This window comes from Lithobates pipiens, unplaced genomic scaffold, assembly GCF_037356315.1.
Source record: "Lithobates pipiens isolate NorthernLeopardFrog02 unplaced genomic scaffold, aLitPip1_a1.2 Scaffold_13, whole genome shotgun sequence".
Lineage (NCBI taxonomy): Eukaryota > Metazoa > Chordata > Amphibia > Anura > Ranidae > Lithobates > Lithobates pipiens.
In genome coordinates, this window is record NW_027507718.1 from 405,464,392 (window position 1) to 405,608,570 (window position 144,179).

General features: G+C 42.4%; 1 protein-coding gene across 3 annotated transcripts; it reads left to right on the forward strand.

Annotated features, from left to right (window-relative positions):
• The first annotated feature begins 17,809 nt into the window (after positions 1–17,809).
• On the forward strand, positions 17,810–113,546 carry NMU (neuromedin U). Of its 3 annotated transcripts, XM_077477464.1 has the most exons (10): positions 17,811–18,084; positions 56,953–57,011; positions 71,975–72,019; positions 72,101–72,160; positions 76,666–76,695; positions 76,785–76,835; positions 96,745–96,819; positions 101,395–101,448; positions 108,209–108,247; positions 113,202–113,546. In XM_077477464.1, exons 1-9 carry the CDS (start codon positions 17,931–17,933, stop codon positions 108,242–108,244), a joined length of 564 nt encoding a protein of 187 aa, XP_077333590.1. In that variant the 5' UTR covers positions 17,811–17,930; the 3' UTR covers positions 108,245–108,247; positions 113,202–113,546. The 3 variants fall into 3 exon arrangements, with proteins under 3 accessions (XP_077333593.1, XP_077333590.1, XP_077333591.1); XM_077477467.1 differs by lacking the exon at positions 96,745–96,819 and having other exon boundaries at positions 17,810–18,084; XM_077477465.1 differs by lacking the exon at positions 76,785–76,835 and having other exon boundaries at positions 17,815–18,084.
• The last annotated feature ends 30,633 nt before the right edge of the window (positions 113,547–144,179 follow it).

Consider the following 144,179-nt stretch of genomic DNA (forward strand, 5'->3'; position numbering starts at 1 on the left):
AATGAGAGCTGCAAAATACTCACCATGCCTCTCGGCAAATAGCTTGGGGTGTCTACTTTCCAAAATGGGGTCATTTTGGGGGGTTTTGTGCTATTTTGGCATTTTATGGCCTTCAAAACTGTGATAGGTAGTGAGGTGTAAAATCAAAAATTTACACCCTTAGAAATCCTGAAGGCGGTTCTTGGTTTTCGGGGCCCCGTACGCGACTAGGCTCCCAAAAAGTCCCACACATGTGGTATCCCCGTACTCAGGAGAAGCAGCAGAATTTATTTTGGGGTGTCATTTCACATATGCCCCTGGCATGTGTGAGCAATATATCATTTAGTGACAACTTTGTGAAAAAAAAATAAAAAAAAATAAAAGTTTGTAATTTTCCCGCAACTTGTGGCAAAATATAAAATATTCTATGGACTCAACATGCCTCTCAGCAAATAGCTTGGCGTGTCTACTTTCTAAAATGGGGTCATTTGTGGGGGTTTTGTGCCATCTTGGCATTTTATGGCCTTCAAAACTGTGATAGGTAGTGAGGCGTGAAATCAAAAATGTACGCCCTTAGAAAGCCTGAAGGCGGTTCTTGGCTTTCGGGGCCCCGTACGCAGCTAGGCTCCCAAAAAGTCCCACATATGTGGTATCCCCGTACTCAGGAGAAGCAGCAGAATTTATTTTGGGGTGTCATTTTACATATGCCCATGGCATGCGTGAGCAATATATCATTTAGTGACAACTTTGTGAAAAAAAAAAAAAAAAAGTTTGTAATTTTCCCGCAAGTTGCGGCAAAATATAAAATATTCCATGAACTCAACATGCCTCTCAGCAAATAGCTTGGGGTGTCTACTTTCTAAAATGGGGTCATTTGTGGGGGTTTTGTGCCATCTTGGCATTTTATGGCCTTCAAAACTGTAATAGGTAGTGAGGCGTGAAATCAAAAATTTACGCCCTTAGAAAGCCTGAAGGCGGTTCTTGGCTTTCGGGGCCCCGTACGCAGCTAGGCTCCCAAAAAGTCCCACATATGTGGTATCCCCGTACTCAGGAGAAGCAGCAGAATTTATTTTGGGGTGTCATTTCACATATGCCCATGGCATGCGTGAGCAATATATCATTTAGTGACAACTTTGTGGAAAAAAAAAATAAAAAATAAAAAGTTTGTAATTTTCCCGCAACTTGCGGCAAAATATAAAATATTCCATGGACTCAACATGCCTCTCAGCAAATAGCTTGGGGTGTCTACTTTCTAAAATGGGGTCATTTGGGGGGGTTTTGTGCCATCTTGGCATTTTATGGCCTTCAAAACTGCAATAGGTAGTGAGGCGTGAAATTAAAAATTTACGCCCTTAGAAAGCCTGAAGGCGGAGCTTGGTTTTCGGGGCCCCGTACGCGGCTAGGCTCCCAAAAAGTCCCACATATGTGGTATCCCCGTACTCAGGAGAAGCAGCAGAATTTATTTTGGGGTGTAATTTCACATATGCCCATAGCATGTGTGAGCAATATATCATTTAGTGACAACTTTGTGAAAAATTTATAAAGTTTGTAATTTTCCCGCAACTTGTGGCAAAATATAAAATATTCCATGGACTCAACATGCCTCTCAGCAAATAGCTTGGGGTGTCTACTTTCGAAAATGGGGTCATTTGTGGGGGTTTTGTGCCATCTTGGCATTTTATGGCCTTCAAAACTGTGATAGGTAGTGAGGAGTAAAATGACATATGTATGCCCTTAGAAATCCTGAAGGCGGTGCTTGGCTTTCGGGGCCCCGTACGCGGCTAGGCTTCCAAAAAGTCGACCACATGTGGTATCCCCGTACTCAGGAGAAGCAGCAGAATGTATTTTGGGGTACAATTCCACATATAACCATGGCATGTGTGAGCAATATATCATTTAGTGACAACTTTGTGTAAAAAAAAAAAAAAATTTTTTTTTTTGTCATTATTCAATCGCTTGCGGCAAAAAAATTAAATATTCAATGGGCTCAACATGCCTCTTATCAATTTCCTTAGGGTGTCTACTTTCCAAAATGGGGTCATTTGGGGGGGTTTTGTACTGCCCTGCCATTTTAGCACCTCAAGAAATGAGATAGGCAGTCATAAACTAAAAGCTGCGTAAATTCCAGAAAATGTACCTTAGTTTGTAGATGTGACAACTTTTGCGCAAACCAATAAATATACAATTATTGACTTTTTTTTTACCAAAGACATGTGGCTGAATGCATTTTGGCCTAAATGTATGACTAAAATTGAGTTTATTGGATTTTTCTAATAACAAAAAGTAGAAAATATCATTTTTTTTCAAAATTTGCGGTCTTTTTACGTTTATATCGCAAAAAATAAAAATCACAGAGTCAGTCAAATACCTTTAAAAGAAAGCTCTATTTGTGGGAAGAAAAGGACGCAAATTTCGTTTGGGTACAACATTGCATGACCGCGCAATTACCAGTTAAAGCAGCGCAGTGCCAAAGTGTAAAAAGACCTCTGGTCATTTACCAGCAAAATGGTCCGGTCTGAAAGTGGTTAAATTGCGATTCATGCTTAGCATGAATTTATCCACGGCGGCCATGGCCACCCCATATATATGCGTCCGGCTCCTTTCAGGACACCGGTTGCATGAACTACAGCGACGAGGGGTGTTTTTTTGAAGCACCTGATTAGAGCCATAGACTCCAATATGCTTCAAAATAGGGTGGACTTGGAGCACAGAGCATTGCACTCGGAGCCCACCCAGGTGTGTTTGAAAAGCAAATGAATATTTGCTTTTCTAACACTGAATCGCCTCTCTGCCAATCAGGAAGCGTGAGTCTTTCCCAATTGGCTGAAATGTCAGGCGATAATTACTGGACACCTAGGACGAAGAGGAGGGGGATGCATTGCGGAAAAGTGCCCTGATCCACCACAGGAGGAGGAAGAAAGCCTCCGGACATGGTGCCCACCCGGTTCCTACATGGCGTCTGATGTCCCAGCTGTCCTCCCGGGGGGGGGGGATATATAAATATATATAAATATAAATATATAAATATAACTATTTATATATACAGCGATATGGTATAGGAATGCTCTACCCTCTCCAGATCAATTTTTCCAAAACACAATTTTTCAAGCTCACATCTAACTGTGCATTAACCATTAACCTGTGCACCAGGAACAAAGTGCTTAATCCTTTTACTGGTTATCGGCTCCACTTTCTTGTCCCACATCAACTGTGTGGGACAAGAATTTTTTTATGTCACATGATATTTGCGCAGCCAATTATCAAATTTGTAGAGAAAAATAAATTGTATTGCACAGAAACTCAATATAATACCCATTTTTTTTTTTTTTATAAAACATAAAAGAGGATGTTGCATCAAGTAAATACATACCAAACATGTCAAGCGTATGTATGCATGCCTGTGAAATAGCTACAAACTATAGAACCTAAAATTATCCATTCTCATTCTGACAAGCAGTACGTTTTATTATATCTTTTCATGTGACAACACGGAAGAAATTACACTTTGCTACAATGTAAATGTAGCACCCTGGTGTTTAGGCAGGGTTGCTCCTAAATTTATTTGCCAGGTATGGCTACCTTGGCCTAATGTTAAGGATCAATTGATTTCACTCTAATGCCACATACACACAACTAGTTTTTCCGTCAGAATAAACTCTGACGGTCTTTCCGACGGAGTTCCGCTGAAACAGACTTGCCTACACACGATCACACCAAAGTCCGATCGTTTAGAAAGTGATGAAGTATGTTGGGACTAGAAAAAGGAAGTTCAATAGCCAGTAGCCAATAGCTACCCTTGCGTCGTTTTTGGTCAGTCGAAATAGCATACAGACGAACGGTTTTCCCGATAGGAATTGATTCCGTCGGAAAGATTTATTTCTAGGTCCGTCAGAATTTTTGAAAAAAAAAAAGTCAGATGAAGCCCACACACGATCGGAATATCCGATGAAATTATTCTGTCAGACTTTTTCTGCCAGAAAGTCTGACTGTGTGTACACGGCATAAGTCTGTAATTGCTGCACTTCTCTCTTTTGCCGCTAGGTGGCTGGGTACCTGGGGGCATTAGATACGAGAAAGGCAAAGCAAGGTCAAATTATGGGTATATGGAGTATCCCAGCCAATGAGCAGGGGTTTTCCTAAATCCCCTGGCCTGCTGGGAGAACCTATATATTTGGGTATAGTCAGGTAATCTATGTTCTGTGCCACCTGGATGGCTGTCTGTGGGGATGCGTGTTGTACTGCCCGGGCTGCTAAGCCAGAGATAGGGCCTATTTCGGGCACATCTGGCTGCTAGGCCGTCTGAGGGCCTATCCAGAAGCAAGAGAGCAGTGAATTGTTGGGACTGCAGCTTGCAGTCCAACCTGAAGTGACGGTTCTGCCGGCCAGAGAACCTGTTGTGGTTGGAGGTAGAGGGGAAGCTGTCACCAGTATGGGACCATCCGCCTTATTACCAGGGACCACAGTGAGTAACTGAAGCAAGTATTGGAGCACCATTCTCATCAACCAGGTGAAGAATTGGGAAACTTCAATGGGTATCAAGCCAGGGACCTAGCTGGCAGAGGTGACGCTTGCAGAGCAGCCTTTGTATGTCAAGCCAGGGCCTGAGCAGGCCAGTGGGGTGAAGCTTGAGAGGTATCTTGAGTGCCAAGCTAGGGACCCAGCAGAGAGGCGGGGGTGATGCTTCAGGAAGATACCACCTTGAAGATTGGAGGAGCTCAAAGGATTCAGTGAATCATCTAGTCTAGTGAGAGACTGGGAGCTCAGTGGGCTGAACAACTACAAGGAGTGATTGTAGTGAAAGCGAAGGAACTGTTACGTTTTGTGTTAGGAACTGTTAAAGACTGTTGCCATAGGAGACAGCATCCCTGCACGTGCAGATGTGGCCTCTTGCTGAATGCCTTTCCCTGCATGGTTGTCCTCCTGTTGAAGTCTCAGAGTCTGCCAATTGAACTTGCAACTACCCAAGGGTGTCCTGGCCCTAACCCTCTCTCCCCCAAACTCTCTTCTGCATTCAAGAAATGTCTGGCGACCCAATAACTTTAACTACTTTGCATCCCCCATGCCTCACAACCCACCATATACAGAAAGATGTCAGCTGTCTTTGGCCCTGGAAGTTCTCATTAGACTGAAGGAGGCCTGGGACCAGGGCCAGATTAAGAACATCATGGGCCTGGTGCTGAGGATTTTGGTGGGGCCTTTTATAAACAATAAGTAAAAATGCAAACTATTTTTTGTTATAACAAATTAAAGAGAGAGAGAGAAAGAGAGAGAGAAAGGGGGTGAAAGAGGTGTGAGGGGTAAGGGAGGGAGGATGAGAGAGAAAAGGGGGGTGGGAGAGAGAGGATGCACATGAGCATGTGTGGGAATGACAGAAACGCAGCCTGGTCAAGGCAAATGACGGAAGGCACAGAACCCAGAAGGATGCCCGGGTGAAGGTGGAAGTGCCCAGGCCCCGCCGGACTGATCACAGCACAGCACTGGAGGTCTCAGTCTGACAATTTATGTGTACCCTAATGTGCTATTATGCTGGGCATACTTGTACATTATGGCATAACCTACCCCAGGGCCTCTAAAAAGTAGTAATGTTAGAAAAGTTTACTACCGCTTTAATATCACAGGAGCCTCTCATGGGGCCCCTACTGACCCTGTGGCCCTTGGGCAGTGCCTAAGTACATGGTTGTCAACATTTCAAAAATATTTTCAGGGACGCTTTTTTTACAAGTGCTATATTTAGAGTAGCTGACATCCCCCCGTGTTCCTCTATACATCACAATAGTAATTACAAAATGAAATAAGCACTAATAATGGGGCAGAACAAATATGAGGACTGTGAGATTTCCTTTAGTTGAACTGACATAAGTGCCCATTCTAGAGCTGGTAACATTGAGGATATTCAGTATAATTTTAAAGAACAGTTTTTGTGGGTAAGAGGCATAGGGGAGGAGTATGGATGGTATAAAAGTGGGAAGTATGTGCAGGTGAGGGAGAGGAATGTGGTGGGCACTATGTACATGAGAGGAGTGCAGAGGGTATGGCAGAAGGCACTATGTCAGGGGTGTCCAAACTTTTTTCAAAGAGGGCCAGATTTGATGAAGTGAACATGCTCGAGGGCCGACCATTTTGTCTGACATTCTTTAAACCATTAAAATTCGATCTAAGTGTGTTCATCCGAGCACTAATACACGGCCCAACAAGAATTATCTTGCCTTTGTGCTGTGTGTGGTGAACAGATGAGCTCGGGTGTGTTATTTGGATATACTGTATTTAATCGGCTTATACCACGCACCTTAACTTTAAAAAGGAAGTCTCAGGAAAAAAATAAAAATAAAAAAATCTTACATTTTAAATAAAGACATGTAAAGCAAAATAAGGGTCAGTGCCCATCTGCAGCCCCCACCGTATTGCCATGAATGCAGCCCCCACCGTATTGCCATGAATGCAGCCCCCACCGTATTGCCATGAATGCAGCCCCCACCGTATTGCCATGAATGCAGCCCCCAGCGTATTGCCATGAATGCAGCCCCCAGCGTATTGCCATGAATGCAGCCTCCACCGTATTGCCATGAATGCAGCCCCCAGCGTATTGCCATGAATGCAGCCCCCAGCGTATTGCCATGAATGCAGCCCCCAGCGTATTGCCATGAATGCAGCCCCCAGCGTATTGCCATGAATGCAGCCCCCAGCGTATTGCCATGAATGCAGCCCCCAATGAATGCAGCCCCCACATTGCCAGGAATGCAGCCCCCACATTGCCAGGAATGCAGCCCCCACATTGCCAGGAATGCAGCCCCCATATTACCATGAATGCAGCACCCACATTGCCATGAATGCAGCCCCCACATTGCCATGAATGCAGTCCCCACATTGCCATGAATGCAGCCCCCATATTGCCATGAATGCAGCCCACACATTTTCATGAATGCAGCCCCCATATTGCCATGAATGCAGCCCCCATATTGCCACACATTGCCATGAATGCAGCCCCCATATTGCCATGAATGCAGCCCCCATATTGCCATGAATGCAGCCCACACATTTTCATGAATGCAGACTCACCATTACCATCAGTGCAGCCTGATTCATGTCCTCTGCAGCCTTGGAGGAGACAGGGAGGGGGGCGGGATGAGCGCCGACAGACATACAGGAGAAACTCCTGTTTCTATCGACGGCCTCTTTAATTGAAAGTCCCGCCTCCTGTGATGGACAAAACGGTTGTCCAATGGCAGCGCAGGACGGGACTTCCTTTTACACAGGACGCTGTCCTGTATCCAAGGCACTCGTCCCGCCCCCTCCATGGCAGCCAGCACATCTATCTTTTGTGGCCCCCGGCGATCGGGGATTCGTTGGGGGCCACAAAAGATATATATGGGAACATGACCAGACGGGCCGTCCGAAACCAGAATGCGGGCCGCGATTGGCCCGCGGGCCGGACTTTGGACATGCCTGCACTATGTACAGGAGAGGAGTGTGAAGGGTAAGACAGTGGGCAGTATGCACAGCAGAGGAGTGTATGACATTGGGCACTATGTATAAGAGAAGAGTGTGGAGGGTATGACAGTGGGCACTATGTACAGGAGAGAAGTGTGGAGAGTAGGACAGTAAGCAGTAATTACAGGAGAGGAGTGTGGAGGGAGGGTATGACGGTGGGCACTATGTATAGGAGAGGAGTATGGGGGGTATGACAGTGAGTAGTATGTACAGGAGAGGAGTGTGGAGGGTATAACAGTGGGCACTAGGTATAGGAGAGGAGTGTGGAGGGTATGACAGTGGGCACTATGTATAGGAGAGGAGTGTGGAGGGTATGACAGTGGGCACTATGTATAGGAGAGGAGTGTGGAAGGTATGACAGTGAGTAGTATGTACAGGAGAGAAGTGTGGAGGGTATGACAGTGGGCACTATGTATAGGAGAGGAGTAGGGAGGGTATGGTGGTGGGCACTATGTATAGGAGAGGAGTATGGAGGGTATGGCGGTGGGCACTATGTATCGGAGAGGAGTATGGAGGGTATGGCGGTGCGCACTATGTATAGGAGAGGAGTGTGGAGGGTATGACAGTGGACACTATGTACAGGAGAGAAGTGTATGACAGCGGGCACTATGTACAGGTGAGGAGTGTGTAGGATATGACAGCGGGCGTTATGTATAGGAGAGACGTGTGGAGGGTATGACAGTGAGCAGTATGTACAGGAGAGAAGTGTGGAGAGTATGACAGTGGGCACTATGTATAGGAGAGAAGTGTGGAGAGTATGACATTGGGCACTATGTATAGGAGAGAAGTGTGGAGAGTATGACAGTGGGCACTATGTATAGGGGAGAAGTGTGGAGAGTTTGACAGTGGGCACTATGTATAGGAGAGAAGTGTGGAGAGTATGACATTGGGCACTATGTATTGGAGAGAAGTGTGGAAGGTATGCCAGTGAGTAGTATGTACAGGAGAGGAGTGTGGAGGGTATGACAGTGGGCACTATGTACAGGAGAGAAGTGTGGAGAGTAGGACAGTAAGCAGTAATTACAGGAGAGGAGTGTGGAGGGAGGGTATGACGGTGGGCACTATGTATAGGAGAGGAGTATGGAGGGTATGACAGTGAGTAGTATGTACAGGAGAGGAGTGTGGAGGGTATGACAGTGGGCACTATGTATAGGAGAGGAGTATGGAGGGTATGGTGGTGGGCACTATGTATAGAAGAGGAGTATGGAGGGTATGGCGGTGGGCACTATGTATAGGAGAGGAGTGTGGAGGGTACGACAGTGGACACTATGTACAGGAGAGAAGTGTATGACAGCGGGCACTATGTACAGGTGAGGAGTGTGTAGGATATGACAGCGGGCGTTATGTATAGGAGAGAAGTGTGGAGGGTATGACAGTGAGCAGTATGTACAGGAGAGGAGTGTGGAGAATATGACAGTGGGCACTATGTATAGGAGAGGAGGCTGAAGTAATCTGGGAAGGAAAAATGTAAAGGTTTGTGGAAGGATGTTTAGGGACTGCGTGGTGGTTAAGCGGGCCATACATGGATTGAAATTACACCAATTAAGCAGAGACCAGCCATAGTCGATCTATGTATGGACTAGCTGGTTTTACACAAGTCAACCTATTAACCGACTTGAGTACAACCAGCCTGTCAGGTTTTCCCCAAAACAATCAGTGCTGCCAGCTATAGTTAGCAACACTAATCATTGTATTGACTGGCAGAACACAATAACACTGCGGAGTGATTGCCCCATTCACAGGTCAGCAGGTGAGAGGGTGTGTGGGGACAGGCTGGGGAGAGATACTAGTCAGTCCCTGGGTAGGCACTCGTTAGTATCAGAGCCAGATACACACAGGTTACATACGCCACCAGCGTTAGAGCGAGAGCAATAATTCTAGCACTAGACCTCCTGTGTAACTCTAAACATGTAACCTGTAAAAAAATGTAAAACATCACTTAGTACACAACAAAAAATTGTGCTAACTTTAGTGTTTTTTTTTATGAATGAAACAGTTTCTTTCCAACATAAAAAGTTGCAAAGACCACCATTTTATTCCATAGGGTCTCGGCTAAAACAATATATAATGCTTGAGGGTTCTGAGTAATTTTCTAGCATAAAAAAATGATGATTTTTACATGTAGGAGAGAAGTCTCAGAATGGGCCTGGGTGGCGAGGGGTTAATTATCATAAGTAATATACAAATAATTATAAGCTCTGTGAGGTCATCCTCTCTGTCTGCTGCAGAGTGTTCCAGCTGTATTTATACTGCCGCTCTGTATGTAGCTTCTGACAGGCTGTGCAAGGAGCCCCGTATCTCTGGAACCATAGATGATAGCAGCCTCATATTTTAACCAGTGCTGCAGTGGGTCTTTGTGACTCCTGATCGCTGAGCTACAATCCTCGAAGTCGATCTTTTTTTTTTTTTTTTTTTTTAGTATTTTTTTTTTTTTTTGGGCAAATGGGCCTATCTTGAGAAAGGGGCCTGGAGCTGCAGCTCCAATAGCCCCTATGTTAATCCGGCCCTGCCTGGGACCTTGCTACATAAAGTAGTGAGTGTACAGCTTGTATAACCATGTAAATTTGCTGTTCTTTCAAAATATATCAACACACATGTATTAATGTCTAAACCGCGGGCAACAAAAGTGAGTGCACACCTAAGTGAAAATATCCAAATTGGGACCAAAGTGTCAATATTTTGTGTGGCCACCATTATTTTCCAGCGCTGCTTTAACCCTCTTGGGCATGGAGCTCACCAGAGCTTTACAGGTTGCCACTGGAGTCCTCTTCCACTCCTCCATGATGACATCACAGAGCTGGTGGATGTTGGAGACCTTGCACTCCTCCAACTTCAGTTTGAGGATTCCCCACAAATGCTCAATAGGTTTCAGTCTGGAGACATGCTTGGCCAGTCCATCACCTTTACCCTCAGCTTCTTTAGCAAGGCAGTGGTTGTCTTGGAGGTGTGTTTGGGGTCCTTATGTTGGAATACTGCCCTGCGGCCCAGTCTCTGAAGGGAGGGGATCAGTTCAGTATGTCACAGTACATGTTGGCATTCACGGTTCCCTCAATCAATTGTAGCTCCCCAGTGCCGGCAGCACTCATGCAGCCCCAGAACATGACAATCTCACCACCATGCTTGACTGTAGGCACACTTGTCTTTGTACTCCTCACCTGGTTGCCTGCCACAGGCACTTGACACCATCGGAACCAAATAAGGCATCAGGCCACAGTAATCCATGTCCAGTAATGCATGTCCTTAGTCTGCTTATCTTCAGCAAACTGTTTGCGGGCTCTCTTGCACATCATCTTTAGAAGAGGCTTCCTTCTTGGAAGACAGCCATGCAGATCAATTTGATGCAGTGTGCGGCGTATGGTCTGACCACTGACAGGCTGACCCCCCCACCCCTTCAACCTCTGTAGCAATGCCAGCAGCACTCATACGTCTTTTTCCCAAAGACAACCTCTGGATATTATACCGAGCACGTGCACTCAAATTCGTTGGTTGACCATGGCAAGGCCTGTTCTGAATGGAACCTGTCCTGTTAAACCGCTGTATGGTCTTGGCCACTGTGCTGCAGCTCAGTTTTAGGGTCTTGGCAATCTTCTTATAGTCTAGGCCATCTTTATGTAGAGCAAAAATTCTTTATTTCAGATCCTTAGAGAGTTTTTCGAGGTGCCATGTTGAACTTCCAGTGACCAGTATGAGAAAGTGAGAGCGATAACACCAAATTAAACACACCTGCTCCCCATTCACACCTGAGATCTTGTAACACTAATGAGTCACATGTAAAAAACAAAAGGAGTAAAACTTGCGCTTGGTAAAGAAATAATTGATATGAGAAAAATCAATTAAGATAATAGCAGCTGAGCACAAAAAACCAGATACTAGGTCCAACTAACAGAAATGTGAAAAACAGTGCAGCGCTTAATGTGTAACACGTGACTAAATATAGTGAAACAATAAATCAGGAAAAAACTTTCAAAGATGATGTTTCCAAAAAGTAAAACATCAATAATAAACAATACACATGTGAATATTGTGCAATAAACAAAAAATGGGTTATTAAACCGAAAAAAGAGTAAAAAAAAACCCTTTTAGAAGGACAGAAAAATAATTATTTGAACTACAGCTTGGTGCTGTGAAGCACAAACTTGTGATTAAGTGAAAAAAACAAACAACAAAATTGAAAAACAAATCAAAACAAGTCCCATACTTTGGATAAATGAAGTGATTTACAAGGCCCCATACATGTGAAGATATAAGTTCATTAGATGGAACGTGAATGGAACTTTATGGTTGAACGTGAATGAAGCTTTAAAACTGGTCCCAGGTGTCACTGGTATAAGTGCTTGACCACGTAAATTCTTTCACTCTACAGTTTAAGTAAGTAGTAAAGGCTTACCAGAACCACCTTTAGTGGTTAATAATATAACTACCACAACGTTCTTCAAGAAAACCGACAGGAATAGCTATATTCCACTTGACTCCTGCCATCATAGGTCATGGCTCTCAGCGGTCCCCAAGGGCCAGTTTCTTCGCTTAAAACGCAATTGCACTTTTAATGATGATTTTCTTAAGGAGGCACTAATCTTAAAAGAGAGATTCCTAGCTAAAGGTTACAACAGTGAGTCCCTTGACTCCATCATAATGGAGGTCAACAGTAGGGAACGCCAAACATTGTTAGCTGAGAGACCACCCAGGATTGATAACATGGACAACTATGGAGTTTCTTTACTTACAACGTTTTCCAGCCAGCATTGGGCTGTGAAAAGAATTTTACGGAAACATTGGTCGGTCATCAAAAATGACCGAATCTTGGGCCCTGAACTTCCTGATAGACCAAATGTGATCTTTAGGGGTGCAACTAACTTGCGAAATATGATTGCTCCAAATGTCCCGGACCCCCCAACTAGACCCACTTTTTTTGGTGATTTGAAGGGCTTCTACCCCTGTGGGAAATGTAGAGCTTGTAGGCTAAACGCTCTACGAGGTAGGAGATTTACTGAGTTCACCTCGTCTAGCAATGGACTTACATACCCCATACGAACATTCATCACATGCACCACTAAGTGCGTTGTGTACTTACTTAGATGTCCATGTGGTTTGGAGTATGTGGGACGCACAGTACGCATGTTACATGTACGCCTGGGGGAACATATCACTAACATTTGTAAAGGATTTGACAAACATAACGTTAGTAAACATTACGACCTTAAACACAATCGGGACCCAAGAGGCACCACCTTTCTGGCCCTGGAAAAATATACTCCACATTGGCGCGGCAGTAACGCTAAGCGCACTATTTCCAGGGCAGAAACAAACTGGATCCACAAATTAGGGACACATATCCCTGGGGGGCTCAACGTCGAGTGGGACATTAATTGTTTTATTAACAACAGTTGATTTAATATTCCCTTTTTCCCCTTTTTTTGTACTGATTTTGTATTCAGTCTGGGTCTCATACACCATTTTCACTACTATTATTTGTACTTTTATAGCAATGTTTGCTAGGTAGTTCATATGATTTTTATGTAAACTTTATTTATGACAATAGAGTGATTGTAATGTTCTTCCTAAACCTGTTGGCTACGTCTCATCCATGTATTTCTTTAACTGGACTAAGGGTGATGGTGGGCAGCTAATGCTGTTTAGGCCCCCGCCTCAATATTATGGTTATTCTCCTCTCCTTTTTTTTTTTTATGGTAATTTATACGCATGTATTGCATATATATACATTTCGTATATTTTTTGAACCAAGTTACCCTTTTTGGGACATACACACAGTGAGACAGCCACCATTATTGTATTTGGCCATCTGTCAAATAAAGGTGATTTATCACAGAACCCATTGTTTGCTTTTTTTAGTGGTCATTTTCACTATTCCATTGTATATTTGAGTCCCACAATTTAGTTATGATGGTACTCAAACTTCATTTGAATTAACTGGTCGTTGACCGTTTTTTTCCCTTTTTCCTCTTTTCCATGTGTGGTAACCATTCCGAAGGGACTGGTCATTTGTGGGTTAATCCCATAAAGCACGGACGTTTTGGTCTGCACCTATGGCAGGGCTCCCTACCTCACCCATAGGCTATTTAAACCTTAAGCACGAGGGTGTGGGCGTACCCCTGATGACGTCAATCTGTGACGAAACGATCGTCGGGTAGATACGTCTACACCTCGTGCTAATTTTATCCGCTTTATTTTACATTTTTGCTAGCAATTTTTTTCGTTCAATTTTATACGACTCCATTGAGTCATTTGTATCTTTCAACGCCTATTTGGTTGGAAAATAAAGTACATATGTTTTAGACTTTATCACACGATTGGGCGCTTTTTTCCTTTCTCATCCATTTGGTGACACGCCAACATTTTTCGAACGGACCGGAACGGACGACGTTCAAGGAACACCCGAAGGTGTGGGTCATTCTTTACCTTCCTATCCGGAAAGGTGATTCGAGCCATCCATTCACACGAGGAGCGTCGGAGGAACGATCTTGTCCGATCCCAACACTTGGGGAGTTCGTATTTGCGCACACTAAAGGTGGTTCTGGTAAGCCTTTACTACTTACTTAAACTGTAGAGTGAAAGAATTTACGTGGTCAAGCACTTATACCAGTGACACCTGGGACCAGTTTTAAAGCTTCATTCACGTTCAACCATAAAGTTCCATTCACGTTCCATCTAATGAACTTATATCTTCACATGTATGGGGCCTTGTAAATCACTTCATTTATCCAAAGTATGGGACTTGTTTTGATTTGTTTTTCAATTTTGTTGTTTGTTTTTTTCACTTAATCACAAGTTTGTGCTTCACAGCACCAAGCTGTAGTTCAAATAATTATTTTTCTGTCCTTCTAAAAGGGTTTTTTTTGACTCTTTTTTCGGTTTAATAACCCATTTTTTGTTTATTGCACAATATTCACATGTGTATTGTTTATTATTGATGTTTTACTTTTTGGAAACATCATCTTTGAAAGTTTTTTCCTGATTTATTGTTTCACTATATTTAGTCACGTGTTACACATTAAGCGCTGCACTGTTTTTAACATTTCAATGAGTCACATGACACTAGGGAGGGAAAGTGGCTAATTGGGCCCAATTTGGACATTTTCTCTTAGGGGTGTACTCACTTTTGTTGCCGGCGGTTTAGACATTAATGGCTGTGTGTTGAGTTATTTTGAGGGGACAGCAAATTGACACTGTTATACAAGCTGATGCAGCAATTTAGAAAATGGATAAAAGGTTTAGCGCTGGGAAACACTTTTTGGAAGATAAAAGTGCATTTTATATACAACTATATAGATCAGACCAAAATGAGGGACAAATGAGGAGAAATGAGGGACATTGCTCCAAATCAGGGACAATTCCTCCAAATCAGGGACAGTAGGGAGCTGTGTGTGTGTGTGTGTGTGTGTGTGTGTGTGTATACATGTGTGTTTACATGCGCGTGTATGTATGCAAATTTATTTTAATCCTGACCCCCTATATGTGTACAATCAAAACTGATTTTTTTTTAGTGCTTGTTCATAGTATCAGCAAGAAAATTCCATCCCTCTGAAAAGCAATTTATGCTCAGATTACTTTTTCAGAGGTGGTAAAGGGGCAATATATTGTTTCCTCTCCACCTATTTGAACCCCCTAAATGCATCATCACTATGCTGCAACTGCATGCAATGCACACAGTTGCAGGGTGGTTGCAGTGCAGACCCATTCACCTAGGGGTGCCCTGACTGGAAAAAGATTGAGAAACACTGGCATAGAAAAACCGATCTCTCTGTTTTCCTCCTGCAGCCGCTGAATGCCTGCAGGAGGGAAAGGAGGAGAAGCGGGATAAAAATTGGGAGATCGGTTCCTTTATATGCAGCCACCCCCTCAGCTCCTCCTATGCAGCTTCTTTGTGCTGCCCCCTGTGTGCTCTCCAGCCCCTTGTGCTTATTCCTAACCTTTATTAAATTATTTTTAAAAACAATATTGTAAATAAAAAGAATGAAACAAATGGTTGAAAAATAAAATAAAAATAAAAAACGACTGACAGCAGTGGCAGAACTACCACACAAATGTTGCACTTGCGTTCCGCCACTGGGCTCAGAGGGAAGGGTCCTGTCTCATCCCTGTAAAGCATCATACACACTGCTGCTAGGTTTTTGTTTTGTTTTTTACTGAAAAAAACTGACAGCTCAGGTTGGAGCCGCTGTACTAACAATCAAATGTTAATACAGCAATTTCCCCACTTATGCTATTGTGTTCTGGCAGGGGGACTGAAGCCAACCATACGATTGGCTTCTGTCGGATCGGTTGGTGTACACACGTGCCGAATGGCAAATGTCAAATGCCAAATGTTTGTGTTTTACTTTTTGAATTTGGCGCCGTCCTCCGTCCCCGTGCGTCGCAACACTCGCAGGGAATGAAGCCCGTCGATGTAATATATCGAGAGGAGGACGGCTCGCTCGTACAGCGGGGGGACATCGCTGGATCCAGGGGACAAGGTAAGTAACCTCTTCCTGGATCCAGCGATGCGATCCCGAGTCTGGCTCGGGGTTACCGCTAATGGTACTAAATTTTCACCCCGAGCCAGACTCGGGAATACCACCAGGGGGGTTAAGGCTGGGTTCACACTGGAGAACACAGCGGCTCAAAGCAGGAGTCCGGTGCTTCTCCTTTCACCATTTCAGGTTCAATTTCAGCCCGAATTTGTGGCTGAATTCAGACCTGAAACAGAAACAGACCAAAAGACGCACAGGACTCCTGTGCAATTCACATAAAAGCCACTGCATCCAATTCCCAATAGTGTGAACCCAGCCTAAAGCGGTTGTACTAGCACATTATGTTAAACTTACCTTACAACGAACCCCTTCCACGCCGAGAAGTCAGCGCTGCCAGGGGCTCTCATCTTCACCCGTCTTGCGTGTGGGTTCCCCGACTCCGGCTCTGTGAATAGCCAAAGCCACGATGACGCCACTCCCAGGGGCAGACTGACCATTCAGCCACTCGGGCACTGCCCGAGGGCCCCGGGGCACTAGGGGGCCCCATCAGGGTTGCCAGCCTCAGTAAAACCAGGGACAGTATGTAAAAATCCAGAGATTATAGCTGCCCCACCTCTCCAGTACCTTCTCAGCCAATAGAAACATATCTGTGTATACTGTGTGTACATGTATGTGTAACCTGTGTGATTGTATACTGTGTCTGTGTATACTGTGTGGCCCCATAATCTCCTATTGCCCGGGGGCCCCATCGGTTGTTAATCCGCCCCTGGCCACTCCCGTGCATGCACAGCGCTCTGAAGGAAGGGCACGGGCTGCATGTACACTAAACGTCACTTAAACGGTACATATTTAGGAGATATTTACACTACCTATAGGCAGTGGCGGCCCATCCATTAGGGGCACAGGGGCGCCGCCCCCCAAGCATTGTGTTCAGCCCCTAATCTACATGCAGTGTGCCGAACACATGGATTCCAAAGGGTTTTTTTTTTTTAAAGCACGTGATTAGACCCAGAGACTCTAATTGGCTTTAAAAAAAGGTGGGCTTGGGGCGCAAGGGTGGGCTTGTGGCGCAGAGCAATGCACCCTGAGCCCACCCAGTTGTGTGACAATAGCAAATTAATATTCACTATTGTCTTCCTGATTCTCCTTTCCGGGCCAATCAGAAAGCGGGTCCTGAGACCCCATTTGGCCTGAGAGAAGAAGCGATCATATTGGCCGCCGAGGGAAGGAGGAGGGTAGCCACCGAGGACAAAGCCGCCTAGGAGGAAGTCGCCCCCATGGAAGAGGAGACGCAGGAAGTAGCCAAAGCTCCTAGATGGGGTAAGTGCGGGGCAGGTGGGGGGATGGATGAGCGAGGGATGGACCGATGGACGGACCGACGGATGGACTGACCGGGGGAGTGTGGTGACAGGTGTCTTGTTTGCTAACCCCCCAAAAATGTAGATCACCAGCTGCCACTGCTGTAGGTAAGCCTTATTATGGGCTTACCTATAGGTAAAAGCAACAGATGGAAGTTGCCTTCTTCTTTAAGAATATATACAAAAAGATTATATAAAACCAGAGTTTAGTATAACTGTAAAGACCAGCAATGGAGCAGATAAGAGAAGTTCATATCAGGAGTTACAAACACTTTAGTAAATACCTCTTGGTGATTTACTTAGTAATGACGTTTGCAAAGAACAATACATAGCTTCCAAAGGAACTTTACCAACAAGGAGCAGTTGCTATCTGGTGTAGGAATAGGTGTATTTTTAGCATTTTGTGGGGAGTTGGCTCCAGGTGATCGGTGCTGTGTGATGCACTGTGCACACTGACAGGCGGAGATACATCGGCTGATGACGCCAATCATCGTAGTGCTTACCGCGATCCTCTGCCTGCATCAGCCGCCCGGGTCCGCTATATAAGTGCGCCGCGCACACAGAGCCGGGAGTTGTCAGTAGGTACAGCCAGGAGGGGTGTATCTAGAGCCAAGCGCGATCCAGGAGACCTCCAGTGATGCTGAGCCCCTGCAACAAGCAGATCACAATGCAGACCAACAATGAGGAGAGAACGCAGGGCAAGTCCCAGCACTTCAACTTCAGGTGGCAACCACCTTATGGGCTCTTGTTGCTTCTCATCATTCTGACTTCATGGACCAGCATCTGCCAAGGTAAAGACACCCCTTATCCTGAGACCCCAAAACTCCCCCTTACTAATCACTGGGATATTCACTTGCACTGGGCAGACATCCAGTACTTACAGTATTTAATTCCCTGCACTCAGTACACTTTTTTTGGAAACTTTTTTTTATCTTAACTAGAATAAATGCAAGAGGGAGACCCAATGATCTAGTATGATTATCTTTAGCTATTTTTTCTGGTAAATCTTTGGATATATTTATTTTTGCATTTCTGGAGATGGATGCTGCATCAGGTGTCCTGTGGAACTACAGATCTCTGCATGTCTGCTCAGCATTTAGACTTATCCTGAATATATACTTTGAATACTATGGGGGTTATTTACTAAAGCAAATCCACTTTGCACTACAAGTACACTCGAAAGTGCACTTTGATGTGCATTCACTGTAGATCTGAGGGGGACATGCAAGGAAACTAAAAAGCAGCATTTTAGCTTGCATATGATTGGATGATAAAACCAGCAGAGCTTCCCCTTATTTCATATCTACCCCTCAGATTTACAGCGACTGCACTTCCAAGTGCACTTGCAGTGCAAAGTGGATTTGCATTTTGTAAATAACCCCCTATATACTTGAATACTGAATACTTTGATTCTTTGTAGTTGCAGAATTGTGAATTTCCAGATACAGGTTCAAAAGTCATTTCTTTGCCAAAGGTTTTAGTTTTTCAACCACTGAGGAGCTATAAAAGTTTATTTGAGATAGGGGTTCTCTATTTTTTTATGATCTAATGGGGCTTTTAACATGGCTGTAAACTCAAAAAAAACAACAACCTGCAAGACAAAGGCACAATGCGCTAGTATGGAACGCATACTAGCTCATTAAGAAATACTTACCTTAGATCAAAGCTGTTGCAACTGTCCCCATACACCACTGGGACCGCCAACATACCTCCTGGTTATTTCCGGGTTGACGGGCGCTGTGATTGGCTGGAGCGGCAATGACATCACTTTTACGCATGTGGGTGAGAGCCACCCGTCACAGCACAGCTCCTGAAGAAACGGCACTAGTGAGCCATTTCTTCAGTGCGATTGTCGCAATGACGTCGACACATGCGGATACAGTGATATTCTCCTAAATGGTGCAAGTTCAGGAGATATTCATGGTACCTACAGGTAATCTTTATTAAATCCTTACCTGCAGGTAAAAGTGGTAGTACAGGGTTTAAAAGCACTTTAATATAAGATAAGACAATCTAAGAATCTTTATTGATGTGTTAAAAAATAAACACAAGCTTTAGTCTTCAGTGGGTATTACTCCAGGGGAACCCCTAAAATAATTTTCAGGTCTTGGGGGACTCAAATGAATTGCATTGGAAGGCAATGGCAAAAATGCATCTTATGTTAGTGGTCAGTAGGAAGATTGTAATACTTACAGTAGTGGTCAGTATGTTCCCTTTTCAGACAGCTAAAAAGATCATTGGTGTCATGCCCCTGGCTTTGTCAAGCGCTGTTGGACCTTGAAACTATGTGGACACCTATCAGAAGATGGGGGTGTTAATCAGCTATTGTTCAAGGAAGCCCTAGCAACCTCTAGGATTCTTTGGAATTGGCTGGTCTTCAGCAACCTGTCAAATGTAACTGATTGTTTTCAAAGTGTAGTTTTGATGGGAGATTCTAACCTGGGAAGGGGCAGCAGGCTTGCTTTGCATAGGGCAGTGACGGTATGTGATATGCAGTAACTCAGAGCAACTAATGAAAGATACATTTTGATTGCTTGCTCTGGATTGCACCTTATTGCTATATGCCTTATTGAATACACCTGCAAGCTTGTGTTTGGCTTCTTGGGGAAAACCAACTTGGCACTTCTACTGGAATTGGATGGCTTCTAGAGCAGGGATAGGCAATCTTTTGAGCACAGTGTGCCTAAAAATGTTTTCAAAGTAATTGAGCGTGCCGATTTTATAACAAAAAAATGTAAATTTCACACTCTCTATCACAAAAAAGCTCATCTGCCCCACCACTGTACCCCCCTGCTCATCTGCAACACCACTGTACCCCCCTGCTCATCTGTCTCACCGTCTCACCACTGTACCCCCCTGCTCATCTGCCCCACCACTGTACCCCCCCCCCGCTCATCTGTCTCACCGTCTCACCACTGTAGCCCCCTGCTCATCTGCCCCACCACTGTATCCCCCTGCCCATCTGTCTCACCACTGTACCCCCCTGCTAATCTGCCCCACCACTGTAACCCCCTGCTCATCTGCCCCACCACTGTAACCCCCTGCTAATTTGCCCCACCACTGTACCCCCCTGCTCATCTGCCCCACCACTGTAACCCCCTGCTCATCTGCCCCACCACTGAAATCCCCTGATAATCTGCACCACCACTGAAACCCCCTGCTAATCTGCCCCACCACTGTGCCCATCTGCCCCACCACTGTAACTCCCTGCTAATCTGCCCCCCACTCATCTGACCCACCAATGTAACCCCCTGCTCATCTGCCCCACCAATGTAACCCCCTGCTCATCTACTCCACCACTGTACCCCCCTGCTCATCTGTCTCACCTCTGTACACCCCTGCTCTCCTGCCCCACCACTGTAACGCCCTCCTCATCTGTCCCACCAATACACTTCCTTTCACATCTGCCCCACTGCTTCACCCCCCCTGCTTTTCTGTCCCGCCACTGATCCCCCTTATCTTCCCCAACACTAAACCCCCCTGCTCATCTGCCCCAACACTAAACCCCCCTGCTCATCTGCCCCAGCACTGACTCCCCCCTGCTCATCTGCCCCAACATTGAACCCCCTGCTCATCTGGCCCAACACCGAACCCCCCTGCTCATCTGGCCCGACACTGAACCCCCCTACTCATCTGGCCAGACACTGAACCCCCCTGCTCATCTAGCCCAACACTGAACCTCCCTGCTTATCTGGCCCAACACTGAACCCCCATGCTCATCTGTCTCAACACTGAACCCCCTGCTCATCTGCCCCAACACTAAACCACCCTGCTCATCTGCCCCAGCACTGACTCCCCCCTGCTCATCTGCCCCAACATTGAACCCCCTGCTCATCTGGCCCAACACCGAACCCCCCTGCTCATCTGGCCCGACACTGAACCCCCATGCTCATCTGTCTCAACACTGAACCCCCTGCTTATCTGCCCCAACACTAAACCCCCCTGCTCATCTGCCCCAGCACTGACTCCCCCCTGCTTATCTGCCCCAACATTGAACCCCCTGCTCATCTGGCCCAACACCGAACCCCCCTGCTCATCTGGCCCGATACTGAACCCCCCTGCTCATCTAGCCCAACACTGAACCTCCCTGCTTATCTAACCCAACACTAAACCCCCATGCTCATCTGTCTCAACACTGAACCCCCTGCTCATCTGGCCCAACACTGAACCCCCTGCTCATCTGGCCCAGCACTGAACCCCCTGCTTTTCTGTCCCACTGCTGAACCCCTTTCTCATCTCTTCCATCACTGTAGCTCCCTGCACATCTGCCATGTCGCTGTACCCTCCTACTCATCTATCCTACCTCTGAACCCCTCCTGCTCATCTGCTCCACTGCTGTACCTTCTTCTCATCTATGATGTGCGTGATATGCAGAGTGGTGAAAGGAAGCAGAGATGAGACACATCTACCTCTCCTGCCACACTCATCCTGCTGATCCACCTCTCACATCCAGTCCACATGCTTGTATGTGATGTATTTGTTGTCACATGCAAGCATCTGGAATGGATGTGCAATGATGAGCTCAGGTCAGGGGCATTTTCAGAAAGCAGTGGGCCAGTGTGCAGGATCATAAGTTGGGCCCCCGCAGCTGAGAAAGTGTGTCTCTCTGCGCCACAGCAAAAGTTGGGTGTGTTTTTCATTGCGCTGAATACTGGCTTTGGCTTAAAGGGACACAGAGTGCAGGGGTTCAGTAGTAAGTGACGGAAAGGTTCAGGAATCATTTCAACAAAGTTCCCAGAAGCTCAACAGTAATTCCACAAACTGCCACAGTGAAATTGCTCCTTTCTGAGATTGGTAGTGGCAACCAAGCGAGTCATCTTCCTCCAGATGGTGGGCGGGGCTAGCAGAAGTGTGATTGGCTTTAGCAGTGACCAATGGCAGTCCTCCTCCTCCTGAGCATAAACAGGGACAACAACCCCCCCCCTCCCCCAGCAGAACTGCACCCAATCTCTTCTCTTCCCCATCACAAAAGCTGACGATCACAGCTACAACAAGGTTAGAGAACCACACAATGTTTCCCATCTTTTACAATGTGTGGGGGCACAGTGCCTCCCCCTCAGTGTAGGTGCAGTGTGAGGGAACTCTGAAATTGGAATGCATTAGGGTCTCACTGACACTTCCCTGCACTGCTCTGCAGATGGGGGAGGGAGTTGAGTGCCAGCAAAAGAGGCTTTGTGTGCCGCTTGCCTACTGCCTAGTTCTTGAGAGATATTATATAATTTTGCATCCCTCAAAGTTCTAGGTCTGTCTTCGTAGGTTTCCCTCCAGCATTCTACTGCTTTCTTTTAGTGAGCTGTTTACCTTCAATAAAGATACCTGCTTTTTTTTTCCATTTTGGATAGAATGAGGAAGGGTCAGACCAGCCTTTCCTCACCAGGGTTCTGTTGCTCCAGAGACTGGTGTGGATTCCTTAAGCCATGAGCAATTTCTGGCCCTTAGATAAGTAACCACTTATAGCAATGATCTTTTTTTCATTTTTTTTAACAGATAACCAATGATCTTTTTGGCTATATAAAATGAGAAATTGTTCTCACTGACCCTCATCCCAGTAATCAGTGAACTGTAAATGTTGTAAATTATTGGCAGTTGTTGCTTGAAACCAGAAAGTTATTTCATGGGTTCCTTTATGTCAAAAATGTTCAAAAAGGCTGGGTTAGATCCTGAGTCAAGTTTATTTTGATGTGTTGCCATTGAGGACATTGGCCCCTTTATTTGTACTGGTGATGACAAGAGTTTTAACCATTCCCTACTTTACCCAAAATGAAAAAAAAAGTTTTGTTGATAGATACACCTTAGGTGGTTTCTAATAATTAGGAACATTTTTACATTAGAATATCAAAAGGTTATAGTGTTTTTAATGTCTGGCGATAATTATAGTTCATACCAGGTTTTTAACTGTCCGGGAAGCTATGGGCAGTATATAAATGCAGAATGATTGAGGTTTTTTGAAAAGTTAAATTTCTATAAAAAATATTATCTTTTCTAGTATTCGAGGACCAGCTATTTTATTTTTTTATAACATGAAAACATGGCACACAACTGAATATATATTGGGTGTTGCCTCCAAAACAAGACAGAGTGCTTTCTACAGAGTAATGCCAACCTAGCATTAGTCCTGTTGTTCACCATAGGAACGTGTTAAAGGGGACCTTTCACACCTTTTTATTAAAGGGCAACGTAGCATCTACTTTTCTACACTAATAAACAGTTAACCTTTGCTAAATTTAATAATATTTTTTAAAGCTAAATTCACTTACATTAACGCTTCTTCCGCTTTTTCCCAAGTGACATAGCCACTGCCTCCCAGCTGCCTCCTCAGAAGCCTGTGGCACTAGGTCAGTGATGGCGAACCTTGGCACCCCAGATGTTTTGGAACTACATTTCCCATGATGCTCATGCTCTCTACAGTGATGTTGAGCATCATGGGAAATGTAGTTCCAAAACATCTGGAGTGCCAAGGTTTGCCATCACTGCACTAGGTAGTTCTCGAAGCTGATAAGCGGGATCTCACCAAATCTCAGAAAAAATCCTAATTTATTTCTTTCCTGCACAGATGATGTTGCTTTGCATTGGCTAAACAGTCACAAGCCTCAGCAGATCAAGCACAGGTGTCATTTTTGGGTCAGCCCAGTAGGAGCTTGTCACCAATGACAAGAATTTAAGATGGCAGAGCACTCTAATAGAATGCAGGGTGGACAGAGCTATGGGATCTTGAATAATACAACAGTGGGAAACAAGTAACTATGACTATGTTGCTATATTTCTGCAAGAAAACATTACCATTACACTCTTGGAGGGGGGTAAAAACAGTTTGTAAGAAGGGGTTAGGTCAGTAGTGGCTTCTGCTATGGTGTCCTGTTCCTTGTGGATGTGGTCCTCTCCCCTTGCAGGTGAGGAGTTCATATGCGGTAGAGGATACCAACAGACTTTCAAAACAAGGGTGTGAGTGTCTATGGGACTTTTTCCTTCCCATTTGGGGGCACCCCCATAATAGGGACACGTTTCCATAATATGGACTGATCTAAATTGTGGAACGCTGATTAGGCCCGAGCATTACCAGATTACTGTGCAATATAGAACTAGAATGGAGGGAACACAGTTGGCTTGGGACAGGAGCAGTGGTAGCTAGTTGATGGAGAGCTCTGATGAAGATATTGTCTATAGAACCAAGACACATCTCTCTTGGGCAGCTGGGCCACTGTAACCAGTCCTCAACTTTAGCTCAGGACCCGGCATAGGGTCCCATCTGAAACCACAATATAGGCCGGCCTCGCAAGTGTCCATAATGATTAATGGCTCCTGTCCTAATAAGTCTCCTGTTATTGCTGTTCCATGGATCCCGTGCATGTGATGGAGAGCTGGGAGGGCTCTAGTTCTGTGCATTTCAGAAGGAGAAGTGTAGATCAATGGAGTCAGATCACAGCTCAGCAGCCTGGTTGAGATAATATAATCACATAAATGATCGTAGGAGTCCCATCCTCCAAGTAAGGCCCCCAACACATGCCTTGGCCATGATGGCCTCCAGTCGCTAGGGTGCTCTTACATGTACAAGTACTTTTTTTGAAAGACAGCACACCACAATGGTGTTGTACCATGCTCGTGGTGCACTAAAACACATGTGCATTGGCAAGATTCATTCGGGGATCATTAAGAACTGATAGCATCTCACCACAACAAGTGCATTTTCACAGATTGCAGTAACATGCATACTATCACGTGTGTTCTCGCATTGTAAAGGTGTGAACAGAGCTATCATTGCAGAACATTTTGTATTTTTTTGGGGGGATGTTTCTTTAAAACATTTCAGGAGATTGTTTTTTTTTTTTTTTTTTTTTGACAACTTTCACTGATGAGGTTTTAAAATTTGACTGAACCTCTTGGATTTATTTTTTTGCTTGCTGTAGCTTATACATTGTTTTAACAATCAAATAATGAACCATTTACTTCTTTCTGTTTTCTTTTCATTTAGCTTCCTTTTTGCTAGTATATTTGAATTTCTGCCAATGTTGTTGTTCTCTATAGTTAGGTAAACAGCCTACTGTAAGGTTTACAGCGCCTCCAGATACATACTAATTTCATTGTCATACTGTCTTGTTGTGTGGATTCCTCTTGGCTGCTTTGCGTCCTGTATATCTGTCAGTGGCTTTCCTGACTTTGCCCAACCCGTTGACCTCGCAATAGACACATGGAGAATTCCTCTTTCCTGTCTGTTCTCATAATTTGGTTTTCTCCAAATACTGCTCATTAAAATACTATACATTACAGAAAGTAGGAACTGACAGCCCAGTAAATGAGATTATTAGGGGCATTGTGTGTATGTACCTAGTTGTGTGGGTAGAAACTAATATTGCTAGGCATTTTAGAGCTTGTGCGTATTCTGGGTCACATTATTTTGGGGAGATATTTTTAATTTTAACGTTAAGCATCTAGAAGGAATATCACTGTTTCTCTACTAGAAAGGCTTTGCAATGATTACTGTATTACCTAATAGGACTTAAATGATATTCATATATACAAAACAACAACAGCAAAGTCTGTAGGCACCAGCCCACAAATGGAATTACTCATATCTGCTTTTCATAAATGGCAAGTCTAATGAAAGTTATATCTTTGTATTGCGCAACCCTATAAGAACCGCTGGTAGTTTGGACTTATTTCCTCCCCTCAACACGCACACAGCAAGGCCCACAGTATTTTAAGCAGTCTTTCTCTGGCTCAGGAATCAGTCTAGGGGTTTCTTATTTTTACATTTTTTATTGAGTCATAATGAACTTGGATGGAGATAGGGAGCATGGGATACCCGGAACTGCAGGACTGCTAACTACTTGCTGTGGTTCCACTTGTCCAACTCCTGACAAAAGATTTATACACCTTCAGCTGCACCTGCACAGCACCTGACAGTATTGCACCCCTGATTGGATGTACTGACATGATTCTAGCTGCACGTCTCCCAGAGAATCCGTCACAACCAGGGGTCAGGCTTGAAAACTAGTTGCTATAGCAGTAGCAGAACTACCACCAATTTGCAGGATAGATACACAGGCAGTCACCCTGGTGAATGAGGCAGGCTCACCTGAGGTGTGGAGTCTAAGTACTCCAGGAAGTTCATGGGAGGAACAAAGACTTCAGCTTTCAAGACAGGATCATTCAAGGTGTGGTCCAGGCAACTGTCCATCATTTCAGATAGCTCAACAAGAAGAGACATTCATGACAACAAGCTATGCAGTGGAATAACGTCCTTACAGGATGTCTCCAATTTACAAGCCAACCTCAATGCTCTGTCTAATTGGGCGACTATGTGGCAGATGAGGTTTAACCACTAGAGATCCGCGCTATAGCCGAATGGCGGCTACAGCGCGGACCTGCTTTGCCGGGACAACGTCTATTGACGTCGTCCCGTGCACGAGCGGCCTGTGCGGCCCCGGAGGGGTGCACACGGCGCGCTCTGTGATCAACGAGTCAGTGATACTCGCCTGATCACGGATCGAAGCAAGGGGTCGATCCCGACCCCTTACCATGTGATCAGCTATCAGCCAATGACAGCTGATCATGTGATCACAACAGAGCTGGTAATCGGCTATTTTGCTCCTCGTGCTGTCACGCGAGGAGAAAAAAAAATCCGATCACCGGCGGCCGTGAGAGGGACTTCAGTCCCGATCACGGCCAAGTCATCAGTGCCCACCTGCCCCCTGCCAGTGCAACATATATATAGTAAAAGTGCCACCCATCAGTACCACCCCTTAGTGCCCATAGTGCAGGGCTCGACAAACCCCGGGCGCCTGGTCGCATTTGCGCCTAGAATTCGTGTCCTGGCGACTGGGGCAACGCTGCTGGGGTATCCCGTCTCCATTTGGACCCCGAACTCCGCCGCGCAATTGCATCGGGCCGCGCCGGCCAGTAATTGAGGCCGCGGCTTTGCGGCCTTCTAAAATCTTTCGGTAGTCTGGCGCCATCTTGTGGTGGATGTAGAAATTACACCCTATTCCAATAATGCTAATTCCTAATGGAGTGAAGCTCCCCTGCCTGTTTTTCACTGCCCGCCCATTTCCTTCCCAAAGTGAAGAGAAGGAAGTGATTGCGGGCGTCATCTGGCGCCTTTTGCCCAACGGTGAGTGTGGTGGCTGGTAAATGGCTTCTCATTATATTATATATATATTATTAATTTATTTAATTATATATATATATATATATATATATATATATATATATATATATATATATATATATATAATTTTTTATTTTTTTTTGTAAAAAGTAAAAAAAAAAAAAATATTTAAATTAAGGAAAAAAAAAGGGGGGGGGGGGCTGCGGCGCCATCTTCCCCTCACTCGTCTCCATGTCAGGCCAGGGACAGGTCCGGATCGCCGTTACCGACCTGGCTCCTAACTTTTTAAGCTGGCTCCTAGATTCCAAGCAAATTTGTCAAGCCCTGCCATAGTGCCACCCATTAGTGCCCATAGTGCCACCCATCAGTGCCCATAGTGCCACCCATCAGTGCCCATAGTGCCACCTAACAGTGCCCACAGTGCCACCTATCAGTGCCCACAATCTGCCTCAACAACAGTGCTGCACCTCATATGCCACATATCTGTGCCCATCAGTGTCATCTACCAGTGCCCATCAGTGCCCAGCAGTGCCGCCCATCAGTGCCCAGCAGTGCCACCTATCAGAGCCACCTATCAGTGCCACCTATCAGTGCCCATCAGTCCCATCTATCAGTGGTACCTATCTGTGCCCATCCGTGCCACCCATTCGTGCCATCTTATCCGTGCCCATCTTTGCCCATCAGTGTCGCCTTATCTGTGCCCATCAGTGCTGCCTTATCTGTGCCTATCAGTACCGCCTTATCTGTGCCTATCGGTGCCACCTTAACCATGCCTATCAGTGCCCACCAGTGCAGCCTATCAGTGCCCACCAGTGCAGCCTATCAGTGTCCACCAGTGCCGCCTCATCAGCGCATTTCAATGAAGGAGAAAAATGACCTGTTTGCAAAATTTTATAACAAACTATTAAACATGATTTTTGTATTTTTTCTTATTTTGCATCTTTTTTTATTTGTTTAGCAAAAAATCAAACTCCCAGCTGTAATTAAATACCACCAAAAGAAAGCTCTATTTGTGGGAAAAAAATGATAAAAATTTAATTTGGCTACAGTGTTGTATGACCGTGCAATTGTCATTCAAAGTGCATCAGCGCTGAAAGCTAAAAATTGGTCTGGGCAGAAGGGGGGTTTACGTGCCCAGTAAGCAAGTGGTTAATGTTGAGAAATGTAAAGTTATGCACTTGGGGGCTAAGAATATGCATGCATCACACATACTAGGGGGAGTACAACTGGGGGGATCCATAGTAGAGAAGGATCTGGGGGTTTTGGTAGATCATAAGCTCAATAATAGCATGCAATGCCAAGCTGCGGTTTCCAAAGCGATGCAAAGTCCTTTCTTGTATTAAGAGAGGTATGGACTCCAGAGAGAGAGAGATATAATTTTGCCCCTGTACAAATCATTAGTAAGGCCTCATCTGGAATATGCAGTTCAGTTTTGGGCACCAGTTCTTAAAAAGGATATTGGGGAGGAACTGGAGAAAGTGCAGAGAAAGGCAACCAAACTGATAAGAGGCATGGAAGAGCTCAGCTATGAGGAAAGATTAGAGGAACTGAATTTATTCTCTCTTGATAAGAGGAGATTAAGGGGGGGATATGATCAACATGTACAAATATAGAAGGGGTCCATATAGTGAACTTGGTGTTGAGTTGTTCACTTTACAGTCAACAAAGAGGACAAGGGGGCATTCTTTACGTCTAGAGGAAAAGAGATTTCATCTCCAAATACGGAAAGGTTTCTTCACAGTAAGAGCTGTGAAAATGTGGAATAGACTCTCTGCAGAGGTAGTTCTGGCCAGCTCAGTAGATTGATTTAAGAAAGGCCTGGATTATTTCCTAAGTGTACATAATATAACTGGGTACTAACATTTATAGGTAAAGTTGATCCGGGGAAAATCCGGGGGATCAGGAAGGAATTTTTTCCCCTGCTTTAGCAAATTGAATCATGCTCTGCTGGGGGTTTTCGCCTTCCTCTGGATCAACTGTGGGTATAGAATTGGGTATATGGGATTGTATGGTATTATTTATTTTTTTTGTGGTTGAACTGGATGGACTTTTGTCTTTTTTCAACCTGACTAACTATGTAACTATGTTCTGGGTTCAAATCCAGGCTTTGTATTCACTAACCGGCTGATATCCATCAGGCTCTTTCCCTTTTGAAGGAGGTGAAGACTCACTCAGCCTCTGGACAACTCGGGCTCCCTCCTACAGCTTCTTTCCTAGCTTTCCTCCAGTGAGCTTTCACCCAATTCCTAAGCTGAGCTGGGACCCAGGCATCTTCAGACTGGCTTCTCCCAGGAGGGCGAGACCCTGGAATGGTGCCTTACACCAGCATGCTGAAATCCCTCTTGTGCTGCTCAGACTATTTATGGGCTCTTCTACCCACCTTCTGGGCAACACTAGGGAATGGCTAAAGTTACATAAATAATCAGACTGCAGTCTCTTCTCTCCCTCCCACTATGTTCTATAAATCGCCAGTAGAGCAGCAGCCGGTGAAAACCTGAGCTGCCCTAACCAATCATCTCCTGCTCTACTGATGACAGTGGAGCCAAATTAAATTTACCTACCAATTCTTCTTTGCCATTAAGGTCATACCAGGTATACCCTTTAAACTTTGAGTTCGTAAACAAAGCAGAAAGTTTAGTAACCCCACTTTGGTCGAGAAATAAAAATTCCCCTTTGGGTGATCCATGTGCATTACACGGATTTTAACAAACTTTGTTGCAGATTCCTGCCTTTTGTTATTGTGAAGAAATCCCTCTGTGTTTGTCTGTGTCCATGTGAGAAAGTGAATAATTATCATAATTTCAGAATTATCAATCATCTGCTGCAGCTGCAGACCTCTAATGAGGAAAGCTGCTGGGTCTGCATCCCTTTAGATGCAATTTGCTATTAGGAGTATCTCACCAAAAATAAAAAATGTTGTTGCAGGGGATGCTTGAAATCTGACTTGTAGCTTAGGGCGCACTTCTGGGAAAATCAGCGAGCCAATCACACAAGCAGGAAATTATGTTTCTGGGGGGGCATTCTGTACACATTCTGTGTACAGAACACCAGGTAGCCATATTGCATTGCCTTTTACAGAAAATTACAGAGCTGCAGATTGAAAAGGAAAAGTCATTTTTAATATCATTCAATTCATGAAATTGAAATTGAGCTGGGCACATACATCTGCAGTGTTTTCTTATCTCTCTCCAAAGCACTATATCCCATAGCTGTCTCTTGCTCCGCAGCTCTGTTATCAGCCTGATAACTTCTCACACGTTCTCGGAGACAGGAGATAGAAGTGTGTGTCGGGGGGGAGGTTGCAATAAATAGATTAGCAGTCAGTTTGCTGTCTCAGAGCAGACCTCTGCACAGTCCTTTCTTCCTTTGCCAATGAGGAGAGGGGGTTGTGCCTTTTCTCCAATCAGCTGTCTTGGCTGTATGCCGATAATCCACTACCAGTGCTAACCAGGAAAAGAAAAACTTTAACTGGAAGAACACTTTAAAGGATGTATACAGATGAAGACAGCAGATATATAAGTAAAACTTATATAGGGAGATTTGTTTCATCTCTGGGTACCGTCTGAGGCTGTTTACTTCACTGGGTATATGTGAGGGTTTAAATCCACTTTAAGGCCCCTTTCACATGATCGGCCCGCTCGGATCTGATGTCCATTTTTCAGGCCGATACGAGCGGGCCACCAGTTGATTTCTATGACCAGGCTGATGTCAGCGGATATGCGCGTTACGTTCACCATCCATCCAGCAGATGGGATACAATAAAAACAGATAGGCTATCCTTTTTTATCCGATCTCCCCATGGAGAACAGCAAGGCTCTGACAGGTCCGTCTCTGCACAGTGAGTGGAGACGGACCTGTCATCTGTCTGCTCAGAGGGGATCAACAGATCGATTCCCCGCTGAGCTAGGGAAGTCCGTCCCAAATGGCTCAGTCCAACATTTCAGAACAAAGGAGATAGGGGGTTATTTACTAAATGAAAATCCACTTTGCCCTCACTCAAAGTGCACTTGGAAGTAAAGTCGCTGTAGACCTGAGGGGGACATGCAAGGAAAATAAAAAACAGCATTTTAGCTTGCACATGATTGGATGATAAAATCAGCAGAGCTTCCCCTCTTTTCAGATCTTCCCCTCAGATTTAGAGCAACTGCATTTCCAAGTGCACTTTCAGGTGCACTTGCAATGCAAGTGGATTTGCCTTTCGTAAATAACCCCCATAGACTCTGTTTTCAGGAGCGCATCCTGTATACAATGGAAATTTGTGCACAACGGATCTGCTCCGTGTGAATGGGGCCTTAAAGTTCATCTCCAGGAATCATGTAACCTCTGTAAACTATCAAAACAAATAACACGTTGGCTTCTCTCTCCATGCTAAAGTTGCAATTTAAAATTTGACTGAATTATACCTTAAGGGCCCATTTACACTTTTGTGGTGCATTAAAACACATTGGGGGTTATTTACGAAAGCCAAATCCACTTTGCACTGGGCACTTAAAATTGCACTGAGAGTGGACTTGGAAGTGCAGTCGCTGTAGATCCGAGGGAGACATGCAAGGAAAATAAAAACAGCATTTTATGTTGCACATGATTGGATGATAAAATCAGCAGAGCTTCCCCTCATTTCAGATCTACCTCTCAGATTTACAGCGACTGCACTTTCAAATGCACTTTCAGTGCAATTTCAAGTGCACTTTGCACTTCTAGTGCAAAGTGGATTGGACTTTTTCGTAAATAACCCCCATTATGTTGCATGGTAACGTGCATTGCAATAATGCATCCCTTTGAAATGAGTGGACTACCAAAGAACACTGAGATCCTGAAAATTAGACATGGCCTTTTTTGTAAGACAACACATCCCAATGCACTAAGGTGCCCTGATGCATTAGAGCCGGTTCACACTGGGACGACTTGTCAGACGACTTAGCCGCCTGACAAGTCGCGTCCTGTTCTGTACAAATTAACCATTCTAATCGAAGCAACTCAAGTCGATCCAACTTAGAAAAAGGTTCCTGTATGACTTTGGGGGCGACTTGCATTGACTTCTATAGAGAAGTTGTTTTGCAAGTCGCCGCTGCTGTCGTGTCCAGGTCGCCTGAGGCAGTCGCGCTGCAAGTCGTGCTGCCTCAGTGTGAACCGCCACTCAGGATACCATTTAAACATCATGTTTTGATACCATTCAAAACATGGACCTTCATTGTTGCTCATTACCACAACACAGACATGTAAATTGGACTGTGAACACTAATTTTTGTTTTATTTGCCACAGTAAACAATACTTAATAAAGAAGCAAATTACACAACTAAAGCTGGCTATTCAGTAGATGGATCGAAATTTAGCCGGTTCAGTGCGAACTGGCCGAATTTCAACCCATCTATGACCTCTCCTGTTAAAAAGATTGGCTTATCAAATCAAATTTCCATTTGATCAGCACTTACAACCAAGCAGCTGTAGTGCTGGTCAGCGGGGAGGATTTCTGCATCCCCATTGAATGTGTGGATGGGGAATTGGGTCCATTTTTTTTTTTTGTTCAACCTGCTGGCTGAAAGAACAAAAGTGAGGCATGTATGGCCAGCCTAATGGGAAAATAAATACAGTAATTATTTCAGGATAATATTAATAGTTACAATCCTTGTAAATTGAATATAGACTGAATAATCCTCTCAGCCCATTATGTGTACATGTAGGTGTAGTATACCTAAGCAGATCATTATGCCAAGTTCCAGCTGCTACTTTGCTGTCAGATCTTCTTATAATATCAGACACATCACACAGTACTAATAACTATACCAGTACATATATAACGTTACGTTTTATGTTTTTTTTTCAGAAATACAATAACTATTTATACTGAAAACCATAAGTGACACACTGATTCTTTTGAAACTGACATTTTCACTCCAATATAGCACCATAAATGTGCAATAAAACTGTCATTTTTGGACAGGTCCTACGGGTCTTCTACTATGATGAGAAGAACAATGTGATGTATCACCTTTTTAATACCGGCTCGGCTCTCATCACACTGACTATAAAACAAACAGCACTCAATTAACATTCATTCTATGTTTATTTTTTAACAACTGTTGAGATAGTTAAGATATCAGGTACATAGGGGGAACATTGTTCAATGAATCGTTCGACTTCTTGACTTACATTGTGAGAAGAAGCAGTAAAGCAAAACCTTAGTAATTAGAGATAGAAAAGAAAATGCTTTACCGCACCGTGGACTCTTTCTTAAACGTTCTTCAGCGAAAAAACGTGTCAGAGGTAACCCCTCCTGCCATTTTAATAAACAAGAAGAGTTGCTGTAGCCTGGAGTGTGGTGATTCATTTTATTTTCTGACTAAACACACAAGAGTGTAATGAGCTAGAATGGCACCCAGATTTTTTGGAGCCTGTGGCGAGCAGTATACATATCTTCTTTTGGAACTTGTATGTAATGAGCAAATAATGCGGCTCCATAAAATTGTAATTAACAACGAACTATATAAATGATATTAATGAATGTGCACTAAAGAGATGATTTATTACGTACTGGATTTATTTCAAATTTACTGCAGATCTAAAATAAAAACTATACATTCTTTTTGAAAGGGAATCTTTAATGGTTTGGGGTTATATATTTTTTTGTTTTACAAATTACCATTGTATACAGGATGCACTTCTGAAAACAGTCTATCTCCTTTGTTCTGAAATGTACTGAGCCCTTTTGGGGGAGGGAGATAGGGAGTTGAGTTACTAGCCTAGCTGATTTACTTCTGTTTTTACATGTCAGCTTGAGCTATTGGGACCTGTAAACAGAATGTAAGGCGAGACTGAGGCCGGGTTCACACCGCTGCGATGCGGGAACGCCGCGAATCCGCGGCGTTTTCCCGCATCGCATTACTCCCGCCGGCAGTTCACACTGCCCTATGCGGACGGCTGGGAGTGTCAATGATATGTTAATGACACCCCCAGATCCGTCCGCATATCGCAGTGCGATCTGCCGACTCGCACAGGAATCGGATCGCATGGTGTGAACCCCCATGCGATCCGATTCTGTTGCGGACCAAAAAAAGGGTCCCGTGCGAGTTTGCTGCGGGAGCGATGCGAATTCAGCCATACTATCTGTATGGCTGAACTCGCATCGCTACGGAGATCGGATGTGATTTGCACTGCAGTGCGGTGCGAATCACATCCGGATCTCCCCCCGCAGCAGTGTGAACCCGGCCTGAAAAGCACAAAGGTCAAGAGCAAAGCTGGAAAACATACAAGCAATTAATTGCCTATATAAAGTGCTTATATAAAGAGTAATTCCACATTTGTTGAGGAAAAAATGATTACCTCTGGGTAATAAATGCACATTGCAGGAATTTTAACAAACTTTGTTGTAGATTCCTACTTGTTTTTGCTCTGAGGAAAAAGCCGTTTGTTCCCCTGTGTCCTTTGGATACTCTTTTAATACCACATTACAATTGGGCTTGTGCAAGTATTTTACTGTATATTTCTATATAATTGATTTTGTATTTGATATATTTATTTTTTCACAAACGTGGAATTAACCTCTAAGGTTTTTACCCATGCTAAGCAAAGTAACAGTCAGGCTGCATAGCAGGAACCATAACATCTCTGTTCTTATCTGCATTGCCTCAGTTTACCATCACTCTGGCACACTCTTTGTCACCTACCTGGTTGGAGTCCGGAGTGCTGAGAGGGCTCCCCTTGCGGCTGGGTGCAGAGCACCCCTGAAGGTGATACAGGAGATGCGGTGCACAGAGAAGCATGGGTTGCCAGCTGTGGTAGCCTGAAGAGCTCAGGAGCTTATCACCAGATAGTGGCAGGAACAATCAGGATGCACAGAAGTTCCAGGCATACTTGGGAGCAAGGCAAGGCAGGAAACAAGATCCGGAGCTAGGCCAGGGTCATGCACAGTTGATCAGTCAGGAGCAGAGGCAGATAACAGGAACAAGCCAGGGTCATACACTGGTAAACAGGCAGCAGCAGAGTCAGTAATACAAGCCGGGGGTCAAACACAAGTTATCAGGCAGCAGGAGAGTCAGTACTACAAGCCAGGGTTCATAGCCGGAGATGGAGAGTAGACAGGTCAGAGGCAAGCCGGGTTGGTAACAGGGAATCCAAGATCAGAATACACAGCACCAGCATCTATCATGTTATGCGTGTGCCAACAGATACGCGCATTCACCGATTGGTGCCACCACACATGTGCATGTGCCAATTTACCACGCTGCGTGCACCAATGTGCATCGGGGTGCACCAGATGTGGTCATGCCAAGTATTGGCAATATTTCCACTTCTCCTTTGGCTATTCTCCTGACACTCTTATTTTCATGCCCATTTAAAAAAATATATATTTTACATAGAGTCTAATTAACGGTAAAACTTTCTGGAATGTAGGGTAATTAGAATACTTGTCAGATTTTTATTTCTGTTAGTAAGATTCATCCTATTTGTCCTGTTTACCATTATTACCGAAGGTGAAGGAAAGACCCAAATGTTGGGTTTCAACAGGATGGAAATAAAAAGGAAATCTTCCAATGGGGACACTAGTTCTGGTGAGTCTGGTGACAACCATGGATTCCTTCCCTATAGAGGGATTTCCTCTAGGTTTATGTTTTGGCTGTTGGAAAGGAAGTGGTGGCAAATATCTCCAATGGGACACAGATGGTAAAACAACTGCCAGGGGTTATAACTATGGTTGCATCGATACTGTTTTTTTTACCGGGGAGTATGAGTACCAATACTTTTGGTCAAGTACTCACTGATACCAAGTACTGATACCTTTGTGGTGTGGTTTGAGCCCAGACAAAATGAATGGGCTCAAACTACACTGCAAATAATCACATGCGATTTGAACAGGAATGCAGTGAAATTCCTGTCCAAATCGCATGCTATTTTCATCACCGATGCTGTATGATCCCAGTATAGGCAGACAGGGAAGTGCCATCTTATGCCGCGTACACACGAGCGAATTGTCCGGCGACTTAGTCCGCCGAAACGCATTTCAGCGGACAATTCGATCGTGTGTGGGCTTCAGCGGACTTTTCCAGCATAAAGTCCGGCGGACTTAGAAAGTAGTTTTGCACTCCAATCTTTCGACTTGGGTTTCAGCGGACAATACGTTCGTGAGTATGCTAGTCCGGCGGACTAAGAATGATGCATGCTCAGAAGCAAGTACGAAAAAGGAAGCTATTGGCTACTGGCTATTGAACTGGACTAAGTACGCCGGACAATTCGATCGTGTGTACGCGGCATTAGAAGTGCAGCAATGGACAAACAGTTTATTTAAAAATGTTGTTATCACATAATATATCTTGCTTGTGGTGCTCACAGTGCTGGAGGAGATGTAGGAAGTTTGGGGATCCCTGCTGGTATAGGACAGAAGGGAGGTCAACTTGAGGATGGGCCGCCTATGCATCTCCTCCAGCCTTGTGAGCACCGCAAGCGGCCGTGGTTTTGGATTTGACATGCAAGATATATTATGTACTTTTACCTTGTGTACTTTTACCATGTGACTTGTGATAACATAACATTTTTTAATAAACTGTTTGCCCATTGCTGCTCTTCTTAGATGGTACTTCCCTGTCTTTCTATACTGGAATCACACAGGAGCGGGGGAAACCATATGTTATTTGGACAGGAATCACATTGCAGTCCTGTTCAAATCACATGCTATTCTTTGCAGCACAATTTGAGCTCATTCATTTTGTATGGGGTCAAATCACACAACAAAGGTATTGGTTTTGGGTATTGGGAACATGAGTACAAGTACTTTTGCAAATACTTGGTATTATCACCAATATTAAAACTGGTATTGGTGCATTCCTAGTTAAAACCCTTCCTTACTCTATTTAGTTCCACTTTAAAGTGGACCTTCACTGTCTCCATCAACATTGAATATTATGCTGCTAGTTTGCCTGAAGTTTGCCAAAGAGCACCCTGGCAAACGGCAATGCTACTGGGAAATTGTTGTGTGGACTGATTAAACAAAGGTTGAATTGTTCGGGAATAATACTGAACACTTAAGTATAGTGCAAAATGGACACAGCTTACGAACATCAAAACATCAGCCCAACAGTGAAGTACGGTGGTGGGAATGTAACAATATCCTACAAGGTAATGTCAGGATGGCTGTGCCCCAGTTGAAGCTTGGTAGAAGTTGGATCATACAGCAGGACAGTGGCCCTAAGCATAAAAGTAAATCCACTGACTTCTGAAAAAGTGTGCCTTTTGGAGTAGCCAAGTCAAAGCTCAGACCATAACCCCATAGAGATGCCGTGGAATGGCCTCAAAAGAGCAGTTCACACCAGACATCTATAAATGTGTCTGAAGCAGTTTTGTAAAAAATTGTCAAAAATTCCTCCTGAACATTATGCAGGTCTGATGCAGAACTACCAAAAGTGCTTACTTGAATTCATTGATGCCAAAGGAGGTTCGGCCAGCTTTTAACTCTAATGCCACGTACACACGATCGGATTTTCAAACCGTCTTGCATACACACGGTCACACCAATGTTGGCCAACCATTACGAACGCGGTGACATAGAAGACGGACGACGAGCCGAGAAAAAGGAAGTTCAATGGCCAGTGCAGCTCCTTTTGCTTGATTCCGAACATGCGTAAACTTTTCTGTGACTGACTTGTGTACACATGATCGGACTTTCCGACAACAAAGTTTTGCTGGTGGAAAATTTGAGAACATGCTATCAAACATTTGTTGGCAGAAATTCCGACAGCAAATGTTTGATGGAGCATAAACACGGTCGGACTTTCCGACAACAAGCTCACATCCAACATTTCCCGTCAGAAAATCCACCCGCGTGTACGTGGCATAAGAGTTCACTTACTTTATCCTCCAGCACTGTGAATGTGAAATAGGTGTGTTTTATAAAGATGCATGTATTAACAGCTTAAGCACATTTTATGGCAAATTACTGCAGAAAACCACTTAATTTCAACAGGTTCACATGCTGTTGTGTGTGTGTGTGTGTGTTTTATATATATATATATATATATATATATATACACATACACACAGTATCTCACAAAAGTACACCCCTCACATTTTTGGAAATATTTTATTATATCTTTTCATATGACAACACTAAAGAAATGACACTTTGCTACAATGTAAAGCAGTGAGTGTACAGCTTGTATAACAGTATAAATTTACTGACCCCTCAAAATAACTCGACACACAGCCATTAATGTCTAAACCGCTGGCAACAAAAGTGAGTACACCCCTAAGTGAAAATTTCCAAAATGGGACCAATTAGCCATTTTCCCTCCCCGGTGTCATGTGACTCGTGTTACAAGGTCTCAGGTGTGAATGGGGAGCAGGTGTGTTAAATTTGGTGTTAACACTCTCAATATCTCATACTGGTCACTGGAAGTTCAACATGGCACCACATAGCAAAGAACTCTCTGAGGGTCTGAAAAAAATGAATTGTTGCTCTACATAAAGATGGCTTAGGCTATAAGAAGATTAACAAGACCATGAAACTAAGCTGCAGTACGGTGGCCAAGACCATACAGCAGTTTAACAGGACAGATTCCACTCAGAACAGGCCTTGCCTTGGTTGACCAAAGAAGTTGAGTGCACGTGCTCAGCGTCATATCCAGAGATTGTCTTTGGGAAATAGACGTATGAGTGCTGCCAGCATTGCTGCAGAGGTTGAAGGGGTCAGCCTGTCAGTGCTCAGACCATACGCCGCACACTGCATCAAATTGGTCTGCATGGCTGTCATCCCAGAAGGAAGCCTCTTCGAAAGACGATGCACAAGAAAGCCTGCAAACAGTTTGCTGAAGACAAGCAGACTAAGGACATGGATTACTGGAACCATGTCCTGTGGTCTGATGAGATCAAGATAAATGTACTTGGTTCAGATGGTGTCAAGAATGTGTGGCGGCAACCAGGTGAGGACTACAAAGACAAATGTGTCTTGCCTACAGTCAAGCATGGTGGTCTGGGGCTGCTGGCACTGGGGAGCTACAGTTCATTGAGGGAACCATGAATGCCACCATGTACTGTCACATACTGAAGCAGAGCATGATCCCCTCCCTTCTGAAACTGGGCTGCAGGGCAGTATTCCAACATGATAACGACCCCAAACACACCTGCAAGAAGACCACTGCCTTGCTAAAGAAACTGAAGGTAAAGGTGATGGACTGGCTAAGCATGTCTCTAGACCTAAACCCTATTGAGCATCTGTGGGGCATCCTTGGTGGAGGAGTGCAAGGTCTCTAACATCCACCAGCTTCATGATGTCATCATGGAGGAGTGGAAGAGGACTCCAGTGACAACCTGTGAAGCTCTGGTGAACTCCATGCCCAAGAGGGTTAAGGCAGTGCTAGAAAATAATGGTGGCCACACAAAATATTGACACTTTGGGCCCAGTTTGGACATTTTCACTTAGAGGAATACTCACTTTAGTTGCCAGCGGTTTAGACATTAATGGCTGTGTGTTGAGTTATTATGAGGGGACATCAAATTTACACTCTTTTACAAGCTGTACACTCTCTACTTTACATTGTAGCAAAGTGTATATATATATATATATATATATATATATATATATATATATATATATATATATATATATATATATATATAATTGTAATAAAGATGTTTGAATTCGCCCCCCTAACAAAACACCGCTCTGCACCCTGGACAAATCTAATCCCTACGATCACCGAGTAGCAAATATGAAATGTAAATGAAAATTTAAAGTGGAGGGCCATCCTAAAAAAAGAAAATACATTAAAAATGAGAAAAAAATCATTTAAAAAAAAATGAAAATTTTTTATTTTTTTACTTACCAGAAATGTTGCTAGGCACATCATCCTAATCTGCCTCTTCCTCCTCAGCGGAGATCTTCTTTCTTCTCTCCTCCGTGCGGCGTCTTCTGGGTAATGGGTCCCATTCACAAAGCGCTGCGCGACTCGCGCATGCGTAGTAGGAAACGGGCAGTGAAGCCGCAAGGCTCCACTGCCTGTTTCCCTTACCCAAAATGGCGGTGCCGGGACCCGAGACAGAGGGACGGGTCAGCCTCGGGCGGCCGACATCGCGGGCGCCCTGGACAGGTAAGTGTGCTTATTAAAAGTCAACAGCTACGGTGTTTGCAGCTGCTGACTTTTAAAAAATGTTTTTCAAAACCGGCCCTCCTCTTTAAGGCAGCAGTTGCTTAAATTTAATACATAAATGTGAATGCAATATATAAAAAAAGAGTCTCAATAAAAAAGTCCTTCAAAATATTGCAGCAGCGCTTCCTGTCCGATAATATCGTCTATATCAGCCGAAGTCAGAAAGTGATGAAACGTGTCAGCCTTGAGATCTACCAGAAGTGACGTGTGCGCTCCACGGGCCGAGCAACTAGGAAGCACACCGCTGCTGTACACAGCGGATGCGCTCTCATTATTTCTGGCGACCGGGAAAATCCACAGGCACAGTGCACTTTATTTTTTGCTTCATTTTAACTTTGATTTGGTATGCTTAACTTGTATAAAGGGGGTGTTTATGATTAATACATTTTTTTAGCAGTATTACACTATATGGATATTTTCATTCCACTCACATAGTTTGCTGGAGCCCCTGATAGCGTGACTGACATCTGGTGGAGGTTTGTGGGGGAACGGCGGAGAGGCATGTTTATCATTAAACTCGCAGTTTTGCTGTATTTCTGGTGAGAGCATCCCCATAGGGGAAGTTTCCGGCACATAGTGAAGTGTATGGTGGAAGTTTCTCTTTACAAGAACACAGCAAAAGCTATAATAGATTTTCTCTGTCTCCTTTGTGCGCTCATGTATGGACTATACATGAAAGCTTGTCTGGTCAATTAGATCAGACAGGAAGCGCTGCTGCAATATTTTTAAAGACTTTTTTATTGAGACTCTTTTATATATTGCATTCACACACACATATATATATATATATATATATATATATATATATATATATATATTTATACACCAAATGAGCCATCTCATCTAAGGAATTGCTGTGTCACAGGGTTTTCGTTGACTAAAATTCATTTTTCCAAGCAAAACAATACTAATAAGAGAAAATCTGTAGCTGATGTAAAGAAAACGAGAAAATGAATGGTGTGGCATAGCCTTAGGGCTAAACGACTCAATAAATGCAAGCATTGTTATCGATTTTTAGTGTAACTTGCCATTATCCATCCAATTTTGATGCGCTAGATGGCTATAACAAATGCCTCAGTCAGCCGGAGGTACTCTCTTTTATTGCAGAAATATTTGTGTAAAGTGGTAAACAGCTTAAATTAAAATGAAGGTCTTCCATCATCTAACAAGCAAAAATTCTGATATTTCAAAAAGACAAGAAAAAATGCATAAGATCTACTATTTTACTTTCGTCAAAATTATATTTATTACAAACATAATTTCTTTCTTGCTTTTTTACTGTTTTGTTTTCTCTTTTTTGCTTAAAGAAAACAAATCTTAACAGCAGTTTCCCTTCTCCGATAACCACAGTATGTATTACTGAAAACTGAAATAACTCTATATATGTGCACTTGACATTTGCCAGCCCTACTTCAATGTAACCACATTATTAGTTTATCATGCAGGAAATCTGACATTATGGAAATACAGTAGATTGGAGAGCTAAGTTAAGCAATATATTTTACTAGTTGTCATATCGGTGAATCAATTAGTATCAAGATCTGAATGCATCAACATATTCATTAATTGTTGCATATTTATACTGTCAAGTCAGTGTAGACTATCAGCAGCCTGTAGCCCCCAATGACATCAGTGTACATAGCTAATTATATCAGAGCTGCCTAAACATAAATTGAATGAATGAATAAAAACCCAGGTGGCATTTCCCGTCACGTATAATCTGAATAAGCATCCTGGTCTCTGACCATCACCAGCATTCTTGTTGGATGTAGAGGTAACCAGGTCTGAGTTATCGTCCCTCAGTTTAATTGGGTTTACTTTTTAGGCTTGTAAAGGTATCAGTCCTACTGCTTATGGCAAAAGATCTGGTCCCATGTCAAACAATCATGTACTGTTCATTTGTTTGAGTTTCACATGCAACTTCATACGGTGTAATAGCAAAAAATTCCTAAGGCCATATTGAGACAATAAGCTACCCCAGGCCATCAGTAGTGCTATCTGAATGATACCTGCAGCTTCAGGCATCATTCAGATATCATTTTTTTTTCATTTGGCGATTCCCTACACCATAAGAACAATCATAGTGGCTGTTCAGCCCCTTGATCGTTCTTACAGGTGGCAGGAGGGGATGTCCCCCCCCTCTCTTGCCGCCCTCTGGTGCTTCTCCCTGCTCACCCATGCAATCGGCGAGCCACTGAAGGAATCCGCTTGTGCCAGAAGAAAGTCATAGAGAAATCCAAGGGACAGATGATCTCCAGCAATCTCTGACTCTTGGAGGTCCAGACGTGGCGTTATGATGTCACGTCTGGACCGGCGGAAGGAAAACAATCCTGGGGACTCAGCAGGAAAGCCTGAGATCATTCTTTTTTTTTTTTTTTTTATCTTAGGCTCTACAGCTTGGAGGAGAAATGTGGGGTCTTATAGACCCCACATCTCTCCATAAAGTGGACCTGTCATGCCCTCTTCCTATTACAAGGGATGTTTACATTCCTTTTAACAGGGCATGATAGTCGCCATGTCAGAACACATTAGTACAGTGGGGGAGATCACTGCACTAACGTCGCTTAGTATAGCGACCTCTCCGTTTTTTTTAATTTAGCCCGCTGGGTTGCATGAAAAAAAAACTTCTAGTGTGTACTTGCCATAAGGTGTTTTTTTTGTCCAAGCTTTCTCCTTTGTGTCATCTGATCACTTTAGTAAAAATGTTACAATACTCTATTAGAGCTATCATTTGATCTGCAATACATGTAGCAGCCAGCCAGTTGCCTTTAGTGCCATCTAGAGACGTTAGTTTTCATCAAGCCATAAGGGACACATGTATTGATTACAAAGACCGAAGCAATGCTCATTAACGCTCCTATAGCATTTAAGGTGTGTTTATAGCATGTTGTGTTTATGAAAGGTTGAAAAAGCTTCAAGAATGCTTGATAAATGCTCATTAAAGTGATGCTTTTCTGGTGGGAAATGCTTAAAGGGGAAGTGCTGTAGAGAAAATAATATACTTTAAAGTGTACGTTCACCTTACAAATCTGTTAAATCTGTTAGGTGGTGACGTGGTGGTCTTATGCCATTCCGACCTTGCACCTGACCAGCCTGGGCCTCCCTATCTTATCTTCTCTGCCCCCTGGCCTGGGGGAACCTTCTCCTCTTCTATTCTGCGCTTCTTTTCTCTCTTCCTATTCTGTGATCTCCTCTCCCTTCCCGCTTCCCCCTCTGCCACCTGACCCTTTCTCCATTCCCTTTCCCCCCTCGTGTTTTTTTTTTTATTTTAGTTTCTCCCCTCCCTTTTTACATTCTAAAGGGAGGGGGTGGTGGTACAAAAGGTAATAGCTGCAGATAATGATTTGATGGGGGTGGCTCGGGGACAGTTAAGTGGGTGTGGGATAGGCTTCCCTGAATAAATTAGTTTTCAGGGAACTCCAAAAAGGTGGACAGGGTAGAGGCTGATCCAGCAGACTGGGGCAGGGAGTTCCAGAGGATGGGAGAGGCTCTGGAGAAGTCTTGAAGGCGAGCATGAGAGGAGGTAACAAGGGAGCTAGCGATATATCTTTTTCTTTTATATTAATAAAAATATTGTACCAGAAAAATCTGTTAGGTGACCTTACACTGGACCCCCTCTCTATCACATCTGGTCCCGCTGTACCAGAGCCCCACGATCCCCCGCTGTCAGATGCTAGCAAGCTGTTTCACCAGTCCTGGGATTTAAAATTAACCCTTTATGCAGTGCTGTGCCAGGTCCAAGACGTGGCTGCCTCATTGACAGGTGGCTCTGCCTTTCAGCGTGCGGCTGAAAGCCAGAGCCAGCCATGCCCACCTCCTTTCCAGCTCCAGTGAGCTCTGGCTCTGTAGGGGCAGAACAGAGAATGATGACTGACAGTCACTGCTCTTCACTTAGAGCAAACTAAGAACTGAGCAATCAGAGATCGTGTCATTAGGTCCCTCAATTCTCAGTCCTAGAGCCAGCGTGGAATAGCTGCAGCATTACACAGATCCTGCAGCATGGAAGTTCATATTTATGTTTGGTATTTTATAATGCCATACGTCTTCTTTAAAGCAGTATTAAACCCAAAAACAGAAATGTATTACTTTGCAGCTTACCACCTTAAATGTGGTTGCTGCATTTGTTTTGTTTTTTCTTTATTTTTTATGGCTTTTTTCCTCTCTGTTCACCTAGGAATCTGGCCAGTAGCAAACCGATTGGTTAAGGGTGGCTCCACTTTTCATGAAGGAGCAACAAGAGGGTAGCATTATACAGCAGCCAAGAGGGTAGCATTATATGCACTAGCAGATTTAGATAAACTTGACTAACACATTAAAGCTGAACTCCTGCTAAAAATCTTTTTTATTTTTTTATTTCTTTGCACAGGATTGGGTGTTCTTTGTAATTTACATTACTTTGCTTCACCCCATTCACTAAGATAAGTGAAAATTTACGTTGGAAGTGAACGTGCTCTACTTTCTTGTTTACATTTGCTCTTGAGGTGTCGTAAAAATACATAGTTGAGCCATGTTTTTACTGCCCCCTAACTGCTCTCACTTAAGCATCGGATTGGGAGGTGTACACATGCTGCAACCAGAACGCGTTGCATCACAGAGCAGAAGACATTATCTCCCTTTGCATTCAGTGGGTGACAGCGCCTGTCCCACAACCACGTGCTATTCATGTGGATACAGTGCAGTGGTGCAGCTTTTTAGGGGTTAAAACAGGCTGTAAGGAAGGCATATATAACGCTTCCTCACTGCTTGTCAAATGCCCTCTGAAGAGTGATCTTCAGGGGGGTAAGGCTAGTATAAACTAGCCCTTAGTAAATCAACACAACCATATTTATTGCCAACATAAGTTTTGCGTGCCTCAGGAGCAGCGAATATTTGCCAAGCCTTCAGTATAATTTCAATGAATAAAAAAATCATATAAATAGAGATTAAAGTTTGCTGACTTGACGAAGAGAGATGGGCACTTTATGATTGGTTAGATCTTGAGTCAGATCTTGTCAAATGTTATTTTCTGATTTTGGCTTCTAGAACCTGGAATTGGTGTAAGCCATTGATTCCAGGAACAGAACTAATCATCACAGTAATAAAATCATTGTCTCCTTCTGTAATTATATTTATAATAATCTAGGCAATAAGCTGTAACCATATCAAATAATTAATTAAGAGTAACTGTTCAGGATTTATATCTCCGCTTTAGCTTACATAATTAGCATCTGGAAGTTTTCTGCAGGAGAAAGTGTTAATGGTCTCTCCAGGTAGACAGACCGAGCAAACTATTATGGTTCTATAATCACAAGATTGAAAATGTTGTCAGATGACAATTTACTTTACAGCACTTGCGATATTAAAAACAATACTTTTGATTTACATTTTAATTCATGAAAATCGTACCATTTACTGCTCTATTATAATGAAGGCTTTTTAAAGTGCCTGAAGCATTCTTGTCCTCCATCTGTGCAAGACGGGCCCTGCCCACTGTGCCCTTTGCGGATCTGCCAAATTAATGTGGCGATACGCCTGCCCAAATTCATTGTAATATATACGGCAGTGACATTATTGTATGCCATTATTGATGCTGAATGGCATGAGTGATATGAATTACATCATACAACAATGTGATTCATTTTGTCATTAACTACTGTATTTATCGGCATATAACACGCACAGGCGCATAAAACGCATCTTAATTTTAAGAGGGAAGTTTCAGGAAAAAATCTTACATTTTAAATAAAGAACTTTGAAGCAAAATAAGAGTCAGTGCCCATCAATGCAGCCTCAGCAGTTCCCATCAATGCAGCCTGGTCAATGCCCATCAATGCAGCGTCACTATTGCCCATCATTGCAGCCTGATCAGTGCCCATCTGCAGCCTCGCCATTGCCCATCATTGCAGCCTGATCCGTGCCCATCTGCTGCCTCACCAGTGCCCATCATTACAGCATCAACATTGACCATCGTTGCAGAATGATCAGTGTCCATCTGCAGCCTCACCACTGCACATCATTGCAGCCTGATAAGTTCCCATCTGCAGCCTCACCAGTGCCTATTAATGCAGCGTCACTATTGCCCATCATTGCAGCCGGATCAGTGCCCATCTGCAGCCTTGCCATTGCCCATTAATGCAGCCTCACCATTGCCCATTAATGCAGCCTGCTAAGAGCCCATCTGCCGTCTCTCCATTGCCCATTATTGCAGCCTGCTCAGTGGCCATATGCAGCCTCACTATTGCCCATTAATGCAGCCTGCTCAGAGCCCATCTGCAACCTAACCATTGCCAATTAATGCAGCCTGCTCAGTGCCCATCTGCAGCATCGCCTTTACCCATAAATGCAGCCTCACCAGTGCCAGATTACACAGAGTCTGGATCTCCTGTGTACTTAGCGCTTACAGTCACTCACAGTTCCACCTCCTTGCCCGGTTTCTATGATAGACAGAACACTGGTCCAATGCCGGGACATGTGATGTCTATGCTAGGAGCTGGGCCAGGAGGTGGGACTGTGAGTGACTGCGTGCTCAGAGTACACAGGAGATCCCGGCCCTGGTAATCCGGTGGCAGTCGCCCCCTCCTTCCCTCTGAGGCAGCCAGGTATCGGCGTATAACATGCAACCATTATTTGCCCCCTATTTTCAGGGGGGAAAAGTGTGTGTTATATGCCAATAAATACGGTATGTTTTAATTTAAAAGGGCTTTTTAAAGGTGTGTGTGTTTATTTACTTATAACTCTTTGTTAGAATGGGAAAGTATCCTGTACTTATTCCGATTGAAGGAGGTGAATATTTGGGCACCTCCTCTTTATAAAGGGGGCATGCAGATTCCATAATAAACCCCCCATTACCACATCTTATTGTTGCAGCATCGGGGGTGGGAACAAGCTCTTTTCAAGAAGAGTAGGCTTCCCCCCCCCCCCTGCAAAGTACCCCCCCATGTCGCAGGACATGTCATATGATCTGGCACAGGAAAAGGGGTTGCACACTCGCTGCTCTCCCCTTCCTGATGTACCAGGCTGCATACCTGCCACTGATGCAAGACGTATGTCAGTGGCTGGACAGCCGTGTATATAGACTCCTGGCTACAATAGAAGCCAGGAGTCTGTTTACATTTCATTAGTCAGCTGATTGACAGTTTTTTAATGAATATGTTTCTGGTTAATGTAAAGCCTTCCGATTACTTCTGCAGGTATCGAAAAATGCTGGCCCTGCACCGCATACTCTACCCCCCTCCCATATATCAGCAGCATGAGCAGAGGAAGAGCAGCAAGAAGCTAGAGCTTCTCACTACTTCCAATTTTAGAGCTGTCATTCCCTGACCAGTCTGTGCTTGATTAGCTGCTGTGTACTGCACTGGAGACCTTAGAAGTCTAATAGATTCAATGGCCCACTTGTGATAGCAATAAAGTTAATAATAAAAAAAAGTTTAATAAAAAATATGTAAAAAAAAAAAACACAAAAATGTTTAATCCCTTCCTGCCCAGCCTTCCCGGTCTGAGTGGATGTCATATGATGTGCCTCAGAACTGGCCGCTCATGTGTGACTCTGGGGGCATGCAGCATGGCAATCCATGGTGTGGTGGGACCCTCGGGCCCTGTGTCCAATCACAACTGATCACAGTGTGAATAGGAAGTGGCGGTTATTGGCATTCCTCGCCTCACACAGACAGCGCATAAGGAGAGCCAATAAGCAGCTTTCATCACAGTGATCCATGTTGTCCATCAGTGATGCCTGTCAGTGCCCACCAGTGATGCCCACCAGTGATGCCAATCAATGCCCAGAAGTACTGCCTTTCAGTGCACATCAGTGATGCCTGTCAGTGCCCATTAGTGCCTTCTCATCAGTGCCCATCAGTGCCGCCTATCAGTGCCCATCCGAGCTGCATATAAGTGTCCATTAGTGCCTCCTCATCAGTGCCGCCTATCAGTGCCTTCTATCAGTGTCCATCAGTGCCACCCATCAGTGCCCATCAGTGCCACATATCAGTGCCTAACATTGCCCATCAGTGCCGCCTATCAGTGCCACCTATCAGTGTCCATCAGTGCCTATCATTGCCCATCAGTGTCGCCTATCAGTGCCCATCAGTGCTGCCTATTAGTGTCCAACAGTGCCACCTATCTGTGCCTATCATTGCCCATCAGTGCCACATATCATTGCCCATAAGTGCCGTCTAGCACTATAAGTGTTGCCTATCAGTGCCCATCAGTGCCCATTGCTGCATATCAGTGCCCATAAGTGCTGCATATTAGTGCCTCGTCATCAGTGCCGCTTCATCAGTGCTGCTTCATCAGTGCCTGTCTGTGCTGTCTAATCAGTGCAGCCTATCAATGCCTGTCATTGTAGCAACACCATCGCACATCAGTAAAGGAGAGAAATTAGTTATTTTAAAAAAAAAATTGGATCTTTTTTCTTTTGTTTAGCAAAAAATAAAAAAACCCAGTGGTGATTAAATACCACCAAAAAAAATCTCTATCTGCCTCAAAAAATTATGCAAATTTTGTTTGCGTACAGCGTTGCATGAGCACTCAATTGTCATCCAACGTACGACAGCGATGAAAGTTTTTGGTACCAATATACTTGATGTTATCTCATCAAATTTTCCTGAAAAAATGGTTCATTTATTGTGTTAGTGTTCCCTATACTTGTGTAACAGGCTGAATTTAAAAAAATAATAGAAAAAATAATAGATTCTTTCAAGCGTACGATGAACAATTGAGGTTGATGGAAGAATCCCCTCCCCTCCACCTGAATGGAGGAATCCCCCATCCACCCCACCTGGATATTGCTGCACCCACCGCTGTCATACAATACACTGAAAAGGAGCTGCAGTCAATTGGCTTCAGCTGCCTATCAAGAAAAATTTTCCAGCAAGTCCGTTCAACAGATGTAGATCGAAGTATCGACTTCTGTCAAGCAGGGGCAGTAACACACTGATCTAAATTCAGCTGGTCCCTGCTCAATCAGCCGAATTTCAATCATTCTTAATGTAGGGAGAGGGATGAGTCTCATTTTTACATCTGTATTCTCAATTACCACTTAAGCTCACAAACCTGTATACCCTTTATGGACCAAAGACATTTTTAATTTCTGCTATGGGCCAGTTCTTCAATAACATACTGTATATCACTTTTTTCAGGACAAAAAAATGCTTTCTTTTGATTAAAACTGCAAACTATTAGCAATGATGTAGAAAAATGCTGTAGATAAATAAAAAAAAAGTATCATTATAAAACTACAATTCTGGCACAAAGCAATGCAAAATGATTTACAAATTAAATAAATGTATATCTATATACTGCATATATACACAGCACTGATAAATATTAAATAACTAAATGTACATTTCATATACCATTAATAACCTAAAAAAAGGCAATCCCAATAATATGTGCAAATTACTATACCATAAAGTGCAGTGTGCTATGAATGAAATAAATATGAATAATTAGCAGTGTCCCATGTTTCATAGTTTCATAGTTAGTAAGGTTGAATAAAGACACCAGTCCATCCAGTTCAACCTGAGTGAGTGTCAACAATTGTCCCTGTACATTGCACACTCACATCAGTCCCTACACTCAAAGAGCCCACACTCCAAGGTCCCCATTCATATACTAGGGTCAAATTTGGACAGAAGCCAATTAACCTACCTGCATGTCTTTGGATTGTGGGAGGAAACCGCAGTACCCGGAGGAAACCCACACAGGCACAGGGAGAACATGCAAACTCCAGGCAGGTAGTGTCATGGTTGGGATGTTCTAAACACATTTCTCAGTGCCTCAGTCCTTTAAAGTGCAGAGTGCTTATTACCAGCCCATGGAACTTTTCATAGCTTGCTTCCACCAATTAAATGTTTCAAAAATGTGCTCATCAACTTTCTGTGCAGTTGTCCATCTGTGAAACCATTGCTTTCTCTTCCCCTCCACATCATTGGGAACACACCAGACCATTTGACTCCTACATTTCAAGTTGGTCACTAGAGCTTTTCCCCACGGGAACCAATCCACTCTGGTCTTCCACAATTTTATTTTTTGAAGTCCAACCTGTGTGACTGTTCTCCTTCTGAAATCTCTAAAACTGATCTAGTCGCGATGAGATAGCGTTCATATACAGTCTTAGTAGCTTGGTAAACAGTGACTCGATCCAAATGACATCTTGCAGATTATAGAAAGCTTAAATCCAAAATTTGTGCAGATCATAACAGATGAACATCAGGTAGGTCAAAAAATTATTATATGTCTAGCCGCAGCAATAACGTGCTCAGAACAGTAACTAAAGACACACTAAAAAGAGAATGGGACTTACTACATAGAACATCCCTTAGCTATGGACTGAAAGAGGGACAAAATTATTAAAGGCAAACAAACAGACAAAGACTTTGTAACATGATAGTGACCACCATGGTTGGACATCTGGATGAGAATAAAGAGAAAACGAATGCAACCACTACATATGAGAACTGATAAGCTGCAGTATATTACATTTTAGTTTTTGGGTTTTGATACAATTAAAAATAACAATGAATATTACACAGCTCCGCCACTCTTTATACAAAAACTCCTAATATTAGTCTGTTTTATGAAGGCAGACTAAACAGCAGTGGTGGCGCGTCCATTAGTCACCCGCCTCTATGGCTAATTGTTAGATTCATGCATTACATGAATCTATCCATGGCCGCCGCTGCCACCCCCTATTCAGGTGTCCGGTCCCTTTTGGATGCCGGGCACCTGAATTGCATCAATGCAGGTGTATTTTTTGAAGCACCTGATTAGAGCCTTAGGCTCTAATAGGCTTTAAAAAAGGTGGACTCATGGCGCAGAGCATTGCGGTCGGATGCCGACCAAGGTATGTTAGAAAAGCGAATGAATATTCGCTTTTCTAAAACTGAACCGCCTCTCCCCCAATCAGGAAGCGTGGGTCTGTTGCACATCACCTGACTGGCTTAAAGAACAGGCGATGAGATTGGACGCCTATCAGTAGGAGGGGAGGAGACACATGGAAGACACAGCTCGCCACTGCAAGGTCCCACAGCTCGCCACCGTCAGCCGCTGCCTGACCCGCCACCAAGACAGGGTAAATGCCGGGCAGAGGGCGAGCGGACGGGGGGTTACAGTGGTAACGTTTGATAGGCAGAGTGGCGGCATTTGATGGGGCACGGTGGCAGCATTTGATGGGGCACGATGGCAGCATTTGATGGGGCACAGTGGTGGCATTTTATGGCACAGAAGCAGCATTTGATGGGCACAGTGGCTGCATTTGATGGGCACAGTGGCTGCATTTGATGGGCACAGTGGGGGCATTTTATGGGCACAGTGGGGGCATTTTATGGCACAGTGGCTGCAGTTGATGGGTACAGTGGCTGCAGTTGATGGGCACAGTGGCTGCATTTGATGGGCACAGTGGCTGCATTTGATGGGCACAGTGGCAGCATTTAATGGGCACAGTGGCAGCATTTGATGGGCACAGTGGCAGCATTTGATGCACACAGTGGCTGCATTTGATGGGCACAGTGGCTGCAATTGATGGGCACAGTGGGGGCATTTGATGGCACAGTGGCGGCGTTTGATGGGCACAGTGGCTACATTTAATGGGCACAGTGGCTGCGTTTAATGGGCACAGTGGCTGCAAATGATGGGCACAGTGGCTGCATTTGATGGGCACAGTGAGGCTGCAATTGATGTTTTTTTTTTTCAGTTTGTTTGCGCCCCCCAAAAGTTTTGAGCACCAGCCGCCACTGCTGAACAGTAAAATACTCAGACTGCTGTCTTGGCCAGTCCATTCTTCTAGCCTGGTGGAAGATATTGCATTGGTTTAGGGCTTAACTAGACACTAAAATACTATCACACCATCAGAACATAAACACATTCAGTTGGGAGTTTACTGCAATGAAATAGATGGAAAGATTTACCATGCATGGTGAACACCTCACAATTTCAAACCCTGGATACCAAAGCAGACTTTACAAGAACATAACATTTCACTGCAAAAGTAGAATCAATATAAGGTTTGTAAAATTAAATTACATTACGAATGTGCCATACTCACTTGTATACAATCGCATAGATAACAAGGATAAGAAAATGCTGTATTTGTTGGATTGATAAAGCTACTTTATTTTATTGGATAGCTTGGTGGTCACAGATTATTAGGTTTGATCATATTTTTCCTTTATGATGAATAACTTTGCTCCAAGAAGTAAGGTGGATCTGGTGAGCTAAATTTGGTTGTAATATAGCTTGAGATTTTGGTTTCCCATGTCTTATGTGGATTTCCCTGCCTTGGAGTATAATTGTTCTTTTTACAGTTGATCTTTACGGTTGTTTCCTGTAATGCACCACACACATGGTCGGACTTTCCGAAGGAAAATATGCAATCGGATCTTGTTGTAGGAAAATCCGATCGTGTGTGGGCTCCATCAGACTTTTTCCGTCGGAATTTCTGACACACAAAGTTTGAGAGCAAGATCTAAAATTTTCCGACAACAAAATCCGATCGTTTAAATTCTGATCGTGTGTAGACAATTCCAACGGACAAAGTGCCACACATGCTCAGAATAAATTAAGAAACAAAAGCTATTGGCTACTGCTCTCTTTATAGTCCCGTTGTACGTGTTGTATGTCACTGTGTTCTAAACAATCAATTTTTCTGACAACTTTGTGCAACTGTGTGTATGCAAGACAAGTTTGGGCCAAAATTCATCGGAATGTCTGACCGTGTGTGTAGGCATTAGACTGGATCACATTAATTAAAAACTATGCTAATCCACCTTCCTTAGCCCACATAAAATATATATGTGTTTACTTATTTCAGTTTGGCAAATTTGGTCTTTACCAGTTTTTCCTCCTCTGGGCCGCACTGACCACACCTACTTTAGCACTGATTACACCTACAAAGTAAGCTCTTATAAACTGCATGCTGTACCCTGAGGATCTTTTGGAGTATGGTCCTGAACAAGTCTGTGGGGGTACACTACACAGTTGTGGCTAGCTCTGAAGAAAATGTTGGTCCAGAAAAAATAAAAACCTGAGGAGACAGAGGTACATAAGCAACTGGGTTGGGGTGCTGACTTAGTTTATGTAATGAGGTTAAGGAAGGTGGACTAATCTAGCTTTCCATAAAAGTAAACTAGTCTTTCAAAAAACACCAGAGAAAATGCATAGTACACATGGAAATCCAAAATATATTCCCAACAGAGTCCTCCAAAATTTGTTTTGGTGTTTTATTTCTTTAACTTTAATCTCCCAAGGAATGGATATCAATTTTAGATGGACGGACCATTTAAAGTTGAAATCCAGCCATGTTAGGAATTCCCCCATCCCACATGTGCTTTGTCAGTCACTGGTATCACCAGATCAGGAAGTTTAGGTGAATCTATAAAATGGGCATAAAGGCAACAGGATTTAGAGTGACAAATTCTTACTGTCCTGTCTTGCTGAGTGGTACCACCAAGATCTCAATGGAAAGGAATGGTCAGGAAATGTTGCCTCAAAATTTCTCTACGTCTTTTGCCACGTACACACGAGCGGACTTTTCAACATCCAAAGTCCGACGGAATGATTCTGTCAGACTTTTCGATCGTGTGTGGGCTGCAACGGACTTTTGATTCGCAAAAGTCTGACGGACTTTAGAAAATGGAACATGCTTCAAATTTTTCCGACGGAACTCCGTCGGACCCGGTCCCTCCGAAAAATTTGCTCGTGTGTATGCTATTCCGACGGACTAAAACTGACACTAGGGCAGCTATTGGCTACTGGCTATGAACTTCCTTATTCGAGTCCAGTCATACGTCATCACGTTCGAATCCGTCGGAGTTTGGTGTGATTGTGTGTGGCCAAGTCCGCTCAGTCGAAAAGTCCGTCGGAACTCCAGCAGAACTCCGGCAGAACTCCTTCGGAAGTCTGTCGGACATAAGTCCTCTCGTGTGTACGGGGCTTTTGTGTTGAGAAGTTGTGTGGTTGAAGTACAGTATTTGGTTCAAAGTCTTTTTTAAGCCCAACTCCAGTGAATGATACTTGACATCATCCACCCTGGAAGACCAGCAGCAACAGCAGGACAAAGTAAAGCTTATGGAGGCAGTGCCATGAAGGAAGTGAATATGGCAGAGAAAGCTTTTTTTTTATTTCATTTTATTTTTTAAGTACTAGGCACTGTTTTTTTTACTATCCTGGAGTTTGGCCATAAAGACCATGGGGGCACTCATATGGTCAGAACTTCTTACAAAAAAAAAAAAAAGTTGAGTAAACTACAACCCCCTAAAGAAAAGTCAACTTTCCGTGTTAAAATACAAATGATAACTCATTCTGTATAAGGGGTTGTTTAATGGCTTGTCTTGTCATTAAATTTGCATTTTAGTGTTGAGTCAAAGTTTAATGTAGATTATCTGCTAAATGTTCTGTGTCTTTCGGTGGAACTAGTATTGTGATTTATGTTAAATTTAACGTGATTAATGTTTTATTTTCTGCAAGGAGACTAGACGTTAGTCTGCTGATATTTAAATTAAAAATATATTTTGTGCAACATTACTCTTGGATTTCCCAAATCTCTGCAATTACTATGTTGGAGATGTTCTATTGACTGCGCCTAATATATTTCTAACAATAACTATTTTGAGATACTGCTACAGATACTGCAAAAGTTGCTCAGGTGACGTACAGTAGTTCTTATTTTAGATGTGCTTGTATACCAGTTTCACTGACAAATCGCAATAATGAAAGTTGTCGTGGACATCATATCATACTTTAGACAGCTTGAAATGTAACCCCTTGACGCTGACGTAATGCAAATATGCGGCCTTCAGCTTCAAGGGGTTGTACCGGGGTGATGCCATTTTTTTGAGCAGACAGTTGGCTTACTTGTAATGACAAACGATGCGGCTAAATTGCTGATTGGCTGTTATTACAAGCAGCGGGAGGGGACATCCACCCTGCTCGCACAGGCTCTCCCATCCCACTGGGAGGCCCAAGCAACCAGCCGGCACGGCCGGACACACAACCAATGCCAGAATCGACTTTGATCGGGTCATGGATCTAGAAACCTGGAAGCAATGCCATGACATCACTTCCGGTTTACTGAAGACTTAAAGGCACCAAACTTTTGAATGCTTTTAAGTGCAAAGAAGGGATTTGGGGTCCTAAACCCCCGATCCCTCCATAAAGAGCACCTGTCACTGCCTATTACTGTCACAAGGGATATTTACATTCCTTGTGACAGCAATAAAAGTGATCAAAAATAAAACATTTAAAGAGACAGTGTAAAAATTAAAAATAAGAAAAAAAGATTTAAAGAATCCCATTCCTCCGTGCTTGCACGCAGAAGCGAACGCATACGTAAGTCGCGCCCACAAATGTAAACAGTGTTCAAACCACACATGTGAGGTATTGCCACGATCATTAGAGTGACAGCAATAATTCTAGTGCAAGACCTCCTCTGTAACTCCAAACAGGTAACTTGTAAAAAAATGTAAAGGTTGTAATGCAATGCATTTATTTAAAAAAAATGCATAGTGTGTTTTAAAAGTACAGCAGTGTGAAATTATATGTGCTGCAATATAAAAAGCACCCTTACTCTAATTGTCCTCTATGACTACTGACTGAACATGAGGAAATATTCAACATTTTGATTTGGCACCAGTGCAGACACAGAAGTTCCAATGGGGACACCTGTTCCCAGGGCTGTGACAAGGAGGGGCAGCTGCCCTGGGCACTGTGGTATCATGTGAGGTGGGGGGGTGCCGCATAGGAAATGGGGGGGGATTTGTGTTGGAAGACGTAATTTGGGGGGGCGTCAGAGGGTAAGTCTTGTTCTGGGAGGGGAAATTTGAGGGGGCGGGGCTAAAAGTGGTTATTTAAAGAAATTTGTGTTGGGAGGGGGGATTGGGAAGGAATTTGTGTTTGTATTTGTCTTTTTTGTAAGGGGGGCATTTGAGCTGGGGGGATTTTGGGGTATAGGTGGGGCAAAGATGTGTGCTGAGAGGGGGGGTACTGGGAAGAGGGGGAATATATGCTTAAGGGGTAAGGATGCAATTTAGTGCTGATACATCTTGCGGGGGGCGGGGGGGGACAGTTTAGCATGTTTGCCCTGGGCTTTAGATGACCTTGTCCGGGCACTGCCTGTTCCGCCAGCAATGGGTGCACTTCTCTAATTTTAGAGAGATTTTCTCTCACATCCAGCTGTGTCTAAAGAACAGGATTAAAGGGAAATCTCCACAGGGAGAAATAAAATTGTGTCTTCAGATATACTTAGTATAGTTTATAGTCTTTTCCATGTAATATACATAATATAATGTTCATTTGCTTGTTTTTTAGGGGACCAAAGTTTTCTTTGATATCATAGCTTATAAGAAGATCTTTGACAAATTCAGTTTGAATATTATTATAGAACATTACAGTGGTTTACCAGTAAAGACCTAATGAAGTTTGATTTGAAACTCATGTTTTGTAGGTGCTCCCTTTTCATCTCTTGTGCTTCGAGCAGATCAAGAGCTTCAGCTGTGGAATGAGGTAAGCTTAGACATCTGTTCAATCCTGAAAATCCGAGTTTGCATCTCTGTGTTCTACATTTTTCATCATTCTGAATTCAGTAGGAATTCTTTTTACCCATTCCCAGGTCCCAATTTACATGGTGAATGTAAAAGCAGGAATTCAGGACTCTTTGTTTAATTACAATTAGTATGATGACAAGCGCTGTACTCTCCGGGAAGCAGGCTGCATGGTCTGTTCAAAGCTACGGTTTGGCTGGGGGTCGTACCAACTTACAGTACTAATCAGAATTCTTTATTTTGTTTTTTGATGCAGTGGGGAAATCCCAGAACTTCTCTGAGATTTTTTTATTGCTGGTAATGTTTTTGCCAGGGAGATTTCCCATCACTTCTTTTCCCAGAGACCATTGGTGTTGGAGGGACAGGACATTATGGAAATTATCTTCAACTTCCAGACACCTATGAAAAGCTAACAGAGGTTCTAACCCTTTCTTGTTGCTATGAAGTCCTTTCCTGTTGCATTATACTATAGACCAGGACCAGATGATTTTTTAATAACCAGTGAGGATGAAAGGAAAGATTTTGGTGAAATCAATTCCCTGTTAAATTAGCAATTTTGCCACAAGGGGAAAATGTACTGAAGAAAAAAACTCCTGATTTTGCTCACTAAAGTATATCTCCAAGCTAAACCTTTTTGTTTTCAGTTTTGGATAGTGTGGGCAAGGGTTAGTCCCTCTATCAAGTTTTTATTGCCGTTTCTATTCTCATTAACCACTTCAATACAGGACACTTTCACCCCCTTCCTGCCAGGCCAATTTACAGCTTTCAGACTTTGAATGACAATTGCATGGTCAACCCAAATTACATTTTTATCATTTTTTCACACAAATAGAGCTTTCTTTATTCACCACTGGGTTATTTATTTTTTGCTAAAGATGTTATAGATGTGAGTCCAAATGTATACTGCTACATTTCTTTGGTGAAAATAACCCACATTCGTGTATATTATTTAGTCTGTAGGAAAGTTATAGAGTCCACAAACTATGGTATTTGAAAATCTATGGTAAAACTATGGTAAACTGAAAATCGATCAGTCCTACCGACAGCCTGACAATCTCATTTCTTGAGGCCTGAAAATGCAAGGAAAGTACAAATGTCCCCCAATCGACCCCTTTTTTGAAAGTAGACAGTGCAAGATATTTAGTAAGAGTTGTAAGCATGGCAAGTTATTTGAAGTTGTAATTTTTTTGTCAAATTTTTTTGAAAAATAAAGAGATTTAAATAAATAGTTTTTTTTCACAATTTGTTTACATTTTTTACATGCTGTCACCAAATAAAGCATCATCATATAACTGGCGTGTCAGTTATCAGGGACACTGACTGGTGATAGTATGCAAAATTTTTTCCTTTTTTTTTTTTACATTTTTATTACAGGTTTTTACATACAGTAACACTGTACTAGTCTGGGAAGGTGATCTTTTTTTGTTTGTGTTTTTTTTTTACACACTATGATTGCTTATAACAGTGAATTTCACTGTTATAAGCAACATTTTTTTCTGAATGAAATCCATTCATTCAGTGTTTACTATTGTAAGTTGCTATGATTGGCCACAGCTAATCACATGGTACAGATGGGCTATGATTCACCCTGTATGTACCATGTGTTTACTGTGACCAATCACAAATCAACACAATAGTACACAATGAATGGCATAAATCAAAGCCATTCATTGTGTACAATTGTCATGTGATCTGCTGAGATTGGTCACAACAATCACACGGTACCAGCAGCTGGCTGGTACACTGATCCCTTGAGGGGCATGTGGGAGGCATGATCCTGGGAGAATGTCATATGATATCCACCCAGGATAACAGGGCTCCGGCCTGGTCCCTTTTTTTGTAATGGTGAGCAAATGAGGGGAAATCCATAATGTAAGCCCTTGTACACATGGTCGGACATTCCGACAACCAAATCCGTCGGATTTTGTCCGACGGATTTTGTCCGAAACTGTTGCATGCACACAGTTGGACAAAGTTGTCAGAAAATCCGATCGTACTTAACGTGATGAAGTTATTTCGTTAGGACGGGACTACGTTCAGGCTAGTAGCCAATAGCTTTGGTCTAGGAATTTGATATGAGCATGCGTGGCACTTTGTCCGATCGGAATTCTCTACACACAATCGGACAAAGTCCGATCGGATCATGTTGTCGGAAAATTTTATAGCCCAGCTGGAAAACTTGGTCCGTCGGATACTCCGACGGAAACAGTCCGATGGAGCCCACACACTGTCGGATTATCCGACAACACGGTCCTATCGGACATTGTCCATCGGAATGTCCGACTGTGTGTACAAGGGCTTAGAGTTGTCCCCAGAACAAGAGTTAAGAGGAAATCCCATAATGGGGAGACTTATTCTGGAGACAACTGTCCAACGCTGGAATTCCCTTCTCTGGTAGATTTCATCTAACTCTTCTGCACTCAATGCAAAACTAGTAAAAAGGATTACATACACTTAAAAGCAGTATTAACTGCTTGCCGATCAGCCGTCGTCATTATACGTCGGCTCCTTTAAAGTGGTTGTAAACCCTTACAAACCACTTTGACCTACAGGTAAACCTAGATTAAGGCTTACCTGTAGGTCCAATAAATATCTCCTAAACCTACGCGGTTTAGGAGATATTTGCCAAAAGACAGGCACCGCTGTCTACGGCGCATGCAGCATAAACAGCGGCGCGCAGGCGCACTGAGCACGCCGTTGTCAATGGTGACATGCCGCAAGTGGCGGCTCCCGTGCGCATGCACGGGAGTGACGTCATCGCGGCTCCATTGAATGACAGCGCCGGAGCAGCGAGACGCACCAAGAAGATTGAGGCTCCGTACACAAGGGGACAGCAGTGACTTCGCTGGCTCCTGTGTCAGGTAAGTGACACATAATGGACTACTATGCGATGCATGGTAGTCCATTATGCTTTACCTTTGCAGGGAATCAAAGAGGAAGTAAACCCATTTAAGCGGGATAGCTGCACTGCTGGGGTGCCGATGCTTATGGCCGATGGTCGTGGTGGCCCACAGTGATGACCGCCGGCCACAAGCAATTGCGTCGCACAACCACACAGTGCCATATCGCAAAAAATGGCCTGGTCATTAAGGGGGCAAATCCTTCCGGTCCTTAACCACTTGCCGACCAGCCGCCGTCATTATACGGAGGCAGGTTGGCACAATCCTGCGAGCCATTGTAGTTATACGTCGGCTCCTTTAAGCAGGATAGCGTGCCCACTGCAGGGGTGCCAATGCTTGTGACCGACGGTCGTGATGACCGCCAGCTTCGTGCGATCGTGGGCACGAGAGGCAGAACAGGGACGTGTGTGTGTTCTGTTCTGAGAGGAGATGCAGATCATGAGTTTGTAATAGCCAGGAACCACTATCTGTCATCACTTATAGCAAGTCCCCTCCCCTTACAGTTAGAACACACAGTCAGGGAGCACAGTTAACCCCTTGATCACCTTGAAATATTTCAAAACAAGCAAAAAAACACTGCACTATCCAAACAAAAAAAGCAGCAAACACACTAAATTGGATAAATTCAGTTCAACTAAACAGTGTACAAAAAGTGTTGCGCTAGAAGTAAATACAATATGAAAGTGTAGTAATAATGACTAAATATCACACTCATTTATATTTAAAAATAATAAACGTCAAAAACAGTGCTTAATAGCAAATGAACTGTTAGACAAAAAGAAAGAAAGACCAAGAAAGTCTTTTGCTAGAAAATCATAATTGTGCTCGCCCTTGGTGCAGACAAAGAGATGTGGGAATGTTCATTCCATCCGTGGAATATTTGATCCAAAGAAACACCCTGGTGCTGACACCACCACACACAGAAGAAAGATGTGAGCTTACCGACTCCCAATGACCCCAACGAGCATACGCTCCAGGGGTCAAAAAACACTTTCCAATTATATCGATAGGAAATCCTCAGGTCAGAAAAGATGAACTTCCAATATTGATGGTAACTCCTCTGTTGTTCAAATTGAATTGGACAAGGAGACAATACTCCCAGAAAGATCGTACTCTCATTCACGGAACCATATGGGACAAGAAAAATTGGGCCAAATAGCGTAATTCCGTACAATAAAATACATTTATTAAAATAAAATCACACTTACATTGAAGCAGTGAAATAAGCGCTTTGCAAATAGAAAGGCAGCAGTATAGTCCTCCCGACGCGTTTCATCTCATTAGACATCGTCTGGGGTGTCACTCCACTGCTGCACCACTTACGTTTATAATAATAATGATTGAAATCCCCTCCCGGTGTCACTACAGGCCACTTCCAGTTTCGGTCCCAAAATGGCCACCCCGCGTGTGTTTCAAGCCTCTAACCCAACTCACAATGCATCATCTCTGATCCTGGGATAAAACACACAATACATAACCAGAGATGTGGGATAGAAAATGGAAGTATATGTACTCGCATACATCTACATAGGTACATAGACATAAGGTTTCACATAACAATATTAATTAAAAATAAGAATCATATTTCAAAGTACCCACAAAAATTGGAAAATTTGTAGAAATTATGAAGATTAAATAAAATTAAAAAAATTAAAAAATTATAAGAGGTCCACCCGATCTTTATTCATAAAGTTGCATAAACAGCAACTTAAAAATTGCACCTTTATTGATGTTATATATGTAACCATACTAAAAAAATATATTTTTTTAAAGTTCTTTATAAACTCCAAAATTAACCTCACATGGCCAGGAACACTTGCCTGCCTAGTGTATCGCCCATTTTATTCGGATATAAAGCAAGGGTATTTTTGTGGCCTGTATTGACAGGGAAGAGAGAGATCAACTTTCAATAAAAACAATATACAGACATGAGTGTCAAAAACTTAAAATACAATACAGAATGTATGAACCCAAACCCTATGTACAAGAAAACATTTTGATGAAACATAAACGGAAAATATGTACCTCCGTCAGTAAAAAAATAATAAATATTAGACAAGAAAAAACCCATATCTCATGATCATTTCTTAACACAATGTCAGGATTCATTGATGAACGCATTAATGTCCCATTCCACGTTCAAACCGAACGGGAAATGGGTCCGGAGCTCATAAATCCAATAGGTCTCCAAACGAGACACTCCCCTCGTTAAAGCACCGCCCCTCCAAGGGGGCACATATTTATCTATGGCCACAAATTGGGTTCCTATTAAATTGCTGTTATGGAATTCCCTATAATGCCGGGGGACTGTATGTTTAGAGACCCTCCCTTTAACTAGGGAAATATGCTCTCCCACTCTTACCGAAAAAAAACCTTGATCACCCCCTAGTGTTAACCCCTTCCCTGCCAGTGACATTTAAACAGTAAAAAGTGCATTTTTATAGCACTGATCATTGTATAATTGTCAGTCGTCCCATAAAATGTGTCAAAAGTGTCCGATGTGTCCGCCATAATGCCATAGTCACGATAAAAATCACAGATCGCCGCCATTACTAGTAAAAAAAAAATAATAATAAAAATGCCATAAATATATCCCCTATTTTGTAGACGCTATAACTTTTGCACAAACCAATCAATATACGCTTATTGCGATTTTTATTACCAGAAATATGTAGAAGAATACATATCGGCCCAAACTGAGGAAAAAAATTAGCTTTTTCTTTAAAAAATTGGGGATATTTATTATAGCAAAAAGTACAAAATATTGTGGGTTTTTTTTTTCAAAATTGGCGCTCTTTTTTTGTTTATGGCCCAAAAAAAAAAACTGCAGAGATGATCAAATACCACCAAAAGAAAGCTCTATTTGTGGGAAAAAAAAGGTGTCAATTTTGTTTGGGTACAGCGTGGCACGACTGTGCAGTTGTCAGTTAAAGCGACGCAGTGCCATATCACGAAAAATGCTCTAGTTGTTATTTCACCTAGTGATATACACTTCCTGTCTTAGGGTTCCTGCATTCTGGATGAGGTAGTAAAGCAGACTCCTTTGGAGAGCAGCGTTGACAGTCTGGGTAGCAGGTAGTGTTAGACTCTTTTTGGAATAAATATGTTTACATAAATAACAGCTGATCACTGTAAGCACCCCTGTCAGTGGTAAATGGTTTGTTTCATTCCTCTAATTGCTACTTTGTCTGGACAGCTTGTTCTGTTAAAGCGGTCCTTCAGTCATTTTTTCAACTTTCCATCTATTCAATTTTCTGCCCTTGTTGTTAACTTTGGAAAGTAAAAACATTTTTTTGTCTGCCAGTAAATTCCTTATACAGCCTTCTTCCTCTTTCTTGTCTGGTCATTAGCCTAGGCTTATGGCATCATGCACAGCTCTCTCTCACTCCCGTGAGAGTTTACCAGGAAGGGAGGGGGATGAGTCATAAGAGGGCCAATGAAAGCTGCAGATCTTGAGGTGTGCCTCTGTGTGTCTGTGTAAATCCAGGAAGTGAACAGGCGGCAGCTTCAGCTGCCCACAGTTAAAATGGCTACAGCCAGACTCAGTGGAGGGAGATTTCTGCAGCATATTTGGCAAGTACGTAATCACAGAATATAAAAAATAATATGCAAAGTGGTTGGAGGGAAGCTTCAGAATGGCAAAGATGTTTTTATTACAAATTATGTGAGCTGGCTGCAGTTCCTCTTTAATGTACCATATTTATCGGCATATAACACGCACCGGCGTATAACACGCACCCCAAGTTTAGGAGGGAATTTAAAAGAAAAAACTTTTAGGAGGGAAGTTTAAGGAAAAAACTTACATTTAAATGCCCATCAATGCAGCCTTATCAGTGTCATTTGCAGCCTTGCATTGCAGCCTTGTCAGTCAATTGAAGCCTTGTCAGTCGTTTGCAGGCTTGTCAGTCGTTTACAGGCTTGTCAGTCGTTTACAGGCTTGTCAGTGTCATTTTAAAAATGGCGCCGCCGAGATACAGAGCGGATGTCCTGTGTATCTCGGCGGCGCTCGTTCTCGGCCGTTCTCGGCGGCTTTCGGGTATTGTCGACCGCACTCGGGTGTTCTCTGCTATTTTCGGCCCTTCTTGCCTATTTTTGGCCGCACTCGGCTGTTCTCTGCGGCTTTCAGCTTTCCGAAAGCTGCCGAGAATGGCCGAATGCAGCCGAGAACGGCCGAAAATACCTGAAAGCTACTGAGAGCGGCACAGAAGGTTAGGAAAGGAGGGGGATCGGCGTATAACACGCACCCCCGATTTGCCCCTGATTTTAGGGGGGGGGAAGTGTGTGTTATATGCCGATTAAATACGGTAAGTTGAAAAATAATAGACTTGCCAGCTGGATTGGGTGAAAATAAAGGAAAAAAAGCCTAATTAAGAAAACGAATGCAGACAACACCTCTAAGAATTAGTGAGCTGCAATTTAATATGTTTTTGGTTTTGGGTTCAATACAGTTTTAAGCTGCTTAGGTACAATTGTCTCCCCAATATGACAACATTATACTGAAATATCTTTTTCTATGTAATTTTGCATGTTTATAGTGAATGCACAGAACTATATAACAATGAAACACCAAAGCAACCACTGTATACTACTGCATTCATTTCTTTCTGTCTTACTGCCCAGTCCTGGGAAGCACAGTACAGCAGTAACAAATATACAACCTTATAGAAAGAAGAAGAATCTCAATGCCCAAAACCCTGACTGTGCTTAAAATGATTGTAAATGATCAACTTGTAAAACAATTCATTCAGTTTAAAACAGAAATTAAAGACAAAACATTTGTGTATAGATATAAAAAACATTATAAATACATTTTTTTCAGCTTTTTATAAGTGATCACATTCCCTCTGTTTTCAGGTGCATAAAGAGTTGGGGGGAGGAGGAGAAGCAGCAGCACACTGAGCTTTCTAATGAAAGGCTGTGGGTGTGTTAGAACTAGTCTGACTATTGGAGGAGAGTAGTCTGAGCACCCAGCATAACTAGAGAACTGGCCACTGTGTGATCAAATGCTTAGTGTGGTCAGTTTTGAATAGGAAATTATAGGGACTGGCAGGAACACCAGGGATTTCACACAAAGAAAGCAATACAAAGAGAACAGGATACGTTTTCATACAAGTACATGGCACAGCAGGCACATATCAGTAATATAAAAATGTTGGGTTTACATGCTCTTTAATGCTTTACACCTTGTCTGTATATGTAATTTACAATCGCTCCATATTATAAAATTGGCAAAGTAAAAAAAAAATAGGTTTGCAATTTTTTTGTTACAGTATTTTTATTTTAAAGCCCAACTATGGGCATAATAATCTTTCCATGCTTCAAGCAGGTATACAATCTATAGCCTGAAAAGAAACCCAGTAATACTGGCTTTCTTCTACATAAAAATCTGCTGGTTTAGATTTCTGAGGGGGGAGTACAGCAGGAGCTATACTTCTGGGATGCTCAGATGTAAGCACTGCAGGTCTCAGACCTCAGCGGTATGGTCATGTCTCATCCCCAGAGCTGTATCCTGCCCTAGGCGGGCAAAGCCTAGGTCTAGGGCAGCACTTTGCAAGGGGGGCAGCACGAAAAGAGTCCCCACCAGCTTGCGCTACACTGTTATGCCGCGTACACGCGATCGGACATTCCGACAACAAAATCCTATGTTTTTTTCCCCGACGGATGTTGGCTCAAACTTGTCTTGCATACTCACGGTCGCACAAAGTTGGTTGGAAATTCCGAACGTCAAGAACGTGGTGACGTACAACGAGCTGAGAAAAGTTCTTCTGCTTGATTCTGAGCATGCTTGACACTTTGTGCATTGGAATTGTCTACACACGATCGGAAACTTAATTTACGGAAACAGATTTTGTTGTCTGAAAATTTGAGAACAAGATCTCAAATTTTGTTCAATGGAAATTCCGATGGAAACTGTCTGATGGAGCCTACACAGGATCGGAATTTCCGACAACAAGCTCCAATCGCACATTTGCCGTCGGAAAGTCCGAACGTGTGTATGCGGCATTAGTGTAGCGCCAGTCTTATGGGGCAGACTGGGCTGAGAGGCAAATTAATTTAGTGCCCCCCATAAAGTGGCCGCACTGCTTCCAGTATGCGAGCGGCCGGCATTCCGCAACCCACAAAAACATTTCTCCTACAGAAATTGGAGTTCAGCATGTGGCTGTTGTATAATGGAGCAGAACAAACGTTGCAGTAATACTGTATATAGCAACAGGTAGAAATTTTTCATTTCTGTGTTCATGTTTTCAACCAATGAAATGTAATAAAATCTGGCTTACTGTTCGTAAGTGACTCTGCTTTATCAAAAAAAAAAACAATGAGGAAGGTCTTGTCACTCTACTTATATGACATCCTGTTTGAAGGCCAGCTTACTGGAAATGCTTTGTTAGCTTTATTAGCTGATAATAGAGGATAACATATTAAAGTGAAGTAGATAACAAGATTGCATGCAATTTTAACTTGAACTACCATGCTATAGAAGCATACATATATAATTTTTGATTGTTTAATGTTTCTGTTATTAAATTAAGTTTTATTTTGGGAATAATAATTCTATGATGTATACTAGTAATAATTTCTAGTTACAAAGAATATGGCAATCCAGTATTATGACTATAACTCCAAATGCCCAAGAGGCACCTATGTAGTAAGAATATGTTTTTCCTTTTTTTTGTGCGTTTTGGCCATTACTGGTAATAATTATTCAATGTTATTTTTTTCAGGCATGTTATTTGGGAAAAATTTGAATATATTGTTCACCTTGTTAAAGGGTCTACTCTTTTCCAGCCTATTATCACCTCTTGTACTTTGTCATAATTTAAAGGGTATTTAAAGACAAAAATGTGTATTTTTTTAATGTAATGTGAAAAACATTTTCCTTGGAACTCATATAGACTGGTGCAGTCAGATTTTGTGGAAGTGTCTCACATGTGTTCTGAAAGTGGAGCAGTGTGCCCCAAATTCATGTAACGGTCCAGAACTTGTCCTTGAATTTGGCTCTAGTGGCACCACTTTTAGAACACATTTGAGACACTTTGGTAAAATCTGTCTCTGCACACCAAAAGAAAGTTGGTCCTAATTATCTCCGCTATTGTATGATACAAACTGTTTGATTAAAATAGAAAATAGAAAAATAAAAATAAATTTGGCACAGGATTGAATTTGGAACTTCTACACCACAATGTACAGTGAGGGAAAAAAGTATTTGATCCCCTGCTGATTTTGTACATTTGCCCACTGGCAAAGAAATGATCATTCTATAATTTGAGACAGAATAACAACAAAAAAATCCAGAAAAACCTATTTCAAAAAAGTTATATATTGATTTGCATTTTAATGAGTGAAATAACTATTTGACCCTTAGCAAAACACGACTTAGTACTTGGTGGCAAAACCCTTGTTGGCAATCACAGAGGTCAGACATTTCTTGTAGTTGGCCACCAGGTTGCACACATCTCAGGAGTAGGGATGAGCTTCGTGTTCGAGTCGAACATACGTTCGACTCGAACATAGGCTGTTCGCCCGTTCGGCGAATTCTGAATGTTGTGGGGCGTTCGCGCCAAATTCGTGCTGCGCTCACGGCCCATAATGCGCTGCGCCATTGCAGTGCATTGCTGGCTCGTGATTGGCCAAGCATGCACTGTGACCCCGCATGCTTGGCCAATCACAGCGTCGGCAGCGAGGAGAGCCATGATTGGCCACAGGCAGGATGCCTGTGGCCAATCATAGCTCAGGCTGTGTAGTACACGCCCCACACTATATAAGGCCGCCAGCGCGGCGACCTTGTGTAGTGTGTTGGCGTCTGCAGGAGTTAGTGGGTGTTCTGTGTACCTTCAACACAGTATACACCGATCGTTATAGGCCGATTTTTTCGTTCTTGCTCTTCTGTAGTGGTTGTTGTCTGCGTGCCATGACCGCAGTATACACCGCTATATTCACCTATATAGCTAGCTATCTTGCTTGTTTTAAATAGAGCTTAAAGTCAGTGGTAGGAGATTGTGCGTGCTGTCTGCGTGTTCTGAACCCAGTATACACCGCTATATCCACCTATATAGCTAACTATCTTGCTCGTTTTAAATAGAGCTTGCAGTCAGTAGTAGGAGATTGTGCGTGCTGTCTGCGTGCTCTGAACCCAGTATACACCGCTATATCCACCTATATAGCTAACTATCTTGCTCTTTTTAAATAGAGCTTGCAGTCAGTGGTAGGATATTGTGCGTGCTGTTTAACAGGGACATGTAATTACAATTCTTGATATAATATTTCACAGGAGGGCCCGTTCCTGTGCCCACCCAGAGTAACTGTGAGGACTTATAGTGTTGTGGCACCAGCACCACAACCACCAAAGGTCAATTTTTCTACCACTGTTCAACAATGGCATGTAATTACAATTCTTGATATAATCGTTCACAGCAGGGCGCTCCAGCGCCCACCAAGAGTCACTTTGAGGGCTTACAATGTTGTGGCAAAACCAACACCTTGTTCCGCCATTTCTGCAGAGCATATAGGGCAGGCCCCTACTTTCAAACATCCAACTTACAAACATCTCCTACTTGCAAACGGAAGGAGACAACAGCAAGTGAGATGAAAAAAGACGGACGGCAAAACAAATTATACAGGGGTGATAACCCTTCCCTATGTTTTCCAAAAAGCTTAAAAATAGTTTTTTTGACTGGAGCTACACTTTAAAAATGTACCAGTTGAAAATTACAAACAGATTCTACTTAACACAACAAATCTACACAGTCCCTGTCTTGTTTGCACCGCCTGTATACTGCTGTTCTGAGTATATAGGGCCTGGGGGCCACACGTATTTCCTTTTTTTAATATGGGTACGGGGTTCCCCTTAATATCCGTACAAGACCCAAAGGGGCTGGTAATGGGCAGGGAGGGCTACCCATGCCATTTTTCTCAATGATTTTCAACCATATTGCAGGAACCAGATATAACATTAAAACCGCAAGCAGTTTTAAATGACGTTATTTCCATTAAATGTAATTTTGTGCAGGGACTGTTCTAAACACGGGAAACACGTGGCACTTCACAGGCATACTATAGACACTCCCCAGGCACGATATTTAAAGGAATATTTCACTTTTTTTTTCACTTTAATCGTCATTAAAATCAGTGCTCCCGCCAAAACGGCCATTTTTAAAAACATTTTAGGCATTGACCCATGTCCCCTGGGGCAGGAGCCAGGTCCCCAAACCCTTTTTAGGACAGTATCTTGCATATTAGCCGTTAAAATTAGCACTTTTAATTTCGAACGTTCAAATTCTCCCATAAACTTCAATGGGGTTCTAACCTTCATACGAATTTGGGGTCCGTTCGAAAGTTCTGGTGCGAACCGAACCGGGGGGTGTTCGGCTCATCCCTACTCAGGAGGGATTTTGTCCCACTTCTATTTGCAGATCCTCTCCAAGTCATTAAGGTTTCAAGGCTGACGTTTGGTAACTTAAATGTTCAGCTCCCTCCACATATTTTCTATGGGATTAAGATCTGGAGACTGGCTAGGGCTTTGTTGTCTTGGCCGTGTCATTGTCATGCTTGAATACCCACCCATACACGATCCATTTTCAATGCCCTGGCTGAGGGAAAAGGGTTCTCACCCAAGATTTGATGGTACATGGCTCCGTCCATCGTTCCTTTGATGCGGTGAAGTTATCCTGTCCCCTTAGCAGAAAAACACCCCTAATGCATAATGTGTCCACCTCCATGTTTGACGATTGGGATGGTGTTCTTGGGGTCATAGGCAGCTTACCTCCTCCTCCAAACACGGCGAGTTGAGTTGATGCCAAAGAGCTCAACTTTGGTCTTATCTGACCACAGCACTTTTACCCAGTTCTCCTCTGAATCATTCAGGTGTTCATTATCAAACTTCAGACAGGCCTGTATTTGTGCTTTATTGAGCAGGGGAGACCTTGCACGCACTGCAGGATTTCAGACCTTTACGGCGTAGTGTGTTACCAATTGTTTTCTTGGTGACTATGGTCCCAGTTGCCTTGAGATCATTGACAAGATTCTCCTTTGTAGTTATGGGCTGATTCCTCCCTGTTCTCATGATCATTGAAACTCCACAAGGTGAGATCTTGCATGGAGCCCCAGACCAAGGGAAATTGACTGTTATTGTGTTTCTTCCATTTGCGAATAATCGCACCAAATGTTGTCACCCTCTCACCAAGCTGCTTGGCGTTGGTCTTCTATCCCATTCCAGCTTTGTGTAGGTCTATCAATCTTGTCCCTGATATCCTTGGACAACTCTTTGGTCTTGGCCATGGTGGAGAGATTGGAATCTGATTGATTGGTTGCTTCTGTGGACAGGTGTCTTTTATAAAGGTAACGAGCTGAGATTAGGAGCACTCCCTTTTGAGAGAGTGCTCCTAATCTAAGCTTGTTACCTGTATAGAAGACACCTGGGAGCCAGAAATATTGCTGATTGATGAGGGATCAAATACATTTTTTACTTATTAAAATGCAAATCAATTTATAACTTTTTTTAAATGCATTTTTGATGTTAATCTGTCTCTCACTGTTAATAAAGCTATCATTAAAATTATAGACTGATCAATTCCTTGTCAGTATACAAACGTACAGAATCAGAAGGGGATCAAATACTTTTATCCTTCACTGTAGAAGTGGAGCAAATTAGAACTGCCTGTATTTGGGGCAAGAGTCACTGCCAGAGCCAAAACTGTCACAGAAGTGGTGGCCAGAAAAGTGGTGCAGCATCATCTTTAATATGTAAAGTGATTTCCATTTTCTCTCCTTTTTTGCCAATATGCCTGTTGGTCCTACCAGTTTCATTGTTCTAGGACATTTCTTGGTTTAGGGTGACAACAATGTAATGGCAACACTGATACATTTCAGATAGCATTGTCACCTTGATAGCTTTGTCACCTTTTCTCCAGTGAAACGCCACTATACATATATATATAAATGAATAAAAACTGATCATGACCCTTTAAAATGCCCTGCACCACATCCAGAATTCCCTGCCTCCCATTTCAGTAACTTAAACAGTGTTTGTCTAGCCCCTATGTAATGAACATGAGGTGAGGAAGTTATGCTGGTAGTCCAGATCAGAGGAGCAGCCTTGAGTAACAACATTGTTCTTCCATAGACAGAGAATAGTGAATGATCCCCCCCCCCTAGGACGGGAAGTGTATTATTTGCAGGATAACCTAGTGAAAATAAAGGCAAAATAGTGCCTCTTTCTCTGCTGGTAAGTTAGTATACAGCTTGGGAAAAAAGAGAATGACAGCACCATCTGAGGATTCTAACACAGGCATTTTGCACAAAACAGTCATTATAAAAACAGTGACTGCAATGATTCCAACCCAGATGGCAAGCAATTGAGCTGCAAGTTTGAAAATAACTTGATAAGCTATTGCTAGACTTGCCAGGCTTCACAAGTTTTTTTGCACAGCTCTATTTTGCAAACATTCTGCAAGTCTACTGCAAGTTCTGGTTCAGTTATGTAGTGCGATAGTCATCCCACCACAGGGGTCACTATGACTTGCAGAGCTCTTGCTGTAGACTCACTGCTGCAGCTTTGCTCTTGCCTGAGACTTGCCACTTACATTTGCTATAAACTGGAAAAGTGTCAACTAGAACAAGTACTCTGCTAGTGTACAACTTGCCAGTGAAAATGTGCAAGCCTTACAATTCAACACTGCAACAAATTTGTGGCAAGTTATCTTTGCTTTCTGGGAAATTAGATACCTTTAGTAAACCAGTACGCTCCATCACCTCTCATTAGAAGATACCCTAGGGCATGAAAGACACCTTACTGTCTGCTATCATCTATGATAAAAGTGTTATGTCCCAATGCCCTCCAGCATGTGAGCACAATATAAGATGAGGACCATCTCGCCTATAAGAGATCAGTACTGCTTTTCTCAGTAGAGTTAATGCCTTGAACTTTTATACAACAAAACTGTATATTTTCCAAAATATGTTGCTTACAGAATTGCTGATGATCAGCATGTTACATTTTTACAATCCTTTGTGACTTTCCTGTCTACAGATAGATGATGCATGCTCTGAGGTGCTGTCAGATTCCCATCTTGAGGTGAGCCTGTGTTAATTATCTTTTCTACTCACTACAGTATAAAAATAGAGCTGTGACTTAACTATCATTTTTTGAATGCAGTTATCCAGCACTTTAGAAGAACTTTGCTTTGTGGTCAAGGGGATAATGCAGAAGTCTCAGGTAAGCCACATGTGTCCAAAACCAGTTTAAAATGTATATAAAGCAGGGGTCTCAAACTGGTGGCCCTCCAGCTGTTGCAAAACTACAAGTCCCATCATGCCTCTGCCTGTGGGAGTCATGCTTGTGACTGTCAAGCTTGCAATGCCTCATGGGACTTGTAGTTTTGCAACAGCTGGAGGGCTGCTAGTTTGAGACCCCTGATATAAAGTCATGTATTTTCTTTTTTGGATAGAGTGGTTAGAACCTTTCATGTTTTGTTGTTGTTGTTGTCTGTGTCCCTACTGGGGGGGATTTACCCGTCTTTTTGTACTGGTAACCGAATGAGAGGAAAGCTAAAATTTTAGAGTTGTACACAGAACAAGTATTAGAAATAACAATCTAGCAGGGGCATCATCCTCAGTTTGGTAGATGTCCTCTAACCTTCTCTTGATGGCCACTGTCATTAGTCATTAAAGTGATGAACACATCTAAAATTTTGAGTTGGCACCAGAATATAAAAATAAAGGGGAAAATCTACCAGAACGAGAATAGAAGGGAACCAACGACAACATTTGAGATTTACCTTCGCTATTTGTCTTGATGATCACTGTCACCAAGCATGAATGTGAGGAACAAATCAAACATGTTGAATTGTCACCAGAACAAGAATAGAGGGGAATTCTTAAATGATTATTATTATTAATTTATATCTGACGTACAGCATGTCCATGTAGTTAATTCTTTTTTCCGCACAAGATATAGTATAGTAAGCTTGGCCACCAGAACTGAGCCCTATTGAAAGTAAAACATTACTCTTGACTGATTCTTCGATTAAAGTACTGAGTAGATGCAGCAGTGGGACTGTTGTTGAAGTAGGAAGGTGGATTGTGTATGTTGGGTCTTTACTGTTCTGGTGAGCCAGGCAGAGTGACCTTCCCAACTGCATGTAATGCTAAGACTGGTAATGCTCAGCTCAACACTATGTTCTCTAGATCACTTGCAGAACTGGATCTCAAACTGGCTTTGTTTAGGTCCCATAAGCTTGTCACAGAAGTCACCTGGTCTTCCCTGGCTAATCTGAGGTGTGGACTTAAAATATATGTATAGTCAATACTTTTTTTTATAGTTTTGGATAGAGTAGCAAAGAATGAGCAAACCTGACAGTTTTTAAGTACTGTCTTTCTCCAGCATTGTCAGTGAAACAGAAATGGATGGAAAACCAAAGTTTACAGTTATTGCCAAAACAGGAGGCAAGGGTAAAGTTTCCAGTGGGGACGCTTGATCCCGTGAGGAAATTCTTGAAATTTCCTCTTCATTTCTGGACATAAAGTGACAGGAAAAAAAGGGATTTTAACCCTTCTCTAGTCTAGCCAAAACTAGCAAATTTAGTTATTTATGGACGTTAACTCAGAATAAAACAAAGTAAAGGAACACACAAAAGCTTTAAACTGAAGGGCTCTGCAAGTACTGACCTTTGGAAAGTGACCTTTTGTAGAAAGACTCCACAAAGGGTATGGATTCACCTTCTTCATTATATAGAATGACTTCCCTCAATGTGCAGGAGCTCCCCGCTAGGTCCATAAAAGGGATACCTGTTATAGTAATTACCACCTCCTGCTACCTTAAATTCTAATTACAACGAATACTTTTGTTTTTTTAAGCATAGAATAGGTAGAGTAATGCCTAGTACACACGATCAGAAAATCAGACGAAAAATAACGCTCTCTAATTGATCGTACTATCTGATCATTAGTACACAGCTTTCGAGAACCAATTATAACAGTTCATCCGAATTATCTGAAGGGACAAACACAAAATGTTATCGTATGATGCCAGATTGTGCGATTTTTTGTTTAATCGGTACAGTATTCCCCCCTAAAAAAATCTGAACAGCAAGACCACGCATGCTCAGAAACGAAAGAATACATTACAATACAATACAAAATATTACATCATTTTCTAAGTTGTATTCTGTCGTACGAGAATTTTCATAAGTTAACTTCTTCATTTTCAATATAAGACTAGCATGTAAAAAAAAGAAAAAACACGTTTCAGACAGAACAAGAAATAAGATAACACCCCCCCCCCCCCCCCCAGCAGGAATTCAGACAGCAATTAAAACACATTTTTTAGTAAGTAAAGCCCCATACACACAGGCAGAATGTCAGGAGACAGTTGCCAGTACAAAAAATACCACCCAACATTCTGAGCATGTGTATGTCAGTCTGTCCGAAAGAAGTCAGCCATTCGCGCATGCTGGAAAACCAAAATCCGACCAATTCATGATCAGCACTCTCAGCCAATTGCAGAGAGCGCTGATCAGAGTGTTCTGGCGGGCTCAGCGCATATTTAGTACAGCGGCTCCCGACTGGAGCTGTCAGGTTTTTTTTCGTACGACCCAGAACTGTAGTGAGTTCCCGGCTTAAAGCGGAGGTCCACCCTAAAGTGGACCTTCCGCTCATCAGAACCCTCCCCCCCTCCGGCGCCACAATTGGCACCTTTCAGGGGGGAGGGGGTGCAGATACCTGTACAGTACAGGTATTCTGCACCCACTTCCGGGATAGCTCTCTGCGGAAAGGGGCGTAGATTACGCCCCTTTCCGCAAGTGCCCGCCCCTTTCCGCAAGTGCCCTGCTGCCTGCTGGGAAACACACAGATCCCAGAGGCAGCGGGGACCGTCCTTATTGCACAGCGCAACTCGCGCATGCACAGTAGGGAACCGGGAAATGAAGCCGAAAGGCTCCATTTCCCGATTCCCATACCCAAGATGGCGGCGGCAACACTCGAGACGATCTAGAGATCGGCTTCGGGTGCCGACATCGCGGGCGCGCTGGACAGGTAAGTGTCACTATTTTAAAAGTCAGCAGCTGCAGTATTTGTAGCTGCTGGCTTTAAAAAAAAAACGCGGAGTCCCGGTGGACTCCCGCTTTAAGATTTAGAATCCATGTAAAGATGTTATTGCTGTGTTCCAAAGAGGAAGATGTATTTTCCTTCCTATCCAGATAGTAGGCATCAGACAGAATAGGCAAACAACTACAAAAAAAAATAAGAGGACGCAAGTGTTATTTAAAACTTAGGTCCTCCTTTTAAGTGGTCAGCCCCACATATCAGATACCAGGATTCAGGTTGCAACCTTTATTTTCCTCATTTTGAACAAAAAAGAGTTTATAAAGAAAAAAAAAAATGAAAGCCCTAAGCTTTCCTTCCCATGTCTAAAACTGAACAAAATGGCAGGAATTGAGCTTTAAAGTGTTTGCAAAGGTTTTTTAAGTTTTGGATAGAGTTGGGGAGGATTATTGTGTATGTACACCCTAACGGTGAATTTCTCTTATTTGCTCCTATCTGGTCTGTTTATTATACAATTGGAAGCATTTTGTTATATCTTTTTATAAGTGAGCAAAAAATACCTGTTAATTGTGTCAGAAATTCAGAGCCAATCTGTGTGCTCTGTGTGCTCACTTCTGCATGATCTGGTAAGGCTGACAACACAAGCCTGCAAAAAAAAACGTGTGTGAGCAAATAACAGGTCTTGAGATCATTTCTGGCAGATCTAGAGCTATTGTTCTGTACCTGCAGGGTCTTTGAAAGGATAAAACATGAGGGATATGCATGTACTATTGCAGATACATACTGCATATATATTTTTTCTAATTTTGAAATACATTTTAAACCCTCTATTAAGTTCATATTGCTGTATGCAGTCCGCTGGAGAGGTTCATCCTACTATTTGTACTGGCGGCCATTGTCACTGAGACAGGAAGTGGGCGAAATCCAACATTTTTGATTGGTCAGATGAAAAATAGAAGAGAGTAAACCATTAAATGGCAACAAATGTTCTGGTGACAACTGTCTTAGATAAAAGTTCTTCTAATGCCGCGTACACACGACCGGACTTTCTGGCAGACTCGGTCTGACGAAAGTAGTCCGTCGGACAATCTGATCATGTGTGGGCTAATCCGATCGTTTTTCATAAAAAAAAAAAATCAGACAGACCTAGAAATAGAACATGTTTCAAATCTGTCCGATGGACTCAATTCCTATCGGGAAAACCGTTCGTCTGTATGCTGGTCCGACGCAAAGGAAGCTATTGGCTACTGGCTATTGAACTTCCTTTTTTAGTCCCGTCTTACTTCATCACGTTCAAAACGAACGGACTTTCAAACTGACTTATTCCATTCGTGTGTGGGCAAGTCTGTTTGTTCCGGAAGGTCCATCCATTGGGAAGACCTTCGGACCTAGTCTGCCGGAAAGTCCGGTCGTGTGTACGTGGCATAACTTTAGGTAGATTTTCTCTCATTTTATATTGTTTCTGCAGGACAGTAAGTTATGGTAAATTTTCCCAGTTTTGGCTATACATACACTTTGACAAACTTTAGATTGCAGTATTATGGCTGCAACTGTGATACTGTGTAAATGGAGTAAAGTGCAAAAAAATATTTAAGCGGGCCTTAATAGTTTGATAGCCTGTTTTTAGAATCAATGCACAGAATATATTTTGTTAAATCCTTCACTCTTTGATGTTTACAGGGTTCAGAAGAAAAAGGCGACTCAAAAAGGGTGAGTACTGTGTTCCACACTAAGAATTTTAAGATTTTATTGTCCTTTTTTTTGAAGTAAAATAGCATTTTAATTTCTTTTCTGCACAGTTCTTATTTCATTATTCTAAGAGTCATGACTCAGGAAAATCTGACATTACGGTAAGTTTAAGTTTATAGGAGAAAAACATTCAAACTAGATAATGCAAGACACATTCACCTGCATTGCTGAATGCATAGCAGATATTGCTAATTCCACCCTGCAATAACCAGAGTGTAATTTAGGCACTCCATTGATCGTTCTGCATTAACTGCATCCAATTAGAATTATACTATTTTATGGATGAGATAGGTCAATATAACCAGGAAAAATTAGGAACCAATGGTGTAAATGGGAATACTTAGTGGTTGTAAACCATTACATATATTAACCAGTGAAGTGACTGGCCTCGGGTGATACACAGAGATTAAACAAATTCTTCCACATAAATTATTCCTGTTTATCTACGACAGTGTTTCTCAACCGGGGTTCCGTGAGCTGTAGAGCTGAAATTTTGTTTTTAGGGGTTCCCCGAGTTCTCAAACGTTTTGCCAAGGGTTCCTCCACGATAAAAAAGTTGAGAAATGCCCCCGTACACACAATCGGAAATTCCGCCAGCAAAAGTGAGCTTTTGGTCAGAAATTCCGACCCTGTGTATGCTCCATCGGACTTTTGCTGGCGGAATTCCCACCAGCAAAAGATTAAGAGTAGGTTCTCAATTTCCGATTGGAAATTCTGATTGTCTGTACCAATTCCGACGCGCAAAATTTCTACGCGTGCTCAGAAACAATTTGATGCATGCTCTGAAGCATTGAACTTCATTTTCAAGGCTCATCGTAGTGTTGTATTTCATCGCGTTCTTGACGGTCGAAAGTTCCTAGAACTTTTGTGTGACCGTGTGTATGCAAGCCAAGCTTGAACGGAATTCCGTCAGAAAAAAACATCCAATTTTTTTTCCTACGGAAAATCCACTCATGTGTACGGGGCAAAACACTGATCTCTGTCCATTCAAAGTACAGAATTTACACATGAACTCTCAGTTCTGAAAAGCAGGGGTGGAGAGCTGAAGTTACATCAGTGAGGAGAGCTGATTGGAGGGAAGGGACCCGTCCCCCTTCACACAGCATGCATTAACAGAGCTGAGGCTGTCAATCAGATGAGGTCCCTCCCCTGTCACCTTTTTTTCTCTTGGTGTCAGGAAAACTTGTCAGATGTGACTCATGCATATAGCAGAGAAACAAAGCAGCAGACAGACATGACACTTGGGGCCAGTTTACACCACATACAGTCTAGTGCATTTTTTTCTGAATCAAAAAAGCAAGGAAAGTAAGATTATATGGTTTCAAATGGCATAGTTAACACCAGTGTGGTCAATACCAGGGAGTTCCAGTTCCAGATAGAAAAGTAGAACACACTGCATTTTTTCTGCACTGGACTTTACTGGAATGTGGTTAATCTCATCAGAAACACACTAGACTGCAGTACACTGAAAAAATAAAACAGGAAAAAAAAGAAAAAAAAGCATCTGTAATGCATTCAGAAACGCATCAGAACCACGTTTAAAAACGTGTATGCAGAAACGCAATCGGAATGAATCTGTAATGCGTTTTTGTGGTGTGAACCGACCCTTAGTGCTCTTAATCCAGACAAGTAAACACTACTGTATAGAGGGATATGCCTTGTTCATATTTCATGTGTGAGGTTTGCAGCCACTTTAAGTTGGAACCGTAAAGATCTTCTACATAATAAAATAATCTGAAAGATGAATATATTCCTCACTCAGTGGGCATAGAATTGGAAATTGGGTTGCTGTAGCAAACTAACCATGCAGAGAAATATACAATTTCTTTGAAGGTCAACAGTATTATTTTATGAAGCATATCTGTATTTTCATCAGAATGGCCTGTATAAGGTGATAAACTACATAGCCAATGCTTACAAAATCTGTAGTTTAGGTTGCCCCACTTTTTTGCTTATTCTGTCAAAACACAAGTTTGCCATCCCGCATACAAATATGTGCAACCCAGAATGGAGCAAGCCACTGATGCTAGAATGGAACGGAGTGCATTAAAATAGTGGTCAAGTCACTTTTTTATCTGTAGGAATCCCTAATTATTGTGCCTAAACGTTTTAATTATTTATCTGCAGCCAGAATTTGTTATATACCAAACACTACATCTTTGCCACAATCTGAATAACAGTTCATATGGGCACCTCTGGTGCCACCATGACACCAACCTTGTGTGCATTGGAGGTGGAGCCCTCTATTGACAATGGCACCTGTCTACCCACCATAGTGGCAGACTGACAACTAGAACATCCCTAGATCATACCTGTAAATTGTTTAACATAATAAATCTCCTTTCTCCTTCCAACATCATGTTCTTCCTCTGCAGCAATCTGCTGTCCTAGGCTGCATCATTTTGAAATATAAAGGACACATTCAAGATCACATGACCTGACTTTAGAAAAACATTTTCTAATTTCACTATATATATATATATATATAGATAGATAGATAGATAGATAGATAGATAGATAGATAGATAGATAGATAGATAGATATTTATATATATATATATATATACATTATCTCACAAAAGTGAGTACACCCCTCACATTTTTGTAATGTTTTGTAAATATTTTATTATATCTTTTCATGTGAAGAAATTACACTTTCCTACAATGTAAAGTAGTGAGTATACAGCTTGTATAACAGTGTAAATTTACTGTCCCCTCAAAATAACTCAACACACAGCCATTAATGTCTAAACCGCTGGTAACAAAAGTGAGTACACTCCTAATTGAAAATGTCAAAATGAATAATAATAATTAGCCATTTTCCTTCCCCGGTGTCATGTGACTCGTTAGTGTTACACAGTCTCAGGTGTGAATGGGGAGCAGGTGTGTTAAATTTATCACTCTCACTCTCATACTGGTCACTGAAAGTTCAACATGGCACCGCATGGCAAACAACTCTATGAGGATGTGAAAAAAGGAATTATTGCTCTACATAAAGATTGCCTAGACTATAAGAAGACCCTGAAATTGAGCTGCAATATGGTGGTCAAGAGCATACAGTGGTTTAACAGGACAGGTTTCGCTAAGAACAGCCCTCGCCATGGCCCACCAAAGAAGTTGAGTGCAGGTGCACAGCATCATATCCAGAGGTTGTCTTTGGGAAATAGATGTATGAGTGCTGCCAGCATTGCTGCAGAGGTTGAAGGGGTCGGCCTGTCAGTGCTCAGACCATACACCGCATTGCATCAAATTGGTCTGCATGGTTGTCATCCCAGAAGGAAGCCTCTTCTGAAGATGAAGCACAAGTAAGTCCGCAAACAGTTTGCTGAAGACAAGCAGACTAAGGACATGGATTACTGGAACCATGTCCTGTGGTCTGATGAGACCAAGATAAACTTATTTGGTTCAGATGGTGTCAAACGAGTGTGTCTTGCCTACATTTAAGCATAGTGGTGGGAGTGTCATGGTCTGGGGCTGTATGAGTGCTGCCAGCACTGGGGACCTACAGTTCATTGAGGGAACCATGAATGCCAACATGTACTGTCACATACTGAAGCAGAACATGATCCCCTCCCATCGGAGACTGGGCCGCAGGGCAGTATTCCAACATAATGACCCCAAACACACCTCAAAGACGACCACTGCCTTGCTAAAGACGTTGAGGGAAAAGGTGATGGACTGGCCAAGCATGTCTCCAGACCTAAAACCAGTGGCAACCTGTGAAGCTCTGGTGAACTTCATGCCCAAGAGAGTTAAGGCAATGCAGGAAAATAATGGTGGTCACACAAAATATTGACAATTTGGGCCCAATTTGTACATTTTCACTTAGGGGTGTTCTCACTTTTGTTGCCAGGAGTTTAGACATTAATGGCTGCGTGTTAAGCGATCAGCAAATTGACACTGTTATACAAGCTGTACACTCACTACTTTACATTGTAGCAAAGTGTCATTTCTTCTGTTGTCACATGAAAAGATATAATAAAATATTTACAAAAATGTGAGGGGTGTACTCACTTTTGTGAGATACTGTGTATATGTGTGTGTTTGTGTATATATATATATATATATTCAGTATATGTTACATAGTTTAAAAAGTTCATCCAGTTCAACTAACAGAGAGAAAAAAAACAAAAAAAAACACACACAAATCGAAAACCTCCATGTACACTATCCTATATCCACAGTTGATCCTGAGGAAGGCATAAAAAAAACAATAAAACATTAACCCCCCTGGCGGTATTCCCGAGTCTGGCTCGGGGTGGAGATTTTGTACCAAAAGCGGTAACCCCGAGCCAGACTCGGGACCGCATCGCTGAATGCAGGGAGAGGTTTACTTACCTTGTCCCCTGGATCCAGCGGTTTCGCCCCGCTGTACGAGTGGCTCGATTAATCACGGAGCCGATCTCCGTTCCCTGCGAGCATTTCGACGCACGTTGACGGAGAAAGGAGCAAAATTCAAAAAGTGAAACACACCCATTACACACAGTATAATGTAATCTTACAGATTACATTGCTGTATGTAATTATTTCACATCCCTTTTGTCCCTAGTGGTCTGTCCAGTGTCCTGCATGCAGTTTTATATTATAAAAACTGTTCTTTATGCCTGGAAACTGGAGATTGTCCATAGCAACTAAAACTGTCCCTTTACATCAAAAATGATTTTAGACCAGCTAGAAAACAGCGATAATAAATTAGAATCACTCGCAGAATTAAGCGATAGCGATTTGTGAAGAGATCTGTCATCAAATACTGAAAAGTAATGACAGTGGTAGAAAAAATTCCTTCCTGGACCCCCAATATGCAATTGGATATTCCCTGGATCAACTTTACCTATAAATATTAGTATCTAAATATATTATGTGCATTTAGGTTAGTAATGGTTTTCAGGCCACCGTTTTAGAGGGTTCTTCACTATGACATCTTGGCTTCCATTTTAAATAAAAAAGGAAGTTGTGGTTGAAAGCAGCTAGTTTAGCCCATGTAGTTAACGTATGCCAAAAGTCAGTTTTCAACCCCTTTGGGTGTTCTTTTGGCTGTCTGTCTGTGGGGAAATATTCTTTCACATCAAGAAGTGAGAATAAATCTTTCCAAAGAAAATAAAGATCCTCAGATTTCAACACAAGTGTCCCTCATTGGAAGATTTTTCCTCAACTCCTGTTCCTGGGAAAACTATACCATTTGGATTACCCATCACTGCCTGTTAAGGCTACATTGGTCACTGGGACAAATAAAGAGGGGGAATCTCGCCAACAAGAACACAGGCATCACAAAATGAATACATAAATACATAACCTGACAGGGTTGACAATCCTTAACTATTCTTTCCAGGACAAACAAAGTTTATATTTTAGATACACTTCAAAGTGGGTGTAAAGGCTGAATGTTTTTTTTACCTTTATTCACCCCCTAATACTCGCCTGAGGTTCCTCTCAATCCAGCGATGTCCACTGAAACCTTGACTGTCCTGGAACTCTATCTGTCCTCATTAGTCAATCACAGCCAGTGAGCCAATGAGAACAGAGCAGGGGGTGTGCCTAAATCACGGCTCTATGGGGGGTATTTACTAAAGGAAAATCCACTTTGCACTGAAAGTGCACTTGGAAGTAAAGTCGCTGTAGATCCGAGGGCAGGGGCGGACTGACAGTATACAATCACACAGTATACACAGACATGTTTCTATTGGCTGAGAAGGTACTGGAGAGGTGGGGCAGCTATAATCTCAGGATTTTTAGATCAAAAGGAAGTCCGTAAGAGCCGGTTCACACAGGGACGACTTGTCAGGCGACTTAGCCACCTGACAAGTCACGCTCTGTGCAATGGAACCGTTCTAATCGGAGCGACTCAAGTCGCTCCGACTTAGAAAAAAGTTCCTGTATGACTTTTGGGGTGACTTGAGGCAACTTGCATTGACTTCTATACAGAAGTTGTTTTGCAAGTCGCCGCAGTGGTCGCGTCCAGGTCGCCTGAGGCAGTCGCGTTGTAAGTCGTGCTGCCTCAGTGTGAACTGGACCTAAGGGACATTTCAGAGACAGATTTATTTACACAGATTTTTACATACTGTCCCTGGTTTTACTGAGGCTGACAACCCTGATGGGGCCCCCTAGTGGCCCGGGGCCCTCGGTCAGTGCCCGAGTGGCCAAATGGTCAGTCCGCCCCTGTCCGAGGTGGGCATGCAAGGAAAATAAAAACAGCATTTTAGCTTGCACAAGATTGGATGATAAAATCAGCAGAGCTTCCACTCATTTCAGATCTACCCCTGAGATTTAGAGCGACTGCACTTTAAAGTGCACTTGCAGTGCAAAGTGGATTTGCCTTTCATAAATAACCCCCACTGTGTCTTATGGGTGCATAGAATGGGGCTTGGGAACGAGCATGCACCAGTGCCTCCAAAGCAAGCAGCTTGCTATTAGGGGCACTACTCAAGGGGGAGGAGTAAAGATTGCTGGTTGGGGAGCGAAGAAGAAGATCGAGGCTACTCTGTATAAGACCATTGCACAGAGCAGGTAAGTATGGCATGTTTGTTAAATAAAAAAAAATGAAAACAAAGCTTTAATATCACTTTAAAATGGAGCCTGGGAGATAGTTAGGATCTAGTGGGACCACAGAGACATGGAGTGCAGTGTCACAGAAATGATAATAGAATACTCATAATCATAAGACTTATTTACATACAGTACTATTGCAGGGCACCAAATAGTTGGTTCACTGTTTGTAGGTGGTGGGTCAATTTTCAGGACATTATGGGGGATATTTGCTCTAAAACAGAGATTTGTTTTGCTGATGTCAGGTTTTGCCTGTCAATCTGTATTTTGTACAAAGTAGATAATGACATAACAACCTATTTTTATTTTTTTTGGCCTCTGGGTATGATGCCTACCAGACTTAATAAATAATTACTGGGTCTCTAGCTGATTTAGATTTTTATGCTGTCTGAGTATCTTTATTTCACACAAACTATGCACTCTAACATATTGAAGAATGCACAGTAAATTGTTCTGGGTATATTCGGGAATAGTGAAATAAGCAATGATGATGTGCAGAGTCAGTAACCTTTTATTTGTTTAGAGTAGTTGGGCTAAAGTCGATTCTCAGGTTTTCACACATTATAATTGCTTGTTGAAATTCCTTATTAAGTAATCCTGAAACAGTTCTAGGTTATGCAAATATTTCCTTTAAAATGTATTTAATAAAAGAAAAGAGCATTCACAGATCTGGCACAACCGGACCGACCGACCGTCCACAACCACAATCTTTATTTAACCCTTTTCACTGGCGGTATGCATATACTGTATATGGCAGCACAAACGGCATATTATGCTGTGCTGCATGATAAAGGTGTACCTTTGATTGTGTTGGCAGTGCGTTCTATTGTGCGCCATCAGCACAGAGATTATGCTGTCACCAACAGCTCCTGGTCTAATGTCTAGTACACACAATGAGAAAATCAGATGAAAAATACTGCTTTCTAATCGATCGTACGTTAGTACACAGCTTTCGAGAGACGACTACACCAGCTCATCCAAAATTATCCAAAGGGACAAACAAAATTTTTTCTTGTACGATACCAGAACAAATTATATTTCTTTACAGTGTTCGTCTGAAAGAAATCAAAGTCCAAAACCACACATGCTTGGAAATTAAAGGATGTATTACAAAACCTCCTCCTCCTTGTATATTTTTTCCTCTGTAAGAAAGGAGGCTCTCTAATTGAGCACAAAAAAGAAAAATGGTGCTAATAAAAATAAACAATAAAGATGAAATAGCATTAGAGCTCGATAATGGTTACTGTTAATGCGAAGGTGGGATTAGAGAGAAAAAAAAAAACGCAAACATGCTGTCACATACCTAATAGGACTGAATTGACGAGGTGAGTCTCACTTGTATTTCCAGCCCAGGCCCCACTGAGAGTGAAATAAATAGTGCCAAGGGACAGGAGGAAAACTCTGGCTGGTGTTGGTAGTAGAATTTGCAGCTGGATATGCAGGCTTAATAGGTTTGGCAGGACATCAGGTCAGGAGCGGAAGCTGTGCAACATGGACCAGTGTTGGTTAAAGGGCACTCCGTATCAGTGGCTGCCCATCCATTAGGGGTACATGGGTTTTGTGACATGCGGTTTTGTGCAGATAGAAAAAATAAAGTTGACTGCATCCAGGAACGATTTACTGCAGCTATCTGCACATAACTGCAGGTAATCGCAGTATACTATTTCACCTGCAGATAGCAGCGGCAACAAGGAAAGAAAAACAATAGGAAGCACATCAGAAATGGCAAGAATTTTCCAAACGCAGCTAATCGCAATGTACAACTGCAAGTGAACGTTGTGCCAGGATTCTCTGAATTTCAGAATAAAAAAACATGCTTTTAAAAGCGCCAGAACAACCGCCCCTGTGAAAGGGGCCTTAATAGGCTTCAAAAAAGGGTGGGCTCGGGGAGCAGAGCACTACGCCCTGAGCCCACCCAGTTGTGTGAGAATAGCGAATGAATATTCACTATGCTCACACTGATTCTCCTCCCAGCCAATTAGGAAGCGGATTATGAGACCTGTTTCCTGATTGGCCAGAAGGAGAAGTGATCTTTTTAGTTAAGGGGGAGGAGGGAGGAGACGCCCGGCCAGGGAAGAAGCAGGGGAAAGCAGACCGACCCAACCAGCCACCACAGTCAGACTCTAGGGATGGCTCACCATCCGGCTCAGCCATCCAGGAGGAGGAGGGGAGATCGTAGTCATCTCAGGCAGGCGCGCAGGACATCTGGTTCCTAAGGTAAGGAGGCCTTCCGTTTCCCGCAGTGGGAGGGGTATTCCCCGCCATTCATGTCCGTCTCTCTGGGGGGGGGGGGGGGTGGAACAGCTTTGTCTCCTGCCAAATGGGGGCGGGGTGGGTTTGGTTTGCTGTATGCACTGCAGCTTATGGAAATGTGGCTTGCTAGAGCTCCCAGCAGGCTTGTGGCAGAAACATACAGTGTTGGTTGGAACAGATGCAGATGGTAGCCAGGGCAAGCATTTAGAAGCAAGGACAGAAGCGTGGCCATAGGGGAAGCTGAGGTTGGCAGCAGGCAGGCAACAAGGCACAGAGGCATAGGCAAGATTGTAGTCATCAGATGTATACACAAGATGCAAGCAGGACAGAGAACAGCTGAAGACCACTCAGAACAAGGCAGCTGAAGACACTGGAACAAGGCATCCTTTAAATAGGCCATCCAGCATCAACATTGATTGTAGATGTGTCTGCGTGTTCTCGCATTCCTTGGCGCATGTGCACCCTTGATCAAAGTTTTCCATGGCATGCCATGCGCATGAACATGTCTCCAAGCCAGCTTACTCACAGGAAATCCCTGACATACACACAAACTGTTTGTGAGTTCTACTACAGGTACAAACAACAAATAACGTACACATATGTGGTATCCCAATACACATTAGGAGTAGTAGAATTTAATTTGTGTGTTTTTTTTTGGTGTTGGTTAAAGATAATGGCAAAAAAATACAGCAAATAGTACGATTTCTATTAATAATAACAAAAGAATCAGGAGATTTCCATTATCATTTAGCTCCAAATGAAGGTTCAATGAAGCTGATATACTAAAACAGGAGAGTCGAAATTCGGGTGCAGTTGTGCATGGTAGCCAATCAGCTTCTAACTTCAGCTTGTTCCTGGAAGCTGATTGGTTTCTATGTACCAGATTTGCGCTCTCCAGTTTTAGGAAATCAACCCAATGTTTCCTGGAAAAAAAACAAGGTATAATTCAACTGGATACATTAAGATATGTACAGTTTTACTAACACATTCCAAAGTTGCAAATTGGTTCAGGCATTAAGGTTTGTTTTATCTTTATCTTTAAGTGGGTTAAAAAGATCCACTCACATTTCATAGGCTTTACCTATCGCTTTGTATTTGTCGTTAATCTTGAACAAGGACATCAGCAGCCTTACTGGGGGGGGGGGGGGGGGGGGGGTTGAAAATTATCCCTGCACCTCCCTGTATAATCCATGCCAGCGACTCAAATCCCAGCAGCCAACTTCTTCCAGTTACACCTGCATTGTCAAGGCAATGCATTTTGGAGCTGGATTCTCATTCGGCCTGTCAGTTTGTATGTGTAGCACACCCCCGTAGGGACTGCTGTTGAACTTGGGTCCCCCACTCCTGCACAGACAGGCACACCAGATTTTCACAAGCACCGAGAGTCACAAAACAGTCCGTGACTTTGTTTTTGTTATTTATTAGGGGTTAATAACTTGGATAGGGATGGGAGGTTATAGGATGCCCACTTGACTTCAGTAAAAACTTTCAGCAAAACTTCAGGGACATCTTCCTATATACAGTCTATATACAGTCTCCTTCACTTTCCTTCTGCACAGCACTTTCTTGCTCCAGCTGAATCACTTTATCTGACAAGCTCCTAGTCAGCCAGATTAGCAATGGCCCTTTACAGGCAGGAACTTGTAGCCCCTTTTTTGTGCAGCACAGATGCAGTGAAACAGATTGTAACTCCTCCTCTGTGGCCACTGGTCCCAGCATACCTCTACCTCTTCAGGCACTGCCAACCCACCTGGCTGGAGCTGACCCTTTCATTGCCCTCCAGGCTATCTCTCCACACCAGTGTACCTGACTCTTCACCAGCCAACCCGGCTGACTCTCAGGAGATCTCCCACAGAAGGATGAAAACGTAAGCACATTGCTGTCTTCAAGGGAGACTGGCTACATGTGGCAGTCCCCCCCCCCCCCCCGTGTAGGTCCCCACAGTGGTAATTTACTCACTCTGTCCTCTCTTGCTTCCATACCTCCAGGAAAGACTCCTCATGTGTGCTGTTGCAGGATCTTTCCAGCATCCGAGCCCCAGCCCAAGGCAGGACACCCCCCCCTCCCCAGACTAGGGGGCATCCTTGAGGGCCACTGACAGCCTCCTCAACACTGTATTTCCACCCGATTGCTGGTATGACCCATGTCTATTTATGGAGTGGTCTCAGACCCCTGTCCGCCTACCTCCTGAATATTTGCTGAGTCGCCATACATATTCAAGTTAGCTGCTCCTAATCTCCGCCCACTAATTCTAGAAGATGGTTCAACGTTCTAGACCAGGGGAAAGCAACAGAGAGCTGCCAGGATGAGTCAATTAGCCCTGAACTCCAGTAAACCTTGACCCAGATTCCATAGCTCAGAAGGAGAATTTTCCTTCTCTACTTTTAGCACACACTAGAGGGTGCTACATATGTGTGTGGAGAAGTCTAGTAACAACTGGCTCCAGCTGCTGAGCTCCTTGTACAGAATTAAAGATCATGTACAAAGGGTTTGTAAAAACCTACAAAATATGAGTGGATAAATTTATCTTTTCTAACAATAAACATTGTGAGATCTTGTCCCGGATCTGTGCACTCTTTCTTTGTATATGTTTTAAAGGTTTTACTTAAAGTGTATTTCCACTTTTGCAGCCAAATTGCAATAACTACTACTTCATATATGTTCTCATTCACATAGCATTATTTAAAACAAAAAAAATCAGGTTCCTAAATTGCTGCTTACATTTTACTTTAGCTTACTTAAAGAGGAAGTAAACTCTGATGGGTTTACTTCCTCTTTGTCTCCCTGCAAAGGCAAAGCATAATGCATAGTAGCCCATTATGTGTAATTTACCTGACACAGGAGCCAGCAATGTGACTGTTGTCCCCTGTAGCAAGGAGCTTCCATCTTCTTCCGGGTATCGCTGCTCTGCCACATGCACACGGGAGCCACCACTAACGGCATATCGCCGTTAGCAGCATGCCCAGTGTGCCTGTGCGCCGCTGTCACGCGCCATAGACAGCGGTGCCTGTCTCTTTGTAAATATCTCCTAAATCGGCGTGTAGGTTTAGGAGATATTTCTTGGACCTACAGGTAAGCCTTAATCTAGGCTTTCCTGTAGGTCAAAGTGGTTTGTAAGGGTTTACAACCACTTTAAAGTGCATTAATTGTGTTGAACTAAATTAAAAAATAAATTCTCTAGGATATTGCATTTGCACATCATCATAATTTCTACAGGTTCATTAAAATCTCCTTTATTTATTTTGTAGCTTTTCGCTGTTAAATTGCATGGCATTTTACTGCTTGCCAGCATTATTTTTTATTATCACATTTTCCTTTGTTTTGGATTGCATCTATAATAACTGACAAATGTACTTGTACCAATGAAGCAGTACTTTTAAATATTTCACATCAGAGAATCTGTAATTTAAAACTAACCTCTAGGCAGATGTAGGTCATAAATTAAAGCAAATCTAACTTCACAGATACAATAAATGTATTGTTTCAATGCAAGCAGTGTAAACACCTGAATTTGACCTGGTAAGCAGCCAAACTTCAACCCATCTATTGACGGGGTGGTTTTACTGAAGTCAATCTATCGATCAACTTCACTACAACCAACCTGTTGTTTTTTGGGGGGGTTTTTTCATGTGATTATTGCCAGGAGCTATAGCAGCCAGCATTGATCATTGTATTCTGCCGGTGGGGAAAGCTCCCTGTGCTTCCCACCAGCAGAACACAATAGTGCTGCAGGAGGGATTCCCCTAGCAACACTGACTGTGTTGAAGGATAGAACATTGCATAATATATGGCTAGCCTAACAGAAAGGTGAGTTATGACCTGCAAGTGTTTCTGGACAGAAATGCAAACCATTTGGTAGGTAATCTGCTCCCTTTTATGTAATTCCCCTTTGTAATTAGCTGTTTGCCTGGAGTTTAGCTTTAATTATGCAACATGCATTTAATGGGTTTGGCTTTCTTTAGCAACCACATTTCTGCTACAGCTATTGTTGGAAAGTCTCACTTTTCTGATATCGCCAATAAAATCTTACAGTAAAATTGTAGCCAGGCTATGGATATTTGAATATTTACATATTATTACAATGCAGCAAATGACACAGTGGAGCAATTTCTTCCTTAAAATTGACTATTGATACAGCAAAGTCTTTCAAGTTAGGTTTTAGAATTCTTCTCCTTCCCATCCAAATGTAATGTGCTAAAATTTAAAATCAGAAATGTGCTAACTTATCAAGTCATTGCTGCAGATCTGATGAATGTAAAGCCTGATTTTAGTTTGGACAATGAATGTAACTGGTCCCCAGCAGCCTGAAAAAAAAAGTGTGGAAGGCTGCTGAAGATATGGTTATAACCAGTGAGCCTTTTTTGTTTAATTGGACATCAAATGGAATGGGAATTTTCATCGTAACAATGGAGTTCCACTGGGAAAAACTATACATTATATAATCATTCAGCTGACACAGCCACCTAGTGGTAGAACTACTAACTACAGTGTACCATATTAAAATGGTTGTTGCATCTATGTTTGTATAAACAGCATGCTAACACCCCCACTTGTTAGGTTTTAGGGGATACAACAACATACATCTATTGTGATCCCTGATCCAGATGCTCTGGGTTGTTATTTTTGCTTTTTACTATTGGGCCTATACAAGCTGTCAGGTCTATCTGAAGTGTTATGTTAGCTGTTGCCAGAAGTCTCTTTTACGTGGAATGTCTGGTCTTACATAATTACTGTTGTAACATTTGTCTGGAGTATCGTTGTTGGCACCTGTATTATAAATGTACTAAACAAAAAATTGTGAAAAAAAAAAAAAATACTCCACTCAACATGTAGTTCTCATTTAAGTCCTATCTTCTTCTAAAGTTCTTCAAACTTTGTTTTTTGATAGTAGTTTTGTCATAGCATTTCAGTGCCTTTGACAAGGTTTATGTACAGATTTGTAGAGAAGGTATATGGCAGCACCTACATCTAAATGTGTAGTGTTTGCAGTATATAAAAGTGTCCCAACTGCTTGTCTGTACTGTCCATTGTTAGGCAGAAGAACTTCTCTTTCCTACTTTAGGTAAGTTGTTTTGACTAGTGTGCTTACACTTTGCAAATTCCCAAGCTTGGAGCTGATTGAAAGTTGTCATCTCTTCATATGCAGCATTTCTTCCCATGATGTTGGCTCAGGCTGTAGTATTGTACAAACCATATATAGCAATGGTCTATCTGGGATGCCCTTATAGGCTATCACAGATTTTTTTACTGACATTGTAGGCGGTTCAGCTTTCTTCTTTTCAGGGGATAAATCGCTGACATCAATTTCAATTTCAGAGATTAACTATTTTTCCTGCACTATTTATATGACTTCTTGCTCAGGTTGTTGTCCAGATGGTGGTGACTTCATGAGCCTTTGAACTTGAAGGTGTGGTTTCATTAATAATTACATCTATGCTGATTGTTACCTTTTGGTGTCTGGATGCAAAAATTCTTAAACAGTTTTGAGATAATGTAGGTGATTCACTGTATACCTTCTTTAGGAACATGGTTTTCCTCCAAAGATATTGATACCTTTCAGGTCAGGTTTCTTTCCATTCCATAGCTTATATGGAGTTTTCTCTGTTGCTTTTCCAGGCAAGCAGTTTTGGAGATAGATAGTAGGCTGTCATAATTGCCTCTCCCCGGCAGTAGTTGGCATATCCGCAAAAAGCATGCTTCTGCCACTTTCATATATAGTGTTCTCTCTGTAACACCATTTTGTTCTGGAATGTGTAGTACAGTAGTCTGGAAAATAATGCCATTCTTCTTCAAAATATATTGTATTTTACCACTTGTATACTCTATCCCATTATCAGTGCAGAGTGTTTAGGTATTTTACCAAATGTGTTGCTTGCTTTTGCAAGATATTGTTTAGGTTTATCCGGAACTTCATCTTTGTTGTGTAACAGGTAGTGCACTGCATAATTTGAGAAGTTATCCATGAATCTGAGAAAATACCTTTTTTCTTTCCTTCAGTTTCATAGGACCATATAGATCTGAGTGAATTAAGTCCAGAGGCTGATGAGATTTGCTGTTTCGCCTTTTGGGAAATGATTTACTGAAAAATCTTCACTTTATGCAACTGGTAGACTTCATGGCTTGACTTCATGGGCCAAATTTAATGCCACTTCCGTTCAGAACATTGTCTAATTTCTTGATAGTTTCAGGATTTTTGGGTGACTGTACTTCAGATGATTTAGTTCATCTGTGATTTTACTTTTAGCTAGCATGTGGATTCCTTCTGAGATAATATAGCTTGGTGAGCCTTTTCTCTTATAGGAGGTTAGATTCAAAAGTAGGAACGTATAGAATATCTCTAAATGTTACATTTCTGCTGACTTTGAGATATAGGGCAGTGTAGATAACCTTGTATGCTCTTGTAGGCTTTTGTATACACTCCCATGTACCCTCCCTTATTAGCAGCATCTTCATGTTAAACTTTCAAGACTGATAGTTTTGGTTTGTTAGATTAGCAACTGAAAAGGTTGATTAAACACTTTTGGTTAAACCATTTGGTTGTCGTTGGGCCCATAGCCTGTTGGAAAATTGCTGCAGATTCAGCTCTTACCAGTCAAAAATGATGCTGGACACATGGCTGAGCCCTTTGTGTTTAATTGGAAAACAACAGGAACACAGAGATGGGAAATAACAATATACCAAGTAGTTCCACAATAAATTAGACAAGCTTTTCAGCTGCCACTACCACCTAGTGGCAGAATTGCTTCAGGCAGAGTGCATTTGGTATAACTCCTCCTGTGACAGGAGGTGGCACTATACAGGAAGCATCGTCTTATGTGGCTCTGCTACGCAACTGCTGGCTTCCTCTACCATCGGCTTCATTCACAACACTGCTGCTCTGGGATGCCGGGTTGGGAACCCGCGATCTGGGCTTGCCAACCAGCCATCCCAGAGCAGGAGGCCGCGGGCCACATGTGGCCCCCGGGCCACTGGTTGGCACCCCTGGTTTACAGTAACCCTTATAAATGTAAATTGGAATTTGTAAGATCTATCTGCTCTAAAGTTACAATTGTGGCATATACTTGCATTGGTTGACCTTGCATGTTTATGCACTGAGCAGATACTTTTGTTGCCTGTCTTATTTGGTCGAACAGTAAAGGGAACATAGTCCTTCCCCTGAGTTTGACCAGCCTGAGAAGTTGTGCTCATGTCAGATGACCATCAACAGATCTGTCACCAGCTGGTTTGTATAATAATCATCTCATGTCTGTGGGGGACCAATATGCAGATGAATGAGAGAAAATGAATTGATTCCCCCCATCCATGCTAAACAGTGTGGATGGAGAAACATCTTTTGCTGATATTATACCCCAGCTCGCTATTAATCCCTAGACAGAAGCTGTGAAAAATGCAGTGCAAAAGTTGGCTTTACCTTCAACGGACTGCCTGTAGTCAATCTGCCAGGATACAATGATATCAGCCCTCCATTTTCATTTGGCTTTTTTTGTCTCTATTGGCATCGCTAAGAGCAGCTTTAAAGCCACATTTAAAAGATTTCCATATTGCATATGAGATACTAGAATTTGTGCATCTAGTGACATGGTCTTTGAATCCATGGGTTAATTGCTGGACCTAGTTAAAACAGAAGTTTAGCTTTTTTTTTTTTACAGATTTAGTGACATAACTTACCTGTATTGAAGGATGCTCCACTTCATGCAGATAGCTGGATCCTGACGAAATCTCCACTACAGGGGTGTTCCATAATCTTCCTGTGGCTGAACCTCTGGAACGCAGGGGGTTTATAGTTTTGAGCTTTAGGCTGAGCTGCTGTGAAAACAGCTCCTTAAGAAGATCCACCCCATGTAAACGTATTGACCTTCTGCACTGATTCAGTCACAGGAAGCATAGTGGTTGTTGTAAACTAATGTAAATGGGCTTCTGCAAAAGGAAGATCTCTGGGTACATTTTGAAGTAAAATGCTCTGTTATGTCACTGATCATGCTTCCCAATTACTTTCCTTAATAATATAAAAGCTAAGTGAGTTTTGTTTTGTCAATTGTCAGCATTGTTTTGTTTTCCCTCTGGGATAAAGCCTAAATCTGAGTTTTGTTTTACCATCGGGTAAATCTGCCACCAGTAGTGATTTCTCCTCCTTCTTCTTGTTTGTCTGACCACCTGGTACCCTCAACAGCCCCGCCTTCCCCCTCTTGTGCCCAATCTCATCCTATTGTGCTCACTTTCCCCATTCCCATCTACCCCTTCCTGTAGGAGAGCCTGAGGACATGAGAGACTCCACATTACCAAGCTAGGCCCATGCCTGTCCCTGGCTCCCCTCTTTATTAAAATCCCTGTAGGGTGCAGAGCATCTATTTTTCCAGGCTACACATCCCTTACCTCCTTCCCCTCTCTCTATGCTACCCCAGTCACCCTTTAGTGGCTGCTGGGATGAAGGGATATCAGTTTTACACCATGTTCAACTGACTTCTTTCAAATCAGCTCAGGTGCAGTACAATGCAACTCGAGCATAGCAGCACAGTGATTACTACAGGGGCCAGAAGTATGTAGACACACACTGCACAGACTTCTTTGTACGCACACGCTGTTCCCTCTTGACTCTTCCACCAATAGCTCCTGGCTCCTTTGCACATTACGCAGATACCCTGCCATTGTTCATCACATCTCTCCTGCACACTGGTACCGCTCTGAACACCCCCAAACCCACCAACCCCCCCCCCCCCGGTTCCCCCACACATGTCTTCTGACTCTTCTGTGGACCCCCCTCCTGGATCGCTAGCACACTGCTTCATCAATACTGTAGTCTCTGCCATTGTTGTTTCAGTGTCCCTCCTCCATACACACTAGAAATGCAAATTTTGCGTAGTTTTTTATTTCACAGCAAAATTGCTGATTTCATATTCAATACAACATTTACAAATCTTTTCTGTTATTTCTCTTATAGCTACCTGCGCACTGTCATATTCTCTGTCCTTTTCACTTGCACATAATTCCTGCCATCGGACCCTCCACATACTTTCCCTGGAAATACTGCCCAACCTTATATCCACCACACTCCTCTTCTGCATACACTGCCCTTTGCGATTCTCTTCTGCACATACTGCCACCATCATACCCTCTGCACTCATTTCCTTTACAGACTGCCCACTGATATACCCTATACACGTCTTTCATGCACATACTTTCCACACTTCTGTCATGCACATACTGCCTGCCATCATATCTTCTGCCTATTTATCCTTTACATATTGCCCATAATCATACCCTCTGCACTTTTGTCCTTCACATATTGCCCACAATCACAATCAATGTCATATCCTCTGCACTCCTCTGTTACACATATTACATTATCTGTAATGTGCTCAATCTTGTCTGTTTTTTTTGTTTTTTTTGTTTAGCATATTCACCAAATCAGTAAGCTAGCAAATAGAACTATGCCCTTTTGTTTTTTTCAGTCTTGACAACACCTGCAATCTGTAATTTTTATTTGAAAAGGCCATAAACAGTAACCATGAGTGGTGATTTTGTATTTTATTTAGAATCATATATAAAGTTTGTACAGTGCCTTGCAAAAGTATTCACCCCCTTTGGCATTTTTCGTGTTTTGTTGCCTCACAACCTGGAATTAACATGCATTGTTTGAGAATTTGCATCATTTAATTTACAGAACATGCTTACAACATTGAAGGTTTTTTTTTTTTATTGTGAAGCAAACAACAAATAGGACAAAATAACAGAAAAAGTCAATGTGCATAACGATTCATCCCCCTAAAGTCAAAACTTTGTAGAGCCACCTTTTGCGGCTATCACAGCTCCAATCACTTTGAATAAGTCTCAACGAGCTTGCCACATCTTACCAATGGGATTTTTGCTCATTCCTCCTTGCAAAACTGCTCCAGCTCCTTCACGTTGGGTGGTTTGCGCTTGTGAACAGCAATCTTTAAGTCTGACCACAGATTTTCTATGGGATTGAGGTCTGGGCTTTGACTAGACCATTGACTGGCTTTGACTTGAGGTCTGGGCTTTGACTAGACCATTCTAACATGTTTCCCCTTAAACCACTCAAGTGTTGATTTAGCAGTGTGTTTGGGTTCATTGTCCTGCTGGAAGGTGAACCTCTGCCCTAGCCTCAAATCACAGAGTGATATAGGTTTTGCTCAAGAATATCCCAGTATTTTTCACCATCCATCTTTCCCTTAACTCTGACAAGTTTCCCAGTCCTGACTGCTAAAAAACATCCCCATAGTATGATGCTGCGACCACCATGTTTCACTGTGGAGATGGTGTTCTTTGGGTGATGTGATGTGTTGGGTTTGCGCCAGACATAGCATTTTCTTTGATGGCCAAAAAGTACAATTTTAGTCTCTAGCCATAAAGCCCCACTCTATGGAGCGTACAGCTTATTGTCGCCCTATGTACAGATACTCTAGTCTCTGCTGTGGAACTCTGCAGCTCCTCCAGGGTTACCTTAGGTCTCTGTGCTGCCTCTCTGATTAATACCCTCCTTGCCCGGTCTCTGAGTTTAGGTGTGCGGCCGTCTCTTGGCAGGTTTTCTGTTGTGCCATGTTCTTTCCATTTGGTTATGATAGATTTGATGGTGCTCCTAGGGATCATAAAAGATTTAGATATTTTTTTTATAACCTAACCCTGACTTGTACTTCTCAACAACATTGTCCCTTACTTGTTTGGAGAGTTCCTTGGTCTTCATGGCAGTGTTTGGTTAGTGGTGCCTCTTGCTTAGGGGTTGCAGCCTCTGAGGCCTTTCAAAAAGGTGTTTACATGTAATGACAGATCATGTGACACTTAGATTGCACATAGGTGGACATCATTTCACTAATTACGTGACTTCTTAAGGTAATTGGTTGCACCAGAGCTTTTTATGGGCTTCATAACAAAGGGGGTGAATACATACGCACATGCCAATTATCTGTTTTTTATCTCTGAAAAAATCGTTTTATGTATATATTTTTCTAATTTTACTTCACCAACTTAGACTATTGTGTTCTGATCTATCACATATAATTCAGATTAAAAAAGCATTGAACTAAAGGCTGTAATGTAATAAAATAGGTAAAAAGCCAAGGGGGTGAATACTTTTTCAAGGCACTGTAGTTTGTAATGTGCATGACCAGTGTTTTGGGTCCATGTAACTGCAAAAAAGACATCCTGTGCACTCAAAGGTCCATTGTTGCTCATTTGTCTGTCTTCATGTCCTCTCAGTCGTCTGTTCTGCATCCTTTGCTGCAAATCGTTCCTCAACTGCATGAAAGAAGGATGAAGAGATTGAAACCTGACGTATGTAACCGTATTTTATTCATTATCATCCTGTTTCTTTTTTATTTTGCAAATATTACCCCAGTTTGTGGTCCTATAGAAATCCCATGTTTGTGTCATTTGTATGTAGAATGTAGATGTTATATATATATATATATATATATATACACTCAGCATACACATTAAAATAGTTTAAACGCTTTGCAGGCGGTTTTAACCCTTTTTTCGGCCGCTAGCAGGGGTTAAAACCGCCCGCTAGCACCCGAATAGTGCCACTAAAATGACAGTAAAGCGACGCTAAAAATAGCGCCGCTTTACCACCAACACCCGCCCGCCCCAGTGTGAAAGGACTCTAACACTAAAATTAGAACTTCATAGCAGACAAATACATAATAATAATTGGTGATTACTAGGCCATCCTTGCACATAATGCAATCAAAACAAGCATCATTTGTAACAATCCAGTTATATAAGGCTTAATTACTTGACAGTGAATGTCCCCCGAAAAGTGTTAGAAAATGATAACTGTTTCAGGTAGAGATTGTCCACCATGTTGGAAAACTGAAATCCATGTTTACTTTTTCAAGAGATGTCCGGTAAAGCATGGTTAGATAACATGCAATTTATATAAAGTAAAGCAGATCTCATACCAAGTCTTGATAAGAAAGGTGGCTTTGACTGTTCTCATAAAGATGTGAGTCATCTTCTGTCCTGCAGATTCCTTTGCAGAGTTCTTTCCTCTATTTTTCAGAGATATATAACACTATATTATAAATTTGGCCTAATTATAGAGCAGGGGTAGGCAACCTTCGAGAGATGGAGATCTACTTGAACAACACTGGTGAAGTCAAAGATCCCTGGGCACAGTTCACACTATTCACACCAAAACGTTGTGCCAGAAAGGCATGTTCCATGTGTTTCCTGAACCGTGTACAATGTGCACTGCCTTTATGATCCACTGTAGGTGATAATCAAGGCTTTTTTTCTCAGAGAATAGGTGCAGGCCCCCCTCCCCCCCCCGTCTGAGTCACCCCTTGTCTCTGCCCCCTACCCGCCTCTGACCACCGTCCTTTGATTCCATCCCCTACCCACCTACCAGTACTGCCCCTTTTAGAGAATACAGAACCAAGTATCATTTTGTGGTGCTAAATCATTTGTATGAAACATGTTAATCATAAAAAGAAAAGCAGTAAAATAGATCCCCTGCAGCCAGCAACAATAGAATCCCAGCAATAGATCCCAACACAACAAAATACTCCCCCAGCAACAAGGAACTCCACCCCAACAACAATAGATTCCCTGCAGTAACAGTGGACCACCCACAACAAAATATCACGCCCAGTAACAAAATATCCACCCAAGCAACATTAGACCCCCACCCCCTCAGTAGCAACAACAGATCTCCCAACAGCCAGCATCAATAGATCCTCCAGCAGCCAGTAAAAATAGACCTCTCTCTCAACAGTAGATCCTTTCCAACAACATAAGATTCCCCATCAGCAATAATAGACCCTCACACAAAATCACATCCCCACCAGTGACAATAAATCCCCCAGCAGATAACATCAATAGACCCTCCAGCACACCCCACACCCATGCTATTACATACATTCAGTGCTAGAGGTGCCGGAACTGCGTTCCCCCGTGTTCCTGCTGAAAAGAAGCCCTGGTGATAATACACTGTAAAGCCCTAACATAGATAGCAAACGCAGTGTGTTGGTGGCCACAAGATCGCATGGTACTGTAGTATCTTGCAGTTTGGCACAGTGCATTTTTAAAAGTAGTGCAGTCTGATGCAATTTGCAGCCAGGGCCAGATTTACATCTCAGAAGCCTATAGGCAGAGAAGGCAAAAAAATGACAGTAAGATCGACCTTTTTTTCTTGAAAACATATTTTTGCTCAGAACAAAAGTAAAATGCAGGGTTTAGGAAGTTTAGGAGTGCGTTATGTGCATAATCAGGGTTTACCAGTGTATTACGCTCATAATGTAGGGATCAGGAGTGTGCTGCACTCAGAATGCAGGGTTAAGGAGTGCATTACACTCATAATACAGGGTTATTGATTGTATTACACTCATAATACAGTGTTATTGATTGTATTGCGCTCAGAATGCAGGGTTAATGAGTGCATTATGCTCAGAATGCAGGGTTAAGGAGTGCATTACTCTTGGAATGCAGGGTTAAGAAATGCATTACGCTCATAATGCAGGGATCAGGAGTGCGCTGCACTCTGAATGATGGGTTAAGGAGTGCATTACGCTCATAATGCAGGGTTATGGAGTGCATTACACTCAGAATGCAGGGATCAGGAGTATGTTGCACTCAGAATGCAGGGTTAGGGAGTGCATTACGCTTAGAATGCAGGAATCAGGAGTGCATTACGCTCATAATGCAGGGTTAAGGAGTGCTATATGCTCAGAATGCATGGATCATGAGTGTGTTATGCTGAGAATTAAGGGTTCAGGAGTACATTATGTTCAGAATGCAGGGTTCAGGAGTGCGTTATGCTCAGAATGCAGGGATCAGGAGTGCATTAGGCTCAGAATGCAGAGATCAGGAGTGCATTAGGCTCAGAATGCAGGGTTCAGGGGAGGGGTTGGTTTTGTGAAGGGTGGTAGAGGACACTGCTACGGGTGGAGAGACTGAGACCGGCAGTGAGAATGACGGAGTTGATAGGTAGACTGCGATCAACAGGTTGCCGACCCCTGTGATAGAGATTTTATGTAATATGTAGCAAGGGTCCAAAAAGGTAACAAATATGTAAAGGGGGCAAAGTGTAGTTACCATAGACAGCAGACCACCACAGACTAATAATGCAGACATTTTCCAGTTACTCGTTTGTACTCAGGTTATCTGTGATGATGAAAACATAAGGGAAACCATATTTGTTATTACATATACAGGCTGCTTCCTGCTTTGCAGTTCTACAAACTGCTTAGTACTCCTTCTCATAATGCAAGTCTATAGCTCTAAAGCTGGCCATAGATTAATGGAAACTTGGAGGGTTCAGCAGGAACAGATCAAATTATGACTCATGTGTGGCTTCTCCCTAACAATCGACTTCGATCAAACAGGCTTGTTGGAAAGTTTTCCTCAATTGACTGCAGGTGCCAATCAGTGTATTCTGACAGCGGAGGGTACCCATTGTCAGAATACAATGTCTCAGTGGTGAGGATTCCTCTGTCTATCTCGATTGTATGGATGCAGAGATCTGCGCTTTTATTTATTTTTTTCGTTCAGCCCGCTGGCTGAATAAAAAAATGATCCATCAATGGCCTGCCTTTGAGTTGGCTTCTTATTTGAAAGCAATGCACTCTGATTTAAAACAATAGACACACTGGGGTTGATTTACTAAAACGTGAAAGTACAAAATCTGGTGTAGCTCTGCATAGAAACCAATCAGCTTCCAGTTTTTTTTTGTCAAAGCCTAATTGAACAAGCTGAAGTTAGAAGTTGATTGGCATCTATGAACAGCTGCACCAAATTTGGCACTTTCCCGTTTTAGTAAATCAGCATCACTGTACGGCAGATATCTTATCTCAACAGTTACCTAGCATTTAGTAATTGTGCAATTGCTGTCTGACTCTAGTGCCTCTAGTGGCTAGTCTGCAAAATGTCACAGCAAAAATTTCTTAAATATTAATAAATAATGACTAAAATATTATATATAATATGATAAATATTGTAATAATGACTCAAAATAAGTGCTCACTGAAATTACACTATACTTTTTCTTTAAGGGTAAATATGTAGTCACACAACCCTGAATTTTGCATAACCTGTGCATGAGTTCCTTTGTTAAGCACAAAGATTTTGAAAATTACATTTTTGAGCTTCCAATGCTTTGAGAACAAACACATTACAAGAATAGTTGAAGTCTATCACATGCTAAGATAGCTAGGATAATTTAGTCACAGAATGTGCATTAAAATCTTGTCCATTTAATCATTTATTTATTTAAAAAACTGTAGACCGTCATTGTTCTTTCTCAATTTACCATGTCTTTGTTTGACTCACCTGTTTGTGCTTCATTGTATGAGTGCACAATGTATCTTTATTTCACAATGGCACAGAGATTTCAAAGTATGCCAATCAAATTATATGGGACCCAACACATATTCTGAAATGACAGTCTAAGCAGTGTAGAACATTGTTTTATTGATCTAAACGCATGCATTATACAATGGCTCCCATAATGTCATCATATTCACTGTGATAATACTTATGCCTTGGAAGCCTACATACACAAATATGCAGGCAGTATGTGGAACTTCCAGTGTGTTATCACCACTTCCACATGCCATGAGTGTTTTATTGACATTTACTTTCAGCATTGGGGGGGTTAGTATTTTTCACTTTTAAAGTCCACTACAGCATCAATCGTTTTGGAAAACGTGAATGTAATTGAAGCACAGAAAATAGTTACAGTTGCTGTTTATGGGTGCCAGTTACACTTAAATATTTCTCTATCTAGGTATTTACAAAATTGTAACATATTTATTGGAAGGTTATACCTTTGTCTGTTTTATTGGTGATCTGCTGATCAAGAAATAATTGAATCAAGAAAACAACTTACTGTTTTTTTCCTAATTTTAGGAGGAGATCCAGGGACCTGGAGGTGTTCTAAGCAGAGGCTACTTTGTGTTCAGGGTAACTAATGTTTTTTTTTTTTTTTTACAAATAGAATGTAAAAATCTGAAACAATGAAAACATGGAATGCTGTTTTTTTAAACCAAGTTGTCAAATAGGGTGGTCATTATCGCTTTGAATTACATTTCTAAAATATGCATACTCAGTGTGGCACCCTTACAGGTTATGAGTATTGCAGGGGCCTCCAAACTTTTAGCTTATGAAATTTCATACTGTTCTTCAACCCCAAATATTTATTATATAAAAATGGAGGGTTATATCAATAATTTTTTGGCATTGTCGCTGAAAACCTTTTAATAAAATAGGCACAAAAGGATTGTATGATTTGTAAACAACGCCATGAATCCAAATGTTTTATATTTTTGAATACTATCAACACTTCCCCTTGATATCAGCCGCTGGCATTATGGTTCGTGCATTGCTGATTTTTTTTTAAATGCACAGCAATCAGTTCTTTGGCATTGCTATTTTGCTTTTGCTACTACAGGTTCCCAACACACTTTGAGGTAGGTGTACCCACTGATTCTCCAGCACAGTTTGAAATGTGTGGGGTATGCTCAGTACAGGAAGTGAACATGTATGTAATGTATATCCTTTCTGGAAGGGGAAAAATTGGCAATATTGACCACTTTGGAGAACTCTGAAGAAAATGAACCACTTGCAATATCAGAAACGCCACATTTCTCCAAGGTGGTGATGTGCAGAAGGACATGAGGCTCTCGGAATCATTTCAGATGCTTACCGCTGCTCTGATGTGTGCTGCACACTTATATGATAACAAAAATCTATGAGCAGGCCCAAATACACTTCACTGGTTTACTGTAACTCATATTACTGGTTATAGGCAACATCATACAGTACAATACATAGCTCCAAGGACTACCTTAATATGTTTTCGATTTATACACTTTTTATTGTCACATAGATTCTCTCAAAGGCAATAAAGGAGGTGACCTACCATACGTTATGTGTGTCTTAATCTCCTAGCAACTTTAATGCTTTTTCTGAGGATTTATCCCAGCTTTGCCTCCCTAACCTTCCAGTACCTTCAACCCACAACAAGAAACTTTCAGCAGACATTTTACTTAAAACAGCAGTTCATATCTTTCAACATTGTGTCTACATACAATGAGAACATACCCACTTGTAATTCTATTGTGCTTACCTATTATAAGGTCTGAGGGCTGGGGGTGAAGATTCATAATGGTTATAATCCCTAAAGGAGTCAGTCATAAACTATTGGATAAGATGCATGGTTGCCTGTGATCATACAGGCTGACCACAGTAGTCTACAGGATGTCGTCTGCATCCTGTAGGCTGATTAAGGGAATGTTGAAGGTGTCATAAGAGTGATACAACATGAAGCACCCTATGGTTAGTGTTGGGCCTAAGCAAAAAAAGATGGCTGCTGGGAGTACCAACAGATATTTTAAAATTATAATTAAATCTATCAACTAAAGGGCTTGCAGGAGAGAACTGCTCTAAGAGAAAGAATAATAATGCCATTTAATGTACGGGTTTACAAACAATTTAAAAATGTCCTCCTTTATTGTACATTTGATAACCTTGGACAAATCACATTTGAGGAATTTTGACATCACAGACTATTATTTATTACATAATGTTGAAACTAAAATGCAGATCAAATAATTAAATAAAGTTGTAAGATAGGTTTATAAACCTCAGGCATACAGGCAGTCCCCGAGTTGCTAACATTCGAGTTATGAACGACTCGTACTTACGAGGGAGAAACCAGAAGTGAGGACAAATCTACCCCTAGAAAGGGAATTTCACTCCTGTAAGAGTTATGGGAGAGGTGTCGCCACTGAAAGTTTCTCACTAATCCTTGTTTCCAAGATGACCCATTGGGACAGAAAGTGAGGTGAAATCTTCTGAACAGGGACGCAGACAGCAAAATAAACATTACAGTGGTGTGAACTCTTCCTTATGTTATTAAAAAAAAAAAAAAAATTTTTTTGGATGGAGTCACACTTAAAAAATGTACCTGTTCCAACTTACATACAAATTCAACTTAAGAATAAACCTACAGACCCTATGTTGTTTGTAACCCGGGGACCGCCTGTACAATAATACCTTGGATTAGAAGCATAATTTATTCCAGAAGAATGCTTGTAATCCAAAGCACTTTTATAGCAAGTTTCCCCCTAGGAGATAAGGGATACTCGGATAATCTGTTCCACAGTCACTGCTTGTCTTTGCAGTACCACATGTGGCCAGAGGTGTGTGGGTGCCAGAGACACTCGTGTTTCTGAGTGTCTCCGAGTGTCTCCAAGTGACACTGGTGCTCCTGCACCTCTGGCCAAAGACGGTACTGCACACTCCAGCGGCTTGAATCCCACTCATCTTGCGAGACAACGCTCACAAAGCGAGTCAGGATTTTTACAAAAAAAAGCTTGTATTGCGAAACGTTTGTAAACCGAGTTACTCGCAATCCGAGGTTCCACTGTATATAGAAGGCACACATTAATGCAGCTTTGTAGTCATTAACCTCTGGGTGCCGGCACCTGCCACCTTCTTAAGGGGTTTTACATGCAGGGAGGTGGGGCTTAAGGTCATGTGAGCGCCGTGATTGGCTCAAATGATTGGAAAGCTCCTGATCGCAAGCAGAGATCGGGAGTTTTCCATTAGCTGCCGGCAATTGTGATGGGAGCGTGCAGGGCGAGCGCTCTCGGCACATCGCTATTTGCACTAATCCATGCACATATGCAGCTGTTCTGCGTCAAGCCCCTGCCACCAGAGGCCACATTTTTGAGTTAATACATCATGAAATGTGAAATGTATTTTTAAAATGCAAGCGGTTTATGTACCTGAATGTGACATACTATAAGTCTCTTGCAATTATGGCAAAGCAAAGCTTAAGTGATTGTAAAGCTATGCTTTCTTTTTTTTTAAAATAACAAACATGTCATACTTACCTCCACTATGCAGTTTGTTTTGCACAGAGTGGCCCTTATCATCCTCTCCAGCGCTATCAGCTCCTCAGCATCGGCATCGTATAACTCCCTAGGAGAAGTGCACTCCCGAGGGGTTACCTTGCAGGTGCTCTCCAGAGTCCAGCATTTATAGAATGCCAGACTCAGCCCCGCCCCCCGCGTCATTGGATTTGATTGACAGCAGCAGGAGCCAATGGCTGCGATGCTATCAATCTATCCAATCAAGAGCCGAGAACCCAGGGCAGAGAGGAAGAGCACATCTCTGCCATGGGAATCACAGGGCTTAGCTGAGTAAAATGGGTGGGCTAGGGGGCCAGTCACTCTCAGAAGTTTTTTCACCTTAATGCATAGGATGTATTAACCACTTAAGCCCTGGACCATTTGGCTGGTCAAAGACCAGAGGACTTTTTACAATTTCGAAAAATAAATAATTAGTGTAGCGCTAAGTGTTGTATAAACAAATATGGGAGGGTGTAATTAAACACACAACAAAATAATGCACAATATAAATAAAAACATAAAATGCAATATGATACACAAAAAGGTGCAAAACCCAAAGCAGTGAATTGGGTAAGTATAGTTCGAACAGGGGAAACTTTATCCAATATGTCCTATAACTAAAATAGTCCACGTGAACACTAATATGCAGATATAGGTTTCCTGTGAGGTGATGCCAAACAATCTGAATACAGCACTGAAAAGAATAAAACTGGAACTGGTTGTCTGAAGTCACATCCACACCGACCATTCAAAGATAGAAAGATGGGTACTCTTACCGATGTAATTGGACACACATGTCATACGACAGTGGGTCATAAAGGCTTAGAATCTCAGTCTGGTGCTGTCTGTGGATGATGATTGAATGGATCCTGGTGGGGGCGTCCTCAATTCTCTGTCTCAAGGCTCCAAAGGAGCTAACACTTAAAAAATGGACGTATCCAGAACAGGCTCTCTCTTTCTTCTCCAATACTCAAGATGGAAAATATGAGGAAAAAGAACACAAAAGGGCTCCAAATGGTGCAGGTGAAAAAAATCAATATATTTATTGCAATATGTCATAAATCATAAATGACACAAACATTTTTAAAAGTGATCACAAAATAGAAAATGTCAATAAAAAGCAATGTGGGGTACAGGAAAGCTGGACCGACGTGTTTCGACACTTTTTACAATTTCGCACTAGGCTCCTTTAACTGGTAATTGCGTGGTCATGCAATGTTGTACCCACAAATAAAACTTTCTTTTAAAGGTATTTGATTGCCTCTGCGATTTAAATTTTTTGCGATATAAATGGAGAAAAACTAAAATGTTGAAAAAAATGATTTTCTACTTTCTGGAATATACGCAGCTTTTACTTTATGACTGCCTAACTCATTTCTTGAGGTGCTAAAATGGTATGGGAGTACAACCCCCCCCCCCCAAATATGACCCCATTTTGGAAAGTAGACACCCTAAGGAAATTGCTAAGAGGCATGTTGAGCCCATTGAATATTTCATTTTTTTGATTGAGTGATTGAATAATGACAAAAACTTGTCACTAAATGATATATTGGTCACACATGCCATGGTTATATGTGGAATTGCACCCCAAAATACATTTTGCTGCTTTTCCTGAGTATGGGGATATCATACGTGTGGGACCTTTTGGGAGCCTAACCGCGTAGGGGGCCCCGAAAAACAAGCACCGCCTTCAGGATATCTAAGGGCATACATTATTGATTTTACTCCTAACTATCTATCACAGCTTTGAAGGCCATAAAATGCCAGGATGACACAAAACCTAGCCAAATGACCCCATTTTGGAAATTAGACACCCCAAGCTATTTGCTGAGAGGCATGTTGAGTCCATGGAATATTTTATATTTTGCCACAAGTTGTGGGAAAATTACAAACTTTTTTTTTTTTTTTGCACAAAGTTGTCACTAAATGATATATATCTCACACATGCCATGGGCATATGTGAAATTACACCCAAAAATAAATTCTGATGCTTCTACTGAGTACGGGAATACCACATGTGTGGGACTTTTTGGGAGCCTAGGCACGTACAGGACCCCGAAAACCAATCACCGGCCTTCAGGATTTCTAAGGGTGTAGATTTTTGATTTCACTCCTCACCAACTATCAGTTTTGAAGGCCACAAAATTCCAAGATGGCACAACCCCCCCCCCCCCCCAAATGACCCCATTTTGGAAATTAGACACCCCAGTCAATTTTCTGAGAGGCATGCTGAGTCCATGGATTATTTTATATTTTGCCACAAGTTGCGGGAAAATTACAAACTTTTTTTTTTGCCCAAAGTTGTCACTAATGGATATATTGCTCACACATGCCATGGACATATGTGGAATTATACCCCTAAATACATTTTGCTGCTTCTCCTGAGTACGGGCATACCACATGTGTGGGACTTTTTGGGAGCCTAGCCACGTACGGGGCCCCGAAAACCAAGCACCACCTTCAGGATTTCTAAGGGCGTAAATTTTTGATTTCACGCATCAATATCTATCACAGTTTCAAAGGCCATAAAATGCCAAGATGGCATTAAAAAAAAAAAAATTACCCCATTTTGGAAACTAGACATCCCAAGCTATTTGCTGAGAGGCATGGTGAGTATTTTGCAGCTCTCATTTGTTTTTGAAAATTAAGAAAGTAAAGAATTGTTTTTTTTTTCTTTTTTCAATTTTTAAAACTTTGTGACAAAAAGCAAGGTCTGCAAAATACTCACCATAACTCTCAGCAAATAGCTTGGGGTGTCTACTTTCCAAAATGGGATCATTGGGGGGGATTTTGTGCCATCTGGGCATTCCATGTCCTCCAAAACTGTGATAGGCAGTGAGGAGTGAAATAAAAAATTTACACCCTTCAAAATCCTGAAGGCAGTGCTTGGTTTTTGGGCTAGGCTCCCAAAAAGTCTCACACATGTGGTATCCCTGTACTCAGGAGAACCAACAGAATGTATTTTGGGGTGTAATTTTAAATATGCCCATGGCATGTTTGAGCAATATATCATTTAGTGACAACTTTGTGCAAAAAGAAATCGTCTTATTCCCGCAACTTGTGTCAAAATATAAAATATTCCATGGACTCGACATGCCTCTCAGCAAATAGCTTGGGGTGTCTACTTTCCAAAATTTGGTCATTTGGGGGGTTTTGAACTGTCCTGGCATTTTATGCACAACATTTAGAAGCTTATGTCACACATCACCCACTCTTCTAACAAAACAGCTTTCAGAAAGTGCACCACACCTGCAGGATATAATAGACATCAATCGCAAAGTTCAGCTAACCTGCAGGAAAGCCACAGCTGCACTGTACTGCACCCGCAGTGCAGGTTAACTGCCACACATCAGTGTGAAAGCAGCCTTAGGCCCCTTTCGGTTCAACCCATGCATTCATCTCTATGGAATAGCAGATGTAAACGGACTTGTGTCCATTTGCACCCACCTAACTCCAATCCGATCCACTAAAAAAAAAAAAAAAAAGGGGATCAGTCCTCTTCCATCTGGTTGTGGGCAGTGGGCTGTGTCCATATCCGCTCTGCATATACAGATTGTGGCCCGTGACCAGTTATCAAGTCGCTTAAGTGGCCCTCGCTCTTCAAAAGGTTGGGCACCCCTGCTGTAGATGGAAGCAGAAAGTGCATTTCATAATTCACACACCTTTAGCATGTACATTTGATCAGATGTGATCCCTAAATCCCAGATCTCTAAAAATAAAACTGCTCATTAAAGTAAACATCAGCTTAGTAAACATGCATGTCATATTTTCCATATGTCTGCTCTAATCTTTTGTTGATTTTTCAGCCACGTAACGGAAGGAGATCAGCAACTTTCCGCTAAGAGGTATTAACATTATGTATTTAATGAGAACATGTATTTTTCACTCATTCTCTGTTATAGTTATAATAAATGTTATTTTAAATGTTTTGTCCATGGTGATGTGCTTTTTACATCATGAACATTTTTCATGATGTATTAACAGAACTAAAATGATTATTAGGGGCATGTTTAATTAATATTTGCTGGAACAGTTGAACTGGAATTCTCTATACATTTATCAGTCAAAATATAATGTGAATATAATATTATTATTGATATAATATTAATACAATATAGAAATAGAATAACATGTTTGGGATTGTAGAGGAATGCCCTGTAAATAATGAAAACATAATAAGCTGCCTGGCTGGTGGCTCTACCTGGAGCTCTCCATAGTGCTGAATCTTGTGTTTCTGCTGAACAGCTTGAGAAATTGGAGGGTTAGAGAAGTATGGACAAAGCTTTTTTGGCCCTACGTCTCCTGTGAATCACAAGAGTGTAATTTGTGACCTATTTTCAGCTGACAATTGGTCCAAGCAATGGAAAGATCCCATAAAAAAGTAGCAAATAACACAATCCTGGGCAAAGTTCACATTAAATGCTATAGCAGAGCTCTTGTCAGTCCATTACAACTTAACCAGCATTTGTATGGTTAATTCTATACCAGATAGTAGGATGATAAAGATGAATACAGATCAGAGTGTAGAAGGTGGTCCTAGTAGATACTCCTTTAGCCGTGCACCAATCCACTAGGCATACACCATGTGTGTTTCTCTCCCCAAAGGGGTTTACACTCACCAGATAACTGAAAATCATGCACTTTAAGAATATTCAGTGAGATATCATCCACAGTAGAAAAGATTCCACATAGCGCGATCCTGTATATTAATTGTATTTACACCTCAACCTCCTACAGATTACACTTACAAGCAGTCAAAAAAAATTAGGCATAAACGCTAATGTATTCACCGATCCTCTGAGCATAAAACTGTCTGTGTCAATTACACATCTGCAATGTTTTTCCTGGTTAGTTCCCACTGACTGTGACATGCATGCGTCACTTGCGGTAGCCGCTGGGTCACGTGCTGATGCGTTTCGTCATATCTGACTTTATCTGAGGGCGTCAAAATTAGGATCCACCCACATTACTGGACCAGCATCTATCTCAGCCTCTCAGTGAGCTGCTGAGAGCCTGAGCCAGCAGTTCCTGCCCCCCTCATCAGCCCAGTTCTCCAGTGACTGCTGGAGGGGCAGAGCAGAAAGCCGGTGACTGACAGTCACCATTCTCTGCTCAGTAAGGACTGAGAATTGAGCGATCAGAGATCTTTGTTCATTCAGTTCCCAGTTTTGGAACCAACAGGGGACAGATGCAGCATCAGACTAATGTTGCATTCACCTAAGTACATTTTTTTTTTCAAAAGAAATACTTCTATTTTAATGTTTTTCTTCTACAATATCAGACCTATATGTCAAGCTGATACCTATATTGTAATCTATAAAACAGTGGCAGACACAAAATTACATACTTGGAAATAAATTAAGTCATATGTTTGGCACTGTTTTGATTATTATTGCTTCAATGAAGACATATAGTGGTGAAACATGTTAAAATTAGAGCTGTGGGTCACATTATAATAATATTGTTTTTTGTTCATAAAAAGCAGAGTGAGATTTACGCTTTCACTCTCTCCCTATAGCCCAGGAGTACAGTGATGAGGAGCAGGTAAAAATAGTAATTTGATGAAGGGAGTCATGAAGGGACTCCTCTTAGTCGAATAATTTGATAAGTCATGAAGGGACTCCTCTTACTCCTCTTAGTCTAGATACATATCAGGGGAAAAACATGAGCATATTATGAGCAAATTAATTAAGTGCTGTTAATATTGTATTAAAGACTAAAAGTAAAGTTTTCCATATATCACATTTTTAAGTATAATTGGCTAATTTTTCTGGGGCCAAAATCAAGACTAGTTATAATAGTTTAGCTTATCTCAATATTTATTAAATGAGTTAAAAATGACATTACATGATATTCAGAGAACTAGTAGAGTGAACATTCACAAAGCTGTGTATGATACAATGACCAATTTTGGAACAGTAAGCAAAAGGGAAAATGTGAAATCACATCAAAAAATTAAAATTTCGAATTTATCCACAAAGGTCTCCCAAATGTCCCCGTTGTCACTCTAGCGTTGGGACCTATTATCACATGTTTTGGTCTTACCCTAAGGTGGCGCAGTTTTGGATGGAGGTTTTTGGATGTGTCAATACCTGTCTACAGCTATCGCTCCCACTCTCCCCTGAGCATGGATTGTTGGGCATCCAGGCCTCACTACACTAAAATATTGACTTTCAAGACGCTTTGGAAGCACTGCACATTCATTTGAATGGGCAGGGGCATTTTGGGAGCATAGTGCTCCCAACCCGCCCTAAAGATGCTGCTTGGAGGACTTTTTCTAACTTCCCGCAAGCGCAACGCCCAAGTGTGAAAGCACTCGTTGAAATGAATGGGAGGCAATTTTCAGGAGCTTTTGAGAGGCTATTTCTAGCGCTAAAATGCCTGAAAACTACCTCAGTGTGAAAGGGGTCTTATAAAACCATGAATGTGACCTTTACCAAATATTCACAACAGGAGAATAAATCACTGTAATTTAAAATATATGGGACATTCATCTGCATGTCACATTTACTACTTTACAACTACCCCATCTCTTTCGATATTTGATTTTAATAGCAAACAGATAGGTGTGGCAACTAGTGCCTATGAAACAGTATGAAAATTATTATATAAAATATTATCATAAAACTACAACATAATTTAAAACCATGCCACGGATAATACCAGAGAAAATTTTAATATTTGCAATGAAAAAATATTTGTTTTTGCATATAGCCTTACAATGGGATTAACAAATCCCATTGAAAACTCACATAAATAAATTATACTATATGCAGGAAGTTGTCCATCCTGTAGAGATTTATAAAATTCATCAATCGTGATTGCTGAATTCACCCTAGACCAGACAGATTTACAAGTGCAAGTAAAAATTGATAAATTGATTATTGAGTCATCACTTGTACTACCAAAGGGGGGGTTTCTGTTTTAACACCTTCCTTTTCTTCCCTCTGTTAAGTCTGCAGTGCAAGGTTAAAAATAAAATATCCCAGTTTGCAACTGTTTTGAAACCAGGATGTAGGGAGTCATTACACTTAGTACATTGGATCATTTAAGCTTCTTATTTAGATTAGTGCACAGCAAAGCCTAGACTCTCTGTCTATACCTTGCCAGATACGGGAGTTCGGTTCAGCTGGTCACCAGAGAACAGCCTCCCATGATCTGTCTGGAACCCAAAGATTATCGTTCAGCTGTAATAAGCTTTTAATTATGTGTATTTCAGCATGTTTATTATATGAATGTCAATCCTACTTGTTTTTAGAAATAATCATTTTGGTGTGACTTGGCACATTGAAACACAAAGGAGCACAAGTCAATGCACCTGATGCAACAGATTTTCACCATGCAATAATTTTATCATTTGCAATTGAATACCATTTTATAGCTGATTCAGCAATCCCATGCCAAACAAAATGTATGCAAAACACACTCATTTGCGTATGCTGCATAGTCATTTTTCACTTATTTTTACATGATGCTTTTGCATCAACACAAACATTAGGGAAAGGTATGTTTTGTTCTGCCCTGAGTGCTGATGGAACTATAGGCTGGTTTAATAATCTTAACAAAATGAATAAATCAATGCATTAAAATAAAAAATTGAAATATTACTATCTGTAATTAAACTTAATTCCCCTTTGGGAGACATTCATGGTCCCATGAAACTGCACTTTAAAGTCTGCATTCCAGCTTGGCTTCCCAAACCCAACTCAGGAAAACAGCAAAGTCTTTTCAACGTCTGTTTTGTTTGCCTATATGCCCGCTGTTCTTACTCATCCTCATTTCGTGAAAATCTTCAGCTCTTATTGGGAAATGAGGCAGAATTTTGGTTAAAAGCAGTTGGGACACACATAGCTCTTTGAAAGAGCTCCCCAGAGTTCCTTGTGCCATTGCTGAGGATGAACGCCACGTTATGTACAATATGATTAATTATATAATGCTGCATCAGTGGTAACCGCAGTGTTTCCAATCTAAAAGATTGAAATTTACTGAAACGACCCCCAAAATTTCCTGGCACATTAACATTTTTACTGACATTTCCAAAAGTTACAAAATTACAGTTTTAAGTATATATATTTCAGTATTTGGGCTACAAAACAAGTATAATGTGCAATTTGCAATGTGATTGAAAGATAGATATTAAGGCAAAAAATATATATTTTATTTTACTTTTGCTATAGTATGTAATTAGTTCAGGGACTGGAGGGCAAGAAATTAGAATAGGAAGGCACATACACACATGAAATTGACTCTTACAGTGACAATAGTCCACTCAGTCCCCTCCATTCCAAACAGTATTGACAGTCCTGCTCCCGGCTTGCATTGCCCCCATCCTACAGACCTGTACATGAAGCTCTGGCTGCTCTGCTTGGCTCCCTTGCACCATGACATCACACTGCATGCTCAGGCACCGCCTCTGCCAGACTGCCCCCCCACCAGCGCCACCTGTACACACTGTAGCAGGCACTCGGATGGTCTCAGCCGGCTCTGGCATCACAGCCATATTTTTAACAGCCAACATTTTTCCTGTCACTAGCAGGAGAAAATTGCCCATTTTTTAGTGGCTGCCAATAAAATATTGATGGTTGGCAACACTGGGTAACTGAAGGTTGCTGGTGCATTTTTGTCTACCTCACCCATGATAAACATTTAAAAACAAATGATAGATCAGTGTTGTTAAAAAGAGCATCAAAGGGGATATAGTCAAAAATGTTCTAAACAAAGCCTGGCTATCCTGAATGCAAGGAATGACTATATGATACTTTTAAAACACTATTTAATATGACCTTGATTCTGTTACAGGTTGACTCAGACTGAAAAGAGGATACTGGAGATATTATTACAATGGCTTGGATACCCCATGCTCCACACACTTGTAACAATCTTTCACTATAGAATGTAAAGGCTACTATGATAAATTATTTTTGGCTAATGCTGCCAGGTTATCCTAATTTATTAATTGTATTAAAGCATATTAAAATTATGAAATAGTTTTTTGGTGTTCTGCTGTGTATAATTATACTGTGTACTTAAAATGAATGATGTCAAGGGCAGTTGAAGAGCTGTGCATGCAAAAAAAAATGCTATTTTGATTTGATCTATTTTGTCCTTTAAATAAATGCACTCAATAGAGGGTTGTTTATAAAATGGACTCTTCTTCATTGCATTTGTCTCTTCATTTGTTTCATTTGCTGTATAAACACATCAATAACAATCAATAAAAAACAGCTATTTCTGTTAATTTTTTATATAAACAGTCGGGTATAAATTGCATTCCAGGAATTCAGAAGTTTTACAAGTCAGTTTACAAGTATTTTATAAAAGAGAGCACATGTACTGTATATTACAGTTCTCCAGTATAAAGATACATCAAAATAAAAACGAACTTTAAAATATCAATGTTATCAGGTTATGTGCACTTGGGATTTTAAAATAAACCCGTGCTTTACTCTTTAGGCTAAAGTAACATATGGTGGGAAAAAAAAAAATTCCTGTGCTCCAACACTACCCTATTCAATTTCTTAGTCTCTTTCAGAAATTCTAAGCTTGCACAGGAACCTTACAGGCAATTTGGCAGTTGGGCAAAGCCGGGAATAAAAGAATAAATCTGGCAGCAGAGAAGGTAAGTACAGATCTGAAAATTAGGGAGTGCAGGGAAGTGAAATAGAAATCTGGCAGCAGGAGACAGCAAAGAAGGGTAGTACAGATGTGGCAGTGAGTACAAATTTGACAGCTAGTACATATTTGGCTACAGGGGAGAGCAGGGAGGCAAAGTAGAAATCTAGCAGAGAGGAAGGAGCAAAACATGAAAATAAAGATCTGATATCAAGAAATAGCAAGGAAGGAAAGGAAGTACAGATCTGTACAGTACAGATCTGGCAGCAGGAACAGAGTGAGGATCGAAGGTACAGATCTGGCATCAAGAAAGACCAGGGAACGGAAGTACAGATCTGGCAGTGTGGGAGTGCAGGGAATGGAAATACCGATTTTGGCAACGGGGAGAGTGTGGATGGTAAGTACAGATTTGGCAGGTAGGGAGTGCAGGTAGGGAATCCCTGGTAGCAGGGTAGAGATGGGAAGGGAAAAAATATCTGGCAGGATAGCTTTGGCAGCTTAGGAGTGTAATACAAGGAAGTAAATCTGTCTAAATAGTACAGCAGGTAAGAGAAGTACAGATCAGGAAGGAAAGTATAGTGGAGAAGGGAGGTACAGATCTGACAATGGGTCAGGTTTGTAGAGACATGGCAAGATAAGAGCGTGAAAGGGTAATACAGAGCTTGCAGCAGAGGAGAACAAGGAAAAGAAGTACGGATCTAGCAGTGGTGGAGTGTTGGGAAGTCAAGTACAGATCTGGCAACAGGGGAGAGTAAGAAGAAAAGTACAGATTTGGCAGCTAGAGAATGCGGTTAAGGGAAGTACATATCTGGCGACAGGGGAGAGTGAGAAGAAAATTACAGATTTGGCATCTAGAGAATGCAGGTAAGGGAAGTACAGATCTGGCAGTAGGGGAGAGTGAATAAGAGAAGTACAGATCTGGCAGCTGGAAAGGGAAAAACAGATCTGGCAGGTGGAGCGCAAGGAGGGAAGGTAAAGATCTTGTAGTGGAGAAGGGACTTAGGATCTGGCAAGAGAGGATAAAGAAAGGGAAAAACAGATCTGGCATCAGGAAAGAGCAGGAAAGGGAAATACAGATCTGGCAGCAGGGACGGGGACTACAAATTGAGCACAGATAAAACATTCGTTAAGGGAAGTATATATTTAACAGCAGAGAACAAGGAAGGGACATACAGATCTGGCACAAGAGAAAAATGAGGAAGGGAAGTACAGATCAGGGGACAGCGGTGAATGAAAATACAAATATGACACCAGGGGAATATGGGGAAGGTAAACATAGTCACATTATGGTGCTGTCATTTTACCCTATGACCTGCATTTCCAAAGATAACAGATGATTTTTCACTAGGGATTCTAGGAGATATTTAACTAGGTCAATTACATGATTGTTTTCTGTGAGAAGCTAAATGAACAGTTGCCCAAATAAGAAAATATCAGTTAAATATCAGTTTTCCCCAAAAATATATCATAAAAGCCCACATAAACCATTGGCAGGAATCTGAACAGATTCACAGCACTGTGTAATGCAGTAAGATTACAAGAGTCTAGTACAATAACAGATTGAGGTAGCCAATAAAAAAAAAAAAAAATGTATTTGAATGAATATATAACTAGAATAAACAATGGTATTTTATATTTGCCTCTACTAACACTTTAGCTCTGATAAGGCCCATTTATTTGCTCCCCCCTCATGTATGTTCACCAGGTTAGACATACAGAACAACTGTTTAAAGCAGTTTGGCAGATTTGGCTTATATTGCAGTCCTTTAGCAGTCTGCTGTACACAGTATTACAGGAAGATAATATAAAGATTGATTATCATGCAGTTATCTTGAGTTTATTAAATACTTTATACATTTAATCAGTGTCTAATACAAAATACTTTCATTGTTGGAATAAAAGTTTCAATATTTATCTGGAGTTCTAATTTAGTGAACCACAAAATTATAAACAAAAATTACTTTATTCAAATTCATACTACTAAATTCCATAATTATATGTGCAAAAACAGCAAAAAATATGCAAGAAAAAAAAACACATTATTTTGCCCTGCTGATAGCCAGTCCCATGACATGGCTTTTAACAAAAGTTTTTACAAGAATATGACATTGTCCTATTATTTTAATGATCGTAAGTAAACATTTGATTGGAATTTTTATTTTTTAATTGTCCTGCACTCAATATGATCATTTGTATTGATAAATGTGAAATGAACATCTAGTTGAAAAATCAGTTTGACAAATATAACTCATTCTTATTAGATGTTACTTAATTTCATAACTAGACTGAATCAATTGTCAGTCAAGTGCATCAAATCTTTGTCAATTGGATGAAAAACGTGATTTGAATGGTCAACGTTACTCTCCAGTGACTGCAGATAACATCTATTGAGAAGAGATCAGTCACTGTTTTTTTTTTTCATTCGACACATGTACAGTGAACCAATATGTATAGAATAGCAATTGATTAGCTGGAGGGTAGCTGGAAGCTGGAAGATATTTTCTGGTCACATTATCCATAGTAGTACTTGCCAAACTATAAGCTGTTGTTGGAGACCGTTGAAGATTGTGAGAACAATAATAAACATTAATATAATAAAAATAAAAATAATAAAATAATAATAATAATTTCATATTGAATGCATAGGGCTTCTGACATTGCATCTATTTTTGAACATAAGCTCTAACTTGTCATTGTATGCTTGAAATGCAAAAGCTTGTATAACTATTTTGTGTCTCTGAAAGATGAAGCCTTTCTTTCCCTATCTCTGTATTAGATTTTTCCAAAGGGCAGGCTTCTTATATGTAGCCTATTCTGTATACATAAAGATCTAGTTTCAATAACATCAGTAGAATAGAGACATTCTCAATCAGCTGATGGGAGTAGTGTTCTTGATTCATATACTGTTGTTTCTGTAAATATAGAGACACTATGGGGTAGACATGTGCGATTCGTGAGATTCGTACGAATTTCTCAAAATTCGTACGTTCGGGAGGATCCGAAATACGAAGTGCCGTGTGTCCGAATTCTGTACGGAACACGAACTTTTGTTTACGAATTCCGGATTTCGGATCAGCGTTTTTTTGCAGCGTTTTTTACCGCGATTCGCTGAGTTTTTTACCGCGTTTTTCAGTCATTATGCTTATTATGACTTGCAGAAGACTTTTGTGATAGAAGTCAATGTAAGTTGCCTTAAGACATCAGTGAAGGACTTTCATCCTCTCTGGGCAGGCTGCCAAGAAAAGAACAAAATGATACAAGTACTGACATTTAAGAATGTTGGTAACACTGTATAGCATTAGACTTAAATAGAACTATGGCCTCCCATTAAAAAATGCGCTGAGGCACTTGAAGCGGAGTTGCACCCATTTCTTCATGTTCCATGCAACACAATGCCCACCCACAAAACAGTCTGTAATGGCAATTATATATTTATTTCTTTATTTCTAAATACAGTGTACCTTATTTTTCAATACAATGTGGAGAACAGCAGCGCTCATCTGAGTGCAGTATATTAAAATGATTAATGATGAATTTATTAAGATAAAAAAATAAAATAAGAATTAACTCACAGGGTAAGGGTTAAAATGGCTAGTCACAAGGGGAGGCTCGCTGTGTAGACCTGATCCAGATAGCCGGCGGTGTGAGGTGCTGCTCATGTCTAGCTAGTTGCAGGGGTTTCCAAGACTCTGAGTCAACTGGCAGTCATCTCCCCTTTGGCTGTGACGTCACTGGATGTGGGCCAGTAGGCGCGCGTTCGGAGCATGCGTGCTCCTTCTTCAGGATGGAGGAGGGAGGAACTACATTACCCAGTGTCCTTTGCAAGCTGCTACGGTGGTTAGGAGGTAAAAATTTTAGTGCAGCGGAAAAGGCATAGGGGGATGTGTGGTGTACATTGATACTGGTAATAAAAAATGGATTTAAGAATAAATATTCTATTTCAAAAGAGTAAGCAAGGTTTTATGGAATGGTGGGAAAGAGCTATTTGGTATAGAGGGGACTGGAACTACTTGAATGACGGATATGGGGCTGGCCCTTTAAAAGTGGATATTGGTAATACATGAGCCAAAAAAGCGCATAAGTACAGCACAAATTGATTAGGGTCATGCAGCTTCAGAGGGTGGCCATAAAGGCTCTATTGAAAGTGGGAAAATTCTATATAAAGAATTTTGGATGCATACACATGTAAACCCATAGAGACAGCAATTTATCATACTTCGCAAGTACATTTTCCCAAGTGTTAAACTGAAGTGGAAAGTTTTTTTCATATGGTTTGGTTTTGCTTATGCATTCTAGATTTATGGAGCAGTGGTCGCTGACATAAACACCCTAGGGCGGTTAAAATTATTGGACCCTTTAATTCTCTTGTTGGGTGTAACCGATAATCTCCAGGCTTCCATGCACCAAAAATTGTTTATATTCTATACGACTTACACCAGGAAACACAATTTTCTCCAAATGGAAGTTAGCAGATCAACGACAGTGGTAGCATTGACATCCATGATTAATGCAGTGCCTCCTCTTTATAGGCTCACTTAGGCTGGATTCCCAACCATGCAGTTTTAGTGCTTTTTGCATTTTGCATATTTGCACTACAGTCCATTTAACATGGTTTCCTATGGAACACGTTCTGTAGTGCAAATCTGCAAAATGCATAAAGCACTAAAAATGCATAGGTGTGAATCCAGCCTTATATGGGTCGCAACTGCCCAAAGAAGTTTGACAAAATCTGGTCAACATAGATAGACGATAGAAGGGAAAAAGAGTCCCTAGTTTGTTTGGCCCACCTCCTTTTTTGAAGTATTAACTTTTCTGATCTACTAGAGTCTGGTTGCCATGGTAATCTTTCAATTCTCTTATAGGGAGAATGAATTAGCACATTCTCCCTATCTAAATTCATTAGTTAGTTTCTCCCTGTTCCCTTTCCTGGTTAACCCAGACCCCTGTCCTTTTTTTTACTTGTGGAAGGCTCTGTAAGTACATCCTGACAAGTCTTGCAATAAGCATTCTGTTTTTTTCCTCCTTCCTGGATAAGCATTCCACATAGAGAAGCTGTCTCTCAACACCCTACAACAGTGATGATGAACCTTGGTACCCCAGATGTTTTGGAACTACATTTCCCATGATGCTCACCTACACTACAGAGTGCATAAGCATCATGGGAAATGTAGTTCCAAAACATCTGGGGTGCCAAGGTTCGCCATCACTGCCCTACAACATCTATAAACGCTCTACTGTTACAAATAGAGTTAAGGAAGTTAAAGGGGTTGTAAACCCTTGTGTTTTTTCACCTTAATGCATCCTATGCATTAAGGTGAAAAAACACCTGGCAGTGACTGGCCCCCATATTTTACTTGCCTGAGCCCTGGAACTTCATCCTGCGGGGACGCACTCTTCCTCTGCCCAGGGTTCTCGGCACTTGATTGGATAGATTGATAGCAGCGCAGCCATTCGCTCCTGCTGCTGTCAATCAAATATAGTGAAGCTGGCGCCGGGGGGTGGGGCCGAGTCATATATTCGGCGGCTATGGACTACAAATGATGGACTTGGGAGTGCGTCCGCAAGGTACCCCCCCGGGAGAGCGCTTTTCCTAGGGGGTTATCTGATGTGGGGAGGAGCCACGAGAGCCACAGAGGGACCCCAGAAAACGAGGTTCGGGTCCACTCTGTGCAAAACGAGCTGCACAGTGGAGGTAAGTATGACATGTTTGTTATTTTTTTGTAAAAATAAACAAAGCTTTACAATCACTTTAAAGGACTTTGTTGTGCTTTGATAGGAAGGAGAATTGAAGGGATTGTAAAGATTCATGTTTTTTCACCTTAATGCATCCTATGCATTAAGGTGAAAAACATCTAATGATTACCGGCCCCCCAGCCCCCTGGTTCACTTACCTGTGCCCTAAAAAGCCCCGTGCTCAATCCCGCACTCGATCGTTGCCCAGGCTTCTCGGCTCTTCTCAGCTCTTGGCTCGCGCTGCTGTCAATCAAATCCAATGATGCAGGCGCCGGGGGCAGGGCTGAGTCCTGCACTCAGCAGCTATGGGCGTCGAATGCAGGACTCGGGAGCGCACCTGCAAGGTAACCTCCCAGGGGGTTGTCTGAGATGGGAGGAGCTAGGAGAGCTGTCGGGGGACCCCGAAAAACGTCATTCAGGGCCACTCTGTGCAAAACAAGCCGCACAGTGGAGGTAAGTATGACATGTTTGTTATTTGTAAAAAATAAAAATCGAACCTTTAGTGTCACTTTAAGCTATCTGGCCTTATTTATATTCTTGCATATGACACTGGGGTTACAGAATAGTAAAAAACAGATTGCTGTGCTTTGAAAAAGAGCATAGAAAGCACCAGCTTCACACAGTCCTTATGCTAGAAACAAGCAACAGTGACAGGGTTCTCTGGCAAAAGGAACTGCAAGCAACCTTACAACAATTCTGTCTTTTTGGAGTCCTCCTTAGCGTTGCAGTGAGGAGCAGCCATCTTACCTACCCTTGAGCACACTACCATTCAGCTGCCAGGATAAAGGTCAGGCCCCAGGATACATGTGAGTTCAGCTACTTCTATGCTGACCGCTGCAGGACACTGACCGGCAACATCTAAGACTGTCTCCAATTCCTGACTAGGTAACAAACCGCATGCCACATTCACTGGCTAAAGGCCTACACACACCAGCAGCATGGCAAAACGCAGACCCTCACTAGACACCGCACAGGACAGTGATATCTCGAACACTGAGACCAATAGCTAAGATTAAGTCATGCCATGGAAGTTACGTAGCGCTGTCGCAGACTTACTTCACCTATCTGACTTGAATGGACACAAACGACAGCCTGCAAGAATGTGACCTGCAAAAAATTATTGATCTGAAGCAAGAAGGCATTGTGGAGATCGTCATCACGAAAACGCAAAAAGAAAGAAAGTATCTCCTCCTGGAGATGGTGTCACTGCGCTCTTGCACTCAAGGTCAGGCAAATCTGTGCAGCCTAATGCATCCAGTGCAAGTGCAAATTCTATCAAGGCATGAGCCACTGCAGAGGCAGCATGTGCTAGGGCCAAATATTGTGAAAAAGAGGCAGCCATAAAAGCTCAGAGCACCCATAGAAAAGGAGAAACAGACAGCCGCCGCCAAAGCAGCCGCCACCACTGCGTATGAAAAGGCTGAATTGAACACAACCTTAGAAGCCTTAATCAAGGAAGAGGATGCAACAGCCACCATAGCCCAGGCTGAAGTCTTGGAAGCAGCCATGCAACTGTACAGCGGGAACCAAAATTACGACCTGACGCCATCAGAGGGTCCAGGCTATCTCAGTGCAGTGAGGACAACATATCTGACACCAAAGACTTGCTAGACCCGAGAGAAGACGCTGTTCCTCCAAGGGTAATAGATGCCTGGAATGTCAGCAGTCGTAGAAGTCATCCACACGCCAGTGTGCTCATGGATGCACCACCACAGGCTGGCCATGCAGTTGCGCTAACACAGAGAGATACAGCTATACATACTGGCCAGCAATCATCGAACACATCATAGAGGAGACGATCACAAGACTCTTCCAGGGAACCATGGCAGAACAAGACCAGCACACCAATGTATCATGCCTGACTGACATGGGGAAGTATATGATGCACATGAGACTTACCGACTTCGACAACTGTCCTGAAAATTACAGGATATGGAAGTTCACATTCAAGGACGATATTAAGAGTCTGGTCTTCTCCGTCAGGGAAGAACTCAGCCTGCTGACCAAATATTTGGGGAAAAAAATCAGTGGAACATGCTAAGAGGCTCAGGGCAGCCAATGTGAACTACCCCCCTATAGGTATGGACTCTTTTTTTTTTATTTTTTTTTTTTATTTTTTTAGTAGATGAGGTCAAAAAAAAGACACAAGTTCATCAAGTCTAACCTATGTGTGTGATTATATGTCAGTATTACATTGTATATCCCTGTATGTTGCGGTCGTTCAGGTGCTTATCTAATAGTTTCTTAAACTATCAATGCCCATCCCCCGCTGGGACCACCACCTGCCACTCTTATAGTAAAGAACCCTCTACCTAGTTTAAGGTTAAACCTCTTTTCTTCTAATTTTAATGAGTGGCCACGAGACTTGTTAAACTCCCTTCCCCAAAAAAAATGTTATCCCTATTGTGGGGTCACCACTATGGTATTTATATATTGAAATCATATCCCCTCTCAAGTGTCTCTTCTCCAGAGAGAATAAGTTCCGTGCTCGCAACCTTTCCTCATAACTAATATCCTCCAGACCCTTTATTAGCTTTGTTGCCCTTCTTTGTACTCGCTCCATTTCCAGTACATCCTTCCTGAGGATTGGTGCCCAGAACTGAACAGCGTACTCTAGATGTGGCCAGACCAGAGTCTTGTAGAGCGGGAGAATTATCGTTTTATCGCTGGAATGAATCCCATTTTCAATGCATGCCAATATTCTGTTTGCTTTGTTAGGATTGGTCCCAGTGCAGAACCCTGGGGGACCCCACTACCCACCCCTGACCATTCTGAGTACTCCCCATTTCTCACCACCCTCTGAACATGCCCTTGTAAGCCAGTTTTCAATCCATGTACTCACCCTATGGTCCATGCCAACAGACCTTATTTTGTACAGTAAACGTTTAAGGGGAAATGTGTCAAATGTTTTTGCAAAATCCAGATACACCACATCTACGGGCCTTCCTTTATCTAGATGGCAACTTACCTCCGTATAGAAGGTTAATAGATTGGTTTGGCAAGAACGACTCTTCATGAATCCATGCTGATTACTGCTTATGATACCGTTCTCATTACTAAAATCTTGTATATAGTCCTTTATCATCCCCTCAAAGACTGTACATACTATTGATGTTAGGCTAAGTGGTCTGTAATTCCCAGGCTTTAATTAGTATGGGAAAGGCTAGAAGAGTACTATGGTAGCCCCGAAGCGGTCGAAGATGCAGTCTTCAAGAGGGTCAGCAATTTTCCAAGAATTACTGTCAAAGACTATAATACGAAGTTACAAGAAATCTGGGATTTACTGCAGGAGCTGGAATCTGCAAGAACAGATAAATCTCTAACAGGCCTCAGCATTCTGGACTCTCGCAGAGTGAAACCAATCTATGCTACCCTACAACCTCCAAGAAAGATGGATTTTGCAAGGCTCCAAATACAAAAGGGAGAATCAGGTCACCTATCCCCCCCTTTCCTTCTTCTTGAGCTTCATTCACGAAGCAGCCCACACAAAGAATGATCCCAGCTTCATTGTGGGTGCACAAACCACACTCAGTACAAGTAGCCTGAAGTATGAAAGACCAGCGGCAAGACATGGTAGTGATAGAACCTCCCTCTCGGTTCGCAGGACGGACGTGTTCCCCACAGCACACTCAAGCCCCTGACCAGTCTTGGAGTCAAGAAGCAGAGAGACATAAACAAAGAATGTCTCATACATAAAAAACCACATCCGCTTAACAAGTGCATCGGGTTCAGAATTAAACCCATAGAGGAGCGCAAAAATGTAGTTCAAGAGTTGGGCTCTTCCTTTAAATGTTGTGCTTCTACAGGGCATCTATCCAAGGAATATAAAGAAGCCATAAAATGCACAGAGTGTATGCTCTACATGTGACAGCTCTACACCCAGAGAGAATTAAGCCTAAAACGGTCAAGACCCCTAACCCTATAATAAGGCAGGATGCACCCAGAGGGACAACCAGAAAGAGCTGCAAGAATGAATGCAATCATCGACAATCAGAGCAATCGATCATTGGTTAGATCAGAATTCTTTAACCTATTCAACATACAAGATAATGCCTCCTCTTACACGTGCTGAACATGCGAGGGAGGAATAGAGACAACAGGGAGGAGGAGATGGTTCCTTGAGATGTGACCAACGCGAAGGCAGAGGTGAAGTGAGCTGGAAGGCTTTAAGTAGGCAGGTCAGACGAGCATCATCGGGAACAAGTGGTAACTGTGGAGAGAGAAGAGAGCTGGCAATTAGCCGACAGCTGAGCGGCCAGCCCAAAGAAGGAAGGGCTAAGCCAGCCCTGACAGTACCCCCTCCTCAATGACCCCTCCCCCTCGGAGGGCCACCGGGCTTGAGGGGAAACCATCTATGGAACTCGCGGAGGAGGACAGGGGCATGTACGTCAGAGGATGAAACCCAGGAGCGTTCCCCTTCCAATGCACCAGGTACTGTATGCGCCCACGGAACCTACGGGAGTCAACAATGGATTGTACCTCATACTCCTCATGGTTCTCACCCTGAATAGGGTGAGGACGTGGCACCGAGGTGGTAAATCGGTTACAGACCAACGGTTTCAAATAAGGAGACATGAAACACATTTGAGATGCGCATACTAGGAGGAAGGTCCAACGCGTAAGGCACTGGGTTAATCCTGCGAAGGATACGGAAATCCTGCGAAGGATACGGAAAGGCCCAATAAAACTAAGTGCAAACTTCAGTGAGGGAACACGAAGCCGGAGGTTGCGAGATGACAGCCAGACCCTGTCCCCAACCTGGTAGGAAGGCACAGGCAGGCGTCTGCGGTCAGCATGGAGTCTGTACCTATCATTAGCATAGCGCAAAGCCTCCTGGACTTGTACCCAAGTGGAACGAAGACCATGGAGATGCTCCTCTAATGCAGGAATACTCTGCGGAACAAACGAGTCAGGCACCATGGAAGGTTGGAAACCATAATTCGCCATAAATGGAGACAATCGGGAGGCAGAATTCAAGGCACTGTTGTGAGCAAACTCTGCCCAAGGTAATAGGTCAGACCAGTTGTTATGATGGTCAGAAATATAGCAACGTAGGAATTGCTCCAAGGACTGATTGGCTCATTCTGCGGCCCCATTAGACTGTGGGTGATACGCAGAAGAGAACGCAAGCTGGATTCCCAACTGTGCACAAAAGGCTCACCAGAACCGGGAGAAAAACTGACTGCCCCTGTCCGAGACAATCACTTTGGGTAGCCCATGTAAGCGAAAGATCTCCCGAGCAAAAATGGAAGCCAGTTACTTAGAGGTGGGCAACTTCTTAAGTGGAATACAATGACACACCTTTGAGAACCCGTCAACCACCATAAGGATAACAGTGTTGCCTTGGGAGTTGGGCAACTCCACAATGAAATCCATAGACAAGTGAGTCCAGGGCCTCTCTCCATTGGGTATGGGTTGTAGGAGGCCCACTGGAAGGTGTAGTGGAGTCTTACTCTGCGCACACATGGGACAGACAGCTACGAAGGCAGTAACATCAGCCCGTAGACTAGGCCACCAGAATTGTTGGGAAATTGCCCAAATGAGTTGATTCTTCCCAGGATGGCCAGCTGCCTTGGGAATATGGTAAGTCTGGAGCACTGCAGTACGGAGACTCTCTGGGACAAAGCAGCGGTCACAAGGTTTATCAGGAGGAGCATGGACCTGAGCAGCAAGAATTTTGTCACCCAAACGAAGAGTAAGACTGGTGCGAACCGTAGCCAAGATACAATCAGGAGAAATCATAGGAACCAGAACCGACTCCGACTTGGAAGTGGAGGAAAATTGTTGTGACAAGGCATCAACCCTTACATTCTTAGTACCGGGTAAGAATGAGACAATGTAATTAAAGCTCAACAAGAGAAGAGCACATCGCGCCCTTCTGGGAGAGAGTCGCTTAGCCTCAGACAAGAATGTAAGATTCTTATGGTGAGTAAGAATAAGAAAGGGCACAGTGGTACCTTCAAGGAGATGTCTCCATTCTTTCAGGGCTAAAATGATCGCCAACAGCTCTCTGTCACCAATCTCATAATTGCACTCAGCAGGTGACAATTTCTTGGAAAAGTAGCCATACGGATGCATAGCGCTCTCAGAGTTAGGACGTTGAGACAGAAGGGTGCCAACTCCAGTCTCAGAAGCATCAACTTCTAGGATAAAAGGCAACAAAGGATCCGGATGTGCCAACACAGGAGCAGAAACAAAGGCAGCTTTGAGAGTCTCAAAGGCCTTAATGGACTCCGGAGACCAACTTTGTGGGTTACCGTCCTTTCTGGTCTTATCAGTCATCACAAAGGCCAAAAGGCATTACCAGGTATTTATAATGGCCTGTTCTGGTATTAAACGCAGTTTTCAACTCGTCGCCCTCCTTAATGCGCATGAGATTGTATGCCCCTCTCAAGTCAAGCTTTGTGAAAACCGTTGCTCCCTTGAGGCGGTCAAATAACTCTGTAATCAATGGAATCGGGTAGGTATTCTTAATCGTAACACGATTGAGACCCCTATAATCTATACAAGGGCTCAGTTCACCGCTCTTCCTTTTTACAAAGAAGAAACCAGCACTAGCAGGAGACAAGGATTTGCGGATGAAACCTCAAGAAAGTGCGTCAGCAACATACTCCTCCATGGCCTTATCTTCCAAGACCGACAAAGGGTAAACCCGGCCATGAGGAGGTATGGCACCAGGTTGAAGGTCAATTGCGCAATCATAAGACCGGTGTGGAGGCAAACTACTGGCTTGACTTTTATCAAAGACATCGCCAAAATCATGGTACTCCTCCGGCAGGGAGGGGAGTGAAGAGGTGCACAGGACCTTGGATACCTTCAGGAAGCATGTCTCACTGTATTGTGGTGACCAGGAGAGAACCTCAGCACGGAGCCAATCAAAAGAGGGGTTGTGCCTCTGTAACCAAGGATAACCAATAACCAGCGGAAACCTAGGTGAGGAAATAACTTGGAATTGGATTATCTCATGGTGAAGAGCCCCTACGGTCATGGACAATGGAACCATCTCATGAGTCACATGGGCAGGCTGTAAAAATCTACTGTCAAGAGCCTCAATGGCAAGTGGAGTGTCATGCAGGTGCAGCGGAATTGAGTTCTGCGAAACAAATGCAGCATCAATGAACAGGCCTGCAGCCCCAGAGTCGATTAAAGCCTGTATCTCGATGGAGGACTCAGCCCAAGAAAGGGTGACCAAAACCAGGGGTTTATCCTTCTGGATAACTGGGGACAAAACAACGCCACCTAAGGTCTGTCCATGACAGGACCTCAAGGTTCGGGTGTTCCCTGGACGGGTAGGACAAGACTTCAAAAAGTGACCTGCCTGGCCACAATAAAGGCACAATCTCTCCCTCCTCCTAAAGGCTCTCTCATCCGCAGAGAGACGCGTGAAGCCCAGGTGCATGGGTTCATCTATACTGTCCAACTTGGTACCAGGAGGCATAGGAGGTGAGGGAGGCATGGGTGGGATTACAAAGCTTGGAGGCAAACGTACAGGAGGCTTCCACAAGCGCTCCTTAAGAGAAAGTCTTTCTCTGAGTCTGGAGTCAATATGGATGGCAAACGAGATCAAGCTCTCCAGTTCAGTGGGTATATCTCGGGCTGCTATCTCATCCTTGATGGAATCTGAGAGACCATGAGAAAAAGCAGCCACGAGGGCCTCATTGTTCCAAGCAACCTCTGCTGCCAGAGTACGGAATTCAATGGCGTAGTCGGCAACATTTCTCGTACTCTGTTTGATGGACATGAGGCACTTGGCAGTAGAAACAGAGCACGCGGGAACGTCAAAAACCCTTTTAAAGGAGGCCATGAACTGAGGGTAACTCAAAACAAGAGGTTTTTGTGTCTCCCATAGAGGATTAGCCCAGGGCAAGGCACTCTCAGAAAGCAAAGATATCATGAAACCTACTTTGCTTCTGTCCGTGGGAAACACCTGGGGCAGCATTTCGAAGTATATCTCAACCTGATTGAGAAACCCTCTGCATTGAACTGGATCACCCCCAAATCGCTGGGGAAGCGGAACAGAACCAGACATACCTCTTATAGAGGTAATACTCGAGGCGGGTGCCTGCACAGAGACTGGCGCAGCAGCAAGGAACGGCCTGCGACTCAGGTTGTACCGGAGCAGCCACCGTGGGGGATTCCAGATGAGCCATGCGATTCAGGAGCGTTTGTAATGCCAAGGCAAACTGATCCATGCAGTGATCTTGCTCATCCAATCTGAAAAAAATATTACCAACAAGTGGATTGACTGTATCTTCTGAATTCATGGCCTTTGCGTACTGTCAGAAACCATGAATCAGACTGAGACAGAAGTACAATTAAATCACACTTGTTTTTTAATAAAAATAAAAAGGTAAATAGAAAAAGCGTAGTCAAGCATAGCCAGAGTCCAGTAACCAGATCGGGTAGTCAGCCAGTCCAAAGTTCAATAACCAGATCGGGTAATCAGCCAGGCCTGAAGTCAGGGGTCCAAGTAGAGCAACTGCAAGCAGGATAAGGAGCCAGGAGGGATGTCAGCAAGCCAGTCTTGAAACAAACCACAGGAGATGGTTCCTTGTGATGTGACCAACGCGAAGGCAGAGGTGACATGAGCTGGAAGGCTTTAAGTAGGCAGGTCAGACGAGCATCATCGGGAACAGCTGGTAACTGTGGAAAGAGAAGAGAGCTGTCAATTAGCCGACAGTTGAGCGGCCATCCCAGAGAAGGAAGGGCTTAGCCAGCCCTGACACAAACACAACCCATTTTAAGTAAAGAGTGCAGGGCTCAGGAGTGCATATTAACAAGGATACAGAGCTCAAAATCACATACAGCATATCACAGAGAGTGTAAAGCTCAGGAATGTGTATCTCACAGGGCTCAGGGCTGCCTATTACACAAGATGACTATAGTATAGGGCACAGATCTCGGGAATGTGTATCACTTAGAGAGCAGGGCTCAGGCGTGTGTATTACACAGGGTGCAGGGCTCAGAAGTGCCTATCGCATGGGGAAAAGGATTGCATACTGCATAGGACAAAAGGCTCAGGAATCTATGTCAAACAGGGTACAGGGCTCAGAAGTGCCTATCGCAGAAGGAGCAGGAGTGCATACTGCATATGACACAAGGCTCAGGAATCTATATCACAAAGGGTACAGGGCTCAGAAGTGCATATCACAGAAGGCTCAGGAGTGTTAATCATAAAGAATGCAGGGCTCAGGAATGCAGAACATTAAGCATACAGTGAAACTGCCCCTGGATAGACCTTTTTTGGCTGATCTTTATGATGTATGGTCTTTATGGTATGGTATCTTTACTCTGATGCTCATTATTTAAATAGCGACCTTCTTACACTTGGTGCTCAGTAGTTGAAGGCAGAGCAGTGTAGTGCCTAATTGGATGCTAGGGAGACCTGCTGCTGCTGCCAGTTAGAACTTTGTTGGTATGGGTGGGCAGATCGACCTGCAGAAAAGTAGTCTGCCTGTAAATATACAGTGAATATTTTATTCCTGGAATTAATGTAACAGAAACATTCTATTTAAAGCAAGAAAACTTTAACCATAACTTTGTTTTAATAGGAGCTATAAATAACATAGTTAAATAAAATCAGAACTGAAGACAATTGAAAAATATGGTTGGTATAGATAAGAGGTTAATGCAAAACAGCTGACCATGATAGGAGCATTAATTAACAATCATTAAACATGTAAAAATGTAAAATCGAAGTGTACTTTCAAGGTGCTAAATTAAAGTTAAAGCAGTAAATGATTTGTTATAATGCTGAAACCCTAAGTAACTTGCAGTGAATAATATCAAGGATGACATTGAGACTGCCTCCCTGCATAACCCTCTACCCATGCAAACAAAGGATTTGTACAAGTGATAAAACCAAATGGTGATTTACTCTATATATATATATATATATATATATATATATATATATAGTAGAGAGCTGTCCATTATAAGGCTACATATAGCCTAAAACCACCTTTAACGCAAACTGAATTAATGTGCTTGTGATTCAGATAAATTGTGACAAACTAACATAACAAAAATTAAATTAAACAAATTATGTCTATGCAGTGCCCTTTTAACAAATTGCCAAGTGAGTCCAACAACACCGCAATGTCCCACACCAACAGTGGTCAATAAGTGTCTCCTCTTCACCAGCATGGAAGCACACAGCCCACTCACAGAAAAAGTTTGACCCCTATTACAGGTAGTTAAAAGCAGCATTAGGTATTGTATCGCTGTTCCGATCATACAAGGGTAAACTCGGCACCCCGCTAGCTGCGGCACTCCTGCGCCTCTGAATTCACATTCCAGGCCTCGGTCAAATAAGGAAGGTAAAAGGAGAGAAGCCTCTCATAGTGCAGTATTTCCAAGTCTATTTAAATATGTAGGTTAAATACACTTACAACATCGTAGATAAATCACAGCTTTCAATACTGTACTATTAACGCCTTTTTGCACTCCACCTGTGTTCCGCCATTTCAGAACGCAGGTGAAGCACAAACCGGCGTTGCTTGTACTGTACTGAAGGCTATGATTTATCTATAATGTTGTAAGTGTTTTTTAAAGCTTGCCGACCAGCCGCCACAGTTTTACTGCATCAGAAGGGCATGGCCTTTTGGCCACTAGGGCAGATTCAAGTGCCCGGCGGGCGCGATGACTGCCAGGTTCTCGTGATCACTTGTGACAGAGCGAGAATTGGGATCTGTGTGTGTAAACGGGAGAGGAGACAGATCGTGTGTTCATACTATGTATAAACACCGATCTCTCTCTCCTCCTAGACAGTCCCATCCCCCCACAGTTAGAAACACACATAGGGAACACAGTTAACCCCTTGATCGCCCCCTATTGTTAACCTCCTCCCTTCCAGTGACATTTACACAGTAATCAGTGCATTTTTATAGCACTAGTCACTGTATAATTGAAAATGGTTTCAAAAAGGTGTTAAAAGTGTCCGATGTGTCCACCATAATGTCGCAGACCTGATAAAAACCGCCATAAAAATGCCATAAATCTATCCCCTATTTTGTAGACGCTATAACGCTATAACTTTTGCGCAAACCAATCAATATATATGCTTATTGCAATTTTATTACCAAAAATATGTAGAAGAATACATATTGGCCTAAACTGAGGAAAAAAAATATTTTGTTTGATAAAAAATGTGGGATATTTATTATAGCAAAAAGTAAAAGATATTGTATTTTTTCCAAAATTGTTGCTCTTCTTTTGTTTATAGCGCAAAAAATAAAAAATGCAGAGGCAATCAAATACCACCAAAATAAAGTTCTATTTGTGGGGAAAAAGGATGTTAATTTTGTTTGGGTACAGCATCGCACAACTGCGCAATTGTCAGTTAAAAAACGCAGTGTCAAATTGCAAAAAATGGCCAGGTCATTGAGCAGCCAAATCTTCCAGGGCTGAAGCCGTTAACCTACATTTTTAAATAAACTTGAAAATACTGCACTATGAGAGGCTTCTCTCCTTTTACATTCCCTATTTGAGCAAGGTCTGGTATGTGAATTCAAAGGCGCAGAAATGCCGTAGCTGACAGGGTCCTGAGTTTACCCTTGTATGATCGGAACAGCGAGACAGTAAAGTGGAATCTAATACCCAATGCTGTTTTTGACTACCTGTAATAAGGGTCAAAAAGTTACCGTGAGTGGGCTGTGTGCTTGCATGCTGGTAAAGAGAAGATACTTATTGACCACTGTTGGTGTAGGACATTGCAGTGTTGTTGGACTCACTTGGCAATTTGTTAAAAAGATATTGCATACACATAATTTGTTTCATTTAATTTTTGTTATGTTAATTTGTCAAACTTTATTTGAATCACAAGCATGTTAATTCAGTTTGTGGTAAAGGGAGCGCGGTTAAATAACCTATGACTTAACATTCCTGGAAGGTATAACTAAGAAAGCAATTCTACCCCTGAAATAAAAATGCTACCTGTTTCGGTTTTCACTAAACATTGGCTTACATTTCGGAGCACTGTTTTGTGGACAAACGTGTCAACATTTAGTCTTTCTGGTAACTAGACAAAACAGTACACTGCAAACCAAAAGTATGTTTACCAACCAACTCTGAAACATGGTCGAAGGAGTATAACAATATGCGGTTGCTTGCTGGCCCAGATACCTTGAGAGACTGATGAATTCCAGGTTGCATCAGTAAATTCTACAGCAGTTAGAGCAGTGGATCTCAACCTGGGGGTCCAATGAGGTTTTGCCAGGGGTCACCGAATCCTGGGCTTTTCCTGAATCCCACCCTGCTCTCCCAACCTTTTTGCAGCCGCCCAGCTGGGCTGTTCCTGGAGCCCACGGCCGCCCACTCAGCCTCTTCGCAGCCGCCCCTTCAGTTCACTGCATGGCTGGGGGCAGAGACTAGAGGTCAGCTGATTGGTGAGAAATGTGAAGTGGGAGGGGCTTCAGGAGACCGTATCTTCTGATTTCAGAATAGGTGTCACTGCTACGAGACACCACAAATTCGGAGACACAGTGAAGCTGGAGACATGGTGAGTACCACTACCTGTGATTAGAGTTGCCATTAAAAGTCCCCACTACAGTTCTCAGATCAGCAGATGACCTTGATCAAGAGCATCTAAGTTGGCTGATCAGAACTCCCCTCAGCACTGCCACTGATCCCACCCCCCACCAGCACTGCCACTCATCCCATTCCCTCACCCCCCACCAAGCAGTAAGAGAAGGAATAAAAATAGAGACTACATGGAAGGGAGAGGAAAAGAGAGAGGAACAAAGAAAAAGGGAGAGAAAGAATAAGAGAAAGAACAAGAGAGACGGCTAGAGTGAGGGATAGGGATGAAAAACAAGAAATTAGGATAGAGAGAGATAAAAGGGAAAGAAAAGGAGAACAAAGAGAGAGAGTGGTACATCCTAAAATGTACCATAAGAAGAGATCGCTAAACGTCCATGGTTTAGAGGCTCAAATGACTTGTCTTGCCTTGGGTGTTGACAACCCACGCTACGAAAATAATTTTATTACTATTGTTAGGGGTCCCCACAACTGGGGAAATTTTATCAAGGGGTCATGGCACTAGAAGGTTGAGAGTATCTCTCTGTAACCTTAATGTAAGGCAATACAGCTCAGAAATTCTTAAAATCTACAGAATAATTAAGCAACAGAATAGCTGAAAGAGAACAAATTCTATATTTTAGAATGACCATGTCCTGACTGTTCCATTGAATGTTGATTAAAGATTTGAAACTAGTTATTAATAATATATTATATAAACAAGACATCTCAAATACATAAATTAATTGGAATAGGTTTGCACATACAAATGGACCAAAATATTTCCTAATAAGTACACAGGTTTCAACAGAAGCTAAAAAAAAAACATGTATTTGAGATTGATGCAGGATATCTCCTATGCCACATACACACGATCGGACTATCCGGTGGACAAACCGCCGGACTTTGAAGCGGAGGTCCGCCGGACTTTCCGAATGAGCGGACCTGCCCACACATGGAAATTAACGGAATTTGAAATTAATGGACTTGCCCACACATGGAGGAAAGTCTGTTCATTTTGAACACGGCTCCAGGTAGATGGGACTAGTGAACCCTGTTATGGACTTAAAGGGGAAGCCCTATGGTTCCCCCCAAAGCCCATATCAGACCCTTATCCGAGCACCGGTCGGGAAAGGGGGTGGGGATGAGCGAGCACCCCCCTCCTGAGCCATACCAGGCCGCGTGCCCTCAACATGGGGGGGTGCTTTGCGTAAGGGGGGCCCCCCACCCCAAAGCACCTTGTCCCCATGTTGATGAGGGCAAGGGCCACTTCCCGACAACCCTGGCCATTGGTTGTCGGGGTCTACGGGCGGCGGGCTTATCAGAATCCGGGAGCCCCCTTTAAAACCTTGTGTTTTATTTACATTCTTTTCACCAGGTGAATGGGTAGGGGTACATGGTATTAAAGGGGGCTCCTGGATTCCCCCTTTCCTGCCCGGCCGGGCTGCGTGCTCGGATAAGGGTCTGATATGGGCTTGGGGGGGCCCCCACGCCGGCGTAGGGCTTCACCTTTAAGTCCATAGCAGGTGATGAAGGTGGTGACATTGACTTCCTTCGCTAGTCCCATCTACCTGGAGCCGCATTCAAAATTAACGGACTTCGTGTTTGGGCAAGTCCGTTCATCTCAAAAGTCCGGCGGACTAGCGCACAGACGGCCGGATTGACCGCCAGACTGCCGAGTCCGGCGGGCAATTTGTTAAAAAGATATTGCATACACATAATTTGTTTCATTTAATTTTTGTTATGTTAATTTGTCAAACTTTATTTGAATCACAAGCATGTTAATTCAGTTTGTGGTAAAGGGAGCGCGGTTAAATAACCTATGACTTAACATTCCTGGAAGGTATAACTAAGAAAGCAATTCTACCCCTGAAATAAAAATGCTACCTGTTTCGGTTTTCACTAAACATTGGCTTACATTTCGGAGCACTGTTTTGTGGACAAACGTGTCAACATTTAGTCTTTCTGGTAACTAGACAAAACAGTACACTGCAAACGAAAAGTATGTTTACCAACCAACTCTGAAACATGGTCGAAGGAGTATAACAATATGCGGTTGCTTGCTGGCCCAGATACCTTGAGAGACTGATGAATTCCAGGTTGCATCAGTAAATTCTACAGCAGTTAGAGCAGTGGATCTCAACCTGGGGGTCCAATGAGGTTTTACCAGGGGTCACCGAATCCTGGGCTTTTCCTGAATCCCACCCTGCTCTCCCAACCTTTTTGCAGCCGCCCAGCTGGGCTGTTCCTGGAGCCCACGGCCGCCCACTCAGCCTCTTCGCAGCCGCCCCTTCAGTTCACTGCATGGCTGGGGGCAGAGACTAGAGGTCAGCTGATTGGTGAGGAATGTGAAGTGGGAGGGGCTTCAGGAGACCGTATCTTCTGATTTCAGAATAGGTGTCACTGCTACGAGACACCACAAATTCGGAGACACAGTGAAGCTGGAGACATGGTGAGTACCACTACCTGTGATTAGAGTTGCCATTAAAAGTCCCCACTACAGTTCTCAGATCAGCAGATGACCTTGATCAAGAGCATCTAAGTTGGCTGATCAGAACTCCCCTCAGCACTGCCACTGATCCCACCCCCCACCAGCACTGCCACTCATCCCATTCCCTCACCCCCCACCAAGCAGTAAGAGAAGGAATAAAAATAGAGACTACATGGAAGGGAGAGGAAAAGAGAGAGGAACAAAGAAAAAGGGAGAGAAAGAATAAGAGAAAGAACAAGAGAGACGGCTAGAGTGAGGGATAGGGATGAAAAACAAGAAATTAGGATAGAGAGAGATAAAAGGGAAAGAAAAGGAGAACAAAGAGAGAGAGTGGTACATCCTAAAATGTACCATAAGAAGAGATCGCTAAACGTCCATGGTTTAGAGGCTCAAATGACTTGTCTTGCCTTGGGTGTTGACAACCCACGCTACGAAAATAATTTTATTACTATTGTTAGGGGTCCCCACAACTGGGGAAATTTTATCAAGGGGTCACGGCACTAGAAGGTTGAGAGTATCTCTCTGTAACCTTAATGTAAGGCAATACAGCTCAGAAATTCTTAAAATCTACAGAATAATTAAGCAACAGAATAGCTGAAAGAGAACAAATTCTATATTTTAGAATGACCATGTCCTGACTGTTCCATTGAATGTTGATTAAAGATTTGAAACTAGTTATTAATAATATATTATATAAACAAGACATCTCAAATACATAAATTAATTGGAATAGGTTTGCACATACAAATGGACCAAAATATTTCCTAATAAGTACACAGGTTTCAACAGAAGCTAAAAAAAAAACATGTATTTGAGATTGATGCAGGATATCTCCTATGCCACATACACACGATCGGACTATCCGGTGGACAAACCGCCGGACTTTGAAGCGGAGGTCCGCCGGACTTTCCGAATGAGCGGACCTGCCCACACATGGAAATTAACGGAATTTGAAATTAATGGACTTGCCCACACATGGAGGAAAGTCTGTTCATTTTGAACACGGCTCCAGGTAGATCGGACTAGTGAACCCTGTTATGGACTTAAAGGGGAAGCCCTACGGTTCCCCCCAAAGCCCATATCAGACCCTTATCCGAGCACCGGTCGGGAAAGGGGGTGGGGATGAGCGAGCACCCCCCTCCTGAGCCATACCAGGCCGCGTGCCCTCAACATGGGGGGGTGCTTTGCGTAAGGGGGGCCCCCCACCCCAAAGCACCTTGTCCCCATGTTGATGAGGGCAAGGGCCTCTTCCCGACAACCCTGGCCATTGGTTGTCGGGGTCTACGGGCGGCGGGCTTATCAGAATCCGGGAGCCCCCTTTAAAACCTTGTGTTTTATTTACATTCTTTTCACCAGGTGAATGGGTAGGGGTACATGGTATTAAAGGGGGCTCCTGGATTCCCCCTTTCCTGCCCGGCCGGGCTGCGTGCTCGGATAAGGGTCTGATATGGGCTTGGGGGGGCCCCCACACCGGCGTAGGGCTTCCCCTTTAAGTCCATAGCAGGTGATGAAGGTGGTGACATTGACTTCCTTCGCTAGTCCCATCTACCTGGAGCCGCATTCAAAATTAACGGACTTCGTGTTTGGGCAAGTCCGTTCATCTCAAAAGTCCGGCGGACTAGCGCACAGACGGCCGGATTGACCGCCAGACTGCCGAGTCCGGCGGACAATTTTGAGTCAAAACTTCTTTCTAAGTCCGCCGGACTTTTGGAAAGAAAGAGTCTGCCGGAGCCCACACACGGGCGGATTGTCCGCCGGACAGTCTGATCATGTGTACACGGCATTAGTTATCAAACACAAGGCTTCAAATATAATAACTATAATAACTGTTTGTGCAGTTAAGATATGGCAATGCAATTTGATGGAGATCAGATAATTTTTTTTTTAAAAACATTCAAGTTTAAAATGAATTCATCGTTATATTTTCCTCATAAATACAGCCATGTAAAATATAGAATGTGTAACCATGTAAGTAATGTGTAGTGCTGGAGTCCAGCTTAGTTTGAGTTCAGTAATATGCAATAGGCTGAATTCACAACTAACACACCAGGGTAATGATACTTATTTTTTATTTATTATTTAAAGTGGCTTGTTCTTTCAGTTGAGCCCAATGACATTATAGAAAATGATAGTCAAATTGCTAAAAGAAAGATACTATGCCTTGTGTTAAAGCTTTGTGGAATGATAAGACTAATGTATTCTAAGGGATTCACCCTTTCTTTCCATTACAGAAAAAAATGTACTTTCTTAAAGCAGAACTTTACCCATAATAACTTGATAAAAGATAATGATTTTTTAGAAAGGATTAATAATTATGCTACCAAATTAGTGTGTACTGTAAATTGCCTCCAGAATTACTTCTGTTTCTTCTTGCCGGAGGCGGCCATTATGCTGAAGCCTAGAGCCCCTGAACAAAAAACAGTTACATTCCTGGAATTCCAGGATTGCTGACTGACACATTTGCTTGTGTCCTCAACCAAACTGTCAAACCATCAAAAGGCTGGTGCATTAACTGATCACATGTGCAGCACCATGGCAGTTGTAAATCAAACAGTAGCAGCTTACCTGGCTGTAAAGGATAAGATAGGATAGGATAGTAAAGGATAGGAGGGTTTAAAACTTCCATAGTAAATTCTAAAAACTGAAAACAAAAGTGATACTTGAATGAACAGGCAGGTATACTGACAAAGATGTCAAAGATTTTTTGCCTTGATGACTTATAAGTCTACTGTTACTTATTAAATCTATTTAAGTGTACTTTCTACATCATCATATGCAAAATTTTTAATGTTCTTTATTTTTCTTACGAGAATTATGATTTTAAAAAATAAAGCTATGTCTCACACAGGATTTTGGCCTGGGGATTGACTGAGACAAAACATTCCGTATCTGAAGGTATCAAAAATGTCATGACACATTACATGACATCTTGTCCTTTAAATCACATATTTTTTTGTTCATTCACCCTCCAGGAGTAAATGTAAGTGGAAGAATGTCTAACGTGTTCTGTTGAATAGTGTTCTCTTTCAGGAACATTGAGAATGCAGTATGTAAAGTACAGTTACAGTATATCAAGGGTGGAACTTTAGACATAGCAAACTATGTGACTGTTTGGCTCAGAAGCACAAGTGGTCCAGGACAGTCTGGCTATTGCAATGTATACGAGTAGCAATAGAGTTTGATAAATATATTTATATAAAACAAAGATATGTTTGTGAACCTCTATACAATTGCTATAATAGCAATATTCGCTTGTATATTACTTGAAAAACTAGCCTAAGAACAAAATGAATTCTCACAGGGAAGTAGAAAAGCCGTTTATATAAGCCAGAGCCATAACTATGTGTAATGTAACCATCAGCAAAACTATAAAAGGTCCTCATGTCTCCCTAAACTCTATCTCAGAGGCAGTTATTGGAGCTGCTCCAGAGAACCCATCAAACCATTTATATAAGGTGAGAAAGTGACTACCACTACCAGTAAACTGTTTTATTGTACCTGTTAACGAGGCATTATGCCTATGTGTGTCTTTTTACTTAGTGTACAGGGCAACCCACAAGAGATGGCAGGTGTATCTGTAACCTGACATTTGTAGACTGACAGCAGGTACTCGTGGAAACAGAGTACAGATCAGCTTATCAGGTAGCTGAAGACGCAATACGTTGCACCTCGCTGGAACTGTGTCACACCAAGGTGTTGGTGGATGGTCTCATGTAAGAGCAGGTGATGTGGGATCGCCCCAGGTGCAGAATCTAAGGGCCAACCAGGGAACCCTCACTAAAGTTTGAACTCATCTATATGCTGACCCCTGGGTTAACCCTGGAGCAGGGGCGGATCCAGGGAGGGGGCAGCAGGGCACTTGCCCCCCCCGAAATAGCACTGACTGACGTGACAATGAATGGTGACATGGCATGTCTTACTCACTTCAGGACCCTGCGGCTGCCGCTGCTAAGTATCTCTCACATCAGCCGATCAGCGGCGCAGAGAGAGAGACTTGATAACAGCAGGAGGAACAGGTGGGTGGAGTCTCTTCCCTGCACTCGTTGCTAACGCCTGGGCCGCCTGGCGTCTAGCAACAAGTGACATCAGTGAGTCACGTCGGAATCCAGTCTCACTCTCAGAGCCGACGTGACTCACAGTCACTCACTGTATAATGCAGAGCTGCTGGAGAACAGGCCAGGGAGAGGAGAGAAGGTAGTAGTTGCAGACCAGTGCAGTCACACTAATCATCATAATCATATTATCCAGCTGCTGGCATCCACAGTCATTCTGTGACTGACTGCAGAGCCAGCATTCTTCTTTCTCCGCCGAGTCCGCCCCTGACTGTGTTGGCCCCACCCACCGGCACGCACCCTCCTCCCTCCATCTTGTCCATGCTACAGACCTCTGCTGCCTCTGAGTTAGTGTTGGCTCCACCCACCTCCTCCATCTTCTCCACCTTTCGCAGTCTGCAAGTTCATGACTTGAATACAGTATTACAGGAAGAAGACTTATTGAGAAGATTTCTGGATCCATCCATCCCATCAATCTCCACTCCATTGCTCCTGCATGGGAACTCCTCCCCTCATCAGAGCACCAAAATAATTGACTAAACGTGAGTAAAAGTATGAATGAATGTCATGTGACAAATCGCAAAATACATGTGTGCCATTATGTATGAAAAAAAAATGCCCTTTTAGTCTTGACTTGTTTAATCTTCACCCCTGCAGCTGGCTGATAATTGTGCGGTTATGCAATGCTGTACCGAAATAAAATTGATGTTCTTTTTTTCCCACAAATAGAGCTTTCTTTTGGTGGTATTTGATCATCTCTGCGGTTTTTATTTTTTGTGATATAAACAGAAAAAGAGTGACAATTTTGAAAAAAATATATATTTTTTGCTATAAAAAAATTTCTTCCTCAGTTTAGGCAAATATGTATTCTGCTCCATATTTTTGGTAAAAAAAAAATCGCAATAAGCGATTATTGATTGGTTTGCGCAAAATTCATAGCGCCTACATACTAGATTTATGGCATTCATATTTAATTATTTTTTACTAGTAATGGTGGCGATCAGTGATTTGTAATGCTACCTTGCAGCGGAGAGATCGGACACCTAACTGACACTTTTGACACTTTTTGGGGACCAGTGACACTAATAAAGTGATCAGTGCTAAAAAATATGCACTGTCACTGTACTAATGACACTGGCAGGGAAGGGGTTAACATCCCCACCACCAATAAGCAACACCTTATTTTCTGGCAGTGCCCCTCCCGAGACTTGACTCTGGATCCGCCTTTGCCCTGGAGGCACCATGGACCACAGAGCACACGGATTAGATACCAGATAGCAATGGACTGCAACAGAAAGCAGGACTGCAAACCAAGACATCCAGGATAATGGCCAGAGGTAGCATGGGCAACTGGAGAGGTAAGTATTCTCTTCTTCATCAAGTATAGCTTTTGGGATAAAAATGTATTTACTGATAGAGGACACCAATGTGGCAAATTAGGTTTAATGTTAATAAATGTAAAGCAATGCACTTGGTGGTTAGGAATATGCATGCATCATACATACTATGGGGAGTACAACTGGGAAAATGAATGGTGGAGAAGGATATGGGGGTTTTGGTAGGCTAAATAATAGCATGCAATTTCAATCTGTGGTTTCCAAAGTGAGCAAAGTCCTTTCTTTTATTAAGAGAGGTATGGACTCTAGAGATAAAGATATAATTTTGCCCCTGTACAAGTCATTAGTAAGACCTCATCTGGAATACTGTTAAAATTAGGAGCAAGAGGGTGGGACTTTGAACAAAGCACGTAGTCAAAATGTTCACCTTAGGTATGCTCTGTGTTCCTGGGTCTGTCCGGATTGCCGCCCGTGATGTGTGTCGCCATTGGACCAGCCTCCCCCCCCCCAGCTCCCGACACTGATGCCTTTGGGTGGTCCTTGACATTATGCTTCCAGCTGCATATATACTTGTAAGTGATCTTTTGGGGGGTCTCCATGTTAAGTCTCCTCCCCTCTATTGGTACAAGATTATTTATCTAGTTGTTCATCTCCCATTTGCAGATACACCATGGGCTGGACCTGATGAGCGTCACTAAGCCACGAAACGTGTTGAGCTAACAACTGCCATATACCAGTATACTACAACTCTAAAGCCCCATACACACTATCAGTTTTTCTTTCAGGTTTACCAAAACCATGTAGTGCGAGGGCCTGCCTGATTGCATACAAATTGAAACTCCTAAGGTTTGACCTCATATTATATGGTTTTGGAAAAACTCAGCAAAAAAACTGATAGTGTGTATGGGTCTTAACAGTTTCTATTATTTATATTTGTACCATCACATTATGTGACAGGGACCAGTAAGGTCATAGGTCATGCCTTGCAACATATTTGTACCCCACTGTGATATATGGTGGACTTTGTAAATCATGCTACCCATTTTTAACCATGTTATTACCAGTTACCACTGTTTTAGGAATTGATGCCACGTTTAATGTGTATTCCTATTTGTATGTATATGGAAAGTATGTGTGTAATTTTATTATTTACGGAATATTAATCATCTCAATCTCCACCATTGTATTCATTTCAACCATGTGCTTTGTTCAAAGTCCCACCCTCTTGCTCCTAATTTTAAAAATGTTATTATCGGGGATGAAGGCACATGACCTTACCAGGCCATAGCCTCATTTAAAGTGGTTGTAAACCCTTACAAACCACTTTGACCTACAGGTAAGCCTATATTAAGGCTTACCTGTAGGTCCAAGCAATATCTCCTAAACCTATATGGTTTAGGAGATATTTGCCCGAAAACGGGCACCGCTGTCTACGGCGCATGCGCCGTAGACAGCGGCGCGCAGGCGCACTGAGCGCGGTATTTCCAAGAATGGAGCTGCCGCGCGTGTCAACTCCCGTGCGCATGCGCGGGAGTGACGTCATCGCGGCTTCGCCGAATGACAGCGGCGGAGCTGCGCGACCCCACCAACAAGATGGATGCGGCAGACTACAGGGGACAGCGGCGACTTCGCTGGCTCCTGTGTCAGGTAAGTGACACATAATGGGCTACTATGCGATGCATAGTAGTCCATTATGCTTTGCCTTTGCAGGGAATGAAAGAGGAAGTAAACTCATCAGGGTTTACATCCTCTTTAACCCCCCTGACGGTATTCCCGAGTCTGACTCGGGGTGGATTTTTTATACCAAAAGCGGTATCCCCGAGTCAGACTCGGGACAGCGTCGCTGGATCCAGGAGGAGGTTTCCTTACCTTCTCCTTCGAATCCAGCGATGTCTCCCCGCTGTACGAGCGAGCCGTGCCTCGCTCGATCTATCACATCGGCGATCTCCGTGCCCTGCGAGCGTTGCGACGCACGGGCACGGAGATCGGCGCCAAATTCAAAAAGTGAAATAAACAGTATACATACAGTATAATGTAATCTTACAGATTACATTGCTGTATGTAAATATTTCACATCCCCTTTGTCCCTAGTGGTCTGCCCAGTGTCCTGCATGCAGTTTTATATTGTAAAAACTGTTCTTTATGCCTGGAAACTGGAGATTGTCCATAGCAACCAAAACTGTCACTGTACATCAAAAATGATTTTAGACCAGCTAGAAAACAGCGATAATAAATTAGAATGACTCGCAGAATTGAGCGATAGCGATTTGTGGGGAGATCCGTCATCAAATACTGAAAAGTAATGACAGTGACAATTCTGCAAATCAGCAAATTTCAGTGTTTTTGATTAGATTACATTATTGAATAATTTTTATTATTGTTATATTATTATTTGGTACAATTATTTATAATTATTTATTATATTATAATTTATGATTTAATTTTTCAAACTTTATCATACCTGGGATGTCTGCTAGACTCTGGTTTGGACAGATTTAAGAGAGTTATTCCTAAGAATTGCAGGACTACAATATAAAACGCCAAATTTTCATGCAAAATAATGGTACCGCTTTTAGCACCTAAAATCCGAAATAATGGTACCGCCAGGGAGGTTAAAGTCCCAATGTGTCCCCTCCCCCTTTTCTCCAATGTTTGCTCATCTGGAGTATGCAGTTCAGTTTTGGGCACCAGATCACAAAAAGGATATTGGGGAACTGGAGAAACTGCAGAGAAGAGCAACCAAACTGATAAGAGGCATAGAGGAGCTCAGCTTTGAGGAAAGATTAGAGGAACTGAATTTATTCTCTCTTGAGGCGGAGATTAAGAGGGGATATGATCAACATGTACAAATACATAAGTGGTTCATATAGTTCATATAGTGAACTTGGTGTTGGATTATTCACTTTAAGGTCATCACAGAGGACAAGAGGGCACTCTTTATGTCTGGAGGAAAAGAGATTTCATCTCTAAATACGGAATGATTTCTTCATAATAAGAGCTGTGAAAATGTGGAATAGACTCCCTGCAGAGGTGGTTCTGGCTAGTTTAGTAGATTGCTTTAAAAAAGTCCTGGATTATTTCCTAAATGTACATAATATAAATGGATACTGACATTTATAGGTAAAGTTGATCCAGAGAATATCTGATTGTCTCTCGGGGGATCAGGAAGGAATTTTTTCCCCTGCTGTAGCTAATTGGATCATGCTTTGCTGGGGTTTTTTCACCTTCCTCTGGATCAACTGTGTATATAAGATTGTGTATGTGGGATTGTATGATATATATTTTTTTTATTTTTTTCCTTTTGTAGATTGAACTAGATAGGCTTGTGTCTTTTTTTCAACCTAACTATAACTATGTCACTTTAATAAAACAGTGCAGTTCAGTGATTATATGCTTAATTTTTTGGTCTTTTTTTTTTAGTACATAATAAAAAAAACAGCAGTGAGTAAATACCACCAAAATAAATTTGTGTGAAGAAAATTATAACATTTTTATCTGGGTACAGTGTAGCATGACCTAGCAATTGTCATTCAAAGTACGACAGCGCTGAGAGCTGAAAAATGGTCTGGGCAGGAAGGGGGTGCAAGTGGCCTGTAGGCAAGTGGTTAAAGGATTCTTTCCTTTTTATTGTTTTACTTTAAGCATCAATAAAATCACTGCTCCTTTAAAAATTATAATTTTTAAAAATATATATATATATTTTTGTATCCCCCAGGTCAGTACCCAGGCCCCCATACCCTTTTCTTGCATATAAACCATTCAAAATGGGTACTTCTGATTCTTCAAGTTCAGGTCCCACAGATTTCAATGGGGTTTGGAGTCCGGGGCAGAACTTTTGTGATGTTCGAGAGTTCTGCGGCAAAACTCAAGTGGGGAGTGTTCAGCCCAACTCTAATTCCTAACAGAGGAACCAATCACTGCAAATAAAACATGCATCATTAAGATATACCCGCACTGAATGTTTGGTGAATGTTATATAGAATGCTTTATAATTACACATCTTTGGGTTATTATTAGTATACCATAATGAAAAAAA

Coding starts and splice junctions, on each gene's coding strand:
- NMU (XM_077477464.1), top strand. CDS start 17,931: ATGCTGAGCCCCTGCAACAAGCAGATCACAATGCAGACCAACAATGAG. Junction 57,012..71,974: donor AGCTTCAGCTGTGGAATGAG/GTAAGCTTAGAC, acceptor TCCTGTCTACAG/ATAGATGATGCATGCTCTGA. Junction 76,696..76,784: donor AAAAAGGCGACTCAAAAAGG/GTGAGTACTGTG, acceptor TTTTCTGCACAG/TTCTTATTTCATTATTCTAA.